Source organism: Nerophis ophidion, linkage group LG04 (assembly GCF_033978795.1).
Source record: "Nerophis ophidion isolate RoL-2023_Sa linkage group LG04, RoL_Noph_v1.0, whole genome shotgun sequence".
Lineage (NCBI taxonomy): Eukaryota > Metazoa > Chordata > Actinopteri > Syngnathiformes > Syngnathidae > Nerophis > Nerophis ophidion.
This window is the reverse complement of record NC_084614.1, coordinates 70,226,268-70,370,446: the sequence shown is the minus strand read 5'-3', so window position 1 is coordinate 70,370,446 and position 144,179 is coordinate 70,226,268. Positions and strand designations below refer to the sequence as shown.

General features: G+C 41.9%; 3 protein-coding genes and 1 long non-coding RNA gene across 6 annotated transcripts in view; 1 reads left to right on the top strand and 3 right to left on the bottom strand.

Moving 5' to 3' along the window:
• Positions 1-68,389: 68,389 nt before the first annotated feature.
• On the bottom strand, positions 68,390-104,094 carry elmod1 (ELMO/CED-12 domain containing 1). 2 transcript variants are annotated; one of them, XM_061898932.1, is made up of 13 exons: positions 104,080-104,094; positions 103,858-104,008; positions 103,507-103,580; positions 95,453-95,598; positions 92,213-92,241; positions 91,971-92,068; positions 88,245-88,374; positions 85,236-85,369; positions 85,101-85,169; positions 84,760-84,780; positions 80,336-80,386; positions 78,580-78,713; positions 68,390-73,580 (listed from the first exon to the last, which is right to left on the bottom strand). In XM_061898932.1, the coding sequence occupies exons 3-13, from the start codon at positions 103,521-103,523 to the stop codon at positions 73,405-73,407; spliced, it is 1,005 nt and encodes a 334-aa protein (XP_061754916.1). In that variant the 5' UTR covers positions 103,524-103,580; positions 103,858-104,008; positions 104,080-104,094; the 3' UTR covers positions 68,390-73,404. The 2 variants fall into 2 exon arrangements, with proteins under 2 accessions (XP_061754916.1, XP_061754917.1); XM_061898933.1 differs by lacking the exons at positions 84,760-84,780; positions 104,080-104,094 and having other exon boundaries at positions 103,858-104,051.
• A 1,003-nt stretch (positions 104,095-105,097) lies between these two features.
• On the bottom strand, positions 105,098-105,857 carry LOC133550599 (uncharacterized). Its single transcript, XR_009806331.1, has 3 exons — positions 105,503-105,857; positions 105,301-105,415; positions 105,098-105,212 (listed from the first exon to the last, which is right to left on the bottom strand). It is a non-coding gene; the product is annotated as an uncharacterized LOC133550599 (long non-coding RNA).
• Positions 105,858-113,998: 8,141 nt separating this feature from the next.
• Positions 113,999-135,652, bottom strand: LOC133551817 (solute carrier family 35 member F2-like). Its single transcript, XM_061898931.1, has 9 exons — positions 135,340-135,652; positions 128,666-128,764; positions 128,377-128,549; positions 125,608-125,735; positions 122,301-122,460; positions 122,060-122,216; positions 119,638-119,690; positions 119,397-119,551; positions 113,999-115,822 (listed from the first exon to the last, which is right to left on the bottom strand). The coding sequence occupies exons 2-9, from the start codon at positions 128,752-128,754 to the stop codon at positions 115,616-115,618; spliced, it is 1,122 nt and encodes a 373-aa protein (XP_061754915.1). The 5' UTR covers positions 128,755-128,764; positions 135,340-135,652; the 3' UTR covers positions 113,999-115,615.
• A 3,471-nt stretch (positions 135,653-139,123) lies between these two features.
• Positions 139,124-144,179, top strand: part of LOC133551816 (cullin-5) — a 57,356-nt gene continuing 52,300 nt past the window's right edge. For both annotated transcript variants that reach the window (XM_061898930.1, XM_061898928.1), the window contains exon 1: positions 139,124-139,190. In XM_061898930.1, the coding sequence (XP_061754914.1) occupies positions 139,167-139,190 (24 nt within the window). In that variant the 5' untranslated portion in view covers positions 139,124-139,166. The remainder of the gene's footprint in view (positions 139,191-144,179) is intronic.

Genomic DNA, 144,179 nt, shown 5'->3' with positions numbered 1-144,179 from the left:
ATGAAGTGCTGGCTGTCCAGAGTCGGGACCCGGGATGGACCGCTCGCCTGTGCATCGGTTGGGTACATCTCTGCGCTGCTGACCCGTCTCCGCTTGGTATGGTCTCCTGCTGGCTCCACTATGGACGGGACTCTTGCTACTATATTGGATCCACTATGGACTGGACTCTCACTGGTATGTTGAATCCACTATTGACTGGACTTTCACAATATCATGTTAGACCTGCTCGACATCCAATGCTTTCGGTCTTCCCTAGAGGGGGTTGCCCACATATGCAGTCCTCTCCAATGTTTCTCATAGTCACTGTCACCGACGTCCCACTGGGGTGAGTTTTTCCTTGCCCTTATGTGGGTTCTGAACCGTGGATGTCGTTGTGGCTTGTGCAGCGCCATCTTATGGAGCAATTTGCTGATTGCAGGTGCTGCTTCCCTTTACGGGGAGTGCTTCTTTTTCTCATCCCACCCGAAGTGCCGTCAGTCTCCCAGCTGTTCTATCTTACAGATTGTTCATGCATCCAAAGGGCCGTCAGTCTCCCAGCTGTTCTATCTTACAGATAGGGGCGGCATAGCTCGTTTGGTAGAGTGGCCGTGCCAGCAACTTGAGGGTTGCAGGTTCGATTCCCGCTTGTGCCATCCTAGTTACTGCCGTTGTGTCCTTGGGCAAGAAACTTTACCCACCTGCTCCCAGTGCCACCCACACTGGTTTAAATGTAACTTAGATATTGGGTGTCACTATGTAAAGCGCTTTGAGTCACTTGAGAAAAGCGCTATATAAATATAATTCACTTCACTTCACAGATTGTTCATGCATCCAAAGTGCCGTCAGTCTCCCAGCTGTTCTATTTTACAGATTCTTCATGCATCCAAACTGCCGTCAGTCTCCCAGCTGTTCTATCTTACAGAGTCTTCATGCATCCAAAGTGCCGTCAGTCTCCCAGCTGTTCTATCTTACAGATTCTTCATGCATCCAAAGTGCCGTCAGTCTCCCAGCTGTTCTATATTACAGATTCTTCATGCATCCAAAGTGCCGTCAGTCTCCCAGCTGTTCTATCTTACAGATTCTTCATGCATCCAAAGTGCCGTCAGTCTCCCAGCTGTTCTATATTACAGATTCTTCATGCATCCAAAGTGCCGTCAGTCTCCCAGCTGTTCTATCTTACAGATTGTTCATGCATCCAAAGTGCCGTCAGTCTCCCAGCTGTTCTATATTACAGATTCTTCATGCATCCAAAGTGCCGTCAGTCTCCCAGCTGTTCTATCTTACAGATTGTTCATGCATCCAAAGTGCCGTCAGTCTCCCAGCTGTTCTATCTTACAGATTCTTCATGCATCCAAAGTGCCGTCAGTCTCCCAGCTGTTCTATCTTACAGATTCTTCATGCATCCAAAGTGCCGTCAGTCCCCCAGCTGTTCTATCTTACAGATTCTTCATGCATCCAAACTGCCGTCAGTCTCCCAGCTGTTCTATCTTACAGATTCTTCATGCATCCAAAGTGCCGTCAGTCTCCCAGCTGTTCTATCTTACAGATTGTTCATACATCCAAAGTGCCGTCAGTCTCCCAGCTGTTCTATCTTACAGATTCTTCATGCATCCAAAGTGCCGTCAGTCTCCCAGCTGTTCTATCTTACAGATTCTTCATGCATCCAAAGTGCCGTCAGTCTCCCAGCTGTTCTATCTTACAGATTGTTCATGCATCCAAAGTGCCGGCAGTCTCCCAGCTGTTCTATCTTACAGATTGTTCATGCATCCAAAGTGCCGTCAGTCTCCCAGCTGTTCTATCTTACAGATTCTTCATGCATCCAAAGTGCCGTCAGTCTCCCAGCTGTTCTATCTTACAGATTCTTCATGCATCCAAAGTGCCGTCAGTATCCCAGCTGTTCTATCTTACAGATTCTTCATGCATCCAAAGTGCCGTCAGTCTCCCAGCTGTTCTATCTTACAGATTCTTCATGCATCCAAAGTGCCGTCAGTCTCCCAGCTGTTCTATTTTACAGATTCTTCATGCATCCAAAGTGCCGTCAGTCCCCCAGCTGTTCTATCTTACAGATTCTTCATGCATCCAAAGTGCCGTCAGTCTCCCAGCTGTTCTATCTTACAGATTTTTCATGCATCCAAAGTGCCGTCAGTCTCCCAGCTGTTCTATCTTACAGATTGTTCATGCATCCAAAGTGCCGTCAGTCTCCCAGCTGTTCTATCTTACAGATTGTTCATGCATCCAAAGTGCCGTCAGTCTCCCAGCTGTTCTATCTTACAGATTCTTCATGCATCCAAAGTGCCGTCAGTCTCCCAGCTGTTCTATCTTACAGATTCTTCATGCATCCAAAGTGCCGTCAGTCTCCCAGCTGTTCTATCTTACAGATTCTTCATGCATCCAAAGTGCCGTCAGTCCCCCAGCTGTTCTATCTTACAGATTCTTCATGCATCCAAAGTGCCGTCAGTCTCCCAGCTGTTCTATTTTACAGATTCTTCATGCATCCAAACTGCCGTCAGTCTCCCAGCTGTTCTATCTTACAGATTGTTCATGCATCCAAAGTGCCGTCAGTCTCCCAGCTGTTCTATTTTACAGATTCTTCATGCATCCAAAGTGCCGTCAGTCTCCCAGCTGTTCTATCTTACAGATTCTTCATGCATCCAAAGTGCCGTCAGTCTCCCAGCTGTTCTATCTTACAGATTCTTCATGCATCCAAAGTGCCGTCAGTCTCCCAGCTGTTCTATCTTACAGATTCTTCATGCATCCAAAGTGCCGTCAGTCTCCCAGCTGTTCTATCTTACAGATTCTTCATGCATCCAAAGTGCCGTCAGTCTCCCAGCTGTTCTATCTTACAGATTCTTCATGCATCCAAAGTGCCGTCAGTCCCCCAGCTGTTCTATCTTACAGATTCTTCATGCATCCAAACTGCCGTCAGTCTCCCAGCTGTTCTATCTTACAGATTCTTCATGCATCCAAAGTGCCGTCAGTCTCCCAGCTGTTCTATCTTACAGATTGTTCATACATCCAAAGTGCCGTCAGTCTCCCAGCTGTTCTATCTTACAGATTCTTCATGCATCCAAAGTGCCGTCAGTCTCCCCAGCTGTTCTATCTTACAGATTCTTCATGCATCCAAAGTGCCGTCAGTCTCCCAGCTGTTCTATCTTACAGATTGTTCATGCATCCAAAGTGCCGGCAGTCTCCCAGCTGTTCTATCTTACAGATTGTTCATGCATCCAAAGTGCCGTCAGTCTCCCAGCTGTTCTATTTTACAGATTGTTCATGCATCCAAAGTGCCGTCAGTCTCCCAGCTGTTCTATCTTACAGATTCTTCATGCATCCAAAGTGCCGTCAGTCTCCCAGCTGTTCTATCTTACAGATTCTTCATGCATCCAAAGTGCCGTCAGTCTCCCAGCTGTTCTATCTTACAGATTGTTCATGCATCCAAAGTGCCGGCAGTCTCCCAGCTGTTCTATCTTACAGATTGTTCATGCATCCAAAGTGCCGTCAGTCTCCCAGCTGTTCTATTTTACAGATTGTTCATGCATCCAAAGTGCCGGCAGTCTCCCAGCTGTTCTATCTTACAGATTGTTCATGCATCCAAAGTGCCGTCAGTCTCCCAGCTGTTCTATCTTACAGATTCTTCATGCATCCAAAGTGCCGTCAGTCTCCCAGCTGTTCTATCTTACAGATTCTTCATGCATCCAAAGTGCCGTCAGTCTCCCAGCTGTTCTATTTTACAGATTCTTCATGCATCCAAAGTGCCGTCAGTCCCCCAGCTGTTCTATCTTACAGATTCTTCATGCATCCAAAGTGCCGTCAGTCTCCCAGCTGTTCTATCTTACAGATTTTTCATGCATCCAAAGTGCCGTCAGTCTCCCAGCTGTTCTATCTTACAGATTGTTCATGCATCCAAAGTGCCGTCAGTCTCCCAGCTGTTCTATCTTACAGATTGTTCATGCATCCAAAGTGCCGTCAGTCTCCCAGCTGTTCTATCTTACAGATTCTTCATGCATCCAAAGTGCCGTCAGTCTCCCAGCTGTTCTATCTTACAGATTCTTCATGCATCCAAAGTGCCGTCAGTCTCCCAGCTGTTCTATCTTACAGATTCTTCATGCATCCAAAGTGCCGTCAGTCCCCCAGCTGTTCTATCTTACAGATTCTTCATGCATCCAAAGTGCCGTCAGTCTCCCAGCTGTTCTATCTTACAGATTCTTCATGCATCCAAAGTGCCGTCAGTCTCCCAGCTGTTCTATCTTACAGATTGTTCATGCATCCAAAGTGCCGTCAGTCTCCCAGCTGTTCTATCTTACAGATTGTTCATGCATCCAAAGTGCCGTCAGTCTCCCAGCTGTTCTATCTTACAGATTCTTCATGCATCCAAAGTGCCGTCAGTCTCCCAGCTGTTCTATCTTACAGATTGTTCATGCATCCAAAGTGCCGTCAGTCTCCCAGCTGTTCTATCTTACAGATTCTTCATGCATCCAAAGTGCCGTCAGTCTCCCAGCTGTTCTATCTTACAGATTCTTCATGCATCCAAAGTGCCGTCAGTCTCCCAGCTGTTCTATCTTACAGATTCTTCATGCATCCAAAGTGCCGTCAGTCTCCCAGCTGTTCTATCTTACAGATTCTTCATGCATCCAAAGTGCCGTCAGCCCCCCAGCTGTTCTATCTTACAGATTCTTCATGCATCCAAAGTGCCGTCAGTCTCCCAGCTGTTCTATCTTACAGATTCTTCATGCATCCAAAGTGCCGTCAGTCTCCCAGCTGTTCTATCTTACAGAATGTTCATACATCCAAAGTGCCGTCAGTCTCCCAGCTGTTCTATCTTACAGATTCTTCATGCATCCAAAGTGCCGTCAGTCTCCCAGCTGTTCTATCTTACAGATTGTTCATGCATCCAAAGTGCCGTCAGTCTCCCAGCTGTTCTATCTTACAGATTGTTCATGCATCCAAAGTGCCGGCAGTCTCCCAGCTGTTCTATCTTACAGATTGTTCATGCATCCAAAGTGCCGTCAGTCTCCCAGCTGTTCTATCTTACAGATTGTTCATGCATCCAAAGTGCCGTCAGTCTCCCAGCTGTTCTATCTTACAGATTCTTCATGCATCCAAAGTGCCGTCAGTCTCCCAGCTGTTCTATCTTACAGATTCTTCATGCATCCAAAGTGCCGTCAGTCTCCCAGCTGTTCTATTTTACAGATTCTTCATGCATCCAAAGTGCCTTTGAGACACTAAGGGCTATATAAATAAACATTGATTGATTCATTGATTGATTCTTCCAACTCCTTTTCGAGCATGTTGAATAGAGAAACTGGAAATTGTGACATATCATGTTGTATGCATGCATGTTCCAAATAAACACAAACTACAAATCAACTCCAAATAAAATTAAAAAAAGATTTGAGTGTCCCAGGTTGATCACCTGGGTTGGAGCATAGTTGCCGTAAGAAAAAAAACAAGATAATTCAGGCAGTATTTGGGCTGGAGGAAAAAATCCTTGGACCGTACTGGCGGCAGAAAGGCGGCATTATAATTAGTTTCAGGGGAGCGGTGTGTTTAGAGACGATAAGCGAGCGGCGCTTTGGGTGAAGAGGAGTCGGCGGATGAGTAGGGCTGCTTGTTATCTGTGCAGAGCGGTGGGGTGGTGGTGGTGGTGGGGGGGGGGAGTGTAGCAAAACACCATAATAACTTTGAGACAGACGACGGCGGGGCGGGGGTCGTTATGTTGATGCTGCCAGTGGCAGGAGATTAAAAACATAAATAAAAGTAAACTGACGGAAATCCACGCGAAAATCTTGTTTGTTTGCATCATTCTCCTCCATGGACCTACTCGCCATCATCATCATGCATTGTGTGCTGCAACTGTGCTTAAGAAGACATCAGCTTGTCAGCTGACAGGAACAAGAGCGGAGAAGATCCCAAGTGCCTTGTGTGGAAAATTGCACGCCAACATGATTTTCAACATGGCTGCTTTTATGGCGCTTACTGTTATTGCTATTGTGTCAATGAGGTGCTAGCGTCACTTGTTTAAAGCTCCGAATCCGTAACTAGTTACAGTGGGGGAAAAAAATATTTAGTCAGCCACCGATTGTGCAAGTTCTCCCACTTAAAATGATGACAGAGGTCTGTAATTTTCATCATAGGTACACTTCAACTGTGAGAGACAGAATGTGAAAAAAAAATCCAGGAATTCACATTGTACAAATTTTAAAGAATTTATTTGTAAATTATGGTGGGAAAATAAGTATTTGGTCAACCATTCCTAGCTCTCACTGATGGAAGGAGGTTTTGGCTCAAAATCTCACGATACATGGCCCCATTCATTCTTTCCTTAACACGGATCAATCGTCCTGTCCCCTTAGCAGAAAAACAGCCCCAAAGCATGATGTTTCCACCCCCATGCTTCACAGTAGGTATGGTGTTCTTGGGATGCAACTCAGTATTCTTCTTCCTCCAAACACGACGAGTTGAGTTTATACCAAAATGGATACATGGATGATACAGCAGAGGATTGGGAGAATGTCATGTGGTCAGATGAAACCAAAATAGAACTTTTTGGTATGAACTCAACTCGTCGTGTTTGGAGGAAGAAGAATACTGAGTTGCATCCCAAGAACACCACACCTACTGTGAAGCATGGGGGTGGAAACATCATGATTTGGGGCTGTTTTTCTTCTAAAGGGACAGGACGATGATCCGTATTGTGAGATGTTGAGCCAAAACCTTCCATCAGTGAGAGCTTTGAATGGTTGACCAAATACTTATTTTCCACCATAATTTACAAATAAATTCTTCAAAATTCCTACAATATGAATTCCTGAATTTTTTTTTCATATTCTGTCTCTCACAGTTGAAGTGTACCTATGATGAAAATTACAGACCTTTGTCATCATTTTAAGTGGGAGACCTTGCACAATCGGTGGCTGACTAAATACTTTTTTGACCCACTGTAGTTAGTTAGTTGGATAGAAAGAGGTAGAGATAGTAACTTACTTTGTTCATTAGTTAAAGGTAGGGTAAGTTTGTTAAATAATTAGTAAAATACCCCCATATAGGATTCTGTTTACTGATTGTATCAATGACTCGCAGTGTCCAAATATTAGTTAGCTAGCTATTATCCGGATAACTAGCTAGAAGGTTAGCTCACTCGAAGTTAGATGTAATGTACTTTGTTTATTGGTTAAATGTACAGCTAGTTAGTTAGTTATTGGTTAGTTGTTGTTTTATTTACTTTGTTCATTAGTTAAAGGCCTACTGAAACCCACTACTACCGACCACACAGTCTGATAGTTCATATATCAATGATGAAATATTAACATTGCAACACATGCCAATACGGCCTTTTTAGTTTACTAAATTGCAATTTTAAATTTCCCGCGGAGTTTCTTGTTGAAAAAAGGTCGCAGAATGATGACGCGTGCGCGTGACGTCGCGGACTGTCAGGAAATATTAGCACAGCACTATTTGCGGCTAAAAGCTGTCTCTTTTCATCGCGCAATTAAACAGTATTTTGGACATCTGTGTTGCTGAATCTTTTGCAATTTGTTCAATTAATATTGGAGAAGTCAAAGTATAAAGATGGAGGTGGGAAGCTATAGCCTTTAGCCACACAAACACACGGTGATTCCTTGTTTAAAATTCCCGGAGGTGAAGCTTTACTATGGATCAGAGCGGTCAAGCAAACATGGATCCCGACCACTTGTCAACCGGCAGGTTTCGGTGCTAAAATTGTGCTAAAAAGTCGCATCTTATCGGAGATCTGTGGAGTTTGCGCCGTCCTTGTATCTGCCGTGACTTCCCTCAGACACTGGCCTCAAGACACCTCTGGACACACCCCTCCGGATATCAGGTACTATTTAATCTCACTATAACACTAGCAACACAATAGAAAGATAAGTGATTTCCCAGAATTATCCTAGTAAATGTGTCTAAAAACATCTGAATCTGTCCCAATGCAATCACCCTTTTTTTTTTCTAGTCCTTCACTATCAATATCATCATCCACGAATCTTTCATCCTCGCTCAAATTAATGGGGAAATTGTCGTTTTCTCGGTCCAAATAGCACTTTTTGTTGGAGGCTCCCATCAAAAACAATGTGAGGACGTGAGGAGCCCTCACCCTTGTGATGTCATCATCTGCGACTTGCGGTAAAGACAAGGCTTTTTTATCAGCACCAAAAGTTGCAAAGTTTATCGTCGATGTTCTCTACTAAATCCTTTCAGCAAAAATATGGCAATATCGCGAAACGATCAAGTATGACACATACAATGGACCTGCTATCCTCGTTTAAATAAGAAAATCTCATTTCAGTCGGTCTTTAAAAGCGGATTCGAACCCCGGATTCTCCCACAGCAAGATCCCAGACTCTGTCTGGAAGAATGCCAGGACACGCCCCCGCTAGTGCCTCGCACCTCACGCCCACGCTTCGCCGCAGCTGTCGACTGTCAGCAATCATTGCACCTGGAAGCAATCAGGGAGACAGCTTAAGAACCATTCACTCCTTGGAATCCGCGCCGGAACGTCGTTAACTCTCGTAGTAAGCATACGTCTCTGGCTTCCCTCTAGTTGTCCTCGCCTCCTTTTGTCTTGTGCCTTTTTTGCCTCGTTGACTTGTCCCTTGTCCTCCTTGCAGTTGCCTTCCTCGATCCTCGATCACTCGCCTGGACTCGGTCTTTGTTTGCTTGCCACCTGCCCTCGACCTCCTAGCTGCCTGTCCCCGGATCTTCCTTGTGCCTACTCCTCCTTGCATGTTTCATTCAACACGCATGTACAACATCCTCTTGCTTCGTTCACATGGTTAACTTCACACTTAATCCTGCAACCAACACTTAGAGTAGCATACACACCCCACACAATCATCACAGGTTACAATAAACCTGGTAACCTTACGTCTTTCGTGGTGTTGTCTCCTTCCAGTCCTCATTTACATAACACTAAGTTTGTTAAATAATTAGTAAAATACCATATTCCATATAGTGCTGTGTTTACTCATTTTGTCAAGGACTCAATGTCCAAATGTTAGTTAGTTAGTTAGTTAGTTAGTTAGTTAGTTAGTTAGTTAGTTAGTTAGTTAGTTAGTTAGTTAGTTAGTTAGTTAGTTAGTTAGTTAGTTAAAGGTAGGGATGGTGGCTTACTTTGTTAATTAGTTAAAGGTAGGGTAAGTTTGTTTTGTTTAAAAAAAAAAAGTAAACTACCCCCAAAAAGTATTCTGTTTAGTCATTGTGTCAAGGACTCACAGTGTCCAACTATTAGTTATTTAGTTAGCTAGCGACATGTAGTGAGTTAGTTTGTTTGTACGTTAGAGGTAGGGATACTTATTCACTTTGTTAATTAGTTAAAGGTAGGGCACGTTTGTTACATAATTAGTAAAAAAAAAACAAAAAAAAAACAGCATTCTGTTTACTCATATATTAGTTGGTTAGCTAGCTAGCTATAATCTTGGTGGGAATAATTAGCTTGAAGGTCAACTCACTGGAGATTAGATAGAAATTTACTTTATTCATTAGTTAGTTAGTGAGTTTGTTAGTTAAATAGAAGAATAGTTATTTACTCTGTTCATTAATTAAAGGTAGGGTACATTTGTTAAATAATTAGTAAAATACCCCCATATAGTATTCTGTTTACTTATTTTGCCAAGGACTCACAATGGCCAAATATTAGTTGGTTAGCTAGCTAGCTATCATCTGTGTAGGGATAATTAGCTGGACGTTTAGCTCACTCGAGGTTAGATAGTAATTTACTTTGTTCATTAGTTAATTAGTTAGTTAGTTAAATATAGGAATAGTTATTTACTCTATTCATTAGTTAAAGGTAGGGTAAGTTTGTCAACTAGTTAGTAAGCTACCTCCATTAAGTATTGGCCCTACGATGAGATAGCGACTTGTCCAGGGTGTGCCCCGCCTTCCGCCGAATTGTAGCTGAGATAGGCACCAGCGCCCCCCGCGACCCAAAAGGGAATAAGCTGTAGAAAATGGATGGATGGGGCGTTAAGTATTCTGTTTACTCATTGTGTCAAGGACTCACAATGTCCAAATATTAGTAAGTTAATTAGTTAGTTTGCTAGCTAGCTATCCTCTCGGTAGGGATATTTAACTAGTTATTTTGATATTGATTAATTGTGGTTATATATTGGTGTATGTTCGGGTGGTTATTTATTGTTATGGTAGTTTGTTCGTTACTCTTGGATTAGTTCATTAATTTTGGTTGGGTTTAGCTAGTTGTATGCCCAGCAAATTAGTTAGTGTATTAGTTAATCTTTAGTAAATATTTTAGTTTGTCATTTTAGTTATAAAAGAGTTAGTTATATTTGGATAAATTAGCTAGTTTTGATAGGGTTTGATATATGGATACTGATTCAGTTAGTTTGTTAGTTAAAATTTGGGATAGTTAGCTTTTTAAGAGTTGGGTTGGTTGGTTTTTATTTCAGGGCAGGATTATCAATCAATCAATCAATCAATGTTTATTTATATAGCCCCAAATCACAAATGTCTCAAAGGACTGCACAAATCATTACGACTACAACATCCTCGGAAGAACCCACAAAAGGGCAAGGAAAACTCACACCCAGTGGGCAGGGAGAATTCACATCCAGTGGGACGCCAGTGACAATGCTGACTATGAGAAACCTTGGAGAGGACCTCCCCCCCCCCCCCTCTCTAGGGGACCGAAAGCAATGGATGTCGAGCGGGTCTAACATGATACTGTGAAAGTTCAATCCATAGTGGCTCCAACACAGCCGCGAGAGTTCAGTTCAAACGGATCCAAGACAGCAGCGAGAGTCCCGTTCACAGGAGACCATCTCAAGCGGAGGCGGATCAGCAGCGTAGAGATGTCCCCAACCGATACACAGGCGAGCGGTCCATCCTGGGTCCCGACGAGCGGTCCATCCTGGGTCTCGACTCTGGACAGCCAGTACTTCATCCATGGTCATCGGACCGGACCCCCTCCACAACGGAGGGGGGACATAGGAGAAAGAAAAGAAGCGGCAGATCAACTGGTCTAAAAAGGAGGTCTATTTAAAGGCTAGAGTATACAGATGAGTTTTAAGGTGAGACTTAAATGCTTCTACTGAGGTAGCATCTCAAACTGTTACCGGGAGGGCATTCCAGAGTACTGGAGCCCGAACGGAAAACGCTCTATAGTTATATTTGTGTTCACTTTTTAGTTCTACGCTGGGTTATTGTGTCCACGTTAGGTGCGGTTAGTTCAGGGTTGAGATAGCTGATCAATTAAATTTAAATTATTTTGTTGGTTGAGGAGTGATTGAAGATTTAGTCTGATAGTGTAAAGTAAGGATTAACTGTGTTAGTTACTTACTACTTGCTATGGCATGGGTTAAGTTGAAAAATACTAGTGAGTTATTTAGTTAGTTTGTTGGTTGCTCAGGATCGGTTGGTGAGTTAGTTATTAGTGTGTTGAGTTGGATTGGGAACTTGAACCTTTGATTTCAGATGAATCAGCATGTTGTAATGTTAACATGCTGTACTTTCAAGTTGTGTTGCAACTTTGTCATATCAGTACACATGTTAAATGACATCATAGTACTTTTACACTACCTGAATACTGAGCTTGTACTGTAAACGTGAAGCAGCAGGACAGCGCCTAGGGTGGAAAGTCTTCTATCACGTTGGAACGAGCAGAGCTTGTCTTCTCCATCCACGTGTTTGATGAAGGCCATCGAAGTGGCAGCCGATGTCATCGCTTGTGTCAGCCATCAGCTCGTGTGTCAGCTGCACGCCGTCATGGCGTCTTCACTGCACGCTTTCTAGCGCTGCGGCGTCATGTGGACATCCTGACAGGGGACACAACAACCTCATACAAAGATTTGCACTTTGATCGCGAGTGACAAGATTGAAATTTGAGATTTAGTCACACTGTAAACCGCCTCCAAAACCTGCACCAGGGGAAATATATTTATGTGTATATATATATATATATATATATATATATATATATATATATATATATATATATATATATATATCCATCCATTTTCTACCGCTTATTCCCTTTCGGGGTAGCGGGGGGCGCTGGCGCCTATCTCAGCTACAATCGGGCGGAAGGCGGGGTACACCCTGGACAAGTCGCCACCTCATCGCCGGGCCAACACAGATAGACAGACAACATTCACACTCACATTCACACATATATATATATATATTTATTTTTTATAGTCATATATATATATATATATATATATATATATATATAAATATAAATACAGTACAAATATACATATGTATATATTTGGGCTGTCAAGGGATTTTTTAAATCTTATTAATCACACTATGTCCCACTCTCCCTTGTGGAGGGGGTCCGGTCTGATCCGGTGGCCATGTACTGCTTGCCTGTGTATCGGCTGGGGACATCTCTGCGCTGCTGATCCGCCTCCGCTTGGGATGGTTTCCTGCTGGCTCCGCTGTGAACGGGACTCTCGCTGCTGTGTTGGATCCGCTTTGGACTGGACTCTCGCGACTGTGTTGGATCCATTATGGATTAAACTTTCACAGTATCATGTTAGACCCGCTCGACATCCATTGCTTTCCTCCTCTCCAAGGTTCTCATAGTCATCATTGTCACCGACGTCCGACTGGGTCATTATTGTCACCGATGTCCCACTGGGTGTGAGTTTTCCTTGCCCTTATGTGGGCCTACCGAGGATGTCGTAGTGGTTTGTGCAGCCCTTTGAGACACTAGTGATTTAGGGCTATATAAGTAAACATTGATTGATTGACTCTAGAACTGTGATTAATCATGACAAATCATAGGTTATTATTAGCTTGCATTAATACAATTTGCTGAAGACAATACCCCAAAATTTGGACACAAATGCAAAATTTTAGTCAGAACTTCATACAGGAAAAATGTTTAATGTTTTGCTGAACTGCAATTCATTGGTCCACTTAAAACTGGGTGATAGTAATTATATTAAGAATTAAGTGCACATTTTGAATGTATTTGCAACAATATTAGTTAATAAACAAAGTTAAGAATTGATCATTTAATTAATGCGCTCATAAACAACTTAACATTGTGCACCATTTAAAACTGCATTTCCTCTTCTTTAGACGAGGAAATGCAAGTTGTTGAAACCAGTAGTTCAAACACCCTTGTTTACCTTTTCAGATGACAGTGCTGATCTCTTTTTTTTTGGCAGTAAGCCAAATAAATTCCCATGCAACCAACGTTCCCTCTAAGGTATGCGCCTGTGCAATTGCACACTGCTCACGCGACCTCTGCGCACGGCAAATCTAGGCCGCGCACAAAATCGAATAAAAAGATACGCGCATAACAGTGTGCACGTCTGCCGTCGCTCACATGTGCGCCACTGAATGCTCAAGGAGTTTTGCCGTTTGCTCACACATATGAAAAAATGGAGGGAAAATTGCATGCAACCAGTAGTTGCAACTTGATGCTCTTGTTTGTGTAGTACAGTTGGGTCATATATACATACATACATATATATGTATATACTTATATATTGTCCAAATATACATATATACACTGCATTGTTTTTGTCAGTAACTATTTCTCCAATATTATTTTACTGCATGACTTTTCTTTAAAATAAAAAAGGTGCTCGTATTACTAATAAACACACAATAATGCCTTCACTTCTGGGTAAAGAAAGTGTCCCTAGTTGTGTTCCATTGTTTATGGCTTTTTATTGTGGTCTTAACTCAGAGTCAACATAGCCCAGGATTGATTAATCCAACATAGATGTGACGATCGGTCACTTCTTTTCTGTTTGTAAACTTGTTTTTGTATTCACTTCCTCTCCACTTCATGCTTGTTCCGTTGAGCACTGTTTTTGTATCACACACCTGCTGTTGATTGGCATCTGGGCCACACCTGCTGCCGATCAACATGTATGCTATGTATGCCTTGTCTCGAGCACTCCTCAGTGCTCGATGATAAACCTATGTTTGGAACATTTATGCTAGACTGCTTATTTTTCTGTTGTTTCACGAGATTAAAGACTCATCATACCTGCTCTCCGCTTTTTGGTTCTTGCATTCTGGGGTCACACAACGGCAGCCATGCGAGTTCCCAACAATAGAACCCAACTCCCATCCCCGATTTCCCCAGGATGCAAAACTCTTTCCGTTTTTATTCAAGTCGATGTGTCTCTTTAAACATACACTTACGCTAAATATACGCAGGGCGGATGAATTCATCTAAAATTTGCTTGTGTTGGCCAGGAAGTGGGCTTCACGGTGGCAGAGGGGTTAGTGCGTCTGCCTGACAATACGATGGCCCTGCAGTCCTGGGTTCAAATCCAGGCTCGGGATCTTTCTGTGTGGAGTTTGCATGTCCTCCCCGTGAATGCGTGGGCTTCCTCCCACTTCCAAAGACAAGCACCTGGGGATAGGTTGATTGGCAACACTAAATTGGCCCTAGTGTGTGAATGTGAGGGTGAATGTTGTCTGTCTGTGTTGGCCCTGCGATGAGGTGGCGACTTTTCCAGGGTGAACCCCGCCTTCCGCCCGATTGTAGCTGAGAAAGGGAATAAGCGGTAGAAAATGGATGGATGGATGGCCAGGAAGTCATGCTCAAACACTTGACTTTCAAAATAAAATAGTCAGTCTTCAAGGTGGATCTTATTTTACACTTTGAAACATCCTAATGGGCAGGGACGGACATGAGGTCAACTCGTCAAAGGTTTTCAGACGCAATTTCACCTTGTTGACCAAAAACCTTGATTTTGGCGATCCATAATGAAAGAATCATATACAGGGCAGCTACATGTGCACATGGGGTGCTGTTTCAAGTGCCATCTGAAACAGGGCGAGAAAGCAGGGAAGTGGAAGTGGTGTGGCCAGGGATGTTGTTACTCTTGTGTTGTTGCTCGTGTTGTATAATCGATGGTCGTGTCACTCACTGCGTGATGAGCCAAGCTGACACCAACGAGAAATCGTCAAACAAAAAGCTTATTTGTTTCAGCGAGCCTCAGACTGGAACCTGCAGCTTCCAGGAGAATGAATATGGAACTAATCACTCTTCTGATATCCTCTTGGACATTTGTACTTAAATACCTTTGACCCCACTCTTCGTAACTCTAGCCTTGGAGCCGGCCAGTCTGGACAAAAGCCCAGTTTGTTGTTTGGCCAGCCAACCTATTTCCTATGATTGGTTTGAGTCGGGTCCGATCCCTACCCTCTACTCCTACTTGTGAGGGCTTCCTACCAGATGTTGCTAATGTCTTTACACTTCCTCCTAAACTCCAGGCCTACATTCCTGTTGGACCCTAATTTCCTGGGGGCAAGAGCCACCACTCTCTGGAGCACTTGTGATGGACATGTGCGCTTTTGACCTTAGTAGAATAATCCTCTTAAGCAGTGGTTCTCAAATGGGGGTACGCATACCCGTGGGGGTACTTGAAGGTATGCCAAGGGGTACGTGAGATTTTTTTAAAATATTCTAAAAATAGCAACAATTCAAAAATCCTTTATAAAAATATTTATTGAATAATACTTCAACAAAATATGAATGTAAGTTCATAAACTGTGAAAAGAAATGCAACAATGCAATATTCAGTGTTGACAACTAGATTTTTTGTGGACATGTTCCATAAATATTGATGTTAAAGATTTCTTTTTTTGTGAATAAATGTTTGGAATTAAGTTCATGAATCCAGATGGATCTCTATTGCAATCCCAAAAGAGGGCACTTTTAGTTGATGATTACTTCTATGTGTAGAAATCTTTATTTATAATTGAATCACTTGTTTATTTGTCAGCAAGTATTTAATTATTTATATATTTATTTTTTTCAAAATAGTTCAAGAAAGACCACTACAAATGAGCAATAGTGCTGTATTTTACTTCTTTATCTTTTTTTCCAACCAACCATGGGTCGTGATTAGCGCCTTGCAGGTCAGCTCCCGCCATGAGTGTGTGAATGTGTGTGTGATTGGGTGAATGTGGAAATAGTGTCAACGCGCTATAAGTACTTTGAAGGTAGAAAAGCGCTATACAAGTATAACTAATTTTTTTTTTTTTTTTTTAAATAACTCGGACTTCAAGTTTAGAGTTTCTTGACCCTCATACCTGGTGTAATTTCAGGTTCATGGTTGACATCATCTTTGAGTTTGACATCATCTTTGCACATTGAGTGTTTGACTGACACCCTCAGAGTATAAAAGACCAAAAAAAAAAAAAAATGGAAAATTCCTCCAGGCAAAGTAAAGTGCTGCAGAAATAAGAATGAGGAGGGAAGAAAAGCAGCTTTAGCACAGTCTACTTCACACGTGGATGTTTAATTCACACACAGAAATCCGGGCTCTTTAGTTCACCGCTCTTAATTAACTGCGGAAAGATAACGAGCTGGGAGTCGCAAATGTGGCCCCGGAGCGCTTCGGAATAATCCAGCCTGCCCTCCTCCCCCCCTTCCCACACACACACACACACACACACACACACACACACACACACACACACACACACACACACACACACACACACACACATTACTCTTTCATAGAATTGACATATTTATGCTGATTTCCTCCACACCGCTGTCGCTTCATTAACGGTTAAAAAAAAATGCATCTGGTGAACGGTAGAGCGATTTTTCTATGTCTCTTCCATGCTTCCCGTTTATGGATAGTCATATCTAATCACAAAAGAATTAACAAGACTGGACGTGAATTAGACTTTGTCTTAAATAAACTCTGCTTCTTCCTAATCCTTTCTCGCCCGTTGAATATTGCTCATGTACTTGAAATACTTTAATGTACCTTTTTTAAACAAAAACATTTACAATACACAAATGAAACTCGATATGTACTATATATATATATATATATATATATATATATATATATATATATATATATATATATATATATATACACACACACATATGGTAACACTTTAGTAATGGGGAACATATTCACCATTAATTAGTTGCTTATTAACGTAACAAATACTTAATTTAGAGTTATTTGGACACTAGGGGAAAATATGAGAGTTAGGGTTACTAGTAAGCAATAATTCGGAGGTTATTTAGGGAAGACTCTTAGTCAATGCCTTACTGGTTGTACAAAGTAATATATATATATATATATATATATATATATATATATATATATATATATATATATATATATATATATATATATATATATACATACATATATATATATATATATATATATATATATATATATATATATATATATATATATGTCTTAATTGGATTATCCAGAGAATAGTGCTCGATTCCGTGGTAGAGCGCAATATGAAGGTGTGGGAAAAATCACAAAACTACTTCATCTCTACAGAACTGTTTCATGAGGGGTTCCCTCAATCGTCAGGAGCTTTTAATGGAAGCATTCACATACAATGGTTTATATAGGGCACAGAGTGGGTGGGTACAGGCAGGCGTAGGGGTGTCGTGATTGGCTCATGTGTTACCTAGGAGGTGTTTCCGTCTGTGACGCCATGCTGATATGATTTCACTGCGCTTGTTGAGTGATGACAGGTCTGGGTGATATATAATAAACAGTTTCTCTTTCAAGCATAGGTTGCATCTTTTATTACCACTGTTGTAAGGTGTGCTGGGGACAAGAATTTACCATGTTATTGAATATTCAACGTTATTGTATTTGAGGTTCCAAATGTGCTTGCTGAGTTCTGTAGAATTCCGCAAGGTTTGGTTTCTAAAGGAAGCCTTGTGATTATTCCATCTGGCTTAAAACTCTCCTTCGGTTAATCCTACGTACGTGTCGGATGTGTTAATGTCCTTGCGTGTTACCTTTGCTTGGTAAATGACTGATTTTTGTAAGCACCCCCCCATTGAGAGGGCAATCAGGTTTCCTGCGGCAGTTACATTCCTTATTGGTTTCGGAGTCGTTCAGTCTGGGGGAAGGCAGTCCTTTTGCAATTGTTTTGTTGTGATTTGAAATGATTTGTTGCATGTTATTCATACAGCTGTAGCTCAATTTAATGTTATTCTTGTTGAATACTTTTCTTAGGGTGTTGCCTTTGGGGAAGTGTTTGTCGATCAGAGTGAGGAACTTGTGGCCGATATTAGTTCAGACGTTTTTGCTGATTGGGGGGTTGTACCAGATGATGTTGTTTTGTTTTCTGCTCTTTTTTGTATGGTTTCCTTGGGTTCGTAGGTGAGGGTGAATTTGTATCCACTTTCATTAAGTGCTTTCTCGTACGGGGGGGTTGCTTGGTCGAATTGCTTGTTCATCTAGCAAAGTTGAATTCGACCCCAAACACACGTCAAAAGTGGTAAAGGAATGGCTAAATCAGGCTGGAATTAAGGTTTTGAAATGGCCTTCCCAAAATCCTGACTTAAACGTGTGGACAAGGCGGAAGAAACAAGTCCATGTCAGAAAACCAACCCATTGAGCTGAACTGTCAAGAGGAGTTGTCAAAAATTCAATGGCTACCAAAAGTGCCTTGTTGCAGTGAAACTTGCCAAAGGACATGTGAGCAAATATTAACATTGCTGAATGTATACTTTTGACCCAGCAGATTTGCTCACATTTTCAGTAGACCCATAATAAATTCATAAAAGAACCAAACTTCATGAATGTTTTTGGTGACCAACAAGTATATGCTCCAATTGTTAAGATCCGTACTCCGATCTTCCCATATTATAGTTTGTTGCATTTTTATTCACTCCGTCGTTCTACCTTCATACTTCCTGTTCAGTCATTACCATGGTTACTCATCAGTTCACCTGCTGCTCACGCCCCGCACACCTGCTACAGATAATCACCGTCACTTTATAAGCCGTCCTCTTTTGTTTGTTCAGCCTGGGTTCATAATTTGCTTTCACGCAACGAGTTACGCCTGCACTCTATCATCGTATGTATATTCTCGCTAGCTTTTCACGCTCAGCCATTTTTTTATTCCAGCTCTCATGCTGTATGTTTTGTTTTACTCTTTAATGTGTCTATGTGCCAGTTTAGTTCTCATTTTTGTATATCCTAGCTTTTATGCTGGCGTCCTTTGTTTTATTCTACTAGCTCCAGCATTTTTGTTATATAGCTCTTTTTGTTATTTAAATAAATTGTGTATATCTTACCTTTGCTGTGTTCACTTGACGCATCCTCGAGGGAATCGAACCCGGCATCACAATGCCGAACCGGCGTAACACCAATCTCTCTATCACAAAAAAATAAGAGTTGTAAAAATGATCGGAAACTCAAGACAGCCAGGACATTATGTTCTTTACATGTGTATGTAAACCTTTGATCACGACTGTATATGCTGATTGATCTAAGCTCTTTTGGTCTGATGGTATTCAAAATGAACAGCGTTCTTGCTTTGAGCAATAATCACACACAAAGGGTTTCCGACATCTATAGGTTGGCTAGGGTTCTTGCCATGATGTAAAACAACAGTTCCGGATAGTGTGGAGATTTAAAATGACGAGGTTTTAAGCAAATTTTGTGAGCTTCCCCCGACCCCCAACCCCGCCAGCCATTATTGTCGAGCTAATTACAGGTTTTAATTGAATATAATGGAGCAACCTGCTCACCACAATGCAGTAATCCATTCGCCCACGCCGCTCATTCAAGGCTCTGACAGGAAACCACGTCGCCCAGCCGGCAGCCTGTGGAGAATCAATGGACTGTGGCTACATGGGAGGCGGGGGGAGGACAGAAAAGGACCAAGAGACTTCCTATTATATCAGTGTTGGCGTTAACGCACTTTCTTTCTTTTTGCTTGTTTGTTTGTTTTATTCTGTCGATTATCGCTTTCCGCCAATGTTTTGTTTTGATTATATTTGCCAGGTCAAATTTCCGTCCCCTTTTATTGCGTATTTATTGGTCGTAAATTTTCATCCATCCATCCATCCATCCATCATCTTCCGCTTATCCGAGGTCGGGTCACGGGGGCAGCAGCCTAAGCAGGGAAGCCCAGACTTCCCTATCTCCAGCCACTTCGTCTAGCTCTTCCCGGGGGATTCCGAGGCGTTCCCAGGCCAGCCGGGAGACATAGTCTTCCCAACGTGTCCTGGGTCTTCCCCGTGGCCTCCTACCAGCTGGACGTGCCCTAAACACATCCCTAGGGAGGCGTTCGGGTGGCATCCTGACCAGATGCCCAAACCACCTCATCTGGCTCCTCTCGATGTGGAGGAGCAGCGGCTTTACGTTGAGCTCCCCCCGGATGGCAGAGCTTCTCACCCTATCTCTAAGGGAGAGCCCCGCCACACGGCGGAGGAAACTCATTTCGTCCGCTTGAACCCGTGATCTTATCCTTTCGGTCATAACCCAAAGCTCATGACCATAGGTGAGGATGGGAACGCAGATCAACCGGTAAATTGAGAGCTTTGCCTTCCGGCTCAGCTCCTTCTTCACCACAACGGATCGATACAATGTCCGCATTACTGAAGACGCCGCACCAATCCACCTGTCGATCTTACGATCCACTCTTCCCCCACTCGTGAACAAGACTCCTAGGTACTTGAACTCCTCCACTTGGGGCAGGGTCTCCCCCCCAATCCGGAGATGGCACTCCACCCTTTTCCGGACACGTTTCCAGTGAGGGTTGGACTCCGCCAAGGCTGTCCTTTGTCACCGATTCTGTTCATAACTTTTATGGACAGAATTTCTAGGCGCAGCCAAGGCGTTGAGGGGATCCGGTTTGGTCGTAAATTTTGATTCGGGGAAAGTTTTATCAGTGACAAATACTGCCTCAGTTTGCACTCGGACAACTTTACCACGAGGGCTTGTCAAAAGAAAGACTTCATGGTAAACACTAAGGTGAGTGTCCTGTGCCATGTCTCCAGTAAATGACTTGCTTTAGTCCAGGGGTCACCAACACGGTGCCCGCGGGCACCAGGTCGCCCGTAAGGACCAGATGAGTCGCCCGCTGGCCTGTTCTAAAAATAGCTCAAATAGCAGCACTTACCAGTGAGCTGCCTCTATTTTTTAAAATTGTATTCATTTACTAGCAAGCTGGTCTCGCTTTGCTCGACATTTTTAATTCTAAGAGAAACAACACTCAAATAGAATTTGAAAATCCAAGAAAATATTTTAAAGACTTAGTCTTCACTTGTTTAAATAAATTAATTTATTTTTGTACTTCGCTTCTTATAACTTTCAGAAAGACAATTTTAGAGAAAAAATACAACCTTAAAAATGATTTTAAACACATATACCTTTTTACCTTTTAAATGCCTTCCGGTTTTTTCCTGACAATTTAAATCAATGTTCAAGTTTTTTATTTTTATTGTAAAGAATAATAAATACATTTTAATATAATTCTTAATTTTAGCTTCTGTTTTTTCGATGAAGAATATATGTGAAATATCTCTTCAAACCTATTATGATTAGAATAAAAAAATATATATATTCTGGCAAATCTAGAAAATCTGTAGAATCAAATTTAAATCTTATTTCAAAGTCATTTGAATTTATTTTAAAAATGTTATTCTGGAAAATCTAGACGAAATAATGATTTGTCTTTGTTAGAAATATAGCTTGGTCCGATTTGTTAAATATTCTAACAAAGTGCAGATTGGATTTTGACCTATTTAAAGCATTTCATTAAAATTTTTGAATTGATATTAATCAGGAAAAAATACTAATTATGTTCCATGAATTCTTTTTTTAATTTTTTCAAAAAGATTCGAATTAGGTAGTTTTTTTTCTTTTTTGGGGGGGTTGAATTTTGAATTTTAAAGAGTCGAAATTGAAGATAAACTATGTTTCAAAATTAAATTTTAATTTTTTTCGTGTTTTCTCCTCTTTTAAACCGTTCAATTAAGTGTTTTTTTCATCATTTATTCAAAAAAAAAATACCTTCCGTAAAAGGAAAAAAAATGTACGACGGAATGACAGACAGAAATACCCATTTTTTTATACATACATAGATTTATTTATTAAAGGTAAATTGAGCACATTGGCTATTTCTGGCAATTTATTTAAGTGTGTATCAAACTGGTAGCCCTTCGCATTAATCAGTACCCAAGAAGTAGTTATTGGGTTCAAAAAGGTTGGTGACCCCTGCTTTAGTCTGTGTGAGTCCATGGAAACTTCACTTTTATCTCCGGCCGGATCGACATTGTTCGAGGATGGAGACAGGCTAGCTGTTAGCTTTTAAACTAACCGACACCCGACCAGACTCCTCCACCCCAAAAACATACTTTGCCGGTCAACAAACGGGGCAAATATATGCCTTTTGAAGTGCTTATGTGCGAGGAGTGTTCAAAAGGAGTCTGTTGGAGAAGTGGCTGACAAGTTAGCAAGTGTCGCTCGCATCGTTGACATCATCACCCTCATTGTTTACTGAAGCAGAGATGCTGACTGTGCGTTATGATAAACGCACATGCGTCATCAGGATCTGCTTTTTAATCGATAGACTTATCAGATTTAATTTTTTATTATCTGCAGTAGGGGTGTCAAAAGTGTGGCCCGCAGCTAATGTTTTAAAGGCCCACGGCACATTCTAAAAATACTATTCAAATAAACAAAAACATTAAAAAAGTGGAATAAAATGTAATTTAGAAAAAATTGCAATGTTGACTATTAAAACAAAGTTGTTGTTTTTCTTTAAAACTGTCATTGCTCAAAACATATTCCATCCATCCATCCATTTTCTACTGCTTATTCCCTTTGGGGTCGCTGTTGTCTATCTCAGCTACAATCGGGCGGAAGGCGGGGTACACCCTGGACAAGTCGCTACCTCATCGCAGGGCCAACACAGATAGACAGACAACATTCACACTCACATTCACACACTAGGGCCAATTTAGTGTTGCCAGTCAACCTATCCCCAGGTGCATGTCTTTGGAAGTGGGAGGAAGCCCGAGTACCCGGACTGAACCCACGCATTCACGGGGAGGACATGCAAACTCCATAATACCACAATACCCAGCAATATGTTTGATGTCCCCCCTCTGCCATCCCTTCACGTTTGGACTTTCTTGTTGTGTGGGAGGGGGGGGGGGGGGGTTCAAGCTAGGTTTTTGTTTTTGGGACATCTGGTATCTGTCCCTTAAGGGTGGGCTTATGTGAAGTGAAGTGAATTATATTTATATAGCGCTTTTTCCTCAAGTGACTCAAAGCGCTTTACATATTGAAACCCAATATCTAAGTTACAATTAAACCAGTGTGGGCGGCACTGGGAGCAGGTGGATAAAGTGTCTTGCCCAGGGACACAACGGCATTGACTAGGATGGCGGAAGCGGGGATCGAACCTGCAACCCTCAAGTTGCTGGCACGGCCGCTCTACCAACCGAGCTATACCGCCCCAGAATATGTCATGATCCGCTGCTCGGATCATGGCTTATTCTGGTTTTGTTCTGTTTTGTATCACACTCTGTTAGTATTTTGTCTTCCTTAGTTCCTGGTGGCACTTCCTGTTTTGTTCTGTTGTCATAGTTACGTATTTGTGTCACCTGCCTCTTGTTTCTCACGCCCACCTGCTTGTTGTTTATCCTCTCTACTTAAGCCTGCCCTTTTTGGTCATTCGCTCTCGCAGTCTAATTTGATGCAACAGGTGACGTCGCTCTCCCCGCTTGTGGTAAGGACTTTGTGTACTTTAGCGTCCATGCTATTCTGTTGCTTGTCCCGAGCTCACATGCTAGCGCTTTCTGTTCGTTTTGTCTTTAGTGCCTTTGTGCAAGTGTTTTCTGTTCCTAGTCCGTTTTTGTAGTGATATAAAATCCTCAGTTATTACCTTCATGCTGTGTCCATTCCGACTGCCTCTATTGAGAGAACAAAAACCACACCACGATGCCAGCCAAGCGTCACAGTTGCAGGCATGAAAATTCCAAAAGAGCTAATATTTGCAAAAAATAACGTTTACCAGTTCGAACGTTAAGTATCTTGTCTTTGCAGTCTATTCAAATGAGTATAGGTTGAAAAGGTTTTGCAAATCATTGTATTCTGTTTTTATTTACATTTTACACAACGTGCTAATTTCCCTGGTTTTGGGTTTTGTATTACTGCAAAATTAATGTTGCACAACCCTTAAACCTTTGAGACGGATAGTTATTTTCTATCATGATCAAAAGGAACAGCTCCTGCATTCGTTTGCAGATATTTATTTCAGTGTATTCTTTTCTCAAAAGTGGAGTGAACAGGTGAGGGAGATGATGGATGTTTCTCTTGTTCAGTGCTTATAGACAGGCTTTATGTGCACATTAATATTAAAAAGTCACTTTGGCGACCGAGGCAAGGAAAAAACCTCACAGGTCTTTCTTCGCCGGTTTCTTCAAAACCAATAAAAACTGGGGGGTTTTTTTTCTTCTTCTGAGGTGTTTGTTCCCGTCCTCCGTCACGCTGGCGACTCTCACAATGTGCGGCAGAGACGGCGCCCATGGCAGCACCAAGGTCAAGGCTAATAACCAATTAGGTGCATAACTGGATTACACGCGGCCATATTTGGAAGCACCACCACACACTTTCTGTCTCCTTTTCCTGTCTTTTCTTTTCCGTAACGTAGCTTCCTCGCCCTTTTTTTTGGCTGCCAGCTCAGACTTTCCTCCCCGAAATTTAGGCAATCTGCATGATGTATCCCACTCCTATTACTACCTTTCCCTAAACATATCATTCGTTTTTTTCACGTTCATATTTCACGGTGCAAATGATTCATTGTTGCTAGGCAGATTACAGTCTTGTGAAAAAAATGAGGAGTCTTCTACTTTTTGCACACTAAAGGGAGACAATTTGTCAAAACATGATATTGCGTTGCCTGGGCTTGTCATGATCCGCTGCCCGGATCATAACATATTCTGGTTTTGTTCCGTTTTGGTATTATGTTCTGCTGATGTTTACCTTAGTTCCTGGTGGCAGTTCCTGTTTGTTCTGTTGCTATAGTCATACATTAGTGTCACCTGCCTCTTGTTTTTGACTCACACCTGTTTGTAATTACCGTCCTTATTTAAGCCTGCCTTTTCCGTTGACTCGTCCTTGTTTCGTAGTTTTGTTTCACTCAACAAGTGACGACGCTGATTCCGGATTCTGGTAAAACCTGCTTTGTACTTGCTAGCTTCCGCCCTATGCTTTACTGTTTTATAGCTCCCATGCTAGCTCTTTGTTTTGCCTTTTGTGCCTAGTACAAGTTTTCTGTTTATAGTCTGTTCCTTGGTTTAAATAAATCATTATTGCTTACCTTATGCTGTGACCGAGCCCAAACTGCATCTTGAGAGAACGCATCCACATCACCATGCCCGGCAAACGTCATAGGGCTATTTTTGTTGTTGTTGTTGACTTGCTCCCAAAAGTTAGCTTGACTTGAAACTTCTCGCACACCATGATGCAGTCCACACAAACGACCCACAGTGTTTCGTCGAATCGCCACGGAATTTTGTCCGCACTTTTAGGGGAAACGACAAGCACGCGTGAGCAAAATTCCAGCAAGATTGGTCGAAAAACATGGCTGCCATCAACCAAAAGGGGCGGGACTTTGCAGCTATTTGTTTAATGGTCATCAATCGTGTTTGTGTTGTCGTGTATTGGTATTTTAGTTCCTGTCTAGCGCTTGAATTCCAGTTTTTACTTCCTTTTTTGTGTGGCTTTATTTTCCCTCACCTGCTCTTAATTGGCGACCAGTCCTTGATCACGAATCAAGAGGATTCACATGTTAAGTTGAAGTACCACTGATAGTCCCACACACACCAGGTGTGGTGAAATGTGTCCACTGCATTCGACCCATCCCCTTGTACACCCCCTGGGAGGTGAGGGGAGCAGTGAGCAGGAGCGGTGGCCACTCTCGGGAATCATTTTTGATTATTTAATCCTCAATTCCAACCCTTGATGTTGAGTGACAAGCAGGGAGGTAATGGGTCCCATTTTAATAGTCTTTGGTATGACTCGGCCAGCCGGGGTTTGAACTCACGACTTACCGATCTCAGGGCGGACACTCTAACCACAAGCCCACTGCTCAGTGGCCTTGTAGCTTCAGCTGCCGTTTGCTGCTGGAATGTTCCTTCCTGTTGGTATGCTTTCATTGCACTGTATTCGGTATGGCTTTCTCTCTGTGCTTTCTGTGCACTTCTCTGCTGCACTATGTTTTTTTTTACTTTTCTTATCTGCATGTCGACTCCTGTCTTAGCATTTTGGGGTCACAACTCCAACAACAATATAAGAACATAACACTAATAACAATAAAACTTTGGAGGTATTTTCATTATGCTCGCTATGCTATGCTAGCATGTCTTTTGACCACAACACCATAGGGTCGGGGTCAGCAACTAGCCGCTCCATGGCTTTATGGAGCTTTTTCAAAAATGTATGTAAATGGGAAAAAATGGGGTGGAACAATGTGTTTTGTTGTAATATGGTTTCTGTAGGAGAACAAACACGACACAAACCTCCCTAATTGTTACAAAGCCCACTTTTTAATATGTTTGTGTGTATGCTTCACTGATGAGAGTATTTGGCGAGCGCCGTTTTGTCCTACTAATTTCAGCGGCTCTTGAACTCACCGTTGTGTGGACTGTGACTCAACAGTTTGTTTACATGTGCAACTTTCTCTGACACTGCCACACGTGTTTTATGCCATTCCTTCGTCTCATTTTGTCCACCAAAAGTTTTATACTGTGTGTGAATGCTCAAAGGTGAGCTTTGTTGATGTTATTGACTTGTTGGATTGCTAATCAGGCATATTTGGTCACTGCATGACTGCAAGCTAATCGATGCAAACACGCTATTTAGGTTAGCTGTATGTACATATTGCATCATCATGCCCCAGTTGTAAATATATTTGAGCTTATTGAATTTCCTTTACTTATGTCCTCTGTGTATTTAATTTATTTTTCCATGTCTCATGACATATTATCTGTATGTAATATTGGCTGCATTTCTGATAGCGTTTGTGCGCCATGTTGTTCCAGACCACAGCAAACGAAAAGCAGCTTGCAAAGATCGTAATAAATCCATTAGAAGACGACACCCGGTCGTTTTCTTTAACTTGGACACACACATCTAAACCTTTGGTCATTTCCAGGAGATATCTCACCTTCTGAGAAGTTTTACCAATGTTTTCTAATGTTGTAAAAATGTGTAGAATAAATATTACATATCAACATTTCTGTCAACATAGATTTGCGTCATTTTGATAGTAGGCTAATATAGCTAATTAGCCACTCACATCATGTGTTGCCATCGTTATAACACTTATAAAAGTTGTTAGATTTTTTTTGCTGCTCTAGAGCGATTACTTTTTTATATTTGTTGTCCAATCTGGCTCATTCAACATTTTGGGTTGTCGGCCCCTGCCATAGGGAGTGCTACAAATATAAATACAGTAGAACCTCAAATTACCAACCCCTCATTGTACAAACTTTTCAATTTACGAACCAAATAAATCAAATAAAAATGATATTTGCTGTACAAACCTTGTCACCGTGTACAAACTCCCCCCCCTCTGTGCCTACAGGGCAGCCATTTTGTGCCTGGCAGCACATCCATTGTGGACAGGCTGATCCATCTCTTGAACTTATTCATTCAGCAGAGTGCAGCTGTAAGCTAGTGTGCTACTTGCTGTTTGTCTATTTTTGCGAGCTCAATATGAGTCCAAGTCAAGCAACGGACACGCGATGTTTAAAACATTTTGGAAGAATCCACAGCGTTGTCAACACTGCCTCCAAACGCTCAATCTTAACGGTCCCAATGAAAATATGCGCACTAATACAATTTAAAATGCAGATTGGAAGGGACAGCCGTTGTTTGACTATGCATGCGTTCCCAGGATGAATCATCACCCCCACCCAGAGAAGCTTGTCACCCTCGACAGGAAAGTCGCGAGGGAGCATTAGCGATGAGTCACTAAAAGCCGCGTTTGATGTGACTTGCTGTTGCCTTGGCAGCTGACCTGTGGCGAGCTGCTGGATGGAGAACCGCCGCAGTGTGACGCACTAGCACTGCTCTTAATGTGTGTAGTCCAAGTCATGAACATGCATGACACACTGATTGTATGTTACGGACGTCTTTGTGTTGAAATGTGTCACCAGTAATGTGTTTTTTGATTCATCTGATTTATTTTGAGATATATTTAACATCTCCTTTTTGTGATGCGGTGTTATTATCATCAGTTATTCTTTATACCTACTGGTCAATCTACTAAATTATTATACATGCAATACAATATCCTATACATTTAAAAATCATTGGACAAATGGTCAAAAACTTATTGCCAATTAGCTGCTGAGTCCAGACCCTTTTTTGTTTGATGGTGGCCATCGATCTTGCTCAAAATGTTTTACACATGTGCTTGTCGGTCCCCTTAAATCAGGTGTGTGCAAACTATATATATATACGTATATATATATAAATATTTATATATATGTATATATACGTATATATATATATATATATGTATATATATATATATATATATATGTATGTATGTCAGGAGATGATTGAGGGAACCCCTCATGAAACAGTTCTGTAGAGATGAAGTAGTATTGAGATTTTTCCCACACATACATATTGTGCTCTACCCCGGTATCGAGCACTATTCTCTGGATAATCCAATCTAGACATATATATATATATATATATATATATATATATATATATATATATATATATATATATATATATATATATATATATATATATATATATATATATATATATATATATATTATATATATATATGTGTGTGTGTGTATATATATATATACACACACACACATATATATATATACACATATATATATATATATATGTATGTGTATATATATATATATAATATATATATATATATATATATATATATATATATATATATATATATGTATATATATATATATATATATATATATATATGTATATATATATATATATATATATATGGCTTCAAGGTGGCAGAGGGGTTAGTGCATCTGCCTCACAATACGAAGATCCTGCAGACTTGGGTTCAATCTCAGGCTCGGGATCTTTCTGTGTGGAGTTTGCATGTTCTCCCCGTGAATGCATGGGTTCCCTCCGGGTACTCCGGCTTCCTCCCACTTCCAAAAACATGCACCTGGGGATAGGTTGATTGGCAACACTAAATTGGCCCTAGTGTGTGAATGTGAGTGTGAATGTTGTCTGTCTATCTGTGTTGGCCCTGCGATGAGGTGGCGACTTGTCCAGGGTGTACCCCGCCTTCCGCCCGATTGTAGCTGAGATAGGCGCCAGTGCCCCCCGCGACCCTGAAAGGGAATAAGCGGTAGAAAATGGAAGGATATATATATATATATATATATATATATATATATATATATATATATATATATATATATATATGCTATTTGTCTAATTGTCTTGACCAGCGGGTCACATCTATTTGTGTTGGATTGTCAAATATTTTGTGTTTTAGTTACTGTATATATAGATATGTATCCATCCTTCCATTTTCTACCACTTGTCCCTTTTGAAGTTGCGTGGGGTGCTGTACCCTTTTTCAGCTGCATTCGGGCGAAAGGTTTGGGGTACAGCCTGGACAAGATGCCACCTCATCCCAGGGCCAACACAATGTTGCCAATCAACCTGTCCCCAGGTGGTATGGTATGGTCTTTATTGTCATTGCACAAGTACAACAAAACTGTATTTTCAGCCCAAACCTGTTCAAGGTTAGACAAACAAACAGTGTAGAGGGTTACAGAACAGATGAGTCACCATAAGGTGCATGTCTTTGGAGGCTGGAGGAAGCCGGGGTACTCGGAGGAAACCCATGCAGTTATTGGGAGAATATGCCAACCCCACACAGAAAGACCCCAAGCCATGGGATCGAACCAAGGACCTTCTTATTGTGAGGCACACACATTAACCAAAAAGTTCTATTTTGGTTTCATCTGACCACATGATATTCTCCCAACCCTCTGCTGTATCATCCATGTATCCATTTTGGTATAAACTCAACTCGTCGTGTTTGTAGGAAGAAGAATACTGAGTTGCATCCCAAGAACACCACACCTACTGTGAAGCATGGGGGTGGAAACATCATGCTTTGGGCCTGTTTTTCTGCTAAGGGGACAGGACGATTGATCCGTGTTAAGGAAAGAATGAATGGGGCCATGTATCGTGAGATTTTGAGCCAAAACCTCCTTCCATCAGTGAGAGCTTTCAATGGTTGACCAAATACTTATTTTCCACCATAATTTACAAATACATTTTTTATCATTTCTACAATGTGAATTCCTGGATTTTTTTTTCACATTCTGTCTCTCACAGTTGAAGTGTACCTATGATGAAAATTACAGACCTCTGTCATCATTTTACGTGGGAGAACTTGCACAATCGGTGGCTGACTAAATACTTTTTTGCCCCACTGTATATATGAGGTGGCGACTTGTCCAGGGTGTACTCCGCCTTCTGCCCAAATGCAGCTGAGATAAGCTCCGTTGCTCCCCCTCCCCCGCCCCCCCCCTCCTTTACCCCCTAGCATGCACTGTCATGGATTTAAATGGGTGTCATTTTTATTTATGTATGATATCCACAAAGTTAAGTTAGCAGGTTGTGTTACGGGCGGCCATGTGTGTTGACTTTTTGTGTTGGTTACATGATTAGGGAAGGTTGTTTGGATTGGGTCATAAAAATAATGCTGTGCTGGGGTTAATACAAAGCACAACCTACGGTCATTGAACACATTTTTTCGTGTTGTCCACAATATGGCGGCGTATCTGCAACAAACAGATATTCAAAACTAAATTAGTATCACGCTGTGGTTAAGCTTTCTTATTAAATTCGTGACGTTTTGCGGGCCAAACTGAAGACGCAAAAGGGCCAAATTCTGCAGCAATTTGGCTAAATACCCAGAAGTTACCGTAGATTGTTATGTTGCGCTGTATAAGAAATTTTAAGTCAAAATTTCTCGTTTTTGTGCGGAGCGTTTGATGAGCGCGAGAGTTGACAGCGAACATACCACGAATTGATTAACGTGGACCCCGACTTAAACAACTTAAAAAACTTATTAGGGTGTTACCATTTAGTGGTCAATTGTACGGAATATGTGTTGTACTGTGCAATCTACTAATAAAAGTTTCAATCAAATTCAATCAATAAAAACATCATTATGCTCAGAGTCAGCAGCGGGTCAACGAAAAAAAGCCATGAGGCCGTTTATGAATGTATTATTAATGCAGAGAAGGGCGATGGGCTCCTGCTTGGTTGCTGATCACATAAGCAAAGACAAAATCATCGATTGGGATTTTATTTTTTCTGTCAGTGAAACTTTTTTAATTCGTCGAAAACCCCCAGAGATCTTCTCTCTTTAGAGCAGACACTGGTTTCTGTGTAAAAATATTAAAAGAACATTTAGTTAAAAAAAAATAAAGTCACACTTGATTAAGATGAAGCAAAAATGTATTAAATAATGAACAAAGCATTAGTTCCGCTTTCACTTACTTCCTGTTTTCTCGGGCAATCGACTCTTTCCTGCTCTAGTGTTCCTCCACATGTGATGAGTTAGATTTGAAGTAAAGAGAAAAGTACGAGAAAGGTGATTCTCAAACTGTGGTACGGGACTACATCTAGTGGTACGCTAAAGAATCATTTGATTAAAGTACAGTGTTTTATTTTCCTATATTCAAACACAGTGTGACCATTCAAACTGTTTGTATTCATTTATTTTTTCTTTATTAATCTTCATCCATCCATCCATTTTCTACCGCTTATTCCCTTTTGGGGTCGCGGGGGGCGCTGGCGCCTATCTCAGCTACAATCGGGCGGAAGGCGGGGTACACCCTGGACAAGTCGCCACCTCATCGCAGGGCCAACACAGATAGACAGACAACATTGATCTTCATACATCTTACTTGTAGTTTATTATTTTTTTTCTACTGATGATAGTTTTATTATTTGAACTTTCCAACATTCCTCTGATGACACATCTGCCTCAGTCATGCAATCATTTGTCCATATAGTTGCGTGTGTGTGTGTGTGTGTGTGTGTGTGTGTGTGTGTGTGCGCGTACGATAATTGGGGATATGTTTTTAACTTTGTAAAGCACTTTCCGTGGCATTTCTTTTATGTATGAAAAGAGCTATATAAATAAAGTTTGACTTTGTTTTTGATGAATACTTAGTCCTACTACGTTACTGCATTTTAATGTTGGTCATCATGGCATTACACTACAAGCTCTTCTCGCTCTTTCCTGTCTGTCCTTTTCCCAGACAAGCGTACCTTCTTACATACGTCACATACTGTCACGTCATACGTCACATACGTATACGCCCTCACGGATAAGAGAGGGAGCAGCATGGGTAACGTTAGCTGTGATGCGAGCGGAGCCGTGCGAGTGGTAATACGAGAGAGAGAGGGTGCAAATGAGGGTCCATCGTCTGGCGGTGGTTTGGTTTCAAGTGGGAATATGTCGAACAGACAACCGTAATTTTTCAAGTGTGGGCAAACAGCGTTGCTATAAAATGTAGCATTACTGCTAATACGTAGCATCTTTTGAAAAGTCACCTGCTAGAGAATAAAGAGTGTTTGAAGCTCCACATGTCAACATCCCCATTCGGTGCCACACGTCCACATCATCAAAATGCCGAGGCAAACATTTCCAGATCAACACCTTATGAAAAAAATACAATTTAATAACGTCCGTAGTAACCTACCACATAGTGAAGGATGAACACTGTTTGATTTCCTATGAGGCTCATTTTTATTTGACACTTAAAGGGGAACATTATCACCAGACCTATGTAATCGTCAATATATACCTTAATGTTGCATAAAAAAAGATCATATGTTTTTTTAACCGATTTCCGAACTCTAAAAGGGTGAATTTGGCGATTGAAACGCCTTTCAATTTTTCGCTGTCGGAGCGATGACCTTTACCCGTGACGTTACAACGGGAAGCAATCCGCCATTTTCTCAAACACATTACACACACCAAGTCAAATCAGCCCTGTTATTTTCCGTTTTTTCGACTGTTTTCCGTACCTTGGAGACATCATGCCTCGTCGGTGTGTTGTCGGAGGGTGTAACAACATTAACAGAGACGGATTCAAGTTGACTTACGTGGCGTGTACATTGATTAACACGGTATGCTAATCGATGCTAACATGCTATTTAGGCTAGCTGTATGTACGTATTGCATCGTTATGCCTCATTTGTAGCTATATTTGCATCCAGCCTTTCCCTCCACCCACATTTAATGCCAAACAAACACATACCAATCGAGTGATTCAAGTTGCACCAGTGTCAAAAGATGCGAAAGTCCCTCGTTTGTTCTGCACATTTTACCGACGATAGCGATGCTACGACAGAGATGTGGTGATATCATGCGACACTCAAAGCAGATGCATTTCCAACGATAAAGTCAACGAAATCACAAAGGTGAGTTTTGTTGATGTTATTGACTTATGTGCTAATCAGACATATTTGGTCACGGCATGACTGCCAGCTAATCGATGCTAACATGCTATTTAGGCTAGCTGTATGTACATTTGTTGTCGCAGTTATTTGATGTTGAACCCCAGGATGCAGAGAAGGAGGCAGGCATTGAATGGGAAAACATGGTTTTAATTTAAAATACTAAAACTAGAACAAACAAAGGGTACAGACAAAAAGCGCGCACTTGGGCGGAATAAAAAACTAAGGGTCTTTGGCATAGAATCTAGCAAGAAACAAACATTGACCCAGTGTGGAAGCTAGCGGGTCGCAAACAGGAAAAACTGGTAATGGCTAATGCTAACAGAAACAGCTTCCCGCTACGATAACCAGGACAAAATGTAGCACGACAGGTAGTAGCTGTAACAAAACGACACGACAAGAGCGACATGTGGCAACGACAATACAAATGACAATACAATGATCCAGCAACTGACACAACACAAAGCAGGTACAAATAGGAGTGGGCTGATTGGCAACGGGTGTGGCCAGGTGCCAATCAGCCGCAGCTGAGGAGGAACACAGCACTCAGGTAACAAGACAGGAAGCTGACAAAATAAGAGCACTAGACAGGAACTAAGGACAGGAAATACTAAACACAGAGGAAACGGACAAATGCAGAGGAAAAAACTAAAACATAGACAAACTGTCAGGGGAAAGCCTGACATTTGTAGCTATATTTCCCTCCACCCACATTTAATGCCAAACAAACACTTACCAATCGACAGATTTAGGTTGCTCCAGTGGTCAAAAGATGCAATCGTTGGTTAGAAGGCGATCGCCGAATAGCTTCAATAGCTTCAGTTTCTTCTTCAATTTTGTTTTCGCTATCTGCCTCCACACTCCAACCATCCATATCAATACATGCGTAATCTGTTAAATCGCTTAAGCCGCTGAAATTCGAGTCGAAATCCGAGCTAATGTCGCTATATCTTTCTGTTCTATCCGCCATGTTTGTTTGTATTGGCGTCACTATGTGACGTCAGAAAAATGGACGGCTGGATTTACAGATAGCGAAAAGCAGGCACTTTAAAGCCTTTTTTCGGGATATTCCATGATGGGTAAAATTTTGAAAAAAACTTAGAAAAATAAAATAAGCCACTGGAAACTGATTTTTATAGGTTTTAACCCTTTTGAATTTGTGATAATGTTCCCCTTTAAAATGTCTCTGACAATCTTTTTGTTTTGGAAATGACATGAACATTTGTGCCATTGCTTAATAACTGTTTAACAAATACAGTTTTGGTCAATTGACTTAGATGTGATTTCCCTCTCTGCATGAAAGTTTAAAATGAGCATATATTAATGCAGTATGGACAAGAATGTTTTAATGTAGACACACAGAATCATCGTACTGCTGTGATTATATGCATCAAGTATTCATTCAAGGCCAAGGCAAAATATGGAGATATGTATCATGTATCGGCCTAAAAATATCGAGATATTAAAAAAAGGCCATATCGCCCAGCCCTAGTACATCTTCTGGCTACTCTACCCACCTCTGGTTATAAAGTTATTACTCATAGAGCAAATTAAAAAAAAGCATGCCCGAGGGCCTTTTGGCATGGGCGGTACACCAATCACAAATGTGGCCCTTCTATTAAGTGGATCCTTCCTCTCCTTTCCTTTATTTCCTGGTGCAGCGGTCACATGACACCCATTAAATCAGCCGCTGAATGATGAAGCTTATCTGGCTTAAATTAGAGAGACACGTCCAATCCCCCTCGGCTTCAGTGGCCATGAATATTAAAGCAAAGTAGCAAGGTTACACACGGAGGAGCGAAGAAGAAGAAGGAGAAGGAGAAGAAGTGGAGGCTGGGAGGAGGAAGGAACATGAAGGGCGAAGATAAAAGTGGATTAAGTCCTTATAAATGAATATCTACGCCAAGCATGTAATCATTTTGTTCACATCAAAAACAGGCTTTTCGAAAAGTGGGATAATTCAATTCCGGCACGGCGCGGAAGGGGAGCGGTTCAGAAGAAAAGCCGGCTTGATGAAGAGAAACGATCAACTTGTGTCAAAACCTCACAACAAATTGGACGCATTTTGCGTTTTTATTCTTCACGTCTTTGAGAAATATGATGGAGTTTATTAAATTGGACAGTTACCTGGATTGCTTCCTTCGTCGTTCTTCTTCATGTGTTGATCAGCTCGTTACTGCCTCCTAGTGGTTCCACATGACAAAAACACCATATTTAGTATTATTATTGTTATTAAGGTTTATTTGAAATAGGGACAGATACAAAAAACATGGACATCTGAAACAGTTATCCAATGTATGCATCATAGTGTTTGTAGCCAAAGCTAATTTACAACACTTGTCCCCAACAACAACAACAACAACAACACAGGCCCAACATCATTAAAATAGGAAATTAATAGTTTTACTGGGAAAATAAACAATATTTTGTAAGGTTTGCAAAGACCAAGTTTGATTTTTACTCAATATGAGAGTGTAACTTTCATAATAAATATAAAAGTTGTATAACTTCAAAACCAAACATACATTATGTCTAAAAATGCCTGCTCTATTGAATCTATGTGGGTTTAAGTAGAATCCATTTTTTTTTATAAAGTTTGCAAATAGAACAAGGGGCCGGCAACCTCAAATGTAGAAAGAGCCATATTAGACCAAAAATAAAAAAACAAATCTGTCTGGAGCCGCAAAAAATTAAAAGCCATATTACATACAGATGGTGTGTCCTGAGATATAAATTGAATTAAGAGGACTTAAAGGGAACTAAATGAGCTCAAATATAGCTAGAAATGAGGCATAATGATGCAATATGTACATATAGCTAGCCTAAATAGCATGTTAGCATCGATTAGCTTGCAGTCATTCAGTGACCAAATATGTCTGATTAGCACTCCACACGAGTCAATAACATCAACAAAACTCACCTTTGTGCATTCACGCTTAACGTTAAAAGTTTGGGGGACAAAATGAGACAGAAAAAGAAGTGGCAAAAAATTTCTCTAAGAAAGTCGGTGAAAGTTGTACATGTAAACAAACTACGGTGAGTTCAAGCACCGTCAAAATTAGTAGGACAAAACGGCGCTTGCCAAATCCTCTAATCAGTGAAGCATGTTTAATATAAACAGTGTGCTTTATAGCAATTGGGGAGGTTTGTGTCATGTTTGTCCTCCTGCAGAAACCATATTAAAACAAAACATTTATTTTTTCCCCTTATTTTTCCCATTTTTTATACATTTTCTAAAAAGCTTCAGAGAGCCAAAAGGGAGGCGCTAAAGATCTGCATGCGGCTCTAGAGCCGCGGGTTGCCGACCCCTGGTATAGTCAAAACTCGAATGGACATGTTTTCAAACTATTAATTATTCCAGAAAACAAAAGACGGGTGTAATATCTGAAAAAGGGCATGTGTGCGATATGTACAAAGCAAATATTTTATGTGGAATAAAGTTTTTTTTTAAAGGGGATCATTATAACAATTTCAGAAGGGTTAAAACCAATAAAAATCAGTTCCCAGTGGCTTATTTGATTTTTTGAATTTTTTTTCAAAATTTTACCCATCCCGGAATATCCCTAAAAAAAGCTTTAAAGTGCCTGATTTTCGCTATCTGTGAAGCCATCGTCCATTTTCCTGTGACATCATCCAGTGATGCCAATACGGATAGCACGGCAAGATATAGCGACATTAGCTCGAATTAAGACTCGGATTTCAGCGGCTTAAGCGATTCAACAGATTACGCAGGTATTGAAACGGATGGTTGGAGTATGGAGGCAGATAGCGAAAACGAAATTGAAGAAGAAACTGAAGCTATTGAGCGAATAGCTATTGACGCTACTCGGCCATGTTTGCCTTAGCATCGCCGGTAAAATGTGCAGCCCAACGATCGGAAGTTTCGCATCTTGTGACACTGGATCAACTTAAATCCATCGATTGGTAAGTGTTTGTTTGGCATTAAATGTGGGTGGAGGGAAACGCTGGATGAAAATATAGTTTCAAATGTACATACAGCTAGCCTAAATAGCATGTTAGCATTGATTAGCTGGCAGTCATGCCGCGACCAGATATGTCTGATTAGCACATAAGTCAATAACATCAACAAAACTCACCTTTGTGATTTAGTTGACTTTGTTGTTGGAAATGCATCTGCAGGTTATCCATACATCTCTGTGCCATGTCTGCCTTAGCATCGCCGGTAAAATGTGCAGACACTCCGGCACATTCAATGGGGGTCTGGCGGCAGATTTCTTTGACTTTATCGTTGGAAATGCATCTGCTTTGAGTATCGCAGGATATCCACACAATCTTGCCATCTCTGTAGTAGCATAGCTGTCGTCAGTAAAGTGTGCGGAACAAACGACTGACCATTTCGTCGGCTTTCCCCACACCCTCGTATTTTGAACAAAATTTGTCCAATTTCTTGCCACTTTTGCATCTTTAAGCCAGTGGTGCAACTTGAATCCCTCCCTGTTAGTGTTGTTACACCCTCCGACAACACACCGACGAGGTACGATGTCTCCAAGGTTCCAGAAAATAGTCGAAAAAACGGAAAATAACAGAGCTGAGACGCGGTGTTTGTAATGTGTTTGAGAAAATGGCGACTTTATTACCTAGGTGATGTCACGTTCTGACGTCATCGCTCCGAGAGCGTTAAATAGAAAGGCGTTTAATCCGCCAAAATTTACCCATTTAGAGTTTGAAAATCGGTAAAAAAAATATATGGTCTTTTTTCTGCAACATCAAGGTATATATTGACGCTTACATAGGTCTGGTGATAATGTTCCCCTTTAACCGTAAGGCCTCCAAAACATATCTGTTTCACAGCTATGAGCTGCAGTGGCTTTCAGTTGTAATACACTTTTCCACCACGTGTGGCAGTAATACCATCCATCCATTTTTCTACCGCGTGGGGTCTGCGGGGGGTCGCTGGAGCCTATCTCATTTGTATCTACACAATAAAACAAATTATCTTGTAAACTAAACACATGGTTTGAAATATAGAGTGAAACAAACTATGTGAATTATCTCAAAATAAAACGTACTACATGAAATATTTAGAAAACAAACCATGTGTCATGATATGGTAGCTCTGCTTTTTGTTGCAGTGCCCGGGTGTTGGGTCACGGGGTGGAACCACCTTCGTGCACACCTGTTACCCATTTCCTCTCGACTACTTGAGCACTCCAGTAGATTCCTGGTGTTTCGCCCTTCCAGTCGTGTTCATTAGGGGTGTAAGTGTACAAAAAAATGTCGGTTCGGTACGTACCTCGGTTTAGAGGTCACGGTTCGGTTCATTTTTGGTACAGTAAGAAAACAACAAAATATAAATTTTTGGGTTATTTATTTTCCAAATGTGTAAACAATGGCATACACACAGGGTCCATTGCCGGGGTTAATGTGGTCAACATCCATCCATCCATTTTTCTACCGCTTATTCCCTTTTGGGGTCGCGGGGGGCGCTGGCGCCTATCTCAGCTACAATCGGGCGGAAGGCGGGGTACACCCTGGACAAGTCGCCACCTCATCGCAGGGCCAACACAGATAGACAGACAACATTCACACTCACATTCACACACTAGGGCCAATTTAGTGTTGCCAATCAACCTATCCCCAGGTGCATGTTTTTGGAAGTGGGAGGAAGCCGGAGTACCCGGAGGGAACCCACGCATTCACGGGGAGAACATGCAAACTCCACACAGAAAGATCCCGAGCCTGGATTTGAACCCAGGTCTCCAGGAACTTCGTATTGTGAGGCAGACGCACTAACCCCTCCACCACCGTGAAGCCCTGTGGTCAATATATATAAAATAAAAACTAAATAAGATAAGGCTCCGAATGGTTTCTTAACAAAAACTTTCTACATATAAAGTGCTTTTTTTGATTGATTGATTGATTGAGACTTTTATTAGTAGATAGTACAGTACATATTCCGTACAACTGACCACTAAATGGTAACACTTCAATACGTTTTTCAACTTGTTTGTGTCGGGGTCCACGTTAATCAACGTTAAACTGTCTCAAGTTGTTGCTCAGATTAAATAAAATGACAAAACTTTTCTTCTTCATATAAAAAGTGCAACATTAAACAGTTTCAAGTCAACTCAGCCTCAGATTAACTTTTCTTTCCCCCCAGCCTGGCTAACTTGACAGTAAGAGGATATATGGGGTCATTGTTCTTCCACCCTAGAAGTGGGTCAAAATCTAGTTTTTAATGCAATATGGACTTACATCTGCTGCTATAAAAACATTTATTGCTTTAGCCCTGCCTGACTCGCCGAGGAGAGGCTGCTTGAATGCGGAGATGACGCTTCAAATGGGTTAGTATGTGTTATGAGAGTAGTGTTTGTGTGTGTGTGGCCCTTTAATATGTGACAGCATGTGCGGTGAGTGTGTGGGCGAGCGATGTGAGGGAACGGTAGGTGAGTGTGGGGAGTGGCTAGTGTTTTGTTGGATTGGACCACAATAAAGCCACGATGTGCAACTAATCGCCGAACTCTTCATTTACCATGGAGTCCGTAGCTGTGGAGAAGAGTGAAGGGTGTTGCCCCCGAGAATACATCAGTCCTGGAGGAGTGTCTCCCCTGCGCTCCTCGAGCCGGAAGCAGGAAAGGTGCAACACATGTTTGACGTGTTGTTAGGAGCAGCTGCTGAACAATGTCGGCAAACCTCCGTCCTCCATTGTTGCATCGCGCAGCCAAAGTGTTCCCAAACGAGAGATCTTAACGAGGCAGGAGGGTCTTCCAGCTCTGGCTTTTACATGTTGTCCTAGCCCGGACACTGCTAGCATGTGTACTCGTTCGGTACACCTCCGAACCGAACCGAAACCCCCATACCGAAACGGTTCAATACAAATACACGTACCGTTACAACCCTAGTGTTCATCTCCTCTGCTTTGGCTCCACTCACGCTTCTCTTTTCTCTAGCTCTACCGTGTAGGGTTAGCCATTTCTTCTCCACACCTTTTGAGTGCGCTTTTTGTTATTATTCTTTTTGTTTCCTCTGCGTTGGGGTCCTACACCATGGTCTTGAATATCAGGAAATTTAAAACTGCTCTAGGAAATATCTGGAAAACAAAACACGGTGTGAAATATCTAGAAATCCAAAACGTTAAATATAGAGTTGCTAGGAGACAAAACAGGGTATGAAATATCAACAAAATGAAATGTACTATGTAAATATTTAGAAAAAAAATTGTGGTTTGAAATATGTACGAAATTAAATATATGAAATCAATCAATCAATTAAAGATGAATTATATATCTCTTGATCACAAGTGCTTTGAAGGGCTGCACAAACCACAACAACATCCCCTGATCTCAAACCTAAGGTTTCAAAAGCCCAAAGTGGGGGAAAAGAAGAAACCTTGGGAAGGGGCCACAGATGTGGAGCGGTATAGCTCGGTTGGAAGAGCGGCCGCGTCAGCAACTTGAGGGTTGCCGGTTCGATTCCCGCTTCCGCCATCCTAGTCACTGCCGTTGTGTCCTTGGGCAAGACACTTTACCCACCTGCTCCCAGTGCCACCCACACTGGTTTAAAAATGTAATTTAGATATTGGGTTTCACTATGTAAAGCGCTTTGAGTCGCTAGAGAAAAGCGCTATATAAATATAATCCACTTCACTTCACACTCTGCTGCTGGATGACCGACTGCAACGGATGCCAAGCGGGTGCAATTTTTGCATTATTCATGATAATGTGAGTCCAGTCCATTGGGAGGCTGGCAGAGGGTCATAGGAGTCCACGATTTAGAACAGCTAGCGCGTCCTCCAGACTCGTACCTCTCCAGAGATTATCCGTGGCCACCTGATAACCTCTTCATGCAGGAGAGGGGGGCAAAAAGGAGAAGCGGCATGTCAATTGGTCAAAAATGGAGTCTTTTTAAAAGCTAAAGTATATAAATGAGTTTTAAGGTGGGGTTTGAATGCTCCTACCGGGGTGGCATCTTTAGCTGTTGCAGGTAGGACATTCCAGAGTACGGGAGCCCCAATATGCAGACTATTTTGGGGGTTCTGGAAATCATCAATAAGCCAGCGGTCTTGGAACGTACATCATTTCTGGATTATAAGTAGTAGGGCTGCCAATCTTTGGGTGTCCCACGATTCGATTCAATATCGATTCTTGGGGTCACGATTCGATAATATATCGATTTTTTCGATTAGATTATAAACCGATATTTTTCCGATTCAAAACGATTCTGTATTCATTCAATACATAGGATTTCAGCAGGATCTACTACAGTCTGCTGACATGCAAGCAGAGTAGTAGATTTAAAAAAAAAAAGCTTTTATAATTGTAAAGGACAATGTTTTATCAACTGATTGCAATAATTTAAATTTGTTTTAACTATTAAACAAAACAGCCCTGCGATTCGATGGCGATTTGTCCAGGGTGTACACCGCCTTCCGCCCGATTGTAGCTGAGATAGGCATCAGCGCCCCCCGTGACCCCAAAGGGAATAAGCGGTAGAAAATGGATGGATGGATTAAACAAACCAAAAATATGACTTATTTTATCTTTGTGAAAATATTGGACACAATGTGTTGTCAAGCTTATGAGATGCGATGCAAGTGTAAGCCACTGTGACACTATTGTTCTTTTTTATTATTTTTATAAATGTCTAATGATAATGTCAATGAGGGATTTTTGTTCACCGCTATGCTGAAATTATAACTAATATTAATGCTGTTGTTGATAATATTCACTTTTGTTTCACTACTTTTTGTTTGTTCTGTGTCGTGTTTGTGTCTTCTCTCAATTGCTCTGTTTATTGCAGTTCTGAGTGTTGCTGGGTCAGGTGTGGTTTTGGAATTGGATCGCATTGTTATGGTATTGCTGTGTAGTGGTTTGTTGGATTGATAAAAAATAATAATAATAAAAAAAAGAAATAATTTAAAAAAAAATCGATTTTTAAAAAATGAGAATCGATTCTGAATCGCACAACGTATTCGATCCGATCTGTATCCGAATCGATATTTTCCCACACCCCTAATAAGTAGGGTATAATACATTCAGCAAGATCACATGGTGCTAAACATACTGTAAAAATATCGAAATAATGAATGTAATACAACACCCGAATTTTAATTATCATGAAAACGAAACACATTGGTGTACTAAAGAAATAAAATCTAAAAAAGATGACTTGCTGTGAAATACTCCATCCATCCATTTTCTACCGCTTATTCCCTTTGAGGTGGCGGGGGGTGCTGGATCCTATCATAGCTACAATCGGGCGGAAGGCGGGGACACCCTGGACAAGTCGCCACCTCATCGCAGGGCGCTGTGAAATACTGTATTTACAAAATGGAATAATATGAAATATCTCAAAAAAAATACGAGATCAAATATGTACAAAATTAAAAATATTACAGTATGTCCATCCATCCATCCATCATCTTCCGCTTATTCGAGGTCGGGTCGCGGGGGCAACAGCCTAAGCAGGGAAACCCAGACTTCCCTCTACCCAGCCACTTCGTCTAGCTCTTCCCAGGGGATCCCGAGGCGTTCCCAGGCCAGCCGGGAGACATAGTCTTCCCAACGTGTCCTGGGTCTTCACTGTGGCCTCCTACCGGTTGGACGTGCCCTAAACACCTCACTAGGGAGGCGTTCGGGTGGCATCCTGACCAGATGCCCGAACCACCTCATCTAGCTCCTCTCGATGTGGAGGAGCAGCGGGTTTACTTTGAGTTCCTCCCGGATGGCAGAGCTTCTCACCCTATCTCTAAGGGAGAGACCCGACACACGGCGGAGGAAACTCATTTCGGCCGCTTGTACCCGTGATCTTATCCTTTCGCTCATGACCCAAAGCTCATGACCATAGGTGAGGATGGGAACGTAGATCGACTGGTAAATTGAGAGCTTTGCCTTCCGACTCAGCTCCTTCTTCACCACAATGGATCGGTACAACGTCCGCATTACTGAAGACGCCGCACCGATCCGCCTGTCGATCTCACGATCCACTCTTCCCTCACTCGTGAACAAGACTCCTAGGTACTTGAACTCCTCCACTTGGGGCAGGGTCTCCTCCCCAACCCGGAGATGGCATTCCACCCTTTTCCGGGCGAGAACCATGGACTCGGACTTGGAGGTGCTGATTCTCATTCCGGTCGCTTCACACTCGGCTGCGAACCGATCCAGTGAGAGCTGAAGATCCCGGTCAGATGAAGCCATCAGGACCAATTTACAGTATGTACAAGATAGAATAGAATGTGATGGTAAATATCTAGAAAACAAAACAAGTTGTAAAAAATATATGGATAAAAAAACATAGTACGGGGCTATACTGGAAATATTAAACCATGTGGAATATCTAGAGAAAGCAACATGTGTGAAATATTAAGAAAACAAACTGACATATCTAGCCAACAAAACGTGATTTTAAATTGTTAATAGAAGGAAGCTATGTGAAATATCTAAAGGAATTTACATATTGTTTGAAATATTAAGAAAATAAACATGCCTTGTGAAATGTTGGGGAAAAAAACATGGTGTCAAATCTGTAGAAAGTGATACTCTATTTCAGGGGTAGGGAACCTATGGCTCTAGAGCCAGATGTGGCTCTTTTGATGACTGCATCTGGCTCTCAGATAAATCTTAGCTGGCATTGCTTAACACGATAAGTCAGTGTTTCTCAAACTTTTTTTGAGCCAAAACACATTTTTTTCACTGAAAAAATTCTGAGGCGCACTACCAGGAGAAAACATAAGAAAAATTAAACTCAGTAGCCGATTGTAAGCTTTCTACTCACATAGGTCCGCTGGAAGCCAGTTGCTCGGATTGAAAGAAGTTTTTAATCCCACAATTCGCAATACAGTTGAGTAGCCATTTTTCAGTCGCTCAGTTTTGTCTTGCACAGTTCTCTTGACTCTCTCTCCCTGCCCACTGGGTGTGAGTTTTCCTTGCCCTTTTGTGGGTTCTTCCGAGGATGTTGTAGTCGTAATGATTTATGCAGTCCTTTGAGACATTTGTGATTTGGGGCTATATAAATAAACATTGATTGATTGATTGATTGATTGATTGATTGATTGATTGATTGATTGATTGATTGATTGATTGATTGACTTCTCCGTCTCTCCAGTCTGAACTGCACTGCTGCACCCGGCCGCTCACTTTTAAGGAGAAGAGATGATTAGTCTAACACGTACCACCTGCGCCATCTAATCATCTGACAGCTGTGTCTCTCAGCCAGCACATGCCACGCCCCCGTCTGAGGGTGCACTGTCTCCAGTCACCCACACGGGGTCGCTGACTTCCACTCTAACAGTGCGCTAATCACAATCCTCCTCCACACCGATATTGACCCAAAAAAAAATGTTCATGCAATAGCTCTTGTCTCTATGGAGGTGTACTGTCAAGCCGTAACTTATTTTGAGTTTTTTTTCGGTGTTTTCCTGTGTGACTTGCGCTCCAATTTTGGTGGCTTTTCTTCTTTTGTTGGTATTTTCCTGTAGCAGTTTCATGTCCTCCTTGAATGCTATTCATCGCACCTGCTTTGTTTTCCCAATCAAGACTATTTAAGTTGTGCGGACGCACTCCTTCTTTGTGTGGACATTGTTGATTGTCATGCCATGTACGGATGTACTTTGTGGACGCCGTCTGCTCCGCACGCTGTAAGTCTTTGCTGTCGTCCAGCATTCTGCTTTTGTTTACTTTGCAGCCAGTTCAGTTTTTGTTTTGTTTTGCTTCAATGCCTTTTCTTAGTGGCACTCGCCTTTTGTTTATTTTTAGTTTAAGTGTTGGATACCTTTATTCCAGACACTCAATAACAGCACATTTTTGAATTATAGTTACAGGTTTGCAAAAAATATTAACCCAATTAGGTGAAATTACGTAATGTCTCCCACGACTCACCAGACTGTATCTCACTAATGAATAATTCCGCTGGTAATCACAGTGTTAAAATTAACGTTCAAAATATAAAACATTCTCATGCATTTTAATCCATCCATCCGTTTTCTACCGTTCCTGTTCAAGAAGTCGCATTAATGGTAAGAACTATTTTATTCATTAGCTTCAGAATAACAATGTTATTAAAAAGAAGAAGATACTTATTATATTCTTAAAATGTTGGTCTTACTTAAAAATACACACATTTATTTGTATTCAGTGTGAAAAATTATTATATGGCTCTTTCGGAAATACATTTTTTTTTATTTTGCTCTCATGGCTCTCTCAGCCAAAAAGGCTCCCGACCCCTGCTCTATCTAAAAAGAAAACATATATAAATATGGTTTAAATATGAATGATGAAACCATATGGAATATTTAGAGAATATACGACGGTATGTGAAGTATCTGGAGAATGAAATCAGAAGGATTGTTCCTACTTAGCCTTTTTTTTTTCAGCACATGAATGTCCAGACTATGAATTTTCCCATCCTATCTGACCATTATGTCGACATTCATGCACACTCTCGCCCGCTCGACCGTTGTTATCTTTCGCTTTTCACCGACGTTTTGTATTCCAGGCACACGCTGGCAGGGAGCTCTTATCTTCTCTTGGGCCTTTGAAAAGGTCCTGATTCTGCAATAAAAAAAAAAAAAAAAAAGGTGAAGGAGGTGACTTGCTAACAATCTTTTTGGGACTTTTGTTCAAGACGGTCAAGAAAGATTCGGCCATTTGGCCGTCCACCATCATTCTACTGTCTGCCTTTGATCTGTTCTTCCGATTAAACATTTATCTTTGCAACGATCCTTTTGGTTATCCATCCGTCCGTGTATCAGTAAGTCGGTCCATCCATCCTTTCAGAGGTCATTGGATCTGCCTGATTATGCTTACATCATTCGATCAATCAATTTTCTATTGACCTGTGTCCGTCTGTTTCCTTTCCATCAATCCGTCCTTCCGATGATATTTGCGTACTTTAATCTATCCTTTCATTCCAACTTCTGTCCATCAATCAATCCTTCCAAATATACTTGTGTCTCTCAGTCTGTACGCCTGTCTGTCTGTCCATCAATTAATAAATTGTATCTGTCTGTCTGTCCTTGACCTGTTCACATCCATTTCCCGGCAAGAAATCTGCGTTCAAAAGACTCCGGCTTATTAGTGATTCCTAAAGGCCAAAAAAAGTCTGCGGGCTATAGAGCGTTTTCCGTTCGGGCTCCAGTACTCTGGAATGCCCTCCTGGAACAGTTTGAGATGCTACATTTAAGTCTCACCTTAAAACTAATTTGTATACTCCAACCTTTAAATAGACCTCCTTTTTAGACCAGTTGATCTGCCGCTTCTTTTCTTTTTTTCCTATGTCCCCCCCTCCCTTGTGGATGAAGTACTGGCTGTCCAGAGTCGAGACCCAGGATGGACCGCTCATCGGGACCCAGGATGGACCGCTCGCCTGTGTATCGGTTGGGGACATCTCTACGCTGCTGATCCGCCTCCGCTTGGGATGGTTTCCTGTGGACGGGACTCTCGCTGCTGTCTTGGATCCACTTTGAACTGAACTCTCGCGGCTGTGTTGGATCCACTATGGATTGAACTTTCACAGTATCATGTTAGACCCGCTCGACATCCATTGCTTTCGGTCCCCTAGAAGGGGGGGGGGCTGCCCACATTTGAGGTCCTCTCCAAGGTTTCTCATAGTCAGTATTGTCACTGGCGTCCCACTGGGTGTGAATTCTCCCTGCCCACTGGGTGTGAGTTTTCCTTGCCCTTTTGTGAGTTCTTCCGAGGATGTTGTAGTCGTAATGGTTTGTGCAGTCCTTTGAGACATTTGTGATTTAGGGCTATATAAATAAGCATTGATTGATTGATTGATTTCAACTTCTATCTTTTCAATGATTCTTTTAGTCATCCTTCCATCCATGTATCAGTTAGTCGATTAGTCCATTCTTCTGCTGATCAATCAAGCTATTTATTTGTACAGCCTTCTATAGGTTTGTCAAAAAATATTCTTAGTTTTAGGATAGGATATGTCTTTATTGTCATTTCACTAGTACAACGAAACTTTGTTTTCGGCACAAACCCGTTCAAGATTAGACAAACGGTGTCCAGGGTTACAGAACAGGAATGCTGATGGGTCGCCACAAGGCGCCCCGTAAAAGATGGGGAAAAAAGTAAAACGCTGGGGAAGAATGAGTAAAAGAATACGATCTAGAGCAGGGGTCACCAACCTTTTTGAAACCAAGAGTTACTTCTTGGGTACTGATTAATGCGAAGGGCTACCAGTTTGATACACACTTAAATAAATTGCCAGAAATAGCCAATTTGCTCAATTTACCTTTAATGAAAAAATCTATATACATAAAAAAAAATGGGTATTTCTGTCAGTCATTCCGTCATACATTTTTTTTCCTTTTACGGAAGGTGTTTTGTAGAGAATAAATGATGAGAACACTTAATTGAACGGTTTAAAAGAGGAGAAAACAGGAAAAAAATGAAAATTTAATTTTGAAACATAATTTATCTTCAATTTCGACTCTTGAAAATTCAAAATTCTACTGAAAAAAATGAAGAGAAAAACTAGCTAATTTGAATCTTTTTGGAAAAAATTTTAAAATAATTTATGGAACATCATTAGTAATTTAGATTAATTTTAGAATTTTGATGACATGTTTTAAATAGGTTAAAATCCAATCTGCATTTTGTTAGAATGTATAACAAATTGGACCAAGCTATATTTTTAACAAAGACAAATCATTATTTATTCTAGATTTTCCAGAACAAACATTTTAAAAGAAATTCAAAAGACTTTGAAATAACATTTTACATTTGATTCTAAAGATTTTCTAGATTTGCCAGAATATTTTTGGGGAATTTTAATCATAAAAAGTTTGAAGAAATATTTAAAAAATATTCTTCGTCGAAAAAACAGAAGCTAAAATTAAGAATTAAATTAAAATGTATTTATTATTCTTTACAATAAAAACAATACATTTACTTGAACATTGATTTAAATTGTAAGGAAAGAAGAGGAAGGAATTTAAAAGATAAAAGGGTACATGAGTTTAAAAATCCTAAAATAATTTTTAAGGTTGTATTTTTTCTTTAAAATTGTCTTTCTGAAAGTTATAAGAAGCAAAATAAAATAAAAAAAAACTGAATTTATTTAAACAAGTGAAGATCAAGTCTGTAAAAATATGTTCTTGTATCTTCAAATTCCATTTGAGTTTTGTCTCTCTTAGAATTAAAAATGTCGAGCAAAGCGAGACCAGCTTGCTAGTAAATAAATACAATTTAAAAAATAGAGGCAGCTCACTGGTAAGTGCTGCTATTTAATCTATTTTAGAACAGGCCAGCGGGTGACTCATCTGGTCCTTACGGGCTACCTGGTGCCCGCGTGCACCGTGTTGATCTAGACAATGGGCTCCTAAGGGGGCCCAGTCTGGAGTGGGAAAAAAACCTCCATAGCAAAGCACATATACATATTACAACATACATCTCGAGATATCTAGCAAAAGAGCGAAGGGAGTGCGGGGTCATGGTGGTAGGCCGCAGCTCTCAGGTGCTGACCATCCTTTCATCACCCCTATGGGATTTGCGTCGAGGGCGTTGGATTGGGGGGGTTTCGTATATGTGTGGCGTATATTTTGGTGGATGCATGTTTGTGTGTAAGCCTGCAGTGTTTCTTTTCCGCGGCCTTGATGTCGTGCAGTCGCTAGTCCAAAGTCAACAACAACCGGTGTGTGTCCATGAGAGACACGAAGGGAGTTTGTTGTGTCTTCGCTGCACTGTCCGTCAGGAGAGTCTCGAAGCCAGGGAAACAATCCAAGTTATGTTTTGTATGCGAGTGAAAATAAAATTTGCTTTTCACTCTAAATTGTCTATGACAGGTCCTCAAACCTGCGGGGCAGACAGTCCAATGTGATCCAAAATCACAAGAGTGTCCGCAGTTCTTCCCGCATTCTCCAATCATTTGTGGCAGCTTTGGGGTACTTTGAAGTCTGCCAGTAGCTTCCAATTTGTCGACAAACCGGAGCAAGGCTTACTCCAATCAGCAGATGTCCTGTTGTCATAATTCCGAGGAAAGGGGAGCGTCCGCCCTCGATGAGTGCCAGAGAGTTTTCTGTTCATCCATCTTTTGATTTGTCCTTCCGGTTATATTTGCACCTATCTTTTCAATCCTGCTTCTGTCTTATCTTCCATCAATCCATCTGTCTGTCAATTTATCTGTCCATCTATTCGTTTTTCCTATAACCCATCTGTCTTTTGATTAGGCGGTCCATCTGTCCTACTATCGATCTATTTATCGACTTATCTATCTGTTCGGTCATCTATCAACCTACTACTGATCGATCTGTTTATCTGTTAACCTTGACAGTCTACTTTGACCTGCTCAGTGGCCTTGTGGTTGGAGTGTCCGCCCTGAGATCGGTAGGTCGTAAGTTCAAACCCCGTACATAAAAAAAACCCAATAAAATATCAATGAATACAATAATAAAAGAAATAGACTATGTTCAAACGCTGGTTAGTGTCCGCCCTGAGATCGGTAGGTCGTGAGTTCAAACCCCGGTCGAGTCCTACGAAAGACTATAAAAATGGGACCCACTACTTCCCTGCTTGGCACTCGGCATCAAGGGTTGGAATTGGGGATTAAATCACCAAAATTATTCCCGAGTGCGGCTACTGCTGCTGCTCACTGCTCCCCTCACCTCTCAGGGGTTGGAACAAGGGGATGGGTCAAATGTAGACCCATCTAGTGTGTGTGACTACTTTAACTTTAACTATTTTGTAAATTAAACTTTCATCTTTCGATTTCCTCTTTCATTTATACTTCCATCTGTCTATCGGTCAGTCAGTCGATCCCTCCTGAGTCTGTCAATTCGCCAATTTGTCCATCCAAATGTTGTTCCTATAACTGATATGTCTTTTGATTGGGCAGTCCAGCTGTCCTACTATCGATCAATTTATCGACTTATCTATCTGTACAGTCATCTGTCTATCATCCTACTACTGATAAATCTGTTTATCCGTCTATATATCCTGCCAATTGTCCTTCCAACTTTTGATCTACTCTTTCATTTATCCTTCCATCTGTCTATCGGTCTGTCTGTCTATCCCTCCATCTGTCAGTTCTCCAATCGATCTGTCCATCCAAAAGTTTTTCCTGTAACTGATCCATCTTTTGATTGGGCGGTCCATCTGTCCTACTACCGATCTATTAATTGACTTATCTATCGGTACAGTCACCTATCTATCATCGTACTACTGATAGATCTGGTTATCCGTCCATCCATCCCACCAATTCTACTTCCAACTTTTGATCTACTCTTTCATTTATCTTTCCTTCTGTCTATCGGTCAGTCTGTCTATCCCTCCGTCTGTCAGTTCGCCATTCGATCCGTGAATGTATCCGTCCATCCAAATGGTTTTCCTGTAACTGATCCATCTTTCGATTGGGTGGTCCTTCTGTCCGACTACCGATCTATTTTTCGACTTATCTATCTGTAGTCACCTATCTATCATCGTACTACTGATAAATATGGTTATCCGTCCATCCATCCCGCCAATTCTACTTCCAACTTTTGATCTACTCTTTCATTTATATTTCCTTCTGTCTATCGGTCAGTCTGTATATCCCTCCGTCTGTCAGTTCGCCAATCGATGTCAGAGTTAGTTTGTGACGAACCCCAAGATGCAGAGAAGGAAGCAGGCATTTTGCAGGTAAAAATGACTTAATAAACACTAAGACAAAAACCGAACAAAAGGGTACGAACAAAAAGCGCGCACAAGGCGGATAACAAACTTGGCTATGAACAGACCAATTTGGAAGCACGGAACAAAAGACAGTAAGCTCCAAACCGCTACCAAATATAGCTTACCACAAGGCTGCATTGACACGACATGACAGGTAGCAACGACAATACATGAAAATAATCCAGCACTCGACTGGAGGACAAAACAGGTTCAAATAGGAGCGGGCTGATTGACTCCAGGTGTGGCCAAGTGCCAATCAGCCGCAGCTCAGGGGAAACAGCGCTCTGGGAAAAAAAACAGGAAACAGACAAAATAAGAGCGCTGACAGGAACTAAAAACAGGAAATACTATACACACACAAAGGAAAAACTAAAACACAAACAAACTGTCAGGGGCAAGCCTGACAATTGATCTGCGAATGTATCTGTCCATCCAAATGTTTTTCCTGTAACTGATCCATCTTTTGATTGGGCTGTCCATCTGTCCGACTACCGATCTATTTATCGACTTATCTATATGTACAGTCACCTATCTATCATCGTACTACCTGATAAATCTGGTTATCCGTGCATCCACCCTGTCAGGCTGCGGCGCACTTGTTGCGCGGAGTTGCCACCTCAAGGATGCACTTCGACCAGACAGGCAGAATTGCAGGTAAGAACTTGGTTTTTAATACAAAAATAAAATAACACTGGTACAAAAGGACAAAATAAAGCGCGTGCCTACGCACGGAAGCTAACGCTAAACTTAGCAGAATACAAAAAGGTCCAAAATGGTGACGTGCCGAACGCACGCGAAGCTAAGATGGAACTTAGCACAACTAAAGCAGAGATAAGCAGAGAATACATACGTAACTGTTGCCGTTAGCAAACAACGAGCCGAGGACAAACTAAGGAATCAGGTGGGCTTGAATACACAAATAATAATCAGAAACAGGTGTGTGACAGGAGCCCGTGAGGAGGAGCACATTACGTTGCCATGGTGACTAAAACAAACGAGGAAGTGCTCAAACACAAGGATCGGCAGAGTCCAGAAACAAACATGATGAAAAACATATCAAAAGGCAAAACCATAAACGATCTGAGTCGCGGATCGTGACACATCCTGCCAATTCTACTTCCAACTTTTGATCTATTCTTTCATTTATCCTTCCTTCTGTCTATCGGTCAATCTGTCAATCCCTTTGTCTGTATCTATCCATCCAACAGTTTTATCATATCCTATCTTTTGATCGGGCAGTCCATCGGTCCTACTATCGATCCATTTATCGACTTATCTATCTGTTTGGTCATCTATTTATAAACCCATTACTGATCAATCTCTTTATCCGTCTGTCTATCCCGCCAATGAAACTTCTATCTTTCGATCTATTCTTTCATTTATCCTTCCATCTGTCAATCCCTCCGTCTGTCAGTTCGCCAATCGATCTGTGAATTGTTCTTTCCATCAAACCATCTGTTAATCCTCTAATTGATCCATCTATCCGTCCATTATCCCTACACCCCTTTTGCTTATACTTCCATTCGTCGGTCTGTCTTCCGATTCATCTAGCTACTCTCACGATTATAACGTCAGTCTTTTAATCTATCTTTTTATTCATTTGTCCTTCTGTCTACCAGTTGGTCGGTCAATCAGTCCTTCCATCTGTCTCTAGCTTCACTCCATCGATCTACCTGTCCCTCCAGTTACACTTCCAATAATCCTCTATCTGTACTGTTTTTCTATTTATCTACCTACAGTGGGGTAAAAAAGTATTTAGTCAGTTCTCCCACTTAAAATGATCACAGATGTCTGTAATTTTTATCATAGGTACACTTCAACTGTGAGAGACAGAATGTGGAAAAAAAATCCAGGAATTCATATTCTAGGAATTTTAAACAATTTATTTGTAAATTATGGTGGAAAATAATATTTGGTCATTTCAAACAAGAATGATCTCTGGCTATCACAGACCTGTAACTTATTTTTTAAGAAGTTCTTCTGTCCTCCACTCTTTACCTGTATTGATGGCACTTGTTTGAACTGGTTATCCGTATAAAAGACACCTGTCCACAGCCTCAAACAGCCAGACTCCAAACTTCACTATGGCCAAGACCAAAGAGGTGGTGAAAGACACCAGGAAAATAATTGTAGACCTGCACCAGACTGGGAAGAGTGAATCTACAATAGGCAAGCAGCTTGGTGTGAAAAAATCAACTGTGGGAGCAGTTATCCACTGATAATATCCCTTGGTCTGGGGCTCCTGCAAGATCTCATCCCGTGGGGTCAAAATGATCATGAAAACGGTGAGCGAAAATCCCAAAACCACACGGGGGGACCTGGTGAATGACCTGCAGAGAGCTGGGACCAAAGTAGCAAAGGTTACCATCAGTAACACACTACGCCAACAGGGATTCAAACCCTGCAGTGCCAGACATGTCCCCCTGCTCAAGCCAGTGCATGTCCAGGCCCGTCTGAAGTTTGCCAGAGAGCACATGGATGATACGGCAGAGGATTGGGAGAATGTCATGTGGTCAGATGAAACCAAAATAGAACTTTTTGGTATAAACTCAACTCGTCGTGTTTGGAGGAAGAAGAATACTGAGTTGCATCCCAAGAACACCATACCTACTGTGAAGCATGGGGGTGGAAACATCATACTTTGGGGTTGTTTTTCTGCTAAGGGGACAGGATGATTGATCCGTGTTAAGGAAAGGATGAATGGGGCCATGTATCGTGAGATTTTGAGCCAAAACCTCCTTCCATCAGTGAGAGCTTTGAATGGTTGACCAAATACTTATTTTCCACCATAATTTACAAATAAATTCTTCAAAATTCCTACAATATGAATTCCTGATTTTTTTTTTCACATTCTGTCTCTCACAGTTGAAGTGTACCTATGATGAAAATTACAGACCTCTGTCATCATTTTAAGTGGGAGAACTTGCACAATCGGTGGCTGACTAAATACTTTTTTGCCCCACTGTAGGTATTTACTGTCTCTGACTATGAACTAAATAAACTGTGGTGTCTTGTTTAATGGAAGAATAACAACCATCGCGAGCATCTCTGGCATGTTCATCCCCCGAAATGTCAGCGTTGCTGTTCTTTCAGTGCATGAAACACCCCCCTCTCCTTCTTTTTCCAGACTTATGATAGAGCTTGTCAGGCAGACAGGCGCTTCTTGCGAGCAGGAGGCAAAGATAGCCGTTTAATCAGATAAAAGGTGTGAAAGTGATGCCAAGAAAGTGTCACAGCTGCCAGGGAGAAACACCACACCAACCCCGTGTCGCCTCTTGCAAACACACACTTGTGTCCCTGTCAGCCTCGTCTCTTTTGCAAATATCAAGTAACTTACTGCCTCCAGAAGGTTTCGCCTGCAATCCCCACATTTTTTGCTCCCTCGTCGGCCTCATCATGCTGCAAGTAACGTATTGGATGTCATCCATCTGAGCATTCCCAAAATGGGGAATGGAGGGGGCTACTTTGACTTGAAAAACGTCCCAAAGCAAAACACTTGGCGCCTGCAACCATGCCAGCAGCAGCTGTGCTTCGAGACAAATGCTAACGCTAACGGCATGTGGGGAAGTTCAAAACTCATTAAAATGTGCAGCATATAAAGTGTGTCTGTTCGATAAATAAAGACGCACAAAAATATTTCAGAGACATCATTCAACTCTTACAGTGGGGCAAAAAAGTATTTAGTCAGCCGCCGATTGTGCAAGTTCTCCCACTTAAAATGATGACAGAGGTCTGTAATTTTCATCATAGGTACACTTCAACTGTGAGAGACAGAATGTGAAAAAAAAATCCAGGAATTCACATTGTAGGAATTTTAAATAATTTCTTTGTAAATGATGGTGGAAAATAAGTATTTGGTCAACCATTCAAAGCTCTCACCGATGGAAGGAGGTTTTGGCTCAAAATTTCACGATACATGGCCCCATTCATTCTTTCCTTTACACGGATCAATCGTCCTGTCCCGTTAGCAGAAAAACAGCCCCAAAGCATGATGTTTCCACCCCCATGCTTCACAGTAGGTATGGTGTTCTTGGGATGCAACTCAGTATTTTTCTTCCTCCAAACACGACGAGTTGAGTTTATACCAAAATGGATACATGGATGATACAGCAGAGGATTGGGAGAATGTCATGTGGTCAGATGAAACCAAAATAGAACTTTTTGGTATAAACTCAACTCGTGGTGTTTGGAGGAAGAAGAATACTGAGTTGCATCCCAAGAACACCACACCTACTGTGAAGCATGGGGGCGGAAACATCATGCTTTGGGGCTGTTTTCCTGCTAAGGGGACAGGACGATTGATCCGTGTTAAGGAAAGAATGAATGGGGCCATGTATCGTGAGATTTTGAGCCAAAACCTTCCATCAGTGAGAGCTTTGAATGGTTGACCAAATACTTATTTTCCACCATAATGTACAAATAAATTCTTTAAAATTCCTACAATGTGAATTCCTGGATTTTTTCCCCCCACATTCTGTCTCTCACAGTTGAAGTGTACCTATGATGAAAATTACAGACCTCTGTTATCATTTTAAGTGGGAGAACTTTCACAATCGGGGGCTGACTAAATATTTTTTTGCCCCACTATATGTTACTCACTCAACAGCAGAGAGTATCAGGTATTTTAGAGGTAAGGCATTTAATAGAAATCAGGCCTTCATTTTTACAAATGCATTTTAAAACCAGTTGATCTGCCGTTTCTTTTTTTCCTCTGCCCCCCTCTCCCTTATGGAGGTGGGGTGGGGGCAGGTCCGGTGGCCATGGATGAAGTACTGGCTGTCCAGAGTCAGGACCCAGGATGGACCGCTCGCCTGTGTATCGGTTGGGGACATCTCTGCGCTGCTGATTCGCCTCCACTATGGACGGGACTCTTGCTACTATATTGGGTCAACTATGCACTGGACTCTCACCGTTATGTTGGATCCACTATGGACGGGACCTTCACAATATCATGTTAAACCCGCTCGACATCCATTGTTTTCGGTCCCCTCGCCGTGTTTGGAGGAAGAATAATAATGAGTTGCATCCCAAGAACACCATACCTACTGTGAAGCATGGGGGTGGAAACATCATGCTTTGGGGCTGTTTTTCTGCTAAGGGGACAGGACGATTGATCCGTGTTGAGGAAAGAATGAATGGGGCCATGTATCGTGAGATTTTGAGCCAAAACCTCCTTCCATCAGTGAGAGCTTTGAATGGTTGACCAAATACTTATTTTCCACCATAATTTACAAATACATTCTTTAAAATTCCTACAACATGAATTCCTGGATTTTTTTTTCACATTGTGACTCTCATAGTTGAAGTGTACCTATGATGAAAATTACAGACCTCTGTCATCATTTAAAAGGGAGAACTTTCACAATAGGTGGCTGACTAAATATTTATTTGCCCCACTGTAGATGATGTTTTACAGATCATCTTCAAGCCGCTTTCTGACAGTATTTTAAGGATGCGCCGTTTTGTGGGCGGTCTTATTTACGTGGCTCACCTTCGAAATCGTCTTTTCTCCGTCATCTTTGTTGTAGCGGTGTAGCGTGCAAGGACGAGAGTGGAAGAAGTGTCAAAAGATGGAGCTAACTGTTTTAATGACATTCAGACTTTACTGCAAACAATAGCGGAGCAGCATTTCCTCATCCGGAAACAACAACGAGCTGTAAAAGTGTCCCGAAAAACTCTAATAACTAAAGTTATTTAGGTGGATAATGTAAACTCATTACACCGGTATGTTTTAGCACTTTCATGGTAAGTTTACTGACGGATATAAGTAAGAACTTTACACTACGTTATATTAGAAACAGCAGAGGATGAATGTCCCATAACAAGAAGATAGAGAAAAAGAAGAATCTTATTATTTGGGGCGGTATAGCTCGGCTGGTAGAGTGGCTGTGCCAGCAACTTGAGGGTCCCAGGTTCAATCCCCGCTTCCGCCATCCTAGTCACTTGGGTGTCCTTGGGCAAGACACTTTATGCACCTTCTCCCAGTGCCACCCACACTGGTTTAAATGTAACTTATAGATATTGGGGTGTCACTATGTAAAAGTGCTTTGAGTCACTAGAGGAAAGCGCTATATAAATATAATTCACTTCACTTATCGATTAAAAGGCGGAGGTACACAATTTTTCAGGATGCATGCAGATCCCAAATGCAGATCAGCAGGTACCAGAAGGTAATAAAAGTTGCTTTTGCATAATATTGCGAAACAAAACGCCAGATTATATGTCTTACCTTAAACACACACCATAATAATACTCCTATGTTGAAGCACAGTACAATACATCAAGCGGTGCGGCTTCATAGCTTACCAAAGTCGTACTAAAACATTTTGATGGATTTTTGAGCGCCGTGCGTAATGTTCTATATTTTTAATATAACATATTGTCACGGTTTGGTCGCATTTTTATGTGGCGTCGTTCTCCCAGGAATGCAGAACGGACAACTCCGGACGACAGCTAACCAGAGGCGGGTGAACCCAACTAAACCCCATTGTGACCAAAATAAACCCAGGAGTGCACAAAACAGGAACTAAGGGATTCCAAAACTAACAGAACATAACTAACCAAAACATGATCCGGACCACGGATCCTGACACGTATAAAATGTTGGTGTTGCTTACTTGAGTCATATTGCAATCAAATTGCAACCTACACAAATCTCTTATGTTTGACTGCCATCACACTTATCATTACACTATGTACCAAATAGAATTGCTTCGAGGTCGGTGAGCAAAGCCAAAATTATTCCGTACTTTAGGCGCACTGTCGAGTTTTTAGGGGGAAAAAAGGATTTTAAGTGTGCCTTATAGGAATGAAAAATACGGTATTTGTCTTGTGCAGGTATTTGAATAATGGATATTTTCAGCTTTAGCAGCTAACGTTAGCATGATTTGGATGAGATGCAATTCTGAAAATTGTTCTTATTTACTTTTTTTGATAGGAGGTACAAATGGTCTAGTGATTTAGTGGGTAAAAATGTTTTTTAAAAATGTAAACGATATGCAATTCAATCAACCAATCAATGTTTATTTATATAGTCCTAAATCACAGTATTCTCAAAGGGCTGTACAAGCCACAGCGACATCCTCGGTACAGAGCCCACAAAAGGGCAAGGAAAAACTCATAACCCAGAGGGACGTCAATCTGAATCACTACGAGAAACCTAAATTAAATTAAATATTACAATTTGAGTAAAAGGGTGGAGTGCCATCTCCGGGGTGGGGGAGGAGTTCAAGTACCTCGGAGTCTTGTTCACGTGTGGGGGAAGAGTGGATCGTGAGATCGACAGGCGGATTGGTGCGGCGTCTTCAGTAATGCGGAAGCTGTATTGATCCGTTGTGGTGAAGAAGGAGCTGAGCCGGAAGGCAAAGCTCTCAATTTACCGGTCAATCTACGTTCCCATCCTCACCTATGGTCATGAGCTTTGGGTCATGACCGAAAAGACAAGATCACAGGTACAAGCAACCGAAATGAGTTTCCTCCGCCAAGTGGAGGAGTTCAAGTACCTCAGAGTTTTGTTCACGAGTGAGAGAAGAGTGGATCGTGAGATGGACAGGCGGCTTGGTGCGGCTGTATCGATCCGTTGTGGTGAAGAAGGAGCGGAACCAGAAGGCAAAGCTCTCAAATTACTGGTCGATCTACGTTCCAATCAGCACCTATGGTCATGAGCTTTGGGTTATGACCGAAAGGACAAGATCACGGGTACTAGCGGCCGAAATCAGTTTCCTCCGCCAAGTGGAGGAGTTCAAGTACCTCAGAGTTTTGTTCACGAGTGAGGGAAGAGTGGATCGTGAGATCGACAGGCGGATCGGTGCGGCGTCTTCAGTAATGTGGACGCTGTATCGATCCGTTCTGGTGAAGAAGGAGCTGAGCCGGAAGGCAAAGCTCTCAATTTACCGGTCGATCTACGTTCCCATCCTCACCTATGGTCATGAGCTTTGGGTCATGACCGAAAGGATAAGATCACGGGTACAAGCAACCGAAATGAGTTTCCTCCGCCAAGTGGAGGAGTTCAAGTACCTCAGAGTTTTGTTCACGAGTGAGAGAAGAGTGGATCGTGAGATGGACAGGCGGCTTGGTGCGGCTGTATCGATCCGTTGTGGTGAAGAAGGAGCGGAACCAGAAGGCAAAGCTCTCAAATTACTGGTCGATCTACGTTCCAATCAGCACCTATGGTCATGAGCTTTGGGTTATGACCGAAAGGACAAGATCACGGGTACTAGCGGCCGAAATCAGTTTCCTCCGCCAAGTGGAGGAGTTCAAGTACCTCAGAGTTTTGTTCACGAGTGAGGGAAGAGTGGATCGTGAGATCGACAGGCGGATCGGTGCGGCGTCTTCAGTAATGCGGACGTTGTACCGATCCGTTGTGGTGAAGAAGGAGCTGAGCCGGAAGGCAAAGCTCTCAATTTACCTGTCGATCTATGTTCCCATCCTCACCTACGGTCATGAGCTTTGGGTTATGACCGAAAAGACAAGATCACGGGTACAAGCGGCCAAAATGATTATCTTTCGCTGGGTCGCGGGGCTCTCCCTTGTAGATAGGGTGAAAAGCTCAAAGTAAAGCCGCTGCTCCTCCACATTGAGAGGAATCAGATGAGGTGATTCGGGCATTTGTTCATGATCCCACCCGAATTCCTCCCAAGGGAGGTGTTTAGGCCACGTCCGACCGGTAGGAGGCCACGGGGAAGACTCAAGACACGTTGGGTAGACTATGTCTCCCGGCTGGCCTGGGAACGCCTCGGGATCCCCAGGGAGGAGCTGGACGAAGTGGCTGTGGAGAGGGAAGTCTGGGCTTCCCTGCTTAGGCTGCTGCCCCCGCAACCTGACCTCGGATAAGCGGAAGAAGATGGATGGATGGGTGGTATTGGAGTAAATGTACAAACTGGAGGGTAGCTGCTCGGTATTTCATTTGTTGAAAACAATATTGGAAAAACTGACGTTTTAAAGTATGCTTAGCGGTAATTCCTGGCCAGAACCCATAAATTAAAATGACAGTAAAATCTTTTAAGACTAAAGCTAACTGAAACAGAGGAGAAATGTCCACCCGGTCCCCTACTGCTTTCCATTTGTATTAAACTCATTTACATGTTAATCTTACCTAAGCAGCGGATCAATGAATCCCGCTGTTCCCCCCGATATGAACATTCATATTTAATCTTCAACTTTCCAGCAAACTTTGATGTTTCTTGCATCTGGTCTGACCTCGTCAGCTCAAACTGGGGACGGAGGGGGGATGGGGGGTGTGGGACGTCTTAAGCAATCAAATTTAAAATTAAAATTGCGTTGCTGTCACTAAACGGCCGTCACGGGAACTGACCGTTGGCCGCTGACTCATGAATTAGCGTTAAACAAAATGACTAATTATACATTTACAGCAGCTGGGAGGCTTGCATTGCATCACATGCGGGATTTGAACACACACACCAGCGGAAATGAGCGTTTTGCACACATTAATGAGCAATTGCGATAAGGACCGGCGAATCTGATAAGGACGCCTATTGATACTGGATTGCAACATTGATGGCGGCGGCACACCAGGCTCATCCTCCTCCACTGTGGAAGTGGTGAGCAATGAGGCGGGATTATGCAAATGAGCGCACCCCTGATCGAGGGGAAACGGGGCGGCTTCCCTGGCAGTCGACTTCAAAGCCGGGACGGAGCTGGAGATGGAATTAGCTCTGTGCCTAATCCCAACTGGAGGAGGGTGGAATGAGGGTGAGGGGGAAGGAAATAAAGTAGGAGCCGGGTGTGCGAGGCGGGACAAAACAAGACGCATCAAAGTGAATTTTGAGAGCAGACTTCTGCCAAAACACCTCCTGCAACATCTGACGTGTTCTCGCCACAGCAGGAGAACACAAACTTACTGAAGTGTGAAGTGAATTATATTTACATAGCGCTTTTCTCAAGTGACTCAAAGCGCTTTTACATAGTGAAACCCAATATCTAAGTTACATTTAAACCAGTGTGGGTGGCACTGGAAGCAGGTGGGTAAAGTGTCTTGCCCAAGGACACAACGGCAGTGACTAGGAAGGCGGAAGCGGGAATCGAACCTGCAACCCTCAAGTTGCAGGCACGGCCATTCTACCAACCGAGCTATGCCGCCCTGCTCGAGGTTCCTGTCGGAAATAAGGCGAAAGTCACTTTCATCTGATCTGGCGCTGTTGAGCTAACATGGTAGCGCTTTTAACTGCCATGCAATGGAAACAACTCTGTGAAATAAAACCAAAATAAAGTAAAACTACTATACTCGAGTTCACTGTAAAATAAATTAAAAAAAAAAAAAAGGAAAGAAAATAACCACTGTAATTTGTGGTGTTAGAGCGGAAGTGTTATGTACTGGGGGAGTAGACGGCACAGACAACAAGGGGGCATAGTTCGGCTCTATGATTTCCATCCATCCATTTTTTAGCAATTGTCCCGTTCGAGGTCGCAGGGGTTGCTGGAGCTTAGCTCAGCTGCACATGGGCGGAAGGCGGGTACACCCTGGACAAGTCGCCACCTCATAGCAGGCCCAACACAGATAGACAGACAACATTCACACTCACATTCACACACTAGGGACCATTTAGTGTTGCCAATCAACCTATCGCCAGGTGCATGTCTTTTGGAGGTGGGAAGAAGCCGGAGTACCCGGAGGGAACCCATGCAGTCATGGGGAGAACATGCAAACTTTACACAGAAAGATCCCGAGTCTGGGATTGAACTCAGGACCTTTGCATTGTGAGGCACATGCACTAACCCCTGTATCACCGTGCTGCCCATATATATATATATATATATGTATATATATATATATATATATATATACGTATATATATATATATATATATATACGTATATATATATATATATATGTATGTATATATATATATATATATATATATATATATATATATATATATATATATATATATATACTATAGTTGAGCTCATAGGAGTAGATAATACAATCCCTCAGATTAATCAGCACTTAATGTTGAGTGGGGGAATTATTATTGAACTCAGGACTACTCAGGATCTTTGCATTGTGAGGCACATGCATTAACCCCTGTACCACCGTGCTGCCCATAAATATATATGTATATATACTTACTATATATATATATTTATAATACCAAACAATAATAATATAGACGGGAGAATGTAGTGTGACAAAAATCCAAGAGTGTGTATGGTGTGTGACTAAGTGTGGGAATTAATTGTTGTGTGTTACCGAGAGTGTTGAGCAAAAGGCGGAAGTCCCGGAGGGGAAAGGCAAGCTCAAATGTCCGCATGTAGTCGGGGGTATAGCGAGGCGTTAACGGCCAGAGGTTGAGATCCAAGAGGCGGCCAGAGAACCAGAGAGGAACAACGAGGAAGGGGGATTTTTGTAAACGAACAGAAGATTACGTTCTGGCACGGAACACAGGTCTGCACTAGATTAAGAAGCCCAGGAAGCTCATTAATGGCAGGTGCACTGAATGCTGATTGATTGCAGCTGCTTGCTGCCACCAGAGTGACGTGTGCAGGAGATGAGCGGCCGTGGGCGTGTCCCGAGATGCGCTCCGCGGGGCTCGTTGGAGAATGCGCAGCGCTTGAGCCTTGGAGAATGCGCAGCGCTTGAGCCATGACAAGATTGATTGATTGATTGATTGATACTTTTATTAGTAGATTGCACAGTAGATGCGTCCAAAGTGTGGGCCGAGGGCCATTTGCAGCCTGCTGCTAGTTTTTTAATGGCCTGGAGCACATTTTAAAAATACTATTTTAAAAAAACTACTATAAAAGTAGAAGAAAAGAGCATGCAGTTGAAATAAAACGGGAAAAAGTATCAATGGTGACTCTAAAAAAAATAAACCTGCCTTGCAGAATGTAGTTTTCTTTGAAATGGTCATTGCTCGAAAAATAAAAATGACTTGAAATCAATGTTGTGATGGTCTGTTGTTTTATTAGAGGTTTCAAATAGCTCACATTCAAAATTTTACTTAGAAATGTTTTTGGGGGGAAACTATTGCATATTTTGTGTGTTTGCCATAAACAAGTGTTTATGACAAAAAGGGCATATACATACATACATTTTCTACCGCTTGTCCCTTTTGGAGTCGCGGGGGGTGCTGGTCGCCGCCTCATCACAGAAAAAAGGCATATAACAAACAAAACCTAGTATGTAAATATTTGTATGTACATAAATGTACATATATACATATACAAAACCCAAAACCAGTGAAGTTGGCACGTTGTGTAAATGGTAAATAAAAGCAAAATACAATGATTTGCAAATCCTTTTCAACCTATATTCAATTGAATAGACTGCAAAGACAAGATATTTAACGTTCAAACTGGTAAACTTTGTTATTTTTTTCATACATTAGCTCATTTGGAATTTAATGCCTACAACATGCTTTAAAAAAGCTGGCACAAGCGGCAAAAAAGACTGAAAAAGATAAGGAATGTTCATCAAACACTTATTTGGAAAATCCCACAGATCGACAGGCTAATTGGGAACAGGTGGGTGCCATGATTGGGTATAAAAGTAGCTTCCATGAAATGCTCATTCTTTCACAAACAAGGATAGGGTGAGGGTCACTACTTTGTGAACAAATGCATGAGCAAATTATTTAAGAACAACATTTCTCTACCAGCTATTGCAAGGAATTTAGGGATTTCACCAATATCATCAAAATGTTCCAAGAATCTGGAGAAATCACTACACGTTAGAGGCAGGGCCGAAAATCAACACTAAATGCTTGTGACCTTCGATCCCTCATGCTGTACTGTATCAAAATCCGACATCAGTGTGTAAAGGATATCATCACATGGGCTCAGGAACACTTCATAAAACCACTGGAAGTAACTACAGTTGGTCGCTACATCTGTACGTGCAAGTTAAAACTCAACTATGCAAAGCAAAAGCCATTTATCAACAACACCCAGAAACGCCACCAGCTTCTCTGGGCCTGAGCTCATCTAAGATGGACTGATGCAAAGCGGAAAACTGCTCTGCGGTCTGACGAGTCCATATTTCAAACTGTTTTTGGAAACTGTGGATGTCGTGTCCTCCGGACCGAAGAGGACTATTATGGGCGCAAAGTTCAAAAGCCAGCCTCTGGGAGGTATGTGGGTGTAAATTTGGTTTGTACTTTGTGCGTGCTCACACACACAGACACGCACACACACACACGCACACACACACACACACACGCACACACACACACACACAGAGACACGCACACGCACAAGCACACACACACACACACACACACACACATGCAGTGTGGATTAATTTAATATAAAACACTAACAATGATGAAGACTGTTTCTTTGGCATGGCATTGTCTGAGAAAAACGACAACGTTATGATTTTCTTTCTGCGTGTTGTGTAGTACATGTTTCACCATGGACACCGGGGGCCCCTCCAAAATCCATACAAAAGGGACATTTGGTGAAAGGATGAATGAATTGATGAACGTGGACCCCAATTTAAACAAGTTGAAAAACTTATTCGGGTGTTACCATTTCGTGGTCAATTGTACGGAATATGTACTGTACTGTGCAATCTACTAATAAAAGTTTCAATCCATCAAAAAAAAATGAAACGAACGATCGCAGCGATTTCTAACAGCATAAAGGTTGGCCTCTAGCTCATCCAAGTGGCCAGCTGGCGGTACTGCAACACTACGCTGACCTCTAGCACGGTTCCAAAGAAACGCTTGAATTAATTTAGTGACAAACCGTCGAGCACAAAGCGTGTCAACATCGCTTGGAAAAGAGAAGAAAAACACCCAAAAAAAAGTGAAGAAAAAGAGGGAAAAGATGAAAGCCCTTTTAATTATTTAAAAATATTTTTCAATTATTTTTATGTATTGAAAATTATATCAAATTAATAACATTTACCATCCATCCATTCATCATCTTCCGCTTATCCGAGGTCGGGTTGCGGGGGCAGCAGCCTAAGCAGGGAAGCCCAGACTTCCCTATCTCCAGCCACTTCGTCTAGCTCTTCCCGGGGGATCCCGAGGCGTTCCCAGGCCAGCCGGGAGACATAGTCTTCCCAACGTGTCCTGGGTCTTCCCCATGGCCTCCTACCGGCTGGACGTGCCCTAAACACATCCCTAGGGAGGCGTTCGGGTGGCATCCTGACCAGATGCCCGAACCACCTCATCTGGCTCCTCTCGATGTGGAGGAGCAGCGGCTTTACTTTGAGTTCCTCCCGGATGACAGAGCTTCTCACCCTATCTCTAAGGGAGAGACCTGCCACCTGGCGGAGGAAACTCATTTCGGCCGCTTGTACCCGTGATCTTATCCTTTCGGTCATGACCCAAAGCTCATGACCATAGGTGAGGATGGGAACGTAGATCGACTGGTAAATTGAGAGCTTTGCCTTCCGGCTCAGCTCCTTCTTCACCACAACGGATCGGTACAACGTCCGCATTACTGAAGACGCCGCACCGATCCGCCTGTCGATCTCACGATCCACTCTTCCCTCACTCGTGAACAAGACTCCTAGGTACTTGAACTCCTCCACTTGGGGCAGGGTCTCCTCCCCAACCCGGAGATGGCACTCCACCCTTTTCCGGGCGAGAACCATACCATTTACATTAGTAATTATTCATATTCATATCATTATATTCTACATACATATAACAGTGACAAATCCCATTAATGATGTAAACATTTCAATTAGTGCTGCTTTAAAAGGGTCCCCTAATATGCAAACACCCCTTTGCAATGTCTGCGATTAGGTGGCGACTTGTCCAGGGGGCAGACCGCCTTCCGTCTGATTGTAGCTGAGATAGGCACCAGCGCCCCCCGTGACCCCGAAAGGGAATAAGTGGTAGAAAATGGATGGATGGATGGACTTTGCAATGTATTGTTCTAACAGAGAGAAAATATATATAATTTCCCTTACTTGTTTGCTCAAATCCTAGTTTTTGAAGTTGTTGATTTTCATGAAGGAAAAACCTTCCTCATTGACATGGTTTGTTCCTCGATGTAGGACACATTTTATAAATAAATAAACATTTTGAATTAAAAAAAGGCGCCTCTACAGATCTTAAAATGAAGCCCGTCAACTATAATCAATCAGCTACAGACATAATAATAACAATTGTTGTTCTACAGCAGGGGTCCCTGAACTTTTTGACTCGCTGGCTGCATTGGACGGTGGTAGAGGGGTTAGTGCGTCTGCCTCACAACACGAAGGTCCTGAGTAGTCCTGGGTTCAATTCCGGGACTGGGATCTTTCTGTGTGGAGTTTGCATGTTCTCCCCGTGAATGCGTGGGTTCCCTCCGGGTACTCCGGCTTCCTCCCACCTCCAAAGACATGCACCTGGGGATAGGTTGATTGGCAACACTAAATTGGCCCTAGTGTGTGAATGTGAGTGTGAATGTTGTCTGTCTATCTGTGTTGACCCTGCGATGAGGTGGCGACTTGTCCAGGGTGTACACCGCCTTCCACCCGATTGTAGCTGAAATAGGCACTAGCGCCCCCCGTGACCCCAAAGGGAATAGGTGGTAGAAAATGGATGGACATATATCTTATACACGACGAGTTGAGTTTATACCAAAAAGTTCTATTTTGGTTTCATCTGACCACATGACATTCTCCCAATCCTCTGCTGTATCATCCATGTATCCATTTTGGTATCAACTCAACTTCTCGTGTTTGGGGGAAGAAGAATACTGAGTTGCATCCCAAGAACACCATACCTACTGTGAAGCATAGGGGTGGAAACATCATGCTTTGGGGCTGTTTTTCTGCTAAGGGGACAGGACGATTGATCCGTGTTAAGGAAAGAATGAATGGGGCCATGTATCGTGAGATTTTGAGCCAAAACCTTCCATCAGTGAGAGCTTTGAATGGTTGACCAAATACTTATTTTCCACCATAATTTACAAATAAATTCTTTAAAATTCCTACAATGTGAATTCTTGGATTTTTTTTCCACATTCTGTCTCTCTTGAAGTGTACCTATGATGAAAGTTACAGACCTCTGTCATCATTTTAAGCGGGAGAACTTGCACAATCGGTGGCTGACTAAATACTTTTTTGCCCCACTGTATGTATATATATATATATATATTTATTTTTTTTTTTATTATTATTATTTTTTTAATCTATCCTTTTTAATCCATTTTCCACCGCTTGTTAGTCTCGGTGTCTCCTCTACGCTCAGTCAAAACATATTGTCAAAAAATTGATTTTCCTTTCGATAACATGACATCATTGCGCTAGGAATATATATATATATATATATATATATATATATATATATATATATATATATATATATATATATAAATAGGAGCCTAAATACTGTTTAAGTTAATTTACATTTTATGGAAGGTGCTTTATGTTTATTCAGCCAAAAGGGGACTAGTTACGTTATCTGCATGATAAGAAAATTGATATATTGAATGCTTAGAGGATTATATAAAGCTCACTTTAATTGTAATTATTACATTTGTCAAAATGATTTGATGACGTAACTGTTTTAATTGCATATATGGCAGAAGGATCCGTGTGGCAAGGGTGGTTTTTGGGCGCAAGGTGTCATGGGTAATGGCAGTCAGGTGCGGTGGAATCGAGCCACACAGTTTTTTGACCTCACTCATACTTATTCTCATTCATCCATCCCATCCCATCCATTTTCTACCGCCTATCTCAGCTACAATCGGGCGGAAGGCGGGGTACACCCTGGACAAGTCGCCACCTCATCGCAGGGCCAACACAGATAGACAGACAACATTCACACTCACATTCACACACTAGGGCCAATTTAGTGTTGCCAATCAACCTATCCCCAGGTGCATGTCTTTGGAAGTGGGAGGAAGCCGGAGTACCCGGAGGGAACCCACGCATTCACGGGGAGAACATGCAAACTCCACACAGAAAGATCCCGAGCCTGGATTTGAACCCAGGACTGCAGGACCTTCGTATTGTGAGGCAGACGCACTAACCCCTCTGCCACCGTGAAGCCCTATTCTCATTCATACTTTTTCTAACTCGTACTGCAACAAACTCTCTTTATTTTGTCATTCATTTGTTCCCACATCGTGACTGTTTTATGTTTTGAATTATTAAGATCACAAGTAAACCATACAAACCAAGAAGAACGTCTGGAGTTTTGTTTTGTTGTTGCCGCAGCAAGCGGAGTGAATGTGATAGTAGAGGAGCGTCAAGCTTAAGGCTACTTTAGGAATCTATAATATATATATATATATGTATATACACATACAAATAATAATAAATTGTTTTGTTTTTTTAACTTGGGACTTGGGCCTTCGTTTGGGGACCCCTGTTCTACAGCGAATATGCTCACGTAGCAGTAAGCAAAGTTCATCACCATTGAAGCTACAGAAAAATCAAAAATACTTTTTGTAAGGTTTATTTATTTACTTTATTTTTTATTTGTAAGGTTTAATAATATAATTTTTTGTTTTGTTTTAATTCCTGTTCAATGGTTGGAAAATACTACAATAGCAGACCTTTATTATTATTATTATCACTGACTGCCAGTGCCACAGTCGAAATAAAACAACAGCTTTGACTGTCTTTTGCCTTTTATTGTGGTCTCAAATGCACAGAACAGACAAAGAAAGCACAGCGTTACAATATCTATTGTTTACCTTTCGGGCTTCATCGAAGAACAGAGAAGAATATCAAGGCGGTTAAAGTGAAGATACAATCATGCAGACCGAAGAAGCAACCCACGAATAATCGTCTATCTACTACAGCACACTCGTCTGTACTCTTATTTTGAAAGGCCCGACGAACGCGCGTGGGCGCACGGCGTAGATTTAGAAGCCAGCCGCTGTTTCGAAAAGCCACGCGGATGCAACAAAGAGACTCCGTGGACACGTGGACGCCAAACTGCGTGTGTTGCAAGCAAAAAGGCTAATTGCGTTAAATGGCAAAACAAAGCGTTGAGATAAGAAAGCGCCGTCTTTGACAGTTAATTACTTTTTTTTTTTTTTTTTTGACAACAGTGCTTAATAGAAAATAATTGTTTCGGTCATTTGTTTTCAAATCAAATGTGACAGCAACGTAATCAACGACACAGGCTGGTTTCAATTTCTAATTAAGGATTTTTAGTTAGTTTCGATGTTTACAATGTAGTTTTAATGTGACTTTTTAAATCGTATCAATATTAGTTTAGCTTGATTTTTTTTAATGTATTGTTTACATTACATTAGCTTTAAATAAGTAAATTAACCCACCATAATTTCTTTAGTATTTTTGATTTAGTTTAGCTTATTGGAGCTTAATTTTGTAAAAGTAAATCAGGTTTGATTTATTAAACACATTTTAATTTTAAATAAATAACAGAAATTGAAATACATCTTTAATAATTTTTCAATACATGAATCCATTTACCAAATTTTATCGTTATTTATTTATTTATTGAAATTTAATATTAATAATCTGATGTATCTATTGATTGTCTATATTTAAAAATGATGAATAATAATACATAAAAATGTAAATAAAATAAGAAAAAACTGAACTTTGTATAATAATACACTATTAATTTTAAAACATAACTTTTTTTTCTTTCTTTGAGAAACAAGTTTTTTTTTAAACTTGTTTTTACAGTATTTTGTAGTACTTTTGCTTTTTTGGTGCATTGACTGACTGGTCAACACCATCAACACCTCGCTTCTCATTACATGAATTATTACTTCTTTTTTTTTTTCAATTGTAAACATTGCGTTAAGAGAACACCAAAAAAATAAAGAAATAAAAAAAAAAAACACGGCAGGCACGCGTGGCGCAAAAATAAACAAACAAACAAAACAAAAAAAGAATAAAATAATGTGAATTATTGCTTTGGCTGACAGCGGACAAAGTGTCACATTCGATGGATTAAAATAGGAAAACAATCGTGAGCGTGTGAGAAACATTCTAAAGAAAGTAGAAACACTGCATTCTAATACGTCTTATACTTCAACTATTTGTATAGAAATGAATATACATTAGAGTAGTCAGTGTACAGCTTGTACAGCAGTATAGTTTCTACTATCAACATGTCAACAGATGTTGGAATTCGTGTCTTAATTCATTTTTTCCCACAATGAACCGCAACTCTCCTCAGTGTTTGGCAGCACTCATGCAGCCTGAGGCTAGTACCGCCATAGTCAGTGTACAGCTTGTACAGCAGTATAGTTTCTACTATCAACATACAGCTAAAAGTGTCTGAAAAGCTGGCAACACATAAGTAGCAAAGTAATTATGCGGTCAGGGGCTGCATGAGTGCTGCCGGGACACGAAGGAGGCTGCGGCTCATTAAGGGAAAACACGATATGTCAGCAAAGCTGGAATTCGTGTTTTAATTCATGTTTTCCAGAAATGAACCACAACTCTCCTCGGTGTCCAGCAGCACTCGTGCAGCCTCAAACCGTGACGCTACCACCGCCATAGTCGGTGTACAGCTTGTACAGCGGTATAGTATCCACGAACAACACAGCCAATTTTGTCTGAATAGCTGGAAAAACGTGTCGTAGCAAGATAATTCACAATTGAGTGGTCAGGGGGCTGCACGAGTGCTACCAGGCCTCGAGAGACGCTGCCTGTTTATTTTCTTCAGCATTGTAGTTTTTTTTTTTTACTGTCAACATTAAGCCAGTATTGTCTGGATAGCTGGTTGCGTCTCATTAAGTGAAAACACATAATTGATGTTTTGCCAAAATGAACCGCAACTCTCCTCGGTGTCCAGCAGCACTCGTGCAGCCTCAGATCATGACGCTACCACCGCCATAGTCGGTGTAAAGCTTGTACAGCGGTATAGTATCCACGAGGAACACAGCCAATTTTGTCTGAATAGCTGGAAAAACGTGTCGTAGCAAGATAATTGAGTGCTCAGGGGCTGCACGAGTGCTGCCGGGCCTCGAGAGACGCTGCCTGTTAATTTTCTCATGCATTGTAGTTTTTTTTTTTACTGTCAACATTAAGCCAGTATTGTCTGGATAGCTGGTTGCGTCTCATTAAGGGAAAACACATAATTGAGGTTTTCCCGAAATGAACCACAAATCTCCTCGGTGTCCAGCAGCACTCGTGCAGCCTCAGACCGTGACGCTATCACCGCCATAGTCCGTGTACAGCGGTACAGTTTTACCATTAACACACAACCAATTTTGTGTGAATGGCTGGCAACACACCTACTGTACACAGGAAGGTGATTGAGTGATCAGGAGCTGCATGAGTGCTGCCGGGCCTCGAGACGGGCTACGGTTCATTAAGGCAAAACAAAATATGTCAGCAGATTCTGGAATACGATGCTTGCACTGCCGTGCTTGACTGAAGGAAAGACACATCTCTCCGGCCACTCACTTGTTACAGGGATGGGAATGAAGATTTACAAAACTAGCTGAAATTTTTTTAATTCTAAAACACCGCTTTGAAATCTATGTTAGCTTAGGATGCATTTCCTGCTATTTTGAATCAAAATCTAACAATATTCTCCTGACCAAAATTTCTAATTTTTTAGCAAATATTTTCATAAAAATGTATCATTTGATGAAATTTATGTATACAAGTTTACACATATATCAAATTCCTGCACACTTTTGGATTATAGACAAAAATAGTCCTACAAATGGGGGGATTAACCAGAATTCTTCTCCGTAAACTCACTTTACTCAGATGCCTTGTCGATTTCGCGTGGTCAAAGAGTGCCACCTTTCCCCGAGATCCATAGTTCACAATGTCCTTGCAATATAAGCACTGAGCACGTCTCGGTTCATCGCACTTTGCAATGAAATCGCTGATCAGTTCGTCTACTTCGACGATATTGGGGTCTGGGGGACGAAGTTCCCCCAGCCAGGTCCAGGGTGGTGCCCTGGTTTTTCACCAATTTAACATGCTAAAATTAACAAAGACAGCACCATTTGAAGAAAATATTTTAGTGTTTAAAGACATGAAAACATCATTAATAGAACATACATACCCCAATTATCCTAATGAATCCCTGTATATGGTTCAGTCCCAACAGTATTTAGTCACTAATATTTACGTCTTGTGTTCATTTCACATCCACAGGTGTCACATTGATCAGGGTTATTATCTACAGTTTATTTACAGTATTACCACATTACTTCAGTTCACTTCACACATTTACTTGCTCGGAGAGCCCTAACATGAGCTTTCCTTGCAAATTTCTGAGCAGCCTGCATTTTCCTTTTGGTCTCTGCTTTTGTAGCTTCTTTTTTGGATTTCACTGCCAACTTCTGCCTCTAGTATTATATGCAAATTTATTTCAAATAAATTGTTAACTGGAATCAGTAATGCGACTCTTTGAATTTCTGTAATTTCATAATATATTTTCACATGGCTTTTTATTTTTTAGCAAAAGCCATTTATATTTTGCAAAGCAATTGGTTAATATTCAAAACAAATATGCGTATTTCGCAAGCAAATGTTTTTTTTTAACTTACCTCATTATTAACTACCCTGTCTGCGACTGAAGTGGGTTGTTTGGGTGGATCTTTCCTCTCGATGTCTACGGCAGTTGTCGATGTAAACAAAGGATGAAGTCCGTAAGGTTTGCTCACTTTCGGTTGACATCCAAAAGTACCAACTAGTAAAAAGTTTGTTTTCCTTGCTTCAAGTTGTTTCATATGTTTTTGCCGTTTCGCATGTACTTCCAAAGCCTTGAAACCTCGTGATCCATAGTCAATATTATCATGACACCAAGTGCACAAAACTTTTCCCGGACGATCGATTTTCCGAACAAAGTCGTAACTTCCTTCTTCCCAACAGTATCAGTCATTTCCCTTTCCATCCAGTCCCACCGAAACTTATTTTTGACATGTTTATCAATTTCTTTTGCTCGTGAAGCGTCCTTTCTCTCGAGAACCGACATCGTTTACATTTGGAAAATGGCGGTAATGACGTCATCATTCATAACAGATGTCCTGATTGGTCACAAGGAACATATCGACCGATCAACTACGGCGTACTGGTCGAGACTTTTTTTCCCTCCGAGATTAAAAAAGACGGAATTCCGACTTTAGACGGAAAAATCCCATGCCTGGCAGAGACAAAAACCACAAGTACCTAACCCCCCCTATAATTTTCTCCCCGGATTTAAACGATTCACAGAAATGATCCTGGCGGCGCCGAAATCGGCGGAATTACGCGGATCCGCGGAAAATTCCCATCCCTGTTGTTACCAGCGCTGATTGCAAATCTAAACTGCTGCAAAAGCTGCACACTGACTACTCTAAAATGTACACACTTCTATAGTATCGTTCACAGGACTGTAAGTACATCTATTCTCCACATTCAAATACGATATTTGACAGAACGTCAAAACTTTTTTTTTTTTTTTTTTTTTTATTGCCGAGAGCATAATTTTTGGCGTGTGGAAAACGCAAAAGGAGCGTAAAAGCGTGTGTAATACAATCAAGATAAACGTGTGATGGTGGGACAATCGTGTGTGTGTGTGTTTAGCTGCTGGCAGTGATACGGTGATGACGTTAGCTCACGTTTCTATTAACAACGGGCCTACCGGACATCCGGGATGGGTGTGGGGTGCATGGAGGGCGTCTCCGGTGAGTGTTTACAGATTGACCAGGTGGAGGTCAGAAGCGGAGAAGTGGGGACACAGAGCGGCGTCCGGGTTCTTCAGCTTCCGCAGGATCTTCCGGTGGAACTTGGAGCGCACCCGGTTGAACTCCATGATGTCACTGGGGTCCTCCTCGATCCAGAAGCGCTGGAACTCCTGCATCAAGTAACCTGCACAAACACACACACATACTGGTTTTCATTTGGCATGGGAACCAAGTTTTTTGATCATGACTTGTGGGGACCACCCTTTCTACAGGTTGTGGAGGCATTAAAAAAAATGAGGTGAAATGGCCACTGCCCAGTTAGCTCATACACGTCTTTAAATCTCCGGACTGATGAAGTAATGTGCTGTTCAGACTTAATGGGGACCCTAGGGAAAAAAAAGAGTTAATATGGTTCATGGGGACCAAATATAAATCATTTTGCATAATTCACACAAATTTGTACGTGACTACTGAAGCCAAAGCTAAAAATGACTTAAGCATTTTCAGAATGGATCTTACCATCATTTATATATATATTTTTGTCCCCATACCGTCAGAGGTCCCCTAAAGGCGACTGTGTAAACAGAGCGAAGTCCCCATTAAGTCAGCATTGCCAAAACATACACACACAAGTTATCATTTAGAATGGGGACCAAGTTTTTGACCATGACTTGTCGGGACCACCCCTTCTGCAAATTAGGTAACTTCCCAATTAGCTCATACACGTTTTTAAATCTCTGGATTGATGAAGTGATGTGCTGTTCAGACTTACTGGGGACCCTGGGTAAAAAAAGAGTTAATATGGTTCATGGGGACCAAATTTAAATCCATCCATTTTCTACCGCTTATTCCCTTTCGGGGTCGCGGGGGGCGCTGGCGCCTATCTCAGCTACAATTGCATAATTCACACAAATTTGTACGTGACTACTGAAGCCAAAGCTAAAAATGACTTAAGCATTTTCAGAATGGATCTTACCATCATTTATATATATATTTTCCCCCATACTGTCAGAAGTCCCCAAAAGGCAACTGTGTAAACAGAGCGAAGTCCGCATTAAGTCAGCATTGACAGAACACACACACACACACACACACTGGTTATCAACACACACTGGTTATCATTTAGAATGGGGACCAAGTTTTTGACCATGACTTGTCGGGACCACCCCTTCTACAAATTAGGTAACTTCCCAATTAGTTCATACACGTCTTCAAATCTCTGGATTGATGAAGTAATGTGCTGTTCAGACTTACTGAGGACCCTGGGGAAAAAAAGAGTTAATATGGTTCATGGGGACCAAATTTAAATCATTTTGCATAATTCACACAAATTTGTACGTGACTACTGAAGCCAAAGCTAAAAATGACTTATGCATTGTCAGAATGAGTCTTACCATAATTTATTTATATATTTTTGTCCCCATACCATCAGAGGTCCCCTAAAGGCGACTGTGTAAACAGAGCGAAGTCCCCATTAAGTCAGCATTGCCAGAACACACACACACACACACACACACTGGTTATCAATTAGAATGGGGACCAAGTTTTTGACCATGACTTGTTGGGACCACCCCTTCTACAAATTAGGTAACTTCCCAATTAGTTCATACACGTCTTCAAATCTCTGGATTGATGAAGTAATGTGCTGTTCAGACTTACTGAGGACCCTGGGGAAAAAAAGAGTTAATATGGTTCATGGGGACCAAATTTAAATCATTTTGCATAATTCGCACAAATTTGTACGTGACTACTGAAGCCAAAGCTAAAAATTACTTAAGCATTTTCAGAATGGATCTTACCATCATTTATATATATATTTTCCCCCATACTGTCAGAGGTCCCCTAAAGGCAACTGTGTAAACAGAGCGACGTCCCCATTAAGTCAGCATTGCCAAAACATACACACACACGTTATCATTTAGAATGGGGACCAAGTTTTTGACCATGACTTGTCGGGACCACCCCTTCTGCAAATTAGGTAACTTCCCAATTAGCTCATACACGTCTTTAAATCGGGCTTCACGGTGGCAGAGGGGTTAGTGCGTCTGCCTCACAATACGAAGTTCCTGCAGTCCTGGGTTCAAATCCAGGCTCAGGATCTTTCTGTGTGGAGTTTGCATGTTCTCCCCGTGAATGCGTGGGTTCCCTCCGGGTACTCCGGCTTCCTCCCACTTCCAAAGACATGCACCTGGGGATAGGTTGATTGGCAACACTAAATTGGCCCTAGTGTGTGAATGTGAGTGTGAATGTTGTCTGTCTATCTGTGTTGGCCCTGCGATGAGGTGGCGACTAGTCCAGGGTGTACCCTGCCTTCCGCCCGATTGTAGCTGAGATAGGAGCCAGCGCCCCCCGCGACCCCAAAAGGGAATAAGCGGTACAAAATGGATGGATGGATGGACGTCTTTAAATCTCTGGATTGATGAAGTAATGTGCTGTTCAGACTTACTGGAGACCCTGGGTAAAAAAAGAGTTAATATGGTTCATGGGGACCAAATTTAAATCCATCCATTTTCTACCGCTTATTCCCTTTCGGGCGTCGCGGGGGGCGCTGGCGCCTATCTCAGCTACAATCGCATAATTCACACAAATTTGTACGTGACTACAGAAGCCAAAGCTAAAAATGACTTAAGCATTTTCAGAATGGATCTTACCATCATTTATATATATATTTTCCCCCATACTGTCAGAAGTCTCCTAAAGGCAACTGTGTAAACAGAGCGAAGTCCGCATTAAGTCAGCATTGACAGAACACACACACACACACACACACACACTGGTTATCAACACACACTGGTTATCATTTAGAATGGGGACCAAGTTTTTGACCATGACTTGTCAGGACCACCCCTTCTACAAATTAGGTAACTTCCCAATTAGTTCATACACATCTTCAAATCTCCGGATTGATGAAGTAATGTGCTGTTCAGACTTACTGAGGACCCTGGGGAAAAAAAGAGTTAATATGGTTCATGGGGAACAAATTTAAATCATTTTGCATAATCCACACAAATTTGTACGTGACTACTGAAGCCAAAGCTAAAAATGACTTAGGCATTTTCAGAATGGATCTTACCATCATTTATATATATTTTTGTCCCCAAACCGTCAGAGGTCCCCTAAAGGCAACTGTGTAAACAGAGCGAAGTCCCCATTAAGTCAGCATTGCCAGAACACACACACACACACACACACACACACACACACACACACACACACACACACACACACACACACCGGTTATCATTTAGAATGGGGACCAAGTTTTTGATCATGACTTGTCGGGACCACCCCTTCTACAAATTAGGTAACTTCCCAATTAAATCTCTGGATTGATGAAGTAATGTGCTGTTCAGACTTACTGGGGATAATGGGGAAAAAAAGAGTTAATATGATTCATGGGGACCAAATTTAAATCATTTTGCATAATTCACACAAGTTAGTACGTGACTACTGAGGAACATTAAAAAAAAAAAAGTTCAAATGAAATATGACATGATCCTCAGCACTACAGCGGTCATCTTATAGGAAGTTTCACCACTTAAATGTACCAGCTTCAGCCCGATGAGGGGGCTGCTGTGCAAATGTCTCACACTCAAACTAACCAGTAAACATGTTTGATGGGCCAAATCTTAAAAATGACTTAGGCATCTTCAGAATGGATCTGACTATCATTTTAAAAGGTTTCCCTTTAGGGTACCTGTTTTTTCATCCCCATACCGCCAAAGGTCCCCTAAAGGTGACTGTGTAAACAGGGCGAAGTCCCCATTAAGTAAGCATTGCCAGAAAAAACACACACACACACACACTGGTTTTCAATTAGAATGGGAACCAAGTTTTTTGTTCATGACTTGCGGGGACCACCCTTCCTACAGGTTGTGGAGGCATAAAAAAAAATTAGGTAACTGCCACTGCCCAGTTAGCTCATACACCTCTTTAAATTTCTGTGCTGATGAAGTAATGTGGTGTTCAGACTTACTGGGGACCCTGGGGAAAAACAGTTAATAAGGTTCATGGGGACCAAATTTAAATCTTTTTGCATAATTCACACAAATGTGTACGTGCTTACTGAGGACCATTAAAAAAAAATTGTTCAAATTAAATATTAGATTAGATTAGATGGATTAGACAGTACTTTATTTATTCCTTCGGGAGAGTTCCTTCAGGAAAATTAACATTTTCAGCCCAATCCCATTCAAGATCAGACAAACATTACAGGGAGACAAACCAGGATCGCTGACGGGTCTGCCGGCTTCCAGCGCCCCTTACAAAAAAGGTGAGATACAGGTAAACAAATAAAAATAAAAAAATCGGTCTAAGCCTGAGCCCTGGAGAGGGGTCCAGACTGAGGCCAAGGGAAAAAAACAACAACAACTCAGAGCCATAGTACACATCCCTCTCACGTGTGTGTAAGAGGGAAACATCAAACATCAAAGAACACAAAAGACAATAAAACATCAAAGCAGCGGATACAACCGGACACTTCTACATACAGCTATGAATAAAAAGTAAAAGACACATATACACTGTGGTGGCCTCTGCGGTGTTCGACGCCATCGTCCGCTGGGGTGGAGGGAGCATGAAGTGGACATATGACATGATCCTCAGCACTAAAGCGGTCATCTTATAGGAAGTTTCACCACTTAAATGTACCAGCTACAGCCCGATGAGGGGGCTGCTGTGCAAATGTCTCACACTCAAACTAACCAGTAAAAATGTTTGATGGGCCAAATCGTAAAAATGACTTAGGCATCTTCAGAATGGATCTGACTATCATTTCAAAAGGCTTCCCTTTAGGGGACCTGTTTTTTGGTCCCCATACCGTCAGAGGTCCCCTAAAGGTGACTGGTTTCCCTTTAGGGGAACTGGTTTTTGGTCCCCATACCATCAGAGGTCCCCTAAAGCTGACTGGTTTCCCTTTAGGGGACCTGGTTTTTGGTCCCCATACCGTCAGAGGTCCCCTAAAGGTGACTGGTTTCCCTTTAGGGGACCTGGTTTTTGGTCCCCATACCGTCAGCGGTCCCCTAAAGGTGACTGTGTAAACAGAGCGAAGTTCTGTTAAGCCCATTAAGTAAGCATTGCAAGAACACACAAACACACACACGCACGCACGCACGCACACACACACACACACACGAGGGCGTTGGAGCTTTGTTTGCATTTTCAGTAATAGGCAGCTGACTTACAGAAGGTCTGCTGGAAGTGCTGCAAGACGGGTAATTCGGGGGCCACGTTGTACAAGTGGGTCTTCAGGGCGCCGCTCACCAGGAGCGAGTAGGCCAGGTCGGTGATGTTGATGCCCACAATGGCGAACGAATAGCTGGAAGATGTCAACAAAGTCAACATTTAACTTGAAGGCTTGGAATGAAGACCGTTTCAACTAGAGATGTCCGATAATGGCTTTTTTTTTGCCAATATTCCGATATTTTCCAACTCTTGATTACAGATTCCGATATCAACCGATACCGATATATACAGTCGTGGAATTAACACATTATTATGCCTAATTTTGTTGTGATGCCCCGCTGGATGCATTAGAAAATGTGACAAGGTTTTCCAAAATAAATCAACTTAACTTGTGAAAAAAAATGTCAACATGGCACTGCCATATTTTTTATTGAAGTCACAAAGTGCAATTTTTTTTTTTTAACATGCCTCAAAACTGCAACTTTGAATTTGGGACATGCCCTGTGAGAGCATGAGGAGGTTGAGGTGGGGGTAGGTGCACTTACAGCCGGAAGAGTTAGTGCTGCAAGGGGTTCTGGGTATTTGTTCTGTTGTGTTTATGTTGTGTTACGGTGCGGATGTTCTCCCGAAATGTGTTTGTCATTCTTGTTTGGTGTGGGTTCACAGTATGGCGCATATTTGTAATGGTGTTGAACTTGTTTGTACGGCCACCCTCAGTGTGACCTATTGACCAAGTATGCTTGCATTCACTTGTGTGTGTGAAAAGCCGTAGATATTATATGACTGGTCCGGCACGCAAAGGAAGTCCATTGAAGGTTTATTGGCGCTCTATACTTCTCCCTACATCTGTGTACCAGTCCGTACAGTGGCGTTTTAAAAGTCATACATTTTACTTTTTGAAATGGATACAGATAATTTCCGATATTACATTTTAAAGCATTTATCAGCCGATAATATCGGCAGTGTCATGTTTTGTGGTCACGTTTTGTTTCGTTATGTTCTGTTTGGGTTTTGGACTCTTTGTGCACTATTGTTTGTTTTGTCACCATGATGACCAATTAGTTCACCTGATTCATTTGGACTCACGCACCTGTTTTGTTTTGGACTTACACACCTGTGTTAATCATGTCACCATTATTTAAGCCTGTAGTTGCCAGGTAGTCGGCGACATCACTCCTGATACCCCTAACATTACTCATGCTCCACTCTTGATTCACCCTAAATATTCTTGATATCAAAGTTCATGCGGTTCTGCTCACGTCACCGTATGTGTAGTTTTGTTTCATGTCCATAGTTCCGCCTTTGTTTTTCTTAGCAAAGTTTGTTCTCCGCCCTGTGCGCGCCTTTTGTTTGGTACTTTTTGAGTGCTTCATTAAATCATGTCATAACCTTCACGTCGTGTTCAGTCAAGTCAAAAGCCTCGCAGTAAGCTGCTCCTAAATCCAAGTCATGACAGGTAGTCCGATATTATCGGACATCTCTCGTTTCAACTTTATTCTTGAAAAATATATTTTTAAATCCCCATTATATTTAGACTTTATTCATAGAAAATGTAAAAAAAAAAAAAGTACGGTAAAATTACATAATTTTTCCTTTATATTGCAACACTATTTTATTAGTTATTCGTTAGTTTATTGACTGCAACGATTCGAATTCGGCAGCTGAAATTTCTCGGACAGATTATTAGAAAAGACAGCTTGGAAAAACTGATTTTAACAGGAAAACGAGTAGGAAAGAAAGACCCAATCCTGTTACCCAATTGCTTTGTCAAGGTTCCGCTGTGCCCATTCAGCCTTGTTTGCCTCACTGTGAAAAAAAAACACACACGCACACACACACACACACACGAACACACACACACACCACGTTAAAAAACATCCACGTGTGGTTTACATGTGAGCACATTAATTCGGACAAAACCTTGTATTGTGTAAATTCACTAATACATTTAAACAGTACACATCTTCTATCTAAAATATTTTAATAAACAGGTCATTTTTAATCTTTTAATTGTTTTCAATATATGCTGTAAAAAAGTTTAAAAAATATATGCATTCTCCTATTTTTATTTATTCAATAATGTTAATTTGTTCTGCCATTAAAAAGGACTATAAACATCACACACACAAAAAAATAATAATACATTTAAAAAACATTTATTAAAAAATAAAAATAATATAAATTAAACATTACATTCGATTAAAAATGATGGTATCACATTAAAATGTGGATGTGTATTTTTACAAGGTAGCCAATCAGAGTCCATTTTGATGGATGAAGGGTTTACCGTATTTTTCGGATAATAAGTCGCAGTTTTTTTCATACTTTGGCCGGGGGCGCGACTTATACTATGGAGCGACTAATGTGTGAAATTATTAAAACATTACCGTAAAATATCAAATAATATTATTTAACCATGCAACTTTTCTGGATGTCATAGGATGGATCGACAAAGCATGGGTTTTAGTGACAACCAAAACCATCGTGTCCGGATTCAGAAAGGCTGGAATAATTGGAACTGCAACTGACGATGTCTCTGACGGAAGGGACGTACCGATAGAAGAGGAAGCAGCGCGTTGTCGAACTTTGGAGTTGGCAGAATTGTTTAGAAGCGACACAGAGGAAGAAGATTTCATCGGATTTATCGATTAGTTGTGACAGATTGTTTGGTAAACGTATAGCATGTTCTATATGTTATAGTTATTTGAATGACTCTTACCATAATATGTTACGTTAACATACCAGGCACCTTCTCAGTTGGTTATTTATGCCTCATATAACGTACACTTATTCAGCCTGTTGTTCACTATTCTTTATTTATTTTATATTGCCTTTCAAATGTCTATTCGTGGTGTTGGATTTTATAAAATAAATTTCCCCCCAAAAATGCGACATATACTCTAGTGCAGGGTTGTCAAACTCAAATACAGAGTGAGCCAAAATTTAAAACTGAACAAAGCCGCGGGCCAAGGTAGAACAAATTAATCTTTTAATAGGGACCCAAACAAGTTTTGCAATTAATATTGAACAACTAAAGCTTAGATCACTTTATAGTGAAATGCAAAATCGAGTTACAAATAATAATAATAATAATAATAAAGAAATATCAATGGCATATCAAATAAAATAAAATCAAAAATTGAATGCCTCATTTCTATCTGCAGCCTTAAGAGGTAAATATCAAAACAAACTTTTTACACAGGCTAATAAAAAATGTGAAAATTAAGTAACTATAATGAGTAATCAAACATTTAAGCTTTGAAGTAGCGGGGTGTGTATATTGTAGCGTCCCGGAAGAGTTAGCTCTGCAAGGGGTTCTGGGTATTTGTTCTCTTGTGTTTATGTTGTGTTACGGTATGGATGTTCTCCTGAAATGTGTTTGTCATTCCTGTTTGGTGTGGGTTCACAGTGTGGCGCATATTCGTAACAGTTTTAAATTTGTTTATACGGCCACCCTCAGTGTGACCTGTATGGCTGTTGAGCAAGTATGCTTGGCATTCACTTATGTGTGTAACAGGTTCATATATTATGTGAAAAGGCCGGCACGCTGTTTGTATGGAGGAAAAGCGGACGTGACGACGGGTAATAGGGAACGCTAAAGGCAGTGCCTTCAAGGTTGTCCGGGTGGAAATCGAGAGAAATTCGGAAGAATGGTTGCCCGGGAGTTTTTCGGGAGGGGCACTGAACTTTGGGAGTCTCCCGGGAAAATCGGGAGGGTTGGCAAATATGAGTATTAGCGGTTTATGCGGACACAGCTGTATAATAGCGGCACGCGGGCCAGAGTTTGACACCCATGCTGTTGAGCGACTTAAATACAAACACTGTTTCCATATGAGTTGGGAAATTGTGTTGTCCATCTTAGATGATCTCAGGCCCAGAGAAGCCGGCGGCGTTTCTGGATGTTGTTGATAAATGGCTTTCGCTTTGCATAGTAGAGCTTTAACTTGCATTTAGAGATGTAGCGACCTACTGTATATAGTAACACTGCTTTTTGCAGATGATTTGGTCCTGATGGCTTGATCTGACCGGAATGAGAATCAGCACCTCCAAGTCCGAGTCCATAGTTCTCGCCCGGAAAAGGGTGGAATGCCATCTCCGGGTTGGGGAGGAGACCCTGCCCCAAGTGGAGGAGTTCAAGTACCTAGGAGTCTTGTTCACGAGTGGGGGAAGAGTGGATCGTGAGATCGACAGGCGGATCGGTGCGGCGTCTTCAGTAATGCGGACGTTGTACCGATCCGTTGTGGTGAAGAAGGAGCTGAGCCGGAAGGCAAAGCTCTCAATTTACCGGTCGATCTACGTTCCCATCCTCACCTATGGTCATGAGTTTTGGGTTGTGACCGAAAGGATAAGATCACGGGTACAAGCGGCCGAAATGAGTTTCCTCCGCTGTGTGGCGGGGCTCTCCCTTAGAGATAGGGCGAGAAGCTCTGTCATCTGGGAAAGTAAAGCCGCTGCTCCTCCACATCGAGAGGAGCCAGATGAGGTGGTTCGGGCATCTGGTCAGGATGCCACCCGAACGCCTCCCTAGGGAGGTGTTTAGGGCACGTCCAACCGGTAGGAGGCCACGGGGAAGACCCAGGACACGTTGGGAAGACTATGTCTCCCGGCTGGCCTGGGAACGCCTCGGGATCCCCCGGGAAGAGCTAGACGAAGTGGCTGGGGAGAGGGAAGTCTGGGTTTCCCTGCTTAGGCTGTTGCCTTGCGACCCGACCTCGGATAAGCGGCAAAAGATGGATGGATGGATGGATGGTTTTCTGAAGTGTTCCTGAGCCCATGTGGTGATATCCTTTAGAGATTGATGTCTGTTTTTGATACAGTGCCGTCTGAGGGATCGAAGGTCACGGTCATTCAATTTTGGTTTCCGGCCATGCCACTTACGTTGAGTGATTTCTCCAGATTCTCTGAACCTTTTAATGATATTATGGACCGTAGATGTTGAAGTCCCTAAATTTCTTGCAATTGCACTTTGAGAAACGTTGTTCTTAAACTGTTTGACTATTTGCTCACGCAGTTGTGGACAAAGGGGTGTACCTCGCCCCATCCTTTCTTGTGAAAGACTGAGCATTTTTTGGGAAGCTGTTTTTATACCCAATCATGGCACCCACCTGTTCCCAATTAGCCTGCACACCTGTGGGGTGTTCCAAATCAGTGTTTGATGAGCATTCCTCAACTTCATCAGTATTCATTGCCACCTTTCCCAACTTCTTTGTCACGTGTTGCTGGCATCAAATTCTAAAGTCAATGATTATTTGCAATCAGTTTGAACATCAAATATCTAGAAGCATTTAAGTCTCACCTTAAAACTCATCTGTCTACTCTAGCCTTTAAATAGACCTCCTTTTTAGACCAGTTGATCTGCCGCTTCTTTTCTTTTTTCTCCTATGTCCCCCCTCCCTTGTGGAGGGGGTCCGGTCCAATGACCATGGATGAAGTACTGGCTGTCCAGAGTCGAGACCCAGGATGGACCGCTCGTCGGGACCCAGGATGAACCGCTCGCCTGTGTATCGGTTGGGGACATCTCTACCATGTGGATCCGACTCCGCTTGGGATGGTTTCCTGTGGACGGGACTCTCGCTGCTGTGTTGGAGCCACTATGGATTGAACTTTCACAGTATCATGTTGGACCCGCTCGACATCCATTGCTTTCGGTCCCCTAGAGGGGGGGGGGGTTGCCCACATCTGAGGTCCTCTCCAAGGTTTCTCATAGTCAGCATTGTCACTGGCGTCCCACTGGATGTGAATTCTCCCTGCCCACTGGGTGTGAGTTTTCCTTGCCCTTTTGTGGGTTCTTCGGAGGATGTCGTAGTCGTAATGGTTTGTACAGTCCTTTGAGACATTTGTGATTTAGGGCTATATAAATAAACATTGATTGATTGATTGATTGATTGTCTTTGTTGTGCATTCAACTGAATATGGGTTGAAAAGGATTTGCAAATCATTGTATTCCGTTTATATTTACATCTAACACAATTTCCCAACTCATATGGAAACGGGGTTTGTATGTTTTTTTTCCTTCTTTACTATGCGACTTATACTCCGGAGCGACTTATAATCTGAAAAATACGGTACTTTAAATGGCTGTGTTGAATGTGTGCAACAACCACAGAGCGCCGCATGAAGAGTGTGCTCCAGTGCATCTTTTAAAAATAGAGCGGGCGAGTGAACGTGAAATGGGGTACCTTTGCCTCCCGTGTGCGCTCCTGCAGGGGGCATGAACGACACAGAGAGAAGCGTGGATCGAAACACAGGTGAAGGAGGAGGAGACAGAAGAAGCTCACTGAGATGCTGACGGCAAACCAAACGAGAGAATGAAGCAGTGGATGACATCAAGCTGTTGGAGTAACGACTAGAAATAGACTGTATGGACAAAATTAGTATGAGTATAAACACGCCTAGTTTTTGTCCATATAGTATATGTGGTGAAGTGGCATGTGAGCATGAGTGAGGTAGTTTTTAGCAGTGAAACACCCGACACGATGCAGCAAAGGCAAAACAGTCATGACGGAGTCCTCCCACATACTTGTGCTTTGGTTGCAGCGAGTCGTGCAGCATCTGCAGAGCCGTGGTCTTGTCGTGCTCGGCGAAGTACCTGAACGGAGAGAGTCGAGGGTGTTAGCCGAGCGTCTTAGCGTCGTCATCGGAATCTGCGGCCTACAGCAGGTTGTGGAGCCCCAGCAGGCCCATGCCTCGGAAGTCGGTCTTGGGGTCGCTGCCTTGGAAACCAATCTCGCACCACTGTTTGGAGATGCGGCTGGTCAGAGGTGTGTCGGGGCGCAGCTCCTTCCACAGCTGGGACACAACAAAGCACAGCCTGTGGTTAGCTCCACTGATTGACGTGGATAAATATGTCAACACGGTGCGATAACGCCAGGGCGCTGATTGACTAAATGTTTGCGTGTGCTAGAACCAGGGTTGTATGGTAATACCGCAGGGGTCGGCAACCCGCGGCTCTGGAGCCGGATGCGGCTCTTTAGCGCCGTCCTAATGGGTCTCTGGAGCTTTTTCAAAAATATATGAAAAATGGAAATGATAGTTTCTGTAGGAGGACAAACATGACATCCATCCATCCATCCATCTTCTTCCGCTTATCCGAGGTCGGGTCGCGGGGGCAACAGCCTAAGCAGGGAAGCCCAGACTTCCCTTTCCCCAGCCACTTCGTCTAGCTCTTCCCGGGAGATCCCGAGGCGTTCCCAGGCCAGCCGGGAGACATAGTCTTTCCAACGTGTCCTGGGTCTTCCCCGTGGCCTCCTACTGGTTGGACGTGCCCTAAAGACCTCCATAGGGAAGCGTTCGGGTGGCATCCTGACCAGATGCCCGGACCACCTTATCTGGCTCCTCTCGATGTGGAGGAGCAGCGGCTTTACTTTGAGTTCCTCCCGGATGACAGAGCTTCTCACCCTATCTCTAAGGGAGAGCCCCGCCACCCGGCGGAGGAAACTCATTTCAGCCACTTGTACCCGTGATCTTATCCTTTCGGTCATGACCCAAAGCTCCTGACCATAGGTGAGGATGGGAACGTATATCGACCGGTAAATTGAGAGCTTTGCCTTCCGGCTCAGCTCCTTCTTCACCACAGCGGATCAGTACAACGTCCGCATTACTGAAGACGCCGCACCAATCCGCCTGTCGAACTCACGATCCACTCTTCCCTCACTCGTGAACAAGACTCCTAGGTACTTGAACTCCTCCACTTGGGGCAGGGTCTCCTCCCCAACCCGGAGATGGCACTCCACCCTTTTCCGGGAGAGAACCATGGACTCGGATTTGGAGGTGCTGATTCTCATTCCGACCTCCCTAATTGCTATAAAGCACATTGTTTATATTAAACATGCTTCACTGATTCGAGTATTTGGCCAGCGCCGTTTTGTCCTACTAATTTTGGCGGTCCTTGAACTCACCCTAGTTTGTTTACATGTATAACTTTCTCCGACTTTCTAAGACGTGTTTTATGTGACTTCTTCTTCTGTCTCATTTTGTCCACCAAACTTATAATGTTGTGCATGTATAAACAAAGGTGAGTTTTGTTGATTTTATTAACTTATGTGGAGTGCTAATCAATATATTTGGTCACTGCATGACTGCAAGCTAATCGATGCTAACATGCTATTTAGGCTAGCTATATGTACATATGGCATCATTATGCCTAATTTGTAGCTATATTTGAGCTCATTTGTTTTCCTTTAATTCCTCACAATTCAATTTATATCTCATGACACACTATCTTTATATTTGGCTTTTAATTTTTTGCGGGTCCAGACATATTTGTTTTGGTCTTTTTGGTCCAATATGGCTATTTCAACATTTTGGGTTGCCGACCCCTGGTATACCGGTATTAGTATAGTACCGCGATACCAATGAATCATATTCGGTACTATACTGCCTCTGAAACGTACGCCGCCACCCCAAATCCTCCCACCAAGTACAGTAACGTATCTAGTCGATACTACTATGATTAGGTTGATATTTTTTGGCTTTTGTTTTTTTTTAATTTATATTATCTTTATAAACTCAGAAAATATGTCCCTGGACACATGAGGACTTTGAATATGACCAATGTATGATCCTGTAACGACTTGGTATCGGCTTGATACCCAAATTTGTGGTATCATCCAAGACTAATCACATAACAGAAGAATAAGTGATTATTACTGAGGAGGGGGGCGTGGCCTGCGGGCCTGCAGCGAGGCAGGGTATGTCAGGACTGGCCTCGAAGTCAGTGACAGGTGCGTAGATGGCCCAACCGGGCCTTATTATCTAATCACCTGTCTCTTTGTATAAGCAACAAACCGGGAGGAGAGACGTGGTTGGAGTGGGAGCCAGAGAAAGACACACGTACTGAGACACGCTGGACTGAAAAGTCCAAGTCTATATTGCTGGAAAGCAATCCCTACATGGTTGCATGCAAATAAAAACTGTGTTTGATAGGTATATATATATATATATATATATATATATATATGTTGGCCCTGCGATGAGGTGGCAACTTGTCCAGGGTGTACGGGGCCTTCCGCCCGATTGTAGCTGAGATAGGCTCCAGCGCCCCCCCCAAAAGGGAATAAGCGGTAGAAAATGGATATATATATATATATATATATATATATATATATATATATATATAAGCCAGTTTCCATTTGCATACAACCATGTAGGGATATATACTTGACTTTTCAGTCCAGCGTGTTGCTGTACGTGTGTCTTTCTCTGGCTCCCGCTCCAACTAAGTCTCTCCTCCCGGTTTGCTTCTTATACAGAGTGATAAGTGATTAGATAACAAGGCCCAGGTGGGCAATCCACGCACCTGTCACTGACTTCGAGGCCGGTCCTGGCACACCCTGCCTCGCTGCAGGCCCGCAGGCCACACCCCACTCCTCAGTAATAATCAGTTATTCTTCTGTTGTTTGATACTTTAGATTATTAAACATTAATAATTTCTTCTTCCCTGGACAAATGTCTTTATTTTAGTAAAAAAATTCACATTTAGAAACACATATATATATATATATATAAAAATTATTTATGTTTACATTTTTTCTAAGGAGGAACTCTGTTTTTCTGTACAAACTTTTAGATTCACGAACCATGTTCAAAAACTAATAAAGTTTGAAGTTCCACTATAAATGAATTTATGGTGAGACACTGTAATTAAGAGTTATTATTTCTGCACCTTCATCAGCATTTCCTCGTGTTCTGCGTTCTCACAATCGTACGGCTCCCGGCGCAGCTTCTCCACCCGGGCCACCAGAGTCCTGTAGCCCACAATCTGCAGCAGGCTGGCCTGCAGGGAGATGCCCAACCTGAGGGAGGGGCACAGAGGAAGCACTTGTTTGACCAAGAGAAGGGAAGTTCCGGTCAGGGTTTTTATGCTGCTGATACCAATCATCCACGCTCGAAATCGGCCGATACCAACACTCATCACATGTGATACCTTTAAATCTTTCAATGCACTGATGACGAGTTTAACAATATCAACACAATATTTAAACTAGTTCCTTATCATTCTCTTGTATTACTACATACAATTGTTTGGTCCAAAGTAAGTTGATAGAACACAATGAGTAAACAAAAGCTTTAGTACTTTTTAATAGTTTGTTTTTTGCCCCAAAATCCACTTCGGTCATGGGAATAATTATCTGAGTTTTAAACATGAACAAAAACGACAATAAAAAGTTGTTGTTGTTTTTTTAAAGAATATTGATCTTAACACTCTAGAATCAGTCATATGTGGATACTACCTTTGATATCAACATTACCGATCAATTCGCTCTCCCTTGCATGTTCGCCTGGCTACTACACACCAGCTGTTGTAGTTATATTATCCTCCCTCTATTAAAATACTTGTTAATTTCCTGTTAATAACCGCTTAACTTATGTTGTTGTTATGTTGGTCCCAACTACACTTCTTAAACTTTACTAACCAATTATTCTGTTGTTTCAAGCTCGCTTAGCATACCTTCCTTTTCTGTGTCAGCGTGTCAAATGTTTAGCCTCTTCCTGCGGTGATACTACAAATTGTAGAGAATGTAGTTTATTTTCCGCAGAGGAGGATTATTAAAGGGGAACTGCAATTTTTTTTTATTTTGTCTATCATTCCCAGTCCTTGTATGAGACAAGAACAAATGTGTTTTTTATGCATTCTAACTCGTAAATAAACACTAGCAAAAGTCAGCTAACAATTAAGATAATGGAAGTTACTCTATTCCGCCTAGAAAGTGCTCTAAAAAAACAAAGAAAAAAAAACAAAACTCCCATAACCATTTTGTAACTATATATGTAATGTAGTAACATTCATAATAACATTTAATACTTACATATTTTGCTCATTGTAAGCATACGGCGGCGTATTCATTTCAAGACACATTAAAACAACAACAACACTAATAATTATGGCAGACATTAATGAGAGACAACAACAACTACTTTGGGACAAATGATGATGCAGAAACTTATATTTTTGAGCTTGAAGGAGAATGAGCTACAGGTTTTAGAAACTTAATGATAAACAGATCCTGCATATAGCAGTATTGCTAAGTGCTAAACAAGAAATACAAACTACGAACGTATTGAAACTGTCACGACGCGGAGTCGAACCTCCGCTGGCAGACGCCCCTGCTCGTGCTGAGCGCAGCGCGCCCACGCAGCAACACATCTGCAGACAATCACTAATCAGCGCACCTGGTAATGATGAGAAGGAATGGCATAAAGACCAGCGAACCAGAGGAACCTTTGCCAGAACGTCGCTCATCTTCCCAGTTAGCATCACATCTGACATTCCCTCCTCTGTGCTTTGCTCGCCTTCTCTTTGCTCTCTCCGTGTCTCCCATGTTCATGTCCCTTGTGTCTTCTGCAGTGACTTCCCTGTCATCCGTGATCGTGTTTTTCCTCTCGACATCCATCCGAATTCCTGACTGCCTTCCTTGAACCTCGACCCCCTGCTCGGACACGGACTACGCTGCCTCGCTCCTACCCTCGCCCCCTTGCTCGTTTACGGACTGCCTCTTCGCCTTGCCCCACCCCCTTGATTCGACAAAGGATACATCCAACACTCACAGAAAACAGCTCCTGGTAACATTTACACATAGTCTATACCCATTTACTTAGGGTAGCATACACACGCCACGTAATCATCAAAAGTTTAAATAAACCTTGTGAACCACAGTTCTGCCTCCTTGTCGCCTTCTTTCCCTTCTCTGTACATAACAGAAACAATCACTTACTGTACAATGTCTGCTCTCACTGGGATGCCGACTGATGGGATGAATTGGATTCAGATGAAGAATTAATCAGAATTTACCCGGAAGTAAAATAAGATAAATAAAGTATGGCGGCAAACAAGCGTTTTTCGTCATGTCTTTTTCGAGCATCTCCGGGTCTAAGTTGAATGTCAGAATTGATCTACTTTACAGTTTATGGACAAAAAAACGAAACAAGCCTCTTTTTGTGTCTTTCTCGCCATCTGTCATGAATGTCAAAGTTGACTAACTTCTCAGTTTATGTCCACAACCTTCTACTATCCAGGGGAGAGGCATGATTTATAATATAGAATTAACTTTCGCCAGCTCAGAGGCGATGCAGCAGCTCACCGTGCTCAATATATCAATATAGCAGTATAAGGTAGTTAGTTCTTTGTGATCACGGCGCCGATAATAACAATATCGCTAATACTTGGTTAATATTATGGTCATGAGATGTAAATGGAGTATTGTTGGCGGTGTTTGGATGACAAACACTTTTATTGAATTGTGCAAATGACAACTAAAAGTAGCTCTTCTACAATCTTTGATTTTAAGTTGAATTATGATTGTTTTTATTTTATTTGTTTTATTTCATGATTCTATCTGTGTTGGCCCTGTGATGAAGTGGCGACTTGTCCAGGGTGTGCCCAGCCTCCCGCCCGATTGTAGCTGAGATAGGCTCCATCACTCCCCGCTACCCAGTTTAGGGACAAGCAGTACAAAATGGATGAATGGATGGATTTTTTTTTAAATTATGATTATTTCCATGATTTATTTTCGCGCAACTTGTCCAGGGTGTGCCCCGGCTTCCGCCCGTTTGCAGCTGAGATAGGCTCCAGCAACCCCAAACGGGACAAGCGGTAGAAAATGGATGAATGGATTTATTTTTACATTCTCGTAATTTTCTGTAAAGCACTTTGAATTGCCTTGGGTACGAATTGTGCTATAAAAATAAATCTGCCTTGCCTTTTTTAGAGGGTTTTATTGGCGCAAGAGTGTACTCCCTTTAGCTGGGATCCAACTCCTACTTGCCGTATTTTATAAATCGGAGTACATAAAAAAAAGAAAAATATGTGTGTTCCTGTCTTACATAAGGATTGTGAATGATAGGGACAATGTTTTTTAAAGGTGCAGTTCCCATTTCAATTAGTAGCTTCACACTGTGTATGGACATACCCAGTTATTTGCTAGCCGCCTTAGCTCACTCATCTTGGGGACCAAAAATAAAAAAGGATTTTGTGATCGACACTGAAAGGCATAAATCGGCATACTTTTTCACTAAAGTTAGCTTATACTGACCGGTAGCCTAGTATTTTTTTTTTACTTTCACTTCTGCTAAACAAAAGGTGGCTTCTCATGTGTTGTTTTTTTTTTGTCCTGTCCAGCTTCTCAGGCAAATCATATAGTTGATGTAGATGCCCATATATGCTGCACAAATTTACTTTACAAAAAAGAAGTGTGGGATACTTCTCTTGTTGCCTTATTTGTATTTGACTTTATTCAATGTATTTATATTAACATCTCATGTGTTTTTTTTACACGCACTAGCACAGCTTTTAGTGCGTATACAATTAATATTGCTTCAATTGCTTTGCTTTTTTGCGTTCATTGTAACATTTTCTGATCTTTGTATCTGGCACAAGTGTGTGAGGGCTCACTGAGGGTTGGTGTCGTGGTTGATCTTCTTCAAAGCCATGATGTCGTCAACGGTTTTCTCCACTTTGTCCGGATGGGTGCTAAGGGCCGACTGCAGCAACTGCAAAGGAGAAAGTCCTTGTAAGGCAGCTTATTTTTTGATGCAATTTTCATTTAAAAAAAAACATTAAAATGTTTCAACAAAACTGCTACAGATAATCAAATTCTAATTATTTTATAAATCCACACATTTGCAGACATTTACCTCATTTTTGGAGTACCTCAGGGATGACTCTAAAAACAAAGAGTTTGCACAAATTAGGACAAATTACAGAAGACAAAATCTTTGTGCAATGGAGGCCAGCCAGTGTGGCTGTACAAGTGTATGTTGGTAAACCTCACTCCCTGACACCTCCAGAGTTCTCACTCCACATCCAGTGGACAGCCTGGACATTTAGCTCAGGGGTGTCCAGACTTTTTGACTGAGGGACCACATCGGGCTGAAAAAAATTTGGCGTGGCGGCATGTTGAAATGATTTCACTGCGCTTGTTGAGGGACAGTGTTTTGAGGGACGGTGTTTCCGCCACAGACGGAAACACCTCCTAGGTAACACATGAGCCAATCACCAAGCCCATACGCCTGCCTGTACCCACCTACTCTGTGCCCTATACAAACCATTGTATGTGAATGCTTCCATTAAAATCTCCTGATGATTGAGGGAACCCCTCATGAAACAGTTCTGTAGAGATGAAGTAGTCTTGTGATTTTTCCCACACCTACATATTGCGCTCTACCACATAATCCAATCAAGACATACATATATATATATATATATATATATATATATATATATATATATATATATATATATACACATATATGCAGTATATACATATACATATGTATAGAAATACATATACATATATATATACATATACACATATATATATATACACACGTATATATATACATACATATACCTACACACACATATATATATATATATATTTACAAACATATATATATATATATACATACATTTATACATATACACACAAACGTTAGTATATATATATATATATATATATATATATATATATATATATGTATATATATATATATATATATATATATATATATATATATTTACACTAGGGTTGTACGGTATACCGGCACTAGTATAGTATCACAGTACTAATGAATCAAAAATGGTACTATACTCTGCTTGAAAAGTACCGGTTCACTTTTTTTTTTTTCTTTAAACAGGCATGACGTCGCGTCATCACGTCATGACTTTGCTGGTTTTACGAGGAGAGGAGCATGTTCGGCAGTGCACAATCATGGAGTACTTACAAGAAGACAATGTGTGTGGACAGAAAAGGGAGAATGGGCGCATTTTGGCTTAAAAACTAACAATAAAGGAGAAGTTATAACACTGAAACGCCCTCAGAAAGAGGTTCTTTAAGACATGGCTAGCTAGCTAGCAGCGAACACCCATCCGCAGTCGGCGGTGTTTTAGCTACTTCTATATCACTAATCCCAGCCTCCAAGGCGACAAATAAAGTAAGTTTCTTACAAGTATCATCCCTGCAGGACGAGGAATTTTCCCCAGGGTTCAATAAAGTATTTTCTATTCTATTCTAAACATGTTTCACTACACACCGTAGGAGGATACAATAGCTCACCAGCGTCACAATGTAAACAAATCCCATGGGTGGATCCACACCTGACATCCACTGTAATGATACCAAATACAGGAGCGTATCTAGTCGATACAATCATCCAAAACTAATTTAAAGTATCAAACAACAGAAGAAAAAGTGATTAATACATTTTAACAGACGTGTAGATAGAACATGTTGAAGGACAAAATAAACAGTTATCAACAGTAAATGAACGAGTAGATTAATAATTAATTTTTCCAGCTTGTCCTTTATATTTTGACATAAGTAGAAAGATAAATGACACAATATGTTATTGCATGCGTCAACAGACTAATTAGGAGCCTTTGTTTGTTTACTTACTACTAAAGCACAAGTTGACTAGTATGTCTACTATTTTATTTAAGGACAAAATTATTATTCGATTACAATAACAAACATATGTTTAATGTACGCCCTGCGATGAGGTGGCGACTTGTCCAGGGCGTACCCTGCCTTCCGCCCGATTGTAGCTGAGATAGGCGGCAGCGCCTCCCGCGACCCCAAAAAGGGAATAAGCGGTAGAAAATGGATGGATGGATGGATGGATGTTTAATGTACCATACTTTTTTTTTGTTAAAATAAAGCCAATAATGCAAGTTTTTGGTGGTGCCCTTTATTTAGAAAAGCATCGAAAATAATCTAAATACATTTTGGTACCGGTACCAAAATATTGGTATCGAGACGACAACCCTAATACACACACAGACACAGACACACACACACACACACATATATACATATTTATGTATATATATATATATTTTTTTTTTTTATGTATATGTGTATATATATATATATATATATATATATATACATATGTATATACATAAATATACCTTCACATATATATGTATATGTGTGTGTGTTTACATATTATAACATAATGAATATATAATTAATAGTTACTATAACTGAATATTAAGAGGATGTAAAAGTTCAACTCCGACCTCGTTTACTCCCCTGATGTCACGAGGTCGTCATTTTTCCCATCATGCCCTGTAATGGATTTAAATGGGTGTAATTTCCAATTTCTTATGGTGATGAGACATTTTTTTTTTTTAAATAATATCCACACTGGTTGGGTTATGTGTGAACATGAATTGATTAACGTGGACTCCGACTTAAACAAGTTGAAGAACTTATTCGGGTGTTACCATTTAGTGGTCAATTGTACGGAATATGTACTGAACTGTGCAACCTACTAATAAAAGCTTCAATTAATCAATCAATCAATCCATGTGTGTTGACTTTTTGTGCGGGTTGAATTTTGTTTTTTCTGCACCACGACGAGGAAAGGCAGTTTGGATTGGGTCATATAAGTATATGCTGTGCGTGCGAGATCCTGAAGTACACATCATGGTAACCGTCCTGAGTAACTCACGTTGTTCACAAGATGGTGACATTTTGCCACTTGACACACCCCTGGGTATTTAAATTTAATACGAACACACACCCCTACCGCCGGGTTGCTTATTCAAATAGAACTAGTGCCGTCTTTTCGCGGCCCAAATTGAAGATGCCGGCGGGCAGCATTTGGCCTCCCCTGATTTAGCTTGATACCTAGTGCTCTTTTCTACTTCATTTCCATCCCGGGGTCCTCCTAAAGATAGTGCGAAGCCCTCTAGACATTGAGCTAAAAATAAAAAAATATATAAAAAAATAAAAAAGGTATCCTTTTGATATCCAGCCCAAGCTCCTAAGGCGTCAGAGAGTGAGGTTTACCAAAATACACTTGCACAGCCACACTGGCTGGCCTCCGTTGCAAAAGTTACAAAGGTCTTCAAAGGTTTGGAGCCCGTACCGATCTTGAGCGTCCTGCGGGCGCCGTGTTTGTTGTTGTAGCAGATCCGCTGCAGCTCGCACCTTCCGTTGAACTTCCGGGCCACGAACTTGAGTCCTCTCCACAGACATTTGCAATAAAGGAACACGAAGAACTGGGTCAAAACCCTGGAGGGGAAGAATACACAAGGATTTAGATTGGAAAACAATGTGTTTCTTATATTTCTATATATTATATAAAAATTATAATATATCAGTATATATGATATACTGTACATATAATGTTTAAATAATACATATATGTTATATTTTATATTGTTACTACGGTGGGCAGCACAGTAGATCAGGGGTTAGTGCATGTGCCTCACAATACGAAGGTCCTGAGTAGTCCTGAGTTCAATACCGTGCTCAGGATTTTTCTGTACGGAGTTTGCATGTTCTCGCCTGTGTGGGTTCCTTCCACCTCCAAGGAAATGCACCTGGGGATAGGTTGATTGGCAACACTAAAATGGTCCCTAGTGTGTGAATGTGAGTGTGAATGTTGTCTGTCTATCTGTGTTGGCCCTGTGATGAGGTGGCGACTTGTCCAGGGTGTACACTGCCTTCTGCCTGAATGCAGCTGAGATAGAGACGAGCGGTAAAAAATGGATGGATGGGATGGATTTGTACTGCGGTACATATTTAGTCTACTTTATACTTGCATTATCCTTTCCATCCTTACACTTTCCATCCTTTATAACTGAGCTACTGCGTGGAACAATTCCCCTTGTGGATCATTACAGTTTGTCTAAATCTGAGTCTAGGTCTAATTTGTTTGTTGCTCAAGCGGATTTTGTAATTACAAAGAGATGAACAGTTCAAAAGGTTTTGAGGCTGTCGATTGGCAACTAAACGTTTTTTCAATCTCATCAAGGTCTAGAGAATGGCTAGGCCACTTCAGGCCACACACTTGTTAAAGTTAAAGTACTGCTGATTTAAAGGGGAACATTATCACCAAACCTATGCAAGCGTCAATATATACCTTGATGTTGCAGAAAAAAGACCATGTATTTTTTTAACCGATTTCCGAACTCTAAATGGGTGAATTTTGGCAAATTAAACGCCTTTCTGTTTGTCGGTGTTTTAGCAATGACGTCAGAACGTGACGTCACCGAGGTAATACAGCCGCCATTTTCATTTTCACATTACAAACACAGGGTCTCAGCTTTGTTATTTTCCGTTTTTTCGACTATTTTTTGGAACCTTGGAGACATCATGCCTCGTCGGTGTGTTGTCGGAGGGTGTAACAACACTGACAGGGAGGGATTCAAGTTGCAGCACTGGCAAGAAATCTGCCGCCAGAAAACCCATTGAATGTGCCAGAGTGTCTGCACATTTTACCGGCGATGCTAAGACAGACATGGCACAGAGCTGTGTGGATAACCTGCAGATGCATTTGCAACGATTAAGTCAACGAAATCACAAAGGCGAGTTTTGTTGATGTTGTTGACTTACGTGCTAATCAGACATATTTGGTCGCAGCATGACTGCCAGCTAATCGATGCTAACATGCTACGCTAATCGATGCTAACATGCTATTTACACTAGCTGTATGTACATTTGAAACTAGATACCCACATTTAATGCGAAACAAACACTTACCAATCGACGGATTTAAGTTGCTCCAGTGTCACAAGATGCGAAAGTCCTGATCGTTTGGGCCGCACATTTTACCGGCGATGCTAATAAGGCAGCTATGCTATGGGCCACTTCATTAGGTACACCCATGCTATGGCCGAATAGCATCAATAGCTATTCGCTCAATAGCTTCAATTTCTTCTTCAATTTCGTTTTCGCTATCTGCCTTCATACTCCGACCATCTGTTTCAATACATGCGTAATCTGTTGAATCGCTTAAGCCGCTGAAATCCGAGTCTGAATCCGAGCTAATGTCGCTATATCTTGCTGTGGTGACCGCCATGTTGTTTGTATTGGCAGCCCTGTATGACGTCACAGGGAAATGGATAGTCGCATCGCAAATAGCGAAAATCAGGAACTTTAAAGCTTCTTTAGGGATATTCCGGGAGGTGTAAAATTTTGAAAAAAACTTTGAAAAATAAAACAAGCCACTGGGAACTGATTTTTATTGTTTTTAACCCTTTTGAGATTGTGATAATGTTCCCCTTTAAGATTACCACTAAATAAGATTAAGAACATTAAATGTTAAAATAAACCAAAACAAGCACAATATTGAACAAAGTGATTACCTCTCTGACAGAAAGCTATTTTTTTTGGTAAAGATGGAATTCCTAATACTAATCAGGGGTCGGATAAAAGTGAAAATCCTCAAGAAAATGTGTTGTCGTGCAACGGCAGTAGTGGCGAATTAAAAAGGGGATGCATAAAGGAACAGATTAGTAAAACTAGAGGCTCATTAAATGCTATTTCTGTCAAACGGAGAAATGTGCGCCATGGGAAAATGCATGTCGACCCGTTATGGAACTATGGGGACGTCACCTGCTTTACTTTGGCAGAAATGGCAGCGAGGACAATCCGCTGGGAAGGCTCGGCAGGTCTGAGACGCGACTGTTTAATCCGCCTTTAATCACACTTCATATTTAAAGGAGTGAAAACACGCAGTCACCCTCATGTGTGCGCTTTGAACCACCCGCAGCTGAATTTGCAACATTTCCAGGCGGAAATGAATTCCTCCTTCCATCATGTGGTGTCATCCCACACAAAAATCCAAAGAAAAAGAAAAACACTTCAAGACGCTCACTGAGCATATTAATAGTCTTACCTCCAACTTTTATTAGAATTCTGATATATATTCCCCTTGAAGATATTCGTTCAAGTCCATATTGTTCAACTTCTGGGGCGTTTTGGCTTTGGAGGTCTCGTTGTAGATTGTTAGTATTACTTCTGCCAAGGCAAAAGATTTTGTTTTGATAGATAGATAGATAGATAGATAGATAGATAGATAGATAGATAGATAGATAGATAGATAGATAGATAGATAGATAGATAGATAGATAGATAGATAGATAGATAGATAGATAGATAGTACTTTATTGATTCCTTCAGGAGAGTTCTTTCAGGAAAATTAAAATTCCAGCAGCAGTGTACAGAGTTGAGATCAATTTAAAAAAAAAAGTAAAAAGTATATAATGGGGGTTTAAAAGGAAACAAAATAGAGAAATATTACAAAAAGAATAAAAACATTGGGAATAACAATATAACAGTAAAATAAGAATATAACAAGACAAAGTAGGCAGTAGTGACCATGTCATGAAAACGTATTGCACTGTTAATGTTTTGATGACTTTTTGTAGATTTGTTCGAAGTTGAGGCCCCAAGCCGAGTTTTCCTGTGAGCCCTTCTATTACAAAAAAATTTCCGTTTGAGAAATATTGAGGTCACATTTAATCAGTCCAAAAAAAAAACATTTTTGAATTAAATTTTGTGCAAAATAATAATACAATTTAAAAAGGCAAAACACAAAAAAAAATTTAATTTCCCCTTTAAAGTTTTCAACGTGATGAGCTGCTATTTAAGTTACCTAAGAATTGTTTTTTTTCTTTGGCAGGCTTGATTACTTATGCTAGTTGGGAATCCTAAAGTGTCCAGGTTATTAAAAGCAGCATAACTAAATCCCAGGTATGTTGTACTACAGACAGCTTGAGAAGGTTTGCCCTATAAAACAATTATAATTTACCCCATGTCTCCATCCTTGATGTTCAAACTCATAAACTTTTTTTTTTTTGCAAATAATAATTAACTTAGAATTTCATGGCTGCAACACGTGCCAAAGTAGTTGGGAAAGGACATGTTCACCACTGTGTTACATCACCTTTTCTTTTAACAACACTCATTAAACGTTTGGGAACTGAGGAAACTGATTGTTGAAACTTTGAAAGTGGAATTCTTTCCCATTCTTGTTTTATGTAGAGCTTTAGTCGTTCAACAGTCCTGGGTCTCCGGTGTCGTATTTTACGCTTTATAATGCGCCACACATTTTCGATGGGAGACAGGTCTGGACTGCAGGCAGGCCAGGAAAGTACCAGCACTTTTTTTTTACGAAGCCACACTGTTGTAACACTAGTCTTGCTGAAATAAGCAGGGGCGTCCATGATAACGTTGCTTGGATGACAACATATGTTGCTCCAAAACCTGTATGGTCCATTCAGCATTAATGTGTAAGTTACCCATGCTTTGGGCACTAATACACCCCCATACCATCACAGATGCTGGCTTTTGAACTTTGCGCATACAACAATCAGAATGGTTATTTTCCTCTTTGTTCTGGAGGACAGCACGTCCTCTGTTTCCAAATATAATTTGAAATGTGGACTCGTCAGACCACAAAACACCTTTCCACTTTGCATCAGTCCATCTCAGGTGAGCTCGGGCCCAGCCAAGCCGGCGGCGTTTCAGGATTTTGTTGATTCATGGGATTGGTTTTGCATAGTAAAGTTTTAACTTGCACTTACAGATGTAGCAACCAACTGTAGTTACTGACAGTGGTTTTATGAAGTGTCCCTGAGCCTATGTGGTGATATCCTTTACACACTGATGTCGCTTTTTGATGCAGTACCGCCTGAGGAATAAAAGTCTGTAATATCATCCCTTACGTGCAGTGATTTCTCCAGATTCTCTGAATTTTTTGATGATTTTACGGATTGTAGACGGTAAAATCCCTAAATTCCTTGGATTAGCTCGTTGAGAAATGTTGTTCTAAAACTGTTCGACAATTTGCTTACAAAGTGGTGACCCTCGCCCCATCCTTGTTTGTGAATTACTTAGCATTTCATGGAAGCTGTTTTTAAACCCAATCATGGCACCCACCTGTTCCCAATTAGCCTGCACCTCTGTGGGATGTTCCATATAAGTGATGAGCATTCCTCAACTTTATCAGTATTTACTGCCACCTTTTCCAACTTCTGTGTCACGTGTTGCTGGCATCAAATTCTAAAGTTAATGATCATTTGCAAAAAAAAAAAAGTTTATCAGTTTAAACACCAAATATGTTGTCTTTGTAGCATATTCAACTGAATATGGGTTGAAAATGATTTGCAAATCATTGTATTCCGTTTGTGTTTACATCTAACACAATTTCCCAACTCATATGGAAACAGGGTTTGTGTATTAGGAGCGTGCCTTAAAGGCACTGCCTTTAGCGTCCTCTACAACCTGTCATCATGTCCGCTTTTCCTCCATACAAATAGCGTGCCAGCCAACTCACGCAATATATGCAACTTTTACACAAACATAAGTGGATGCAAGACATAACTGATCAACAGCCATACAGGTCACACTGAGGGTGGCTGTATAAACAACTTTAACACTGTTACAAATATGCGCCACACTGTGATAACACACCAATCAAGAATGACAAACACATTTCGGGAGAACATCCGCACCGTAACACAAAAGAACAAATACCCAGAATCCATTGCAGCACTAACTCTTATGCGACGCTACAATATAAACACTGCTTTAATGGACACAATTAAACACAATCGAGTAAATGAAGTCAACTTGTGTTTACACTACCGGTACTTTAAATGGAAATACAATTTCCACTCCATGAAGCTAATTGGATCAAAGAGAACCGCACACACACACAAAAAAAAAAACCTCAGTTTGATCAATAAATCCATACTCAGTGGCCTGGTGGTTAGTGTGTCCGCCCTGAGATTGGTAAATTGAGAGTTCAAACCAAAAGAGTCATACCCATACTTGCCAACCTTAAAACCTCCGATTTTAGGAGGTGGGGGTGGGGGGTGGGGGGCGTGGTCGGGGCGGGGCGTGGTTGGGGGGGTGTTTAAGAGGGGAGGAGTATGTTTACAACTAGATTCACCAAGTCAAGTATTTCATATACAGTATATACATATATACACACACATGTAAATATATATACATACGTACATATATATGTATACACATACAGTACATATATACTGTATATACACACATATATATATATACATATATATACACACACACACACACACATATATATATATATATATATATATATATATATATATATATATATATATATATATATAAAAGAAATACTTGAATTTCAGTGTTCATTTATTTACACATTTACACACACATAACACTCATCTACTCATTGTTGAGTTAAGGGTTGAATTGTCCATCCTTGTTTTTCTAACCATATGCATGTACAGTAGATGGCAGTATTGTCCTGTTTAAGAGTGTCACAACATTGCTGTTTACGGCAGACAAACTGCTTTACGGTAGGCGAAAACGGACTGCTGTTGTTATGTGTTGCTACCGCGCTGGGAGGAGGTTAATGAAACTGCCTAACAATAAACCCACATAAGAAACCAAGAACTCGCCCTCCACCTTTCTACAGTTATAACGTCCTTGGGCAGACATGGGAAAGCGGATGTGTCGGCAGGGAGCTGGAGGGGGCGTGGCCTCCAACTCCGACTGAATTTCGTGAGATTTTTGGGAGGAAATTTGTCCCAGGAGGTTTTCGGGGGAGGCGCTGAATTTCGTTGGTCTCCCGAAAAATCCGGGAGGGTTGGCAAGTATGGTCATTAGGGTTGTGAATCTTTGGGTGTCCCACGATTCGATTCAATACCGATTCTTGGGGTCACGATTCGATAATATATCAATTTTTCCGATTCGGTTCTCGATTCAAAAACTATATTTTTCTGATTCAAAACGATTCTGTATTCATTCAATACATAGGATTTCAGCAGGATCTACCCCAGTCTGCTGACATGCTAGCAGAGTAGTTGATTTTTTTTTAAAAGCTTTTATGATTGTAAAGGACAATGTTTTATCAACTGATTGCAATAATGTACATTTTTTTAACTATTAAACAAACCAAAAATATTACTTATTTTATCTTTGTGAAAACATTGGACACAGTGTTGTCAAGCTTATGAGATGTGATGCAAGTGTAAGCCACTGTGACATTATTATTCTTTTTTTTTTTTTTTTAATAAATGTCTAATGATAATGTCAATTAGGGATTTTTAATCACTGCTATGCTGAAATTATAACTAATATTGATACTGTTGTTGATAATATTCACTTTTGTTTCACTACTTTTGGTTTGTTCTGTGTCTTGTCAATTGCTCTGTTTATTGCAGTTCTGAGTGTTGCTGGGTCAGGTTTGGTTTTGGAATTGGATTGCATTGTTATGGTATTGCTGTGTAGTGGTTTGTTGGATTGATAAAAAAAATAAAATAAAAAAAAATAAAAAAAATAATTATTTGTTAAATTCCATTTTCTATTGCTTATTCCCTTTTGGAGTCGCGGGGGGCGCTGGCGCCTATCTCAGCAACAATCGGGCGTAAGGCGGGGTACACCCTGGACAAGTCGTCACCTCATCGCAGGGCCAACACAGATAGACAGACAACATTCACACTCACATTCACACACTAGGGCCAATTTAGTGTTGCCAATCAACCTATCCCCAGGTGCATGTTTTTGAAGGTGGGAGGAAGCCGGAGTACCCGGAGGGAACCCACGCAGTCACGGGGAGAACATGCAAACTCCACACAGAAAGATCCCGAGCCTTGATTTGAACCCAGGACTGCAGGAACTTCGTATTGTGAGGCAGACGCACTAACCCCTCTGCCACCGCGAAGCCCCCTATTTGTTAAATTGATTTTTAAAAATGAGAATCGATTCTGAATCGCACAACGCATTCGATTCGATTCATATTTGAATCGATTTTTTCCAACCCCCCTAATGGTCATACCAAAAGACTATAAAAAAAAAGGGCCCATTGCCTCACTTCTTGACACTCAGCATCCAGGGTTGAAATTGGGGGTTAAATCACCAAAAATGATTCCCGGGCGTGGCCACCGCTGCTGCTCACTGCTCCCCTCACCTCCCAGGGGGTGAACAAAGGTGATGGGTCAAATGCAGGGAATAATTTTTTCAAACCTAGTGTGTGTGTGTGTGTGTGTGTGTGAGACAATCAATGCTACTTTAACTTTAATATAAGTGCGGTTTAAGTCCCAGGGGAAGCTCCTAATAGACGCTAGGTAGGGACCAATTGTTACATGTATATATTACAGAGTAAACAACAATGGAGGCTCTCTTTACCTTAAGAAGTGCTTCATGGTGCTTGCTTCGGTCTTTTTTTTTTTTTTTAGAAGGATGTTGGGCTTGGAGACGACCTGCAAAGACGATAGATGATGAAGAGGAGGCCTGCATGCCCACGGTGGCGCAAACATTACCATAAACGCATATTTCAACCGCACACATTGTAACGCGCCGTCCATTTTTAACGCTTTTACCCGCATTAACAGGCTGTTTTTTTTTTTTTAACACAATAATCCGCGGGGCGATTAGCAAGCAGAGCCCGCGCCATTTGCATCTTCCGCATCACCTCGCTGCGTGGCGTCCCCGGCCGGCTCCCTTCGTGGGGTCGGTGTGAAAAACGGATGGTCTTACCTGTTTTTAAGTCCTCGTAACGGTTGTGGGAGCAAGCGAGGCGACGCAGGAAGGTATTTTTTTGTTACTGGACTCCCGTCGTCCGCTCGTCCTACACCATGGTGACGTAATGTGACGCTGCAGCCTGCAGGGGGCGCAGCGAGTCGCCGCACTAAAGCAGATCAGGTGGGAGAGGGTGACACAGGTGGACGGGACAACCCCATCTATCCATCCATTTTCTACCGCTTATTCTCTTTTGGGGTCGTGGGGGGCGCTGGCGCCTATCTCAGCTACAATCGGGCGGGAGGCGGTGTACACCCTGGACAAGTCGCCACCTCATCGCAAGGCCTGGACGGGACAACTGTGCTGAAAAATGTTCCAACAAATATATGAGGGCAGTTTTAGTGATACAATATTTCCCGAACACAGTTCTATTCATCCATCCATTTTCTACCGCTTATTTCCTTTTTGGGTCGCTGGCGCCTATCTCAGCTACAATCGGGCGGAAGCCGGGGTACACCCTGGACAAGTCGCCATCTCATCGCAGGGCCTGGACGGGACAACTGTACTGAAAAATGTTCCAACAAATATATGAGGGCAGTTTTAGTGATACAATATTTCCCGAACACAGTTCTATTCATCCATCCATTTTCTACCGCTTATTTCCTTTTTGGGTTGCTGGCGCCTATCTCAGCTACAATAGGGCGGAAGGCGGTGTACACCCTGGACAAGTCGCCACCTCATCGCAGGGCCTGGACGGGACAACTGTGCTGAAAAATGTTCCAACAAATATATGAGGGCAGTTTTAAGTGATACAATATTTCCCGAACACAGTTCCATTCATCCATCCATTTTCTACCGCTTATTCCCTTTTGGGGTCGCTGGCGCCTATCTCAGCTACAATCGGGCGGAAGGCGGGGTACACCCTGGACAAATCGCCACCTGATATCAGGGCCTGGACGGGACAACTGTGCTGAAAAATGTTCCAACAAATATATGAGGGCGGTTTTAGTGATACAATATTTCCCGAAAACAGTTCCAGTCATCCATCCATTTTCTACCGCTGATTCCCTTTTGGGGTCGCTGGCGCCTATCTCAGCTACAATCGGGCGGAAGGCGGGGCACACCCTGGACAAGTCGCCACCTCATCGCAGGCCTGGACGGGACAACTGTGCTGAAAAATGTTCCAACAAATATATGAGGGCAGTTTTAGTAATACAATATTTCCCAAAAACTGTTCCATTCATCCATCCATTTCCTACCGCGTATTCCCTTTTGGTGTCGCTGGCGCCTATCTCAGCTACAATCGGGCGGAAGTCGGTGTACACCGCGGACAAGTCGCTACCTCATCGCAGGGCCTGGACGGGACAACTGTGCTGAAAAATGTTCCAACAAATATATGAGGGCAGTTTTAGTGATACAATATTTCCCGAACACAGTTCCATTCATCCATCCATTTCCTACCGCTTATTCCCATTTGTGGTCGCTGGCGCCTATCTCAGCTACAATCGGGCGGAAGGCGGTGTACACCCCTGGACAAGTCGCCACCTCATCGCAAGGCCTGGACGGGACAACTGTACTGAAAAATGTTCCAACAAATATATGAGGCAGTTTTAGTGATACAATATTTCCCGAACACAGTTCTATTCATCCATCCATTTTCTACCGCTTATTTCCTTTTTGGGTTGCTGGCGCCTATCTCAGCTACAATAGGGCGGAAGGCGGTGTACACACTGGACAAGTCGCCACCTCATCGCAGGGCCTGGACGGGACAACTGTGCTGAAAAATGTTCCAACAAATATATGAGGGCAGTTTTAGTGATACAATATTTCCCGAACACAGTTCCATTCATCCATCCATTTTCTACCGCTTATTCCCTTTTGGGGTCGCTGGCGCCTATCTCAGCTACAATCGGGCGGAAGGCGGGGTACACCCTGGACAAATCGCCACCTGATATCAGGGCCTGGACGGGACAACTGTGCTGAAAAATGTTCCAACAAATATATGAGGGCGGTTTTAGTGATACAATATTTCCCGAAAACAGTTCCAGTCATCCATCCATTTTCTACCGCTGATTCCCTTTTGGGTCGCTGGCGCCTATCTCAGCTACAATCGGGCGGAAGGCGGGGCACACCCTGGACAAGTCGCCACCTCATCGCAGGACCTGGACGGGACAACTGTGCTGAAAAATGTTCCAACAAATATATGAGGGCAGTTTTAGTAATACAATATTTCCCAAAAACTGTTCCATTCATCCATCCATTTCCTACCGCGTATTCCCTTTTGGTGTCGCTGGCGCCTATCTCAGCTACAATCGGGCGGAAGTCGGTGTACACCGCGGACAAGTCGCTACCTCATCGCAGGGCCTGGACGGGACAACTGTGCTGAAAAATGTTCCAACAAATATATGAGGGCAGTTTTAGTGATACAATATTTCCCGAACACAGTTCCATTCATCCATCCATTTCCTACCGCTTATTCCCATTTGTGGTCGCTGGCGCCTATCTCAGCTACAATCGGGCGGAAGGCGGTGTACACCCTGGACAAGTCGCCACCTCATCGCAAGGCCTGGACGGGACAACTGTGCTGAAAAATGTTCCAACAAATATATGAGGGCAGTTTTAGTAATACAATATTTCCCGAACACAGTTCTATTCATCCATCCATTTCCTACCGCTTATTTCCTTTTTGGGTCGCTGGCGCCTATCTCAGCTACAATCGGGCGGAAGGCGGGGCACACCCTGGACAAGTCGCCACCTCATCGCAAGGCCTGGACGGGACAACTGTGCTGAAAAATGTTCCAACAAATATATGAGGGCAGTTTTAGTAATACAATATTTCCCGAACACAGTTCTATTCATCCATCCATTTCCTACCGCGTATTTCCTTTTGGTGTCGCTGGCGCCTATCTCAGCTACAATCGGGCGGAAGTCGGTGTACACCGCGGACAAGTCGCTACCTCATCGCAGGGCCTGGACGGGACAACTGTGCTGAAAAATGTTCCAACAAATATATGAGGGCAGTTTTAGTGATACAATATTTCCCAAACACAGTTCCATTCATCCATCCATTTCCTACCGCTTATTCCCATTTGTGGTCGCTGGCGCCTATCTCAGCTACAATCGGGCGGAAGGCGGTGTACACCCTGGACAAGTCGCCACCTCATCGCAAGGCCTGGACGGGACAACTGTGCTGAAAAATGTTCCAACAAATATATGAGGGCAGTTTTAGTGATACAATATTTCCCGAACACAGTTCTATTCATCCATCCATTTTCTACCGCTTATTTCCTTTTTGGGTCGCTGGCGCCTATCTCAGCTACAATAGGGCGGAAGGCGGTGTACACCCTGGACAAGTCGCCACCTCATCGCAGGGCCTGGACGGGACAACTGTGCTGAAAAATGTTCCAACAAATATATGAGGGCAGTTTTAGTGATACAATATTTCCGGAACACAGTTCCATTCATCCATCCATTTACTACCGCTTATTTCCTTTTGGAGTCGCTGGCGCCTATCTCAGCTACAATCGGGCGGAAGGCGGTGTACACCCTGGACAAGTCGCCACCTCATCGCAGGGCCTGGACGGGACAACTGTGCTGAAAAATGTTCCAACAAATATATGAGGGCAGTTTTAGTGATACAATATTTCCCGAACACAGTTCCATTCATCCATCCATTTTCTACCGCTTATTCCCTTTTGGGGTCGCTGGCGCCTATCTCAGCTACAATCGGGCGGAAGGCGGGGTACACCCTGGACAAATCGCCACCTGATATCAGGGCCTGGACGGGACAACTTTGCTGAAAAATGTTCCAACAAATATATGAGGGCAGTTTTAGTGATATAATATTTCCCGAACACAGTTCCATTCATCCATCCATTTTCTACCGCTTATTCCCATTTGGGGTCGCTGGCGCCTATCTCAGCTACAATCGGGCGGGAGGCGGGGTACACCCTGGACAAGTCGCCACCTCATCGCAGGGCCTGGACGGGACAACTGTACTGAAAAATGTTCCAACAAATATATGAGGGCAGTTTTAGTGATACAATATTTCCCGAAAACAGTGTTGTCTGTCTATCTGTGTTGGCCCTGCGATGAGGTGGCGACTTGTCCAGGGTGTACCCCGCCTTCCGCCCGATTGTAGCTGAGATAGGCGCCAGCGCCCCCCGCGACCCCGAAAGGGAATAAGCGGTAGAAAATGGATGGTTGGATGGAGTTCCATTCATCCATCCATTTTCTACCGCTTATTTCCTTTTGGGGTCGCTGGCGCCTATTTCACCTACAATCGGGCGGAAGGCGAGGTACACCCTGGACAAGTCGCCACCTCATCGCAGGGCCTGGACGGGACAACTGTGCTGAAAAATGTTCCAACAAATATGTGAGGGCAGTTTTAGTGATACAATATTTCCCGAACACAGTTCCATTCATCCATCCATTTTCTACCGCTTATTCCCATTTGGGGTCGCTGGCGCCTATCTCAGCTACAATCGGGCGGAAGGCGGTGTACACCCTGGACAAGTCGCCACCTCATCGCAGGGCCTGGACGGGACAACTGTACTGAAAAATGTTCCAACAAATATATGAGGGCAGTTTTAGTGATACTATATTTCCCGAAAACTGTTCCATTCATCCATCCATTTTCTACCGCGTATTCCCTATTGGGGTCGCTGGCGCCTATCTCAGCTACAATCGGGCGGAAGGCGGGGTACACCCTGGACAAGTCGCCACCTCATCGCAGGACCTGGACGGGAAAACTGTGCTGAAAAATGTTCCAACAAATATATGAGGGCAGTTTTAGTGATACAATATTTCCGGAACACAGTTCCATTCATCCATCCATTTACTACCGCTTATTTCCTTTTGGAGTCGCTGGCGCCTATCTCAGCTACAATCGGGCGGAAGGCGGTGTACACCCTGGACAAGTCGCCACCTCATCGCAGGGCCTGGACGGGACAACTGTGCTGAAAAATGTTCCAACAAATATATGAGGGCAGTTTTAGTGATACAATATTTCCCGAACACAGTTCCATTCATCCATCCATTTTCTACCGCTTATTCCCTTTTGGGGTCGCTGGCGCCTATCTCAGCTACAATCGGGCGGAAGGCGGGGTACACCCTGGACAAATCGCCACCTGATATCAGGGCCTGGACGGGACAACTTTGCTGAAAAATGTTCCAACAAATATATGAGGGCAGTTTTAGTGATATAATATTTCCCGAACACAGTTCCATTCATCCATCCATTTTCTACCGCTTATTCCCATTTGGGGTCGCTGGCGCCTATCTCAGCTACAATCGGGCGGGAGGCGGGGTACACCCTGGACAAGTCGCCACCTCATCGCAGGGCCTGGACGGGACAACTGTACTGAAAAATGTTCCAACAAATATATGAGGGCAGTTTTAGTGATACAATATTTCCCGAAAACAGTGTTGTCTGTCTATCTGTGTTGGCCCTAGCGATGAGGTGGCGACTTGTCCAGGGTGTACCCCGCCTTTCCGCCCGATTGTAGCTGAGATAGGCGCCAGCGCCCCCCGCGACCCCGAAAGGGAATAAGCGGTAGAAAATGGATGGTTGGATGGAGTTCCATTCATCCATCCATTTTCTACCGCTTATTTCCTTTTGGGGTCGCTGGCGCCTATTTCACCTACAATCGGGCGGAAGGCGAGGTACACCCTGGACAAGTCGCCACCTCATCGCAGGGCCTGGACGGGACAACTGTGCTGAAAAATGTTCCAACAAATATGTGAGGGCAGTTTTAGTGATACAATATTTCCCGAACACAGTTCCATTCATCCATCCATTTTCTACCGCTTATTCCCATTTGGGGTCGCTGGCGCCTATCTCAGCTACAATCGGGCGGAAGGCGGTGTACACCCTGGACAAGTCGCCACCTCATCGCAGGGCCTGGACGGGACAACTGTACTGAAAAATGTTCCAACAAATATATGAGGGCAGTTTTTAGTGATACTATATTTCCCCGAAAACTGTTCCATTCATCCATCCATTTTCTACCGCGTATTCCCTATTGGGGTCGCTGGCGCCTATCTCAGCTACAATCGGGCGGAAGGCGGGGTACACCCTGGACAAGTCGCCACCTCATCGCAGGACCTGGACGGGAAAACTGTGCTGAAAAATGTTCCAACAAATATATGAGGGCAGTTTTAGTAATACAATATTTCCCGAACACAGTTCCATTCATCCATCCATTTCCTACCGCTTATTCCCATTTGGGGTCGCTGGCGCCTATCTCAGCTACAATCGGGCGGAAGGCGGTGTACATCCTGGACAAGTCGCCACCTCATCGCAGGGCCTGGACGGGACAACTGTGCTGAAAAATGTTCCAACAAATATATGAGGGCAGTTTTAGTGAAACAATATTTCCCGAAAACAGTTCCATTCATCCATCCATTTCCTACCGCTTATTCCCTTTTGGGGTCGCTGGCGCCTATCTCAGCTACAATCGGGCGGAATGCGAGGTACACCCTGGACAAGTCGCCACCTCATCGCAGGGCCTGGACGGGACAACTGTGCTGAAAAATGTTCCAACAAATATATGAGGGCAGTTTTAGTGATACAATATTTCCTGAAAACTGTTCCATTCATCCATCCATTTTCTACCGCTTATTTCCTTTTGGGGTCGCTGGCGCCTATTTCAGCTACAATCGGGCGGAAGGCGAGGTACACCCTGGACAAGTCGCCACCTCATCGCAGGGCCTGGACGGGACAACTGTGCTGAAAAATGTTCCAACAAATATATGAGGGCAGTTTTAGTGATACAATATTTCCTGAAAACTGTTCCATTCATCCATCCATTTCCTACCGCTTATTTCCTTTTGGGGTCGCTGGCGCCTATTTCAGCTACAATCGGGCGGAAGGCGAGGTACACCCTGGACAAGTCGCCACCTCATCGCAGGGCCTGGACGGGACAACTGTGCTGAAAAATGTTCCAACAAATATATGTGGGCAGTTTTAGTGATACTATATTTCCCGAAAACTGTTCCATTCATCCATCCATTTTCTACCGCGTATTCCCTATTGGGGTCGCTGGCGCCTATCTCAGCTACAATCGGGCGGAAGTCGGGGTACACCCTGGACAAGTCGCCACCTCATCGCAGGGCCTGGACGGGACAACTGTACTGAAAAATGTTAAAACAAATATATGAGGGCAGTTTTAGTGATACAATATTTCCCGAAAACAGTGTTGTCTGTCTATCTGTGTTGGCCCTGCGATGAGGTGGCGACTTGTCCAGGGTGTACCCCGCCTTCCGCCCGATTGTAGCTGAGATAGGCGCCAGCGCCCCCCGCGACCTCGAAAGGGAATAAGCGGTAGAAAATGGATGGTTGGATGGAGTTCCATTCATCCATCCATTTTCTACCGCTTATTTCCTTTTGGGGTCGCTGGCGCCTATTTCAGCTACAATCGGGCGGAAGGCGAGGTACACCCTGGACAAGTCGCCACCTGATCTCAGGGCCTGGACGGGACAACTGTGCTGAAAAATGTTCCAACAAATATATGAGGGCAGTTTTAGTGATACAATATTTCCCGAACACAGTTCCATTCATCCATCCATTTCCTACCGCTTATTCCCTTTTGGGGTCGCTGGCGCCTATCTCAGCTACAATCGGGCGGGAGGCGAGGTACACCCTGGACAAGTCGCCACCTGATCTCAGGGCCTGGACGGGACAACTGTGCTGAAAAATGTTCCAACAAATATATGAGGGCAGTTTTAGTGATACAATATTTCCCGAAAACAGTTCCATTCATCCATCCATTTTTTACCGCTTATTCCCTTTTGGGGTCGCTGGCGCCTATTTCAGCTACAATCGGGCGGAATGCGAGGTACACCCTGGACAAGTCGCCACCTCATCGCAGTGCCTGGACGGGACAACTGTGCTGAAAAATGTTCCAACAAATATATGAGGGCAGTTTTAGTGATACAATATTTCCCGAAAACAGTTCCATTCATCCATCCATTTTCTACGCTTATTCCCTTCGGGGTCGCGGGGAGGGGCGCCGAAAAGGGGGGCTAAAGGATACGGATTCTAGGGGAGACGGATTCTAGGGGCCCATGATGGAGGGGGGCCCAGAGAGGCCCCTAATTATGGTGAAATTATAATACAGAGGGTTCCTGTAAAGATTGTTTTCATGGGGCCCAAAATCCCTAGCGGCGCCCCTGGGGAGGGGGGAGGGGGGGGGGGCTGACTTCACACCTGTGTCCACACCTGTATGTAAACAACTGCCATTGCAATGACAATATTAATAAGCTGCTACTATTAAAGTTGAAAGAAAAGGTAACCAAAATCATCCAAACAGGACTAACAGATATAGCAAATGCTAATAGAATAGAATATAAATCAATCAATGATTATTTATACAGCCCTAAATCATTAGTGTCTCAAAGGGCTGTATAAACCACAACGACATCCTCGGTAGAGCCCACATAAGGGCAAGGAAAACTTACACCCAGTGGGACTCACACACAGTGGGACGTCAGTGACAATGATGACTATGAGAAACCTTGGAGAGGATCAATCAATCAATCAATCAATCAATGTTTATTTATATAGCCCTAAATCACAAATGTCTCAAAGGACTGTACAAACCACTACGACTACGACATCCTCGGAAGAACCCACATAAGGGCAAGGAAAACTCACATCCAGTGGGACGCCAGTGACAATGATGACTATGAGAAACCTTGGAGAGGACCTCAAATGTGGGCAGCCCCCCCCCCTCTAGGGGACCGAAAGCAATGGATGTCGAGCGGGTCTAACATGATACTGTGAAAGTTCAATCCATAGTGGCTCCAACACAGTCGCGAGAGTTCAGTTCAAAGCGGATCCAAGACAGCAGCGAGAGTCCCGTCCACAGCAAACCATCCCAAGCGGAGGCGGATCAGCAGCGTAGAGATGTCCCCAACCGATACACAGACGAGCGGTCCATCCTGGGTCCCGACTCTGGATAACCTGTACTTCATCCATGGTCATCGGACTGGACCCCCTCCACAAGGGAGGGGGGGACAGAGGAGAAAAAGAAAAGAAGCGGCAGATCAACTGATCTAAAAAGGAGGTCTATTTAAAGGCTAGAGTATACAAATGAGTTTTAAGGTGAGACTTAAATGCTTCTACTGAGGTAACATCTCGAACTGTTACCGAGTACTGGAGCCCGAACGGAAAACGTTCTATAGCCCGCAGACGTTTTTTGGGCTTTGGGAATCACTAATAAGCCGGAGTCTTTTGAACGCAGATTTCTTGCCGGGACATACGGTACAATACAATCGGCAAGATAGGATGGAGCTAGACCGTGTAGTATTTTATACGTAAGTAGTAAAACCTTAGTCACATCTTAAGTGCACAGGAAGCCAGTGCAGGTGAGCCAGTACAGGCGTAATGTGATCAAACTTTCTTGTTCTTGTCAAAAGTCTAGCAGCCGCATTTTGTACCAACTGTAATCTTTTAATGCTAGACATGGGGAGACCCGAAAATAATATGTTACAGTAATCGAGACGAGACGTAACAAACGCATGGATAATGATCTCAGCGTCGTTAATGGACAAAATGAAGCGAATTTTAGCGATTCTGTGTGGAGTTTGCATGTTCTCCCCGTGAATGCGTGGGTTCCCCGGGTAGTCCGGCTTCCTCCCACCTCCAAAGACATGCACCTGGGGATAGGTTGATTGGCAACAGTAAATTGGCCCTAGTGTGTGAATGTGAGTGTGAATGTTGTCTGTCTATCTGTGTTGGCCCTGCGATGAGGTGGCGACTTGTCCAGGGTGTACACTGCCTTCCGCCCGATTGTAGTTGAGATAGGTGCCAGCGCCCCCCGCGACCCCAAAAGGGAATAAGTGGTAGAAATGGATGGATGGATATATTATATATAATATTTAATATATGATATATTCTACATTTAAGTGCAGTCAAGGAACATATACATTATACAGTCTGATGGCTGTCGGTATGAAGGACCTCCTGTGTCGTTCCGTGTTGCATTTAGGGAGTCAGAGCCTTCAACTGAACGTGCTCATTCTCTCCGCAAGGTCCGAGTGTAGTAGGTGGGAGGTATTGTCCATAATGGCTAGGAGTTTTGCTAAATCAACTCGTCTCGAAAATTAGGCATAATGTGCTGTAAAAAAAAATCAATCCATCCATTTTAGGAGTCACTTTGCAGAAAAATCGTCTTAACATTTAATTGTAAACAAAAGATACAGCATGTCATCTCAAGGCAAAAAAAAATAAATGCCTTTTTTGTCTGATTTTGTGTTAAACACAACAAAGCATACATTTTACACATACATCACTTTTTAAAAAAAAATGTTGGTACAGCATTACATAAAAAAATAAAACAGCAGAGATGTCGATTCCCAAAAAATGATTATGAGGATAAGTCGGATTTCCAATCATATATGAAGATATACAACATTCTAAACAGCTTTGATCGGTTACAAAATCGGATGAAGACAGAAAAAAAACAAAAAACATCATAGTTTAACAGTAAATAAGCAGTAAAAAAAAAAAAGTCCATTCCCCACTGTATCGCATTAACCAAAAGTTCCAAAAAGAATACAATTTTAGTTTCTACCACTTTGTTTGTGAATGTGGTAGAAAAAGGGGCAAATAATGGCAGTAAAAAAAAAAGATATCCAGGGGTTTTAGCATGATTTAAAGGAGAATAAAACCTACCGAAAAAACGGAAAAAAGTGGCATTAAAAAAAGTGAAGTGAATTATATTTATGTAGTGCTTTTTCTCTAGTGCAGTGGTTCTTAACCTGGGTTCGATCGAACCCTAGGGATTCGGTGAGTCGACCTCAGGGGTTCGGCGGAGGTCAAAACACACCAGACTCATCGTGCAAATAAAATGTTCTCCCTGTCGGTGTATTAGGATAGGGCAACAGCTGACTGATTTGCAGGTGTGTAATTTGTTGTGAGTTTATGCACTGTGTTGGTTTTGTTGTTTGAACAAACCATTTTGTGCACCAGTAAAAAAAAACATTGTAACACTTTAGTATCGAGAACATATTCACCATTAATTAGTTGCTTATAAACATGCAAATTAGTAAAATATTTGCTCCTAACTATTAAGTACTTACTAATGCCTTATTCGGCATGACGTTATTAATACCCTAACCCTAACCAAATAACTCTAAATTAAGTCTTTGTTACTTTGAATATGTTCCACATAATAAAGTGGTACCAAAACATATAACTTTGTCTTGAATTTGAAAATAAAAAAAACATTTTATTTTTTGGTGAATGCGCATATGAAACTGGTGGGGTTCGGTACCGCCAACAAGGTTAAGAACCACTGCTCTAGTGACTCAAAGCGCTTTTACAGAGTGAAACCCAATATCTAAGTTACGTTTAAACCAGTGTGAATGGCACTGGGAGCAGGTGGGTAAAGTGTCTTGCCCAAGGACACAATGGCAGTGACTAGCATGGCGGAAGGGGGGATTGAACCTGGAGCCCTCAAGTTGCTGGCACAGCCACTCTACCAACCGGCAAATAATTTAAAAGAGTCCAGATTAAAGAACACATGCGACACCGTAAACAGTTTAGAAGAGTAGAATATAAAATGGTATAAATAGAAAATAATTTGGTGTAACATAAGCTCCACATAGCAGTTCAGTAACATCTCTGATTTGATGGCGCACGACAATCTATCAGTAGTCCTTCTAGAATTGTTTTTGTAACAACAATGTCACTGTGGCCTTTATCCACATACCACAACCACTCTGCTGACCTCCAGCTGCCTTTCTTAGAACAGAAAGTCTTCTTCTGTGGTCACAGGGCGGCGACTACCATCAATCCGCAGTTTCTCGGCACGCCGTCTCCGTTTACCGGCAGCAGGCGGTCCGAGGCGCTCTGAGCCTCCTGGTCTGAAGGGTCCACGGTGTCGGGCTCAGGCTGAGGGGCGTAGGTGGGGATGGCGTTGAACGTGACGAAACCCACCATGATGAAGAGGAACGCCATGATGTACAGCCCCGAGAACTGGATGGGGCATCGATGACAACAACAACCATCAAAATAATAACAGTTGTATTTTACACACTCAAAATCCCTTTAAAAAAAAAAGACCAAAAATATAGCATTCTATCAATACATCTAACTACGGCTTGTACAAACCCCGTTTCCATATGAATTGGTAAATTGTGTTATATGTAAATAAAAATGGAATACGGTGATTTGCAAATCCCTTTCAACCCATATTCAATTGAATGCACTACAAAGACAACATATTTGATGTTCAAACTCATAATTTTTTTTTTTTGCAAATAACAATTAACTTAGAATTTCATGGCTGCAACACGTGCCAAAGTAGTTGGGAAAGGGCATGTTCACCACTGTGTTACATCACCTTTTCTTTTAACAACACTCAATAAACGTTTGGGAACTGAAGAAACTAATTGTTGAAGCTTTGAAAGTGGAATTCTTTCCCATTCTTGTTTTAAGTACAGCTTCAGTCGTTCAACAGTCTGGGGTCTCCGCTGTCGTATTTTACGCTTCATCATGGGCCACACATTTTTGATGGGACACAGGTCTGGACTGCAGGTGGGCCAGGAAAGTACCCGCACTCTTTTTTTACGAAGCCACGCTGTTTTAACACCTGCTGAATGTGGCTTGGCATTGTCTTGCTGAAATAAGCAGGGGCGTCCAAGAAAAAGATGGCACTTAGATGGCAGCATATGTTGTTCCAAAACCTGTATGTACCTTTCAGCATTCATGGTGCCTTCACAGATGTGTAAGTTACCCATGCCGTGGGCACTAATGCACCCCCATACCATCACAGATGCTGGCTTTTGAACTTTGCGTCGATTACAGTCTGGATGATTCGCTTCCCCTTTGGTCCGGATGACACGATGTCGAATATTTCCGAAAACAATTTGAAATGTGGACTTGTCGGACCACAGAACACTTTTCCACTTTGCATCAGTCCATCTTAGATGATCTCGGGCCCAGAGAAGCCGGCATAGTAGAGCTTTAACTTGCACTTACAGATGTAGCGAAAAACTTTATTTAGTGACAGTGGTTTTCTGAAGTGTTCCTGAGCCCATGTGGTGATATCTTTTAGAGATTGATGTCGATTTTTTATACAGTGCCGTTCGAGGGATCGAAGATCACGGTCATTCAATTTTGGTTTCCGGCCATGCCGCTTAAGTTGACTGATTTCGCCGGATTTTCTGAACGTTTGGATGATATTATGGACCATATATGTTGAAATCCCAAAATTTCTTGCAATTGCATTTTGAGAAACGTTGTTCTTAAACTGTTTGACTATTTGCTCACGCGGTTGTGAACAAAAAGGTGTACCACGCCTCATCCTTTCTTGTGAAAGACTGAGCATTTTTTGGGAAGCTGTTTTTATACCCAATCATGGCACCCACCTGTGGGATGTTCCAAGTAAGTGTTTAATGCGCATTCCTCAACTTTATCAGTATTTATTGCCACCTTTCCCAACTTCTTTGTCACGTGTTGCTGGCACCAAATTGTAAAGTTAATGATTATTTGCAAAAAAAAAATGTTTACCAGTTTGAACATCAAATATGTCGTTTTTGTGGCACATTCAACTGAATAAGGGTTGAAAATGATTTGCGAATCATTGTATTCTGTTAATATTTACATCTAACACAATTTCCCAACTCATATGGAAACAGGGTTTGTACTTCACAATGAAAACACATTAAAAAAAATGTTATAATACATAATTGTTCATTTTTTCATATCCAAAAAAGAGTGGGAGGAAGTGAAACTTATTTACTCCCAACCATTTATTTTTTATTTTTTTACAATGCTTAGAGTCCTGATGTTGCCATCATTACTGATGAAAAGCAGTCCAAAAATCTAATTACAATTCAAATGTGTAATCTTTAATATTCAAATAATTATAATATCCAAGAAGCCAATGATAGCAAATCCCATATTTATAAATTAAACACCTGGCTTTCTAATCATCATTATATACAATGATTAATTTCCCGGTGTAATTGCAATACATTATCAATATATTTTACTCACCCATAAACATTATTATTATTTCTTTCTACATTTGAACACCTGTAATGGTCCTGCCCACTGTTTCCATGGCAACACGGGGCCGACGACTGGGCAGCAATACACAGCAGAGAACGGAGTGCACAACTCTACATAATGAGTCCATAAAAAGATAACTATTAACATATCAGTAAGTGGACCCCGAGTGAAGTTTTATAAATTGGTTACTAATACTTTTTCAAGTCCTAATAACATGTGAGCCCAGCATGGTAAAAAAAAGAACAGAGAAATTGAAAAATATCAGGGATCAATAGGGGGGAGCCTTTGTCGTACCACTACAGTTTGAGAATTACTGGCCTAGAAGAATGGCGTCATTCCACTAAATAGAGGACATCTGGGATCCCTTTTAAAAGCCATCAGATATTAGGCAAGATTAGGCCTTCAATGTATACAGTGGGGAAAAAAAGTATTTAGTCATCCACCGATTGTGCAAGATCTCCCACTTAAAATGATGACGGAGGTCTGTAATTTTCATCATAGGTACACTTCAACTGTGTGAGACAGAATGTGAAAAAAAAATCCAGGACTGGCTTAAGCAGGGGGACACGTTTGCACGGCAGGATTTGATTCCCTGTCGGCGTACTGTGTTACTGATGGTAACCTTTGTTACTTTGGTCCCAGCTCTCTGCAGGTCATTCACCAGGTCCCCCCGTGTGGTTCTGGGATTTTTTCTCACCGTTCTCATGATCATTTTGACCCCACGGGATGAGATCTTGCGTGGAGCCCCAGATCGAGGGAGATTATCAGTGGTCTTGTATGTCTTCCATTTTCTGATAATTGCTCCCACAGTTGACTTTTTCACACCGAGCTGCTTGCCTATTGTAGATTCACTCTTCCCAGTCTGGTGCATGTCTACAATTCTTTTCCTGGTGTTCTTCGACAGCTCTTTGGTCTTGGCCATAGTGGAGTTTGGATTCTGACTGTTTGAGGCTGTGGACAGGTGTCTTTTATACAGATAACAAGTGCCATTAATACAGGTAACGAGTGGAGGACAGAAGTGCTTCTTGAAGAAGAAGTTACAAGTCTGTGAGAGCCAGAGATCTTCCTTGTTTGAAGTGACCAAATACTTATTTTCCACAATAATTTACAAATAAATTCTTTAAAATTCCTACCATGTGAATTCTTGGATTTTTTTTTCACATTCTGTCTCTCACAGTTGAAGTGTACCTATGATGAAAATTACAGACCTCTGTCATCATTTTAAGTAGGAGAACTTGCACAATTGATGGCTGACTAAATACTTTTATGCCCCATTGTACATTTTTTTTTTTCAAGTATGTGGCCTCTTTAAAATGGGATTTAGAGTTTGGCTTGCGATTGGCAAAAATAGTCCACACACTAATTCCAAATCATCAAAAAGTACTTTCAAAATGTTTTATATGCAGTAACTTTAACAGTGTGTAATAAAAACATTTCGATGACGAAAATGTTCACATTTGAAAAGCACTTTATCTAATATGCAAGGCAGACAGCGAGTTGTTTTGTGACGAGCATACACAAGTGCGCCACTCACCGTGTAGTGGAAGAGGAAGATGCCACAAAATAGGCTGAAGAGGGCGGCGGTGAGCAGCGAGAGGTTGACGGCGGTGGCGCTGGTCCGCTTCACCACCACGGGCATGAAGCTGTACAGTGCGAACATGCAAAGCACGTACGCCACAAACAGCATGGCTACACAACAAAAACAACAACACACGGGTTAGCGACAGTCATAACACGTGGTTAACAGAATGTGTAAAGTAATGACATTGCCTTACCAACGTGAAAGTTCCATTTGATTTCCTTGACAGCACTGATTTCAAGCGCAGCTCTGCAAACGACCACATATTTAAACATGAGGAAATGAATTAAAATACAAGCTGTAAAAATAGACCAGTCCCATTATGCAAAACCCACATTTCTTGGTACCTGTTTGTGTATTTGGGATCCCCATATGAAGCGAAAATGTGGATTCCAACCATTATAAAAACAGTTTTTTCTCTTTCCAGACAAGGTGTTTTTCATTTGCCCTGACTTGTGACCACAGCACATATCTCCAAACATGGTAGAAGTTTACTTAAAAGAGCTTTGGGGGATTCTGCAATTATAGTGTGAAGTTGGGGTCAATAACTTCTTTATTTTTCTGAATCCTCTTGTCGTGGGGCAGACTCCCTCGTACATGCACATGTATAAAAATCTGTGCACACGTGGGCCAGACTATTAAAATCATGGTATAAAACGAAAAAAAATAAAGACAACTTCAGATTGTTTTGTTTGTCTTACTTTGGCCAAAAATAGAACAAACACATTCTGAAAATATTACAAAAAAATATAGAAAAAACTACCTGCAGCGGTAAAGTTTAGATCCATGAAGGAAAGAAGAAAGTGAATGAATGTTTATAACGGAATACATTTACATATGCATAAAAATGTAGTGTCTTTTGTATTATTTTCATAATGAATTAAGGAATGTTTATGACAACTTTTTTTCCAAAACACAATGTCGAATGTGAGATATAACAGGATAATGCATACATTTATCATTTGTTTTCAAAACCGTTACAAAAAAGTGGGACCCCATTTTAAGGTCCCTGGCACCCCATTTGGAAAATTCCTAGCACCAACACTGATGGAGTATTGGTGCGTGCAAAACGGCAGCAGGCGGCTGTGGCCTGCGTGCCGGTTCTAATACTAATGAAATATCATCCCGGGGGCCATAGATAATTCATTTGCGGGCCGACAATGTAAATAGTCATGAAAATAAAGAAAACGCATTGAAAATAGGAAGTGTGTCCAAACTTTTGGCCTGTACTGTACACGCACGCACGCACGCACGCACGCACGCACGCACGCACGCACGCACGCACGCACGCACGCACGCACGCACGCACGCACGCACGCACGCACGCACGCACGCACGCACACACACACACACACACACACACACACACACACACACACACACACACACACACACACACACACACACACACACACACACACACACACACACACACACACACACACACACACACACACACACACACACACCACCTGTAGTTGCAGGGTGTGTGTCTAATTAATGGCGGAACAAAACAACAACATCTGTGCCTGTAAACAATTGTACAATATACTCTATAGGGTTGTCCCGATCCGATATTTGGATCGGACTGGCCGCCGATATTTGCCAAAAAATGCCTATCGGCAAGGCATGGGAAAATGCCGATCCAGATCCAGTTTTTTTTTACAAAATCCGATCCGTCTTTTCCAACGCACCGATTTGAGTAATACATTCCACTCTTCTGCTGCTCCTTACGCTCCGTTCCGCATTTTCCAGCACACCTTCAACACATCCAAAGGTCTTTGTTCTAACCCTTAAAACGGCGATGTGAATTAAAAGTTACGGTAAAAATGTCAGCTGTGTGGGAATATTTTACCCTACAAAACGAAACAGATGAAGAGGTGGAGTGCAAAACATGCCACAATAAAGTCAAGCGTAGTGGTAAAGTTGTAAGAAATTTGAATGACTCTTGCGAGTGAGAGGCTTTTTAGCACTCATCATAAATGAACACAGGAGCAGGCTGACACCTGAGCATCTTGAAGTGCTCGTCTTTGTTAGAAAAAATCTCCCTGTCATGCTTGGACTTCAATTGTTTGCCCCCCTTGACTGGGGCAAACAATTGAAAGGAGTGTGTAGATATTTTTTTTATTTTTTAAGTTAACACTTGTTCAAGAGCAAGTATTGATGCTGAGTTATAGACATTTTATCCCACTCAGGTTGTTTGTGTGTTTTGCTTTTTTTTAAATAATGTTTACAGCATTATTTGCACTTTATACTGTTCAGTCTTTTACTGTTTCATGATGTCATTTATGTTTGTCATGTATAATTTTTTCTACTTTGTGTGTATCCTTGAATACCAATTGTGTATTATTCAAACTCACCTAATTCAGCTCGCTAGTTGTTATCAAGAGTAATAAAACCCTTTTCAACATGAATATGACAACTAAGTAGGCTAAATAACTTTCAACTTTAATACATGCTCAGATAGGCCAGTATCGGCCAGTATCTGTATCGGATCGGAAGTGCAAAAACTATATCGGTATCGGATCGGAAGTGCAAAAACCTGGATCGGGACATTCCTAATACTCTCTTTAAATCTCATTGGATGTTGCAGGTGTACCAAACAAGTGACAACTTACAGTTGGATTCCACTGATGATCGTCCCAAAGAAGCCGATCATGCCCAAGAATTCCACCCGGCTCAGGTTCTTCACAGTGAACTCCTGGCATATGTTGGACACGGCGTAGAGGACGGCGCTGATCAGGACCAAGCTGTCACCCAGCACCACATCACTGGCTGCATTGTGAACAGGGACAACAAGAATGACGCGGGAGAAGACGGAGGAGGGACGCTGAAGCCGAGCCACAAAAGTGTCCTTACTGGAACCCTGGTCTCTCCCTGACAGGATGTCGGCACCGACCATGGCGGCCACGCCCAGCAGGCACACAGTGACGGCGATGAAGTGGAGCAACTTGTAGCGGGTCTTCAGGAGGAACCAGGACAGGAGCATCAGCACCGGCACGACAAAGCAGTTCAGCAGCTGGAACACAGGTTGTGTTAAAATGTTATCGCACAACTGCAGAGCGGTGCATTTATTTATTAGAGGTAAAGCCTTTAGCATTCAACAGCATTCAACACCATCATCCCGCAGCATTTAGTGAGCAAACTGGCCTCCCTTGGATTCAGTACCCCCCATGCAACTGGCTGCTTGACTTCCTCACAGACAGACCCCAGTCTGTGAGAGTGGGTAACAACACCTCCAGTGCCATCTCCCTGAGCACCGGCTCCCCCCAGGGCTGCGTCCTGAGTCCGCTGCCGTTCACGTCGATGACTCATGACTGCTGCGCCAGGTCCACTACTAACCACATTGTGAAGTATGCGGACGACACGACAGTAGTGGGCCTCATCCGTGACAATAACGACATGGACTACAGGGAGGAGGTGAATTATCTGGTTGACTGGTGCAGAACCAACAACCTGGTCCTGAATGTCAAAAAGACCAAGGAGATCATCGTTGACTTCAGGAAGCAAAAGTCCAGCCACGCTCCACTCTACATCAACGGCACAGCGGTGGAGATGGTAAGCAGATCACTGACAATATAACCTGGTCCCTACACAACGGAGCTCTTGTAAAAAGAGCTCAGCAGCGCATGCACTTTTTGCGTCGGATGAAAAGATCACAGTTCCCTCCCCCAATTCTCAGCACATTCTACAGAGGCACTATAGAGAGCCTGCTGACCAACAGCATCTCTGTCTGGACTGGAGCCTGCAATGCCTCAGACTGGAAGTCTCTCCAGAGAGTGGTGAGGATGGCGGAAAAGATTATCAGGACCCCTCTTCCTCCTATCCAGGAGATTGCAAAAAGCCGCTGCCTGACCAGGGCTCAGACAATCTTCAAAGTCTCCTCCCACCCCCACCAAGGACTGTTTTCACTGCTGGACTCTAGGAAACGGTTCCGCAGCCTCCGTAGCAGAACCTCCAGGTTCTGTAACAGCTCCTTCCCAAAGGCCGTAAGACTCTTGAACGCATCATAATTAAATTATCCCCTCAACTCCCCCCAAAATGGATTAACTCACTGGAATAAAAAAGACGATATAACATACATCCATAAACATGGACGCATGTGGAAAAAGTGCGATGTATTTATCTGTACAGTAATCTATTTGTTTATATCTGCACCTTATTGCTTTTTTGTTTTATCCTGCACTACAAAGAGCTAATGCAACAGAATTTTGTTCTTATTTGTACTGTAAAGTTCAAATTCGAATGACAATAAAAAGGAAGTCTAAGTCCAAGTCTAGTGGAGAGGAGGCTTTCAGATATCCAAATGAACTCAGGATAACATAATAGGGGTATTCCGATTCGATATTGACATTGTATGTCAGATATCAGCAAAAAAATAAGCATCTTGCATCTAAAATCTCCGACATAAGCTCAGATACATGCAGTCCTGCATCGCGTTCACTTGTGGAAAGCTTGACAGCCAATTAACACCGACAGTAAATGTCCTCCAATAAACACACAAGGTTGGTCTTTACTTGTATTTTAGTGACAATTTAGAAAAAGTTAACATGGTAAACTATAGGCTATAGACCAGGGGTGCCCATTACGTCGATCGCGAGCTACCAGTCGACCGCGGGGGGTGTGTCAGTCGATCTCCAGCCAGGCTTTTAAAAAAAATAGACTTAAAAATTAGTGATCATCAATCTTCACCAAGACGTCACTTAAATGACATTCACGGTACCGAAGGGTCTTGTGAGATGACGCTGGCTGCTGCAAGATCATTATTATGAAAATATGACCGAGAGGAAGGCGAGAAACACTTTTTATTTCAACGGACTCTCGCGCCGTACCTTCCGTCAAAACTCTAAAGGCCGACTGCGCATTTCCTATCTTCACAATAAAAGCCCTGCTCCATGTTGCCTGCGCTAACTAAATACAGAGTCTCGGAAAACTGGCGTGCACAAGCGATCCCTCAGAAAGCTGGCGTGCACATCACTTGTGCACGCCAGCTTTCCGAGACTCTTATTTTGTTAGCGCAGGCAGCATGAAGCAGGGCTTTTATTGTGAAAATAGGAAATGTGCAGTCGGCCTTTAGAGTTTTGACGGAAGGGACGGCGCGAAAGTCTGTTGAAATAAAAAGTGTTTCTCGCCTTCCTCTCTGTCATTTCTTCATTATAATGAACTGGCAGCAGCCAGCGTCATCTCACAAGACCCTCGGAGGCCGTGAATGTCAATCAAGCAAGCTACGGAATTTGCCGCCAATGTTTTTCTTGTAAAGTGTATGGAAGCTGGATGAACTAGATGCCAAAAACCAACCACTTTCATGTGGTATTGTACAGAAAGGACAACTTTTTTTCTCCTCCATTTGAAAATGTGGGCGTTATCATCATTACTGTCTGATTCCAATCAATGCAAGTCATCAGAATCAGGTAATACACCAACTTATATTCTTGTCTTTGTGAAAGAAAGACATCTATATGTGTTACACATGCTTGTATTATCATTAAACACATTTAATTTGTTTATAAAAATGTCTCTTTCATAAATAAATTAATATAAATGATATATATAAATGAGGTAGATCCCCTCGAGTTGGTCAATTGAAAAGTAACTCGCCTGCAGAAAAAGTGTGGGCACCCCTGCTATAGACTATAGCACACAACAAAATCTCAATGACATGTATGACTTAAGTGTTATTATGACAATAACAATAAAGGAATTGATTGATTGAACTTAGATATAGGTAATAAGTGTCCTTCATTAAACAACATCTCAGTTTTAAAAAAAAGTATCAATATAATCAGGTATCAAATAATTATAGTTACATCTTACTTACATATACAATGTCTCCAAGGATAGAAGCATATTAGAAAGTGTCCAGTAACAAAAGTGTCCGCATTATTCAACTTATTAGCCTAACTTAATGAATTATTAGATGAGTGTTTTTCATACCTTGTGTTAGTGTTTTTCATATTGACTATCATTCTCTGAGTAATTTCACTTGATCAAACAGTTTCTAACATTCCACCCCACAAAATAAAAGTATTACAGATTCTTGCTAATATCGTATCCAGTCCCCTAGACAAGGCTCCGATATCGGTTTAGTGTCCAAAGTGAAAAAGTTATATCAGCACCCTCCTAATACTAATATTTTATACTATGGTTAAAAGTGTTTTTCTCATACCTGGATGCTGGTCAGCGTGGTATAGCGGTAGGCCATGACCACAGTGTAGTTTGCCTCCACATCTGCCAGACCCATCAGCAGATACTTCCACCACTTGGTCTTCAACACCTGAAAGATGTTGCGATTCCCTGTCGACGCAAACAATGACATATAACGTTAATGACCTTTACATGTTGGGGCAGATTTAGTCATCTACTTTCTTTTTCAATTCAACGTCTATTTAGAGCAAAGTGGGGCAGTGACGCACCACATCCAAGATATAACCATGCCGCAAATCATTACAAAAAGCATTACGGCCGTCTGCAGGACTTAAAGGCCTACTGAAACCCACTACTACCCACCACGCAGTCTGATAGTTTATATATCAATGATGAAATATTAACATTGCAACACATGCCAATACAGCCTTATTAGTTTACTAAATTACAATTTAAAATTTCCCGCAAAGTGTCGTGTTGAAAACGTTGCGGTATGATGACTTGTATGATTACGCGTGCGTTTGACGTCTCGGGTTGTAGCGGACATTATTTTCCAGCCCGATCCAAGCTATAAGTAGTCTGCTTTAATCGCATAATTAAACAGTATTCGGGACATCTGTGTTGCTGAATCTTTTGCAATTTGTTCAATTAATAAAGGAGAAGTCAAAGTAGAAAGATGGAGGTGGGAAGATTTTAGCTTTTAGCCACACGAACACAGTCGGTGTTTCCTTGTTTAAAATTCCCGAAGATGAAGCTTTACTATGGTTCAGAGCAGTCAAGCGAACATGGTTCCCGACCAAATGTCAACCGGCAGTTTTCAGTGAGAAAATTGTGGTAATAAGTCAGCTCTTACCGGAGACATCAGCGGAGCTTCTGTCTTGCTGCTGCTGCATGACTTCCCTCAGAGACTCTGGCGTCAACACACCCGTAGCCACAGCCCTTCGACTTTGAGGTACTTTATAATCTCACTAAAAGACTAGTAACACAATAGGCAGATAAGGGATTTTCCAATATTATCCTAGTAAATGTGTCTAACAACATCTGAATCGCTCTCACTGCCCTCGCCTTTTTTTTTTCTAGTCCTTTACTCTAAATTTCCTCATCTACGAATCTTTCATCCTCGCTCAAATTAATGGGGAAATTGTCGCTTTCTCGGTCCGAATCGCTCTAGCTGCTGGTGGCTATGATTGTAAACAATGTGAGGATGTGAGGAGCCCCACAACCCGTGACGTCATGCGCACATCGTCTGCTACTTCCGGTAAAGGCAAGGGTTTTTTATTAGCGACCAAAAGATGTAAACTTTATCGTCGATGTTCTCTACTAAATCCTTTCAGCAAAAGTATGGAAATATCGCAAAATGATCAAGTATGACACATAGAATGGACCTGCTATCCCCGTTTAAATAAGAAGATCTAATTTCAGTAGGCCTTTAAGGGGAACTGCATTCTCTCAACATACGAATTTCCAGCAAAGCGTGTAAAAAAAAAGACATGTTTTTGTACATCCATCCATCCATTTTCTACCGCTTATTCCCTTTTGGGGTCGCGGGGGGCGCTGGCGCCTATCTCAGCTACAATCGGGCGGAAGGCGGGGTACACCCTGGACAAGTCGCCACCTCATCGCAGGGCCAACACAGATAGACAGACAACATTCACACTCACATTCACACACTAGGGACCATTTAGTGTTGCCAATCAACCTATCCCCAGGTGCATGTCTTTGGTGCATGTTTTTGTACATGATGATCAAAATACAGTACATCACTGAATATGAATGTACTCAGTAAAATGTCAAATAATTTTTCATATGGTCAATTCATTTGTTTGAAACTTGAAATATAGTTTTTTTTAATTAATCTAATTACTTTATTTTATGATGTTGTAGCACATTGAAGTGTCAATGCAACATAAATACAATTAAATTATTAAAAAATTTATTAAATACAAATATAGGTTGTGCATATATATATATATATGTATATATATATATATACACATATATATATATATATATATATATATATATATATATATATATATATATATATATATATATATATACTCTATATATATAAAATTATATTCAATTTAATGAAACATTTCATCAACTATTTCATATTTTATTTCATAAATTACCACAGTGGTTCTCAAACGTTTTTCACCAAATACCACCTCAGAAAAAACTTGGCTTTCCAAGAACCACCCTAATGATCAACAATAAAATACAGTAGCTTGGTAGGCTGCTGTGTTCATTAAAAACAAGGCAGTGGTTTTATTTAATAAATATTTTCAATATTTTTTGCCAATTCAACATTACACACAGTTTGAAAACAAAACTGCGTTTGAGTCTTTAATTAAGCGATTTTTTGGCGTACGAGATGGATGTTTTTTTTTTGTTATTTTTTTTAAACACAAAAAAATGTCATAGCAAGGCACAACAATAAATCCTTAAAAATAAAATAAGAAAGCTTAAACACTGGCTGTAATAAAAGCAAACATGTAACCCCCGAGTCAAAACCATAAAACGCAATACATACAAACTCACATGCACTGCAGCACCGAAATATTTAGTTGCTGAATGATGTGCGTTTTTGTGATGTTCTGCGCTGCTTTTGTATTATGATTATACATTTGTAAATATTGATGTAATATATTAGCATATGCTGTAATGCTACAAACTTCATATGCAACACATGTACACATATTATGGCATTGACTGTGATAAATATGTAATTTTGTGCACAGCATTTCTCCCTGACAAATAAACTAAAATCAAAAATGGTCTGGGATACCTTTGTGGGTGCAAAGAATGGTGGTGTAGACGAGCAGCAGCAAGGTGTAGTTGAGGAAGCTCTGCAACATGGGCGTCTGAACACCGGCGATGGCCAGGTACTCACAGCTCACCGCTGTGCCGCAGATCAACAAGGACAAGACCTGGCCCATGACCAGGGTCTTCAGCAGATCCCTGGAGGGAAGGCCAAAAACAGCAGCACGAGAGGATCATTCAAACCACAGATTTTGAATTCAGCACTCCCTCAGAGAAAGTTACAAAGAGATGAGGTTCGTGTTTGCACAACTCACCACGTAAAGGCGCCCCTCAGCTTGGAATTGAACACGACGCAGGTGGCCCTCAGTTTCCCACACATTTTCTCCTCCACTTGGCCCTCCATTGCTTGTCAGCTTTACAAGATTAAAAAGGAGGGAGACAAAGACTTAAGGATATTTTTTTAATTAAGGAGAGCATGGTACCATTTGCAATGGAATGGCTCATGTTTCCAATAACTGTATCATATCAAGTAAGGAAGAATTCACTTTTAGGGGTACAAACCACTTGCGTGTCAGAGATGCTCGATGTTTCTAAAAACGGCCAATTGCAAAAACAGTAATCAAAGATCCTTAATACAGCGGGAGTACTGAGGTGTTTTAGGAACATGGTTCAAAAAACGAAACTTGCTATTAAAGTGAATTACCGTATTTCCTTGAATTGCCGTAGGGCATATAGTATGCGCCTGCCTTGAATTACTGCCGGGTCAAACTCGCTTCGCAAAATAATTAGCGCATGCTTAGTACTACCGGCTGGTCAAACTCGTGACGTCACGAGTGACACTTCCCGTGTCATCATTTTCAAAATGGAGGAGGCTTATTTCAATACCGGTAATTTGAAATCGCATAAATGGAAGAAGATTAAGAGCTATTCAGTAGGATATAAGGTCCAAGTTTACATCAAACTCAAATTTTTACAGCATGCCTTTGGTAAGTGCCAGATTGAGAAGAGGTTTTCAAATAATTAGCGCATGCTTACTTTTACCGCATGCCTTTGGTAAGTGCAGGAGTGAGAAGAGGTTTTAAATTCATTAGCGCCCCGGTGGCTATTCAAGGAAATACGGTATTACTTAATCGCTTGTATTATCTTGTTGTAATTATTATTGAATTTAATTAGAATTTATTAATGGAAAACCCCTGGGGATGCAGAATCTTATTTTCAAGGGGGACCAAAGACATTTAAAATGGACAAAATACGGTACAACACAGGACAAGTTACACAACAAACAATTACAGACAATCATTAAAGACAATTTTTCTCAGATACCTCTCAGCTCACACAACTCTCTCAGAATAACCATTTTTAAAGTAGACTAACATATAATGCAGTACATCTTCTTATTCTATTGTAAATATTGTAAATTCTGAGAGAGTTGTGTGAGCTGAGAGGTATCTGCTCACACAACTCTATAATAACATATAATTCAGTAAATAGGCAGCACGGTGGAACAAGGGTTAGTGCATGTGCCTCACAATATAAGGGTTCGGAGTTCAATCCCGGGTTCAGGATCTTTGTGTAGAGTTTGCATGTTCTCCCCGTGACTGCGTGAGTTCCCTCCGTTTACTACGGCTTCCTCCCACCTCCAAAAAAATGCACCTGGGGATAAATAAATAAATAAATGGGTTGTACTTGTATAGCGCTTTTCTACCTTCAAGGTACTCAAAGCGCTTTGACACTACTTCCACATTTACCCATTCACACACACATTCACACACTGATGGAGGGAGCTGCCATGCAAGGCGCTAACCAGCACCCATCAGGAGCAAGGGCGAAGTGTCTTGCTCAGGACACAACGGACGTGACGAAGTTGGTACTAGGTGGGATTTGAACCAGGGACCCTCGGGTTGCACACGGCCACTCTCCCACTGCGCCACGCCGTCCCTAGGTTGATTGGCAACACTAAATTGGCCCTAGTGTGTGAATGTGAGTGTGAATGTTGTCTGTCTATCTGTGTTGGCCCTGTGATGAGGTGGCGACTTGTCCAGGGTGTAAAAGGCCTTCCGCCCGAATGCAGCCGAGACAGGCTCCAGCACCCCCCGCGACCCCGAAAGGGACAAGTGGTAGAAAATGGATGAATAATGCAATACAAATGTAGAGGCAGGGATTTGTTTCTCACTTGTGACCTGAGGTAGTGGGTGTGGCTACGTGGGTGTGGGCGGAGTGTGCGTGGGGCTGGATGAATAAAACCTGCACCTGCCTTTGAATTTTTTGTCTTGTATGGAGAGAGAGTGAGGTAGGGTGCCCGTTACTTCTGTTAACCGCCAAATGACTGCAAATCCAGCTGCATGTAATGTGTTGTATTTTACTCAAAGCGAAAATAAACCACCTTCAAAACGCCAGTAATGACTTCATGTTGCATGTCAGACAGAGCCCTGCTTTCCACTCTCAATGACTAATTAGTTTCTGATAGTCACACAACAAAAATAATTATTATTGTTTGATTGATTGATTGATTGATTGATTGATTGATTGATTGAAAAGTTGGTTGACATCCTAAAGAATTGAATGCTTTAAAAAGGCAAATGGATGGCACAAAAAGCCAAAAGACTTGTTTCCCATTGTGGTCCATTAAATATGCATCACATTTGACACATTCAACAATAAAATATATACAACCTGTAACATGTATATAAAAAAAAATATGTTTAAAAAAATGGATAAATTATGTACATATACACAGTATACATGCCAGGTGACTTGAAAAACAATATATACGAAAAATGGGGTAGGGGGTACATGACTATGTTTCTCTTTTTATATTCTTATTTTACTGTTATATTTTTATTCTCATTGTTGCTTTTTACTCTTATTGTAATATTTTTCAATTTTGTTTCCACTATAACCCCATTATTTACTTTTTAATGTTTAATTGATCTCAACTCTGTAGACTGCTGCTGGAATTTTAAATTTTCCTGAAGGAACTCTCCTGAAGGAATCAATAAAGTACTAACTTAGTAACTAACTATCTATCTATCTATCTATCCAGAAGTTGACTCCAAGAGTGTGCAAAACAGAATGAGAAAATATATATACACTATAACCACATATATAAACCTGTTTGATGCTTTGTAGAGTTGCTTGGCATCAATTTTGGTTCAGACCAAGTAGAGGTTGAGCTGAGCCAGGATTTTATGGCAGTTTTAACTTAATTGTAACTTTGTTTTTGCCGCCCCCTTTGTCAGGTCGCTCTTGAAAAAGAGATTTTAATCTCAAGGAGTCTTTACCTGGTTAAATAAAGAAGTATTTCTTATACAAATCCCGTTTCCATATGAGTTGGGAAATTGTGTTGGATGTAAACATAAACGGAATACAATGATTTGCAAATCATTTTCAACCCATATTCAATTGAATATGTTACAAAGACAAAATATTTTATGTTCAAACTAATAAAACATTTTTTTTTGCAAATAATCATTAACTTTAGAATTTAATCCCAGCAACACGTGACAAAGAAGTTGGGAAAGGTGGCAATAAATACTGATAAAGTTAGGAATGCTCATCAAACACTTATTTGGAACATCCCACAAGTGTGTAGGCTAATTGAGAACAGGTGGGTGCCATGATTGGGTATAAAAACAGCTTTCCAAAAAATGCTCAGTCTTTCACAAGAAAGGATGGGGCGAGGTACACCCCTTTGTCCACAACTGCGTTAGCAAATAGTCAAACAGTTTAAGAACAACGTTTCTCAAAGTGCAATTGCACAATTTCAACATCTACGGTCCATAATATCATCAAAAGGTTCAGCGAATCTGGAGAAATCACTCCACGTAAGCGGCATGGGCGGAAACCAACATTGAATGACCGTGACCTTCGATCCCTCAGACGGCACTGTATCAAAAATTGACGTCAATCTCTAAAGGATATCACCACATGGGCTCAGGAACACTTCAAAAAACCACTGTCACTAAATACAGTTCGTCGCTACATCTGTAAGTGCAAGTTAAAACTCTACTATGCAAAGCGAAAGCCATTTATAAACAACATCCAGAAACGGCGCCAGCTTTTCTGGGCCCGAGATCATCTAAGATGGACTGATGCAAAGTAGAAAAGGGTTCTGTGGTCTGACGAGTCCCCATTTCAAATGTTTTTTGGAAACTGTGGACATTTGTGTCCTCCAAAGAAAGAGAAAAAGAACAATGCGGATTGTTATAGGCGCAAAGTTAAAAAGCCAGCATCTGTGATGGTATGGGGGTTCATTAGTGCCCAAGGCATGGATAACTTACACACCTGTGAAGGCACCATTAGTGCTGAAAGGTACATACAGGTTTTAGAGCAACATATACTGCCATTCAAGCAACGTTATCATGGACGCCCCTGCTTATTTCAGCAAGACAATGCCACACCACGTGTTACAACAGCATGGCTTCATAGTAAAAGAGGGTGGGTACAAGACTGGCCGGCCTGTAGTCCAGACCTGTGTCTCATTGAAAATTTTGAAGCCTAAAATACGACAACAGAGACCCCAGACTGTTGAACTTAAGCTGTACATCAAACAAGAATGGGAAAGAATTCCACCTGAAAAGCTTTAAAAATGTGTCTACTCAGTTCCCAAACGTTTATTGAGTGTTGTTAAAAGAAAAGGTGATGTAACACAGTGGTGATCATGCCCTTTCCCAACTACTTTGTCACGTGTTGCTGCCATCAAATTCTAAAGTTAATTATTATTTGCACAAAAAAAAATGTTTATCAGTTTCAACATCAAATATGTTGTCTTTGTAGCATATTCAACTGAATATGGGTTGAAAAGGATTTGCAAATCATTGTGAGTGTGAATGTTGTCCGTCTATCTGTGTTGGCCCTGCGATGAGGTGGCGACTTGACCAGGGTGTACCCTGCCTTCCGCCCGATTGTAGCTGAGATAGGCGCCAGCGCCCCCCGCGACCCCGAAAGGGAATAAGCGGTAGGAAATGGATGGATGGATGGATGTATTCCATTTATATTTACATCTAACACAATTTCCCAACTCATATGGAAACGGGGTTTGTAACTCGTCGTCGCCATGTCTCTTCTTCGTTCTTCTGCTTCGTCTCTCTTATGTTTTTGGACATTACTACTTGCCCTAGTTTTAAAGCAATGCATGATGGGAATCCGGACGTTGTGTGTCAGTGAATTAACGTGCCGGCTGGAATAAACACATAGTGAGAAATAGCTCTGTGCCTGCCTACTTTATGGGTTATAGATAAACCTATGGATAAAGGGGACATATATAATATTCTCCTTTTCAGGTGAGAGAGGACGCTAAAGGCAGTGCCTTTAAGGCACGCCCCCAAAATTGTTGTCCGGGTGGAAATCGGGAGAAATTCGGAAAAGTCCCGGGAAAATCGGGAGGGTTGGCAAGTATGCCTACTGCACAGTTTTAAAGGGGAACATTATCACCAGACCTATGTAAGAGTCAATATATACCTTGATGTTGCAGAAAAAAGACCATATGTTTTTTTAAATGATTTCCGAACTCTAAATGGGTGAATTTTGGCGAATTAAACGCCTTTCTATTATTCGCTCTCGGAGCGATGATGTCACAACGTGACGTCACATAGGTAATCAATCCGCCATTTTCTCAAACACATTTCAAACGAGTCGAATCAGGTTGGTTATTTTCGTTTTTTTCGACTGTTTTCCGTACCTTGAAGACGTCATGCCTCGTCGGTGTGTTGTCGGAGGGTGTAACAACACGATCAGGGACGGATTCAAGTTGATTTAGGTGGAGTGTGCATCGATTAGCACGGCATGCTAATCGATGCTAACATGCTGTTTAGGCTAGCTGTATGTAAATATTGCATCGTTATGCCTCATTGGTAGCAATATTTGCATCCAGCCTTTCCCTCCACCCACATTTAATGCCAAACAAACACGTACCAATCGACGGATTTAAGCTGCACCATTCTCAAAAGATGCGAAAGTCCCTTGTTTGGTCTGCACATTATACCGGCGATGCTACGACAGACAAGGCACAGAGATGTGTGGATATCCTGCGACACTCAAAGCAGATGCATTCCCAACGATAAAGTCAACGAAATCACAAAGGTGAGTTTTGTTGATGTTATTGACTTATGTGCTAATCAGACATATTTGGTCGTGGCATGACTGCCAGCTAATCGATGCTAACATGCTATTTAGGCTAGCTGTATGTACATTTGTAGCTATATTTGCATCCAGCCTTTCCCTCCACCCACATTTAATGCCAAACAAACACTTACCAATCAACGGATTTAAGTTGCTCTAGTGGTCTGGTCAAAAGATGCAATCGTTGGTTAGAAGGCGATCACCGAATAGTTTCAATAGCTATTCGCTCAATAGCTTCAGTTTCTTCTTCAATTTCGTTTTCCCTATCAGCCTCCACACTCCAACCATCCGTTTCAATACATGCGTAATCTGTTGAATCGCTTAATCCGCTGAAATCCGAGTCTGAATCCGAGCTAATGTCGCTATATCTTGCTGTGCTATCCGCCATGTTGTTTGTATTGTTATCACTAGATGACGTCACAGGAAAATGGACGGTGGATTTACAGATAGCGAAAATCAGGCACTTTAAACCCTTTTTTCGGGATATTCCATGATGGGTAAAATTTTGAAAAAAACTTGGAAAAATAAAATAAGCCATTGGGAACTGATTTTTATTGGTTTTAACCCTTCTGAAATTGTGATAATGTTCCCCTTTAAAGTGAACCAGCGGGTTCATCTGACGTCATTTCCGGGCTGGATTTGGCCAGCGAGCCGCAGGTTGAATAGCACTGCTCTACAGCAAACTATGAACAGAATCCATATGTTACATTCTGGCACTTTTTAAATACCTTAATAATTATGCATTTTAGTACATCTTGTATTATGAATGAGCACTTATAAAAAATTAAAATAAAATGCCGGCACTGTATGAATAGCAACAACTTAAGATGACAACATTGTGAAAGACAAGATGGTCAAGCAAGCTCACCTTTAAAGTTTTAAATGTAAAACAATGACCTTTCACAATAGTCCAGAAGCTCTATGATCCCGTCCTTGGGCAGCGTGTTGTTTCAAGTTTTATCATGCTGCCACAGCGGAAGAGGCATGTCTCACCTCCTCTTCCTCCTCCTCCTCCCTCGAATATGACGTCCATTGAGACATTTATGTCCAGCAAGGCTATTAAACGCTTCGGTTAATTTGTTTTTTCACCCCCAACTTGTCAGTTTAAGCATTTGTTCGATTAGCTGGCAAGCCTCGCGTTGCTCCCGGTTTGGTGTTAGCACGTATGTGTCACATGGCGATGACGTCACTACTGTCTCGACCAATCAGAATGTTTTGTTGTATTTACGTCACAATTCAGGAAGGCTTTCAAAACAACCGTGCCAAAAGTAAACAATGTGGTAAATAACAAAACAATATTCGACGGAAGCTGATTAAAATGATTAGAATATAACTTTGGATCGGGGGTGACAGCATCACTGACAAATAAATTGAAATTAGATAGCATATGTTAATATCAAATATAAATATAAAATAGAAACACATATATATAAAATTCCTCACTAAATTGACTAGTTTACAAAATCTGCAGTTAATAATCCTCAACCAACAGAAGTAGCGTGAGGCCAGTTGTAAGACAGCAAATTGATTTAATCGAAATCAACACCTGTCACAATTGCACAATTCCCGTGAATAAACAAATCCCTTCAGAGTGTGACTGTGACCAAAGATAAACAAAAGCCATGGCAGTGATTACATCAATAGGGAAAACTAGATTACTTATTTCCTGCCTCTTGTTCTGCTTGTTCTTCATTAGGAATGCATTTATATAAGACAACACATATATGTATACACACAAACATATATGTATGGATATGTATGTGTGTGTGTGTGTGTGTGTGTATATATATATATTTCAATATATATATATATATATATATATATATATATATATATATATATATATACACACAGTGGGGCAAAAAAGTAATTACTCAGCCACCACTTGTGCAAGTTCTCCCACTTAAAATGACAACAGATGTCTGTATTTTTTTATAATAGGTACACTTCAACTGTGAGAGACAGAATGTGAAAAAAAATCCAGGAATTCACATTGTAGGAATTTGAAAGAATTTATTTGTAAATTATGGTGGAAAATAAGTATTTGGTCAACCATTCAAAGCTCTCACTGATGGAAGGAGGTTTTGGCTCAAAATCTCACGATACATGGCTCCATTCATTATTTCCTTAACACGGATCAATCGTCATGTCCCCTTAGCAGAAAAACAACTCCAAAGCATGATGTTTCCACCCCCATGCTTCCCAGTAGGTGCGGTGTTCTTGGGATGCAACTCAGTATTCTTCTTCCTCCAAACACGACGAGTTGAGTTTATACCAAAATGGAAACATAGATGATACAGCAGAGGATTGGGAGAATGTCATGTGGTCAGATGAAACCACTGTATATATATATATATATATATATATATATATATATATATATATATATATATATATATATATATATATATATATATATATATATATATATATATATATATATATATATATATATAGGTGTGTTAGGGGTGTGGGAAAAAATCTATTCGAACACGAATCAAATCGAATACGTTGTACGTTTCAGAATTGATTTTTTTTATTATTTTTTTTAATTAATCCAACAAACCACTACACAGCAATGCCATAACAATGCAATCCAATTCCAAAACCAAACCTGACCCAGCATCACTCAGAACTGCAATAAACAGAGTAGTTGAGAGGAGACACAATCACGACACAGAACAAATTAAAAGAAGTGAAACAAAAATGAATATTATAAACAACAGTATCATCATTAGTTATAATTTCAGCATAGCAGTGGTTAAACATCCCTCATTGACATTATCATTAGACATTTATAAAAATAATAAAAAAGAACAATAGTGTCACAGTGGCTTACACTTGCATCGCATCTCATAAGCTTGACAACACACTGTGTCCAATATTTTCAAAAAGATAAAATAAGTCATATTTTTGGTTCGTTTAATAGTTAAAACAAATTTACATTATTGCAATCAATTGATAAAACATTGTCCTTTATAACAATAAAAGCTTTTTTTTTTTTAAATCTACTACTCTGGTAGCATGTCAGCAGACTGGGGTAGATCCTGCTGAAATCCTATGTATTGAATGAATACAGAATCGTTTTGAATCGGAAAAATATTGTTTTTAAATCGAGAATCGCATTGAATCAAAAAAATCGATATATTATCGAATCATGACCCCAAGAATCGATATTGAATCGAATCGTGGGACACCCAAAGATTCACAGCCCTAATATATATATATATATACATATTTATATAAATATATATATTTATATATATATATACATATATATGTGTGTGTGTGTGTGTGTGTATATATATATATATCAATCAATCAATCAATGTTTATTTATACAGCCCTAAATCACAAGTGTCTCAAAGGGCTGCACAAACAACAACGACATCTTCGGTACAGAGCCCACATAAGGGCAAGGAAAAACTCACCCCAGTGGGACGTCGGTGACAGTGACTATGAGAAACCTTATAGAGGACCGCATATGTGGGCAACCCTCCAGGGGAGACGGAAAGCGATGGATGTCGAGCGGGTCTAACTTATGATACTGTGAAAGTCCAGTCCATAGTGGATCCAACATATGGGTGAAAGTCCAGTCCATAGTGGATCCAATATAGTATGTGTGTGCATTAGTGCCCAAGTCATGGGTAACTTACACATCTGTGAAGGCACCATTAATGCTGAATGGTCCATACAGGTTTTGGAGCAACATATGTTGTCTTCCAAGCAACGTAATCATGGACGCCCCTGCTTATTTCAGCAAGACAATGCCAAGCCACATGTTACAACAGCGTGGCTTTGTAAAAAAAAGAGTGCGGGTACTTTCCTGACCCGCCTGACCACTGACTTAGACCAGTGGTTCTCAACCTATTTTCAGTGGTTTATCCCCTGTGAACATTTTTTAGTTCAAGTACCCCCTAATCAGAGCAAAGCATTTTTGGTTGAAAAAAAAAGAGATAAATATTTAAAATACAGCACTTTGTCATCAGTTTCAGATTTATTAAATTGTATGACAGTGCAAAATATTTTTCATTTGTGGTGGTCTTTCTTGAACTATTTGGAAAAAATATATTAAAAAACCTAAAAACTTGTTGAAAAATAAACAAGTGATTAAATTAGAAATAAAGATTTCTACACATAAAAGTAATCATCAACTTAAAGTGCCCTCTTTGGGGATTGTAATAGAGATCCATCTGGATTCATGAACTTAATTCTAAACATTTGTTCCCCAAAAAAATAAAAACATTTTTTAACATCAATATTTATGGAACATGTCCACAAAAAAATCTAGCTGTCAACACTGAATATTGCATTGTTGCATTTCTTTTAACAGTTTATGAACTTACTTTCTTATTTTGGTGAAGTTTTATTCCATACATATACTTCTAAAGGATTTTTGAATTGTTGCTATTTTTAGAATATTTTGAAAAATCTCACGTACCCCTTGGCATACCTTCAAGTACCCCCATTTGAGAACCACTGACTTAGACAATTATATAATGAGGTAGCAAATGTAAAATTTATTTCAATTTTTTTTCATCCATCCATCCGTCCATCCATTTTTTCCTACCACTTGTCCCGTTCATATAGTGTAAATCCGAATGGTGTAAGTGTAAATACTGAAGAGCGATTCAATAATATGACAACCCACTGCCTGTTCACGCGAGATTCGGCGAGACTATAAGTTAAGGGAACATGGCGTCGTCTAATTTGCTAAAGGTAAGACCCCCGCTCCTATTCAATTAATTTCCACCTAACGGCCACCGAAGTGCGTGTCACCAACAAGGTGTCGCGTCGCCGATAAAGCCTCACCGCTCACGGAGCGCCCGAGTCACCCAAACCCCGTGGGTCGTCAGCTTGACGCCGGCGGGGAGCATTTAAGTTTGCTAGCATTAGCTCTCCCTGTCTGAGATTTAGCTTGTCTAAATGGCTGAGGTACTAAACACCTAAAGAAGAGAGAGGGAAAGGACGCCCACGGCGGCGTGGAGACTGTGTCCTGGGCCGGTGGAGGGGACGCATGTCCACATAGGCGGGTGTGAACAGCGTTTTTGTCCGCCGCAACCCACGCAGAAGAGCAACTATTAGCGGTGGACGCGCAAAGCTTGAATATCATCTGTCAAGTCAGGAATCTGCAGCTGACTGCAGCCCCCCTAAAAACCCACGCAAAAGGCAACTGCGTGGTATTTTCTGCACGCTGAACCGCCACTAAACCCCCCTGCTGGTCTCTTTCTAGGCATAAACAGCCTGGCAAGCACCTTTTGCCTCTTGTTTTTTGTGTCACAGCACTTGTGGCCAATGTACCCTCTAATCTAGGGGTGTCAAACTCAAATACAGAGTGGGCCAAAATTTAAACTGAACTAAGCCGCGGCCCAAGGTTGAAAAAATTATCCTTTTAATAGGGACCCCAAAAAGTTTTGCATTGAATATTGAACAAGCAAGGCTTATATAACTTTATAGTGACATGCAAAATTGAGTTTCAAATAATACCAATCAATCAATCAATGTTTACTTATATAGCCCTAAATCACTAGTGTCTCAAAGGGCTGCACGAACCACACCACAAACCACTACGACATCCTCGGTAGGCCCACATAAGGGCAAGGAAAACTCACACCCAGTGGGACGTCGGTATCAATGATGACTATGAGAACCTTGGAGAGGACGAAAGCAATGGATGTCGAGTGGGTCTAACATGATACTGTGAAAGTTCAATCCATAATGGATCCAACGCAGCAGCGAGAGTCCCGTTCACAGCGGAGCAGGCAGGAAACCATTCCAAGCGGAGGCGGATCAGCAGCGCAGGGATGTCCCAAGCCGATACACAGGCGAGCGGTCCATCCTGGGTCCCGACTCTGGACAGCCAGTACGTCATCCATGGCCACCGGATCGGACCGGACCCCCTCCACAAGGGACAGTGAGACATAGGAGAAAAAGAAAAGAAACGGCAGATCAACTGGTCTAAAAAGGGAGTCTATTTAAAGGCTAGAGTATACAAATGAGTTTTAAGGTGAGACTTAAATGCTTCTACTGAGGTGGCATCTCGAACTGTTACCGGGAGGGCATTCCAGAGTACTGGAGCCCGAACGGAAAACGCTCTATAGCCCGCAGACTTTTTTTGGGCTTTAGGAATCACTAATTATCCAGAGTCCTTTGTCGCAGATTTCTTGCCGGGACATATGGTACAATACAATCGGCAAGATAGGCTGGAGCTAGACCGTGTAGTATTTTAAAGGGAAGTAGTAAAACCTTAAAGTCACATCTTAAGTGCACAGGAAGCCGGTGCAGGTGAGCCAGTACAGGCGTAATATGATCAAACTTTCTTGTTCTTGTCAAAAGTCTAGTAGCCACATTTTGTACCAAATAATAAGAATATTTAAAAAATATAAATGGCATATCAAATAAAATTTAAATAAAAATTGAATGCCTCTTTACTATTTGCAGCCTTCTGAGGTAAATATCAAAATAAACTTTTTCCACAGGCCAATAATAAATTTGAAAGTAAAATATCAATAAGGAATGAATCAAACATTCAAGCCTTGAAGTAGCAAGAGAAAGTGAATGAATAAAACGTTAATTATTGCTCAGTTTGTTACACTGATTTGCTTAAACAACGCTTATATAACCTAATAGTGCAAAAAACAAACGAAAAAACATCACAGAAATAAAATTTAAAAAATAAAATTTTATGCCTCTTTTCTATTTGAAAATAAAATAATGAAGTGGTCGGGGTTGGGGGGTGGCGGGGTTTGGTGGTAGTGGGGGTGGATATTGTAGCGTCCCGGAAGAGTTAGTGCTGCAAGGGGTTCTGGGTATTTGTTCTGTTGTGTTCATGTCGTGTTTCGGTGCGGTTGTTCTCCCGAATTGTGTTTGTCATTCTTGTTTGGTGTGGCTTCACAGTGTGGCGCATATTTGTAACAGTGTTAAAGTTGTTTATACGGCCACCCTCAGTGTGACCTGTATGGCTGTTGATCAAATATACCTTGCATTCACTTTTGTGTGTGTGTGTGTGTTTGTGTGTACTAGGCGAATACTGTATATTATGTGACTTGGCCGGCACGCTGTATGTATAGAGGAAAAGCGGACGTAACGACAGGTTGTGGAGAACGCTAAAGGCAATGTCTTTAAGGCACCAATATTGTTGTCCGGGGAGAAATTCGGGAGAATGGTTGCCCCGGGAGATCTTCGGGAGGGGCACTGAACTTCGGGATTCTCCCGGGAAAATATAAGTTTAAAAGTATAAAAGTATAAGTATAAGCGGTGAATGCGGTGTTACAGCGGCAATGCCGCTGTATAATCCTGCCGGGCCAGCTCTAATGTTAATTTGATATTGCCTCAAGGCGGGCCAAATTTGGCCCGCGGGCCAGAGTTTGACACCCATGCTCTGATTTTTCATGTGTGAGCAAACGCCAAAACTCCTTGAGCATTATTGATGGGATCGGCAGTTCTTTTGACTGTAATAAATCACTATAATCAGTTCCTTAAGTTGATTCGTTCAAAAGATTCGTTCACCGAATCACTTCTGCAGCAGCAGTTCTGTGTGCAGGTCTTTTTTTGATTGATTGATTGATTGATACTTTTATTAGTAGATTGCACAGTTCAGTACATATTCCGTAGAATTGACCACTAAATGGTAACACCCGAATAAGTTTTTCAACTTGTTTAAGTCGGGGTCCACTTTAATCAATTCCATCCATCCATCCATCCATCCATCATCTTCCGCTTATCCGAGGTCGGGTCGCGGGGGCAGCAGCCTAAGCAGGGAAGCCCAGACTTCCCTATCTCCAGCCACTTCGTCTAGCTCTTCCCGGGGGATCCCGAGGCGTTCCCAGGCCAGCCGGGAGACATAGTCTTTCCAACGTGTCCTGGGTCTTCCCCGTGGCCTCCTACCAGCTGGACGTGCCCTAAACACATCCCTAGGGAGGCGTTCGGGTGGCATCCTGACCAGATGCCCGAACCACCTCATCTGGCTCCTCTCGATGTGGAGGAGCAGCGGCTTTACGTTGAGCTCCTCCCGGATGGCAGAGCTTCTCACCCTATCTCTAAGGGAGAGCCCCGCCACCCGGCGGAGGAAACTAATTTCGGCCGCTTGTACCCGTGATCTTATCCTTTCGGTCATGACCCAAAGCTCATGACCATAGGTGAGGATGGGAACGTAGATCGACCGGTAAATTGAGAGCTTTGCCTTCCGGCTCAGCTCCTTCTTCACCACAACGGATCGATACAACGTCCGCATTACTGAAGACGCCGCACCGATCCGCCTGTCGATCTCACGATCCACTCTTCCCCCACTCGTGAACAAGACTCCTAGGTACTTGAACTCCTCCACTTGGGGCAGGGTCTCCTCCCCAACCCGGAGATGGCACTACACCCTTTTCCGGGCGAGAACCATGGACTCGGACTTGGAGGTGCTGATTCTCATTCCGGTCGCTTCACACTCGGCTGCGAACCGATCCAGTGAGAGCTGAAGATCCCGGCCAGATGAAGCCATCAGGACTACATCATCTGCAAAAAGCAGAGACCTAATCCCGTGGCCACCAAACCGGAACCCCTCAACGCCTTGGCTGCGCCTAGAAATTCTGTCCATAAAAGTTATGAACAGAATCGGTGACAAAGGACAGCCTTGGCGGAGTCCAACCTTCACTGGAAACGTGTCCGACTTACTGCCAGCAATGCGGACCAAGCTCTGACACTGATCATACAGGGAGCGGACTGCCACAATAAGACAGTCCGATACCCCATACTCTCTGAGCACTCCCCACAGGACTTCCCGAGGGACACGGTCGAATGCCTTCTCCAAGTCCACAAAGCACATGTAGACTGGTTGGGCAAACTCCCATGCACCCTCAAGAACCCTGCCGAGAGTATAGAGCTGGTCCACAGTTCTACGACCAGGACGAAAACCACACTGTTCCTCCTGAATCCGAGGTTCGACTATCCGGCGAAGCCTCCTCTCCAGTACACCTGAATAAACCTTACCGGGAAGGCTGAGGAGTGTGATCCCACGATAGTTGGAACACACCCTCCGGTCCCCCTTCTTAAAGAGAGGGACCACCACCCCGGTCTGCCAATCCAGAGGTACCGCCCCTGATGTCCACGCGATGCTGCAGAGTCTTGTCAACCAAGACAGCCCCACAGCATCCAGAGCCTTAAGGAACTCCGGGCGGATCTCATCCACCCCTGGGGCCTTGCCACCGAGGAGCTTTTTAACTACCTCAGCGACCTCAGCCCCAGAAATAGGAGAGTCCACTACAGATTCCCCAGGCACCGCTTCCTCAAAGAAAGACGTGTTGGTGGGATTGAGGAGGTCTTCGAAGTATTCCCTCCACCGATCCACAACATCCGCAGTCGAAGTCAGCAGAACACCATCCGCACCATACACGGTGTTGATAGTGCACTGCTTCCCCTTCCTGAGGCGCCGTATGGTGGTCCAGAATCGCTTCGAAGCCGTCCGGAAGTCGTTTTCCATGGCTTCCCCGAACTCTTCCCATGTCCGAGTTTTTGCCTCCGCGACCGCTAAAGCTGCACATCGCTTGGCCCGTCGGTACCCGTCCACTGCCTCCGGAGTCCTATGAGCCAAAAGAACCCGATAGGACTCCTTCTTCAGCTTGACGGCATCCCTCACTGCTGGTGTCCACCAACGGGTTCTGGGATTACCGCCACGACAGGCACCAACAACCTTGCGGCCACAGCTCCAATCAGCCGCCTCGA

Coding starts and splice junctions, on each gene's coding strand:
- elmod1 (XM_061898932.1), bottom strand. Junction 80,387..84,759: donor AGCGCACACGGGAGGCAAAG/GTACCCCATTTC, acceptor TTTTTTTCACAG/TGAGGCAAACAAGGCTGAAT. Junction 73,581..78,579: donor GCACTTCCAGCAGACCTTCT/GTAAGTCAGCTG, acceptor GTGTTTGTGCAG/GTTACTTGATGCAGGAGTTC.
- LOC133551817 (XM_061898931.1), bottom strand. CDS start 128,754: ATGGAGGGCCAAGTGGAGGAGAAAATGTGTGGGAAACTGAGGGCCACC. Junction 128,550..128,665: donor CTGAGGGGCGCCTTTACGTG/GTGAGTTGTGCA, acceptor CCTTCCCTCCAG/GGATCTGCTGAAGACCCTGG. Junction 122,217..122,300: donor AGGGAGAGACCAGGGTTCCA/GTAAGGACACTT, acceptor TTCACAATGCAG/CCAGTGATGTGGTGCTGGGT.